This window comes from Gallinula chloropus (genome assembly GCF_964237585.1).
Source record: "Gallinula chloropus genome assembly, chromosome: 20".
Classification (NCBI taxonomy): domain Eukaryota; kingdom Metazoa; phylum Chordata; class Aves; order Gruiformes; family Rallidae; genus Gallinula; species Gallinula chloropus.
In genome coordinates, this window is record NC_140105.1 from 512319 (window position 1) to 650600 (window position 138282).

General features: G+C 55.8%; 4 protein-coding genes across 8 annotated transcripts; 2 read left to right on the plus strand and 2 right to left on the minus strand.

The window, feature by feature from the left end:
- Nucleotides 1–11609: 11609 nt before the first annotated feature.
- On the plus strand, nt 11610–77578 carry MYH10 (myosin heavy chain 10). Of its 2 annotated transcripts, XM_084273589.1 has the most exons (40): nt 11610–12022; nt 20548–20704; nt 32309–32336; nt 38272–38374; nt 46114–46206; nt 48064–48127; nt 48816–48914; nt 49449–49592; nt 49871–49966; nt 51820–51938; nt 52367–52519; nt 52882–53055; nt 53953–54126; nt 54917–55031; nt 58462–58655; nt 58929–59050; nt 59355–59424; nt 59523–59683; nt 60305–60413; nt 60488–60619; nt 61076–61282; nt 62403–62540; nt 63064–63187; nt 64124–64295; nt 65009–65221; nt 65303–65447; nt 66779–66985; nt 67990–68094; nt 69332–69484; nt 69747–69995; nt 70515–70727; nt 71184–71396; nt 71769–71930; nt 73000–73128; nt 73701–73789; nt 74059–74182; nt 74276–74484; nt 74628–74736; nt 75072–75244; nt 75979–77578. In XM_084273589.1, the coding sequence occupies exons 1-40, from the start codon at nt 11678–11680 to the stop codon at nt 76121–76123; spliced, it is 5931 nt and encodes a 1976-aa protein (XP_084129715.1). In that variant the 5' UTR covers nt 11610–11677; the 3' UTR covers nt 76124–77578. The 2 variants fall into 2 exon arrangements, with proteins under 2 accessions (XP_084129715.1, XP_084129714.1); XM_084273588.1 differs by lacking the exon at nt 11610–12022 and having other exon boundaries at nt 20584–20704.
- Nucleotides 77579–78411: 833 nt separating this feature from the next.
- On the minus strand, nt 78412–102268 carry NDEL1 (nudE neurodevelopment protein 1 like 1). 4 transcript variants are annotated; one of them, XM_084273472.1, is made up of 9 exons: nt 102221–102268; nt 94015–94112; nt 92515–92668; nt 91173–91321; nt 90039–90175; nt 87980–88153; nt 87228–87319; nt 84879–85030; nt 78412–79829 (listed from the first exon to the last, which is right to left on the minus strand). In XM_084273472.1, the coding sequence occupies exons 2-9, from the start codon at nt 94098–94100 to the stop codon at nt 79742–79744; spliced, it is 1032 nt and encodes a 343-aa protein (XP_084129598.1). In that variant the 5' UTR covers nt 94101–94112; nt 102221–102268; the 3' UTR covers nt 78412–79741. The 4 variants fall into 4 exon arrangements, with proteins under 4 accessions (XP_084129598.1, XP_084129600.1, XP_084129599.1 ...); XM_084273474.1 differs by lacking the exon at nt 102221–102268 and adding an exon at nt 100957–101029; XM_084273473.1 differs by lacking the exon at nt 102221–102268 and adding an exon at nt 98069–98207.
- Nucleotides 102269–110899: 8631 nt separating this feature from the next.
- On the plus strand, nt 110900–111565 carry RNF222 (ring finger protein 222; the record flags this gene model as incomplete). The annotated part of the gene is made up of 1 exon (XM_084273466.1): nt 110900–111565. The coding sequence occupies one exon, from the start codon at nt 110900–110902 to the stop codon at nt 111563–111565; it is 666 nt and encodes a 221-aa protein (XP_084129592.1).
- An 18176-nt stretch (nt 111566–129741) lies between these two features.
- Nucleotides 129742–130152, minus strand: PIRT (phosphoinositide interacting regulator of transient receptor potential channels; the record flags this gene model as incomplete). The annotated part of the gene is made up of 1 exon (XM_084273353.1): nt 129742–130152. The coding sequence occupies exon 1, from the start codon at nt 130138–130140 to the stop codon at nt 129742–129744; it is 399 nt and encodes a 132-aa protein (XP_084129479.1). The 5' UTR covers nt 130141–130152.
- Between the last annotated feature and the right edge of the window lie 8130 nt (nt 130153–138282).

Below are 138282 nucleotides of genomic sequence, written 5' to 3' on the forward strand. Positions count from 1 at the left end.
TGGGTGGGCAGGTGCTGCCCAAAGGGCTTTTGGGGTCCCCATTGCCCACCATGGCTCTGCTGCCTGGCAGGAGGAGGTGCCCAGTGCGGGGAGCGTGGCAGAGCAGGCACCTCTGGTGGGGCACATCCCCTCGCTTGTGGGGATGCTGGGCACCCCCTCTGCTGCAGCCCTTTCAGCTGCCTCCTTCAGAAAACCTGGGCTGGGAGCACAGAGCTACAAAACCACCTCCTGCATCCACAGCCAGCTTGTGGGGACACCCAGCCTTCCAGGGAAGGGTTGTTCTCCCCTCAGAAAGAAGGAAGCAGGGAGGAGGATTGGAACTCTCTCCCTCCAGCAAGCACATTTTTCAGTGCTAGAACTGGATAAATCATCCTGCTTCCTGGGTGCTGAGGGTCCTTTGGCTTCGAGGGCACACACCCCATTTCTGGGGGTCACCTGGCTACCACGGGCTGTGATACTGCCCGGGTGGGTTTGTCTCCCAGACATCCCACAGCATCTCAGCTCCCATCCAGTGCTGCTTTCCTTTCCTCTCCTCTCCTCTGCGGTGCTGGGGGGTTGAGCAGCCGCCAGCATCCGCTCTAAACGTTTCCAGAAGGGTTGGCAGGAACCCAGCCCAAGCTCATTCCAGGTCCCTGCGTTGGGCTGGGGGTGAGGGCTGGCCTCTGCTGGGACAACACAGAAAATCTAGATGGAAATGGGAGGAGGGAGGGGAAGGAGCCCTCCAGGACAGTAAAATTCCTGAGGAGGCTGTGTGCATTAGAACTCGCCATCAGCTGCATCTCCCCTTGCAGATCAATAGCCCCATCCCCTGCAGCACAGGCTGCTACCATTGGAAACGGCTCTGGTAATCGCAGGGACGTGCTGCTGACACGGTTATCCCATGGGTGCCCAAGCTGGGGATGGTGGGGGCTTTACACACCCCGAAATAGCTGCTCTGCTCCCCCCAGGGTCGCTCCATCCCCACCAGCTAATGCAGCAGGGTGAGGAGTGTCCCCCCGGCGCCGTGGCCCCGCTGTGTGTCTCTGGGGGAGGCCTTGACTCCCTGCTGCAGGGCTGAAATTAGGGGGTTCCCTTCAACTCCAAGCTTTGCTCCTCTCTTCTGGGCCGTTTCATGCCCCTTGGTGGTGGTTGTGCCGTGCAGTGTCACCACCACCCAGCACTGTTCAAACACAGTCCCTCTATGAGCACTCCTGCTCTGTGCTTACTTCCCCATGGTTTTACACTGAAAAGCCCCTCAGCTCGCTGTGCTGGGGCTGTGGCAGCACCTGTGGGGTTTCCTGAGCAGAAAACAATGCAAAAAAGAGTAAAAGGGTGATTTTATTCTTCCCAGCATCGAGTTTAGTTTCCGCCCAGCGCTGGATCTCTCAGTGATGGAATAACTGCACACTTACAAGAGTAAAACTAAGAAATAATGAATAAATAAACTAAGGACAAACTTTTGAGCTACTGAAAGAGATGAGGTCTCATTTTGGACTCTTTGAAGCCCAGGGTGTAAATACAGGAAGGAAGGAAGTCTCTGTTAAATATCCGAGCTCCTTCAGCCGAGGTGGGGGCGGCTACTGTGTCTCCAGATTCCCCTAAATCCCCTGGTGAGATGGGTTCCTTCACCTGATGCCACTGGGCTCTGCAGACCCTCTCCAGTCAGGCTGCAACCACTCCTACACGGAGGGGAATACCTGCACCAGGAGCTGCACCTGGCTGACTGAGCCAGAGCAGACCTTCCTAGGGTTCCTTCCAGCAAAGTCAGAGGCCAGGTTAACAGCCAGGATAATTAATAGCCTGTTTGTTTGTTTTACAAACAACCTTTTCAGATGCTCAGACCAAACTCATCCATATTAAACAGGTGAGAAAAGGCACAAGTCCAATTAGCAACAAAACCATTGAAGCATTTGCAAATCACCTTTATCTTCGTCCTAGGGCTCTACCAAGCACCATCACTGCGGTGCTCAGCCCTCCTCGGTGGCTGGGAGCTGGGACCCACTGTCAAGGAATGTCTGAGTCCCTGGATTCTCCGTGCTCCTGGCTGCAGCCACCTCAGGTGGGAGATGGGAATGCTGCGTGTGGGAGCAGGACAGTGATCGTGGGAGGAACCTCTGGAGATCACCCAGCCCCCTGCTGAAGCAGCATCCCCTCTGGCTCAGGATGAGCCCCACGGCTGAGTGGTCCCTGCTGGGATGAAGAGTGGCTTCAGCTCTGCCCTTCACTGACAGTGTGTAGGGAGGGCTGGAACCTTCCCCACCCAGCCCAGGCCACGGGGATGCTGTCCCTGTGCCCCCACATCATCTCCTGCCCCACCAGTACCCGGGGGTCGGTGGCCTGGGGACAAGCTGCACCAGCACACTGCCTGGAGAGGGATCCCAGTGCTCAGGCCAGCACCAGTGCCATGACTGGGCGAGCACCCCGACCTTCACGGGGGTATGCAAGTGTGTTTGGAGTCAAGGGAAACCCCTCTGAGAAGGGAGCTGATCTGTGCCAGAGGTTAACTGCTCCTCACCCTGCTCATCCTCCCCGCCCCAGGGAGTTTGTTCACAGGGACTGAGCAGAGATTGATCCCCCCCCAGTGCCCCGTGCCCCCTCTCCAGCCCAGGGAAGGGCTTGGCACCCGGGTGTAAACTCAGCGACCGACTGATAGCTGAGTATTGGCTTGCTAATTAAACCAGCAGGGTTCAGTCAATCATTAAAGTGGATTGAATTAAATTGAATTAGATGGTGGCTGTGGGCTAAGGTCCTGGGGTGAGCCCGGCTGCCAGGGCTGCGATGGGAGCTCCCTGCACAGAGCCGGCACGCGGTGGTGTGGGTGTGATGGGAGGGTCACCGACTGCTTCCCCTGCAGGAACATCCCCTGGGAACAGTTTATCTCCCAGCCTGCATGTGCTGGGCTCGGCTGCTGGGTTCTAGGGGAGAGGGCTGGCCCCTGACCAGCCTCAGGAAGCTGGTGTCCATGAGGCCTGAGCATCCTGCTCGGAAGTCGGAGCTGCGCAGCCACAGAGGAGGCCAGTAAGGACCAACTGGCTCCTTCCAATGCCACGTGACCGAACAAGCCGTGTGTGGCAGCGGGTAACAGGAGGGGACGGCTCTCTGCCCTTTGAGGGAACCGTGCCCCTTGCACAGCGGTGAACCGGCCCCGGAGGAGACCCGTGGTGCCTGCGAGGCCAAGCGGCCATGTGTCCTCATGCAAAGGGCGAGCTGCAGCAGAAGAGACACATCCCCCAGCCGCTGGCCAGGAGGTGACAGAGGGGACACACTGCCCCGTCCCTGCCCTGGGCAGGCAGCAGGCCCGGCCTGCGCCACAGCTGCTGCTGCAGGGCCGCCCTCCGCACCCTGGGAGAAGCTCTCACCGTCTGAGGCAAAAACCTGCGGCTGGAAACCTCGGGGCCAGCCTCACGGGACAGAGGACATCCAGCACCGTGCTGCTGGGGCTGTGGGATGGGACGGGACGGGACGGGACGGGGCGGGACGGGATGGGACGGGACAGGACGGGACGGGACGGGACGGGACGGGACGGGACGGGATGGGATGGGATGGGATGGGATGGGATGGGACGGGACGGGATGGGACGGGATGGGATGGGATGGGATGGGATGGGATGGGATGGGATGGGATGGGATGGGATGGGTGCCCCTGCCGTTGGGTCCCGCTGGCCTTTACTCAGCGAGCGGAGGTGCCAGGCTGCTCGGGAGCAGGCGGTGGCTATAAAAAGCCCCTCAGTTCCCTTCCAAGCCGGTGATTGAATAACAAAATGCAGAAGTAATACTCAAGCTGCTGCTGTGCCAACTGCTGGCTGTCTGCAGCAATAAAAATGCCGTAAATCAGCTCCAATTAAAGACTGCCCAGAGCCTGACGGGAGGCTCTGCTGGGGCCCGGAAAGCCCCCTGTGAGCTGAGGTGGCCGGGGTGACCCCTGCGCGCTGCAGCCTGCCACGTGCAGGGGACGGGAGAAGGTCGGAGGGTGCAGTGCTGCAGCCTGGCCCTGCAGACCCTCACTTCTGAGGTGTGAGGAGGTTTTATGGGGCTAGGGTGTCTGTGCCCCGTGCCCAAGGGTGAGGCAGGGGTTGGGAATCACTTTGTACGTGACAAATCTCCAGGGAAACACCTTGCTGGATTTTCCTGGCTCATTCAAATTTAGTTCTAATTAGAAAATGTTCTGAGAGCCCCAGAGCACGGGCTGGGGGGCAGGGGAAGGGCAGTGAGGGGATACACAGCATTTCCAGCTGGAGTAGTCAGGGTGGGTGCTGCACCAGGACCGATGCACCAGCCCTACCGATGGGCAGTGGAGATGGAGCCTGAGAGAGCAGGCCAGAAATAAACCCCAAGCTGTGAGGAGGGGAGTCTTTCCCACCCAGAGAGGCACGTGTGACATGTTCATCCTGCTGGCATCCGAGCACCTAATCTTGCAGTTGTGCTGAGTAAAGGCCGGTCCTGGATGAGGCAGAGATCCCCAGGGAAACGTGCCCTTTGCAAGTGGCTCCATGGGAAACCTCCACTGTTTTATTTACTTATTTACTTATTTATTTTTAAGCCTGCAGAATCCTAGCTAGGCCAGACTACATCCCAGCTTGAGCTACCTCCTGATCCCGTGATGCCTCCGAAATGTTCCATTGGCCTTTGGTACCTGATGGCTCACTCCTTTTCCCTTAATCACAGTATTGCCAGTGAGAACTGCTTCTGCAGCGTGGGCTGGTGTCACCGGGGTGGGAATCTGAGCCGGTGAATCCCAAACTCCCGGGTAGGCAGCAGTAAAAGGGCAGCTCCCCAAACCTGCTGCCCGTGGTTGTCCCGGGGATGATTTCCGACCTTGGGGTGTGGTGAGCGAGGTGGGGGAGGACAGATCTTGCAGACAGGTTCCTGCTTCCAGGGGAAAAGGGAGGTTGGGATTTCTGCCTGTATTTTGGCACACGCTGGTGAAGGAGCCCTCTTTTTCCTTGAGGGAAGAGAAAGGCATCCAAGCCCTTCTGCAGAGGGTGTAAGGTTTGGTTGTGAAAATCTGGCTCTGCCTCCCCAGCCTCTGCTCCTTCCCAGTGGGACCGATGGAGGAAGGGGGAAGAAAGAGAGAAAGTGAGGAGTGGGCGAGTGGAGGTCCCTGTAGGTGCCCGGATCATGCTCCTAGTGTGTCTGCAGCAGGATGATCCGAGATGGATCTCATCCTGGGTCCTCCACTTTGGCCCTTCACATTCTGAGAGGCTTGGGATTCTCTCTGGGGCTCCTTGGCTTCCAGCAAGCGCTGGCGCGGGCGCCGGAGCCGTGCTGGAGTCTTTGGCACTGCCGCTGGGGTCCTGACTCATGTGCTGCAGAGGTGGCTATTTTTGCTGATCTGACATCAGGTTCACAGCAGTCTGTCCGACCGGCGGTTGTGCAACCCCCTTTTGTGAGTAAGAGGCAGACTTTCCACTCCTGATTTAGCTAACTTTTTAAACTATCTGGGACTGAAATACACCATGTGTGAGACAATGGGGCTCATGTTTGGTGCTGATCCCTGTGTGGTGCCCTGGAGAACACCTCAGAGCTTTTCCTACTGACCTATGAGATAAAATAACCAGGACAGCGTGCTGCAAGAAATAGGTGTAACCTCATCTGACTGCGATTCGGGCGTCTCGCGGAGCTTTGAGGCTCAAGCACCAAGCACGAGGCTCGAATTTCCAACTCTCCCAGGCTTCTCCCACAGAATGTTTACTATGAAGTCATTTTATTGTGGAATGTTTTTCCTTTTCTCTGTCTTTTGGCCCCAGGTAGCAAAGCAGGCAGCTTTTCACCTGAGTGATTCTGTCTTTCCCTCCACCTTCCCTCTGGAGGTGTCAAAGCACCCTAGAGATGGAGGTGATCGCACCTCTGGACTGGCAATCGGGCGTAAGGGAGCCTCTTCCCCTGCGGGCTGAGCGAGGGCAGGGCAGGTCCCACGGCTGCCCAAAGCCCCAGCAAGTCGGGTTTGCACTGGGACCCAAATCCACGTGGGTTTTACTCGCGTGTGCCCGTCGCCACGAAGCACAGACCACGTCTGTGTGTGCATGGCTCCTGCATTTGAATATTTAACCCTACCCCCCAGCTCAGGACTGTTCGGCACCTGGAGTTACGGAGAAAAGAACTGACCTAGAAAGCTGCGGAGGTGTCCTGCTTTGCAGGGACGTGGGGCTCCTGGGGGACCCCAGACCTGGCTCTGCACATCCTGGAGACGCGCCCAGAACCTGCCGCAGTCGGAAAGCAGGGCAGGGCGGGGGACGCCAGCCCCTGCAGCAAGCAAAGGCCTCGAAGCATCACGGAGTGAGGCCTGCTTGGCTTCTTTGGGGGTGCCGGTAGGGACACGGGGCAGAGCAAACAGCCACTGGATTTGGTTGTGTGCCTTCCCCTTGCAGGGGTTTGTCCTGCCCGAGAAGGTCCGAAGCAGCCTGGGGATGGAGGTGAGCATCTCCTGGCATGTAGAAGAGCCTTCAACGCAGACAACAGGAGTGAAAACTGCAAATTAGAGGTGAATGGAGCGGTTTGTACCCAAGTCCTCCCCATTGTATTACAAATCTCAAGGACTGCTTTAAACTTAAGAGGTTCTTATTTACCTGCTCAGGTTCCTGCCCTGGAAACACCCATGGGGACATGCCTTGAGCACACACATGCCTGCGTAGCAACCGCATCCTTACCCTCCTGTTTAAAGGTTGGGAAACAATTTTGGGATTAGGAACCAGCTGAGTTTCTATGTCAAGTACAAATCCTTTAGGAGAGATGTTTCTTTCAGCCCCCTGGGAAGAGAGAAATACCATCTTTCCCTCTTTGGGTTAAAGCCTTTGAGTGGATTTGGGGAATTCCTTCCTAACACTGGCCTGGATAAAAATAATTGTGCGATAAGAATAATAACTCAGCACTCTCCCCCTGACACGCTCCATGTGGCATCTACAGGGTCCGCCAACATTTTCCATGGAAATCATTTTCTAAAAGAAACTGAACTCCTCCAACAGCGTGTGGCTGAAGCAATGTTTCTGCTTTTCTTTGGGAAGGCCCTGCATGCCTAGAAATGGAAGTTTTGTGGCTGAGGCCTGAAGCAGGGTGACGGGAGGTGCTGACCTGGAGCGTGAGGAGCTTGGGGTGCGGATGCTGCACCATCCCCAGGCCTCAGTTGCCCCAAGGGGTGCCCGTAACCAGTGCACGATGCTGCTCCTTGAGTGCTGGGTTTTTCCAAAGGGAGCAAACTACTCATCAGGCTGCTCCATCACAGCCCCAGTGCTGCTGAGGGGCCGGCACCGCTCCATGGCGCTGGCTGAGCATCTCATGGAGACCTGCTGGTGCAAGGAGAAACCCCGAGTCCCGGGAGATGGGCACGGCGGGTGCCTGTGCTTGAGCAGCACAGCGTGGCTGTGGTGTGGGGCTCTGCGGCCGGCGGCGGCTCGGGGCGGCTCGCCACACAGCTCAGCCGTCCCGGCCCCGGGAGTGGCAGCCCTTGCAAAGCGAAAAACAGCCGGGGAGTAACCAGTTCAGCCTTTCGGCTTTCATCTACCTGCGCTGGCGAGTCAACACCCTTATTTTTCGGTGAAACAGGATGTACGAGACCTCCCACTGCCATGGTAATTAAGGAGCCTTTCCTATAAACCTGAGTGCCAGGAGTTGCGCAGGAGCTGCTGTGTGTGCAGAGAGGCCCAGAGCTGACCCAGTGGAGGCAGGATTCAGCTGCTGTGTGTGCAGAGAGGCCCAGAGCTGACCCAGTGGAGTCAGGATTCAGCTGCTGTGTGTGCAGAGAGGCCCAGAGCTGACCCAGTGGAGGCAGGATTCAGCTGCTGTGTGTGCAGAGAGGCCCAGAGCTGACCCAGTGGAGGCAGGGTTCAGCTGCTGTGTGTGCAGGGAGGTGACCCAATGGATTCCAGCCCCATGCCTGCAGCCTGGCTCCCCATCTCCCCACGGTTTGCCTTAGGGCCTCCCTTTTGAACCCAGCACGTCTGGAGAGGTGTAGTTGTACTGAAATGACGGGTGCTGCTTGGAAACGTTTCCAGAGTCCCTCTCCATACCAACAGGGAACCGGGGGGACCCTAGAGCCCCTTACTGCTGCACCCTGGTGCCACCTGACAGCCTCAGCCCGCCTTGGGATCACCGGCCTGCAACTGGGTTACCGGGTGCTGGCTCAGGCTGCCCAGGGAGGGGCTGGGTCACCCCCCGGGGGTGTTTAACGGGGGGGAGATGGGGTGCTCAGGGGTCAGCACAGGACAGGGACGGTTGGACTCGGAGGTCTCCACGGCCTTTTCCCACCCTGTGCCTCTGTGCCTCCAGGACGCTGCAAGCAGCCTGCGGCCTGCCCGCTCCAGAGAAGGGCTCGGGGAAGGGGCCGGGGCTGCGGAGCCGCCCGGGTGACGCTCAAGGCGGGAAGCGGCGGCAGCGCGGCCGGAGGGCCCGGGCGCCGGGCTGCGGGAGCCGCGGGGGCGGCGCGGGGCCGGGAGCCCGCAGCAGCTCGCAGCGAGGGCCGGGCTCCAGCGCCAGGGCAACGGCCCCGGGCAGCCAGCGGGGGCTGCGACGGCCTCGGCGCCTGGGGAGCCGGGGCGGGGGCGGCGGGGGGACCCCCGGCCCTCAGCGCGGGGCCCCGCGGGCGGCTGAGGGGGCGCGCGCGCGCCCGGCCCGCGCTGCAGCACCGCGCGCGCCGCCCGCTGCGGCGCCGGGCTCGCGCCGCGCCCCCCCGCCGGGCGTGCCGCAGCGCGGGGCGGGGCCCGGCCGGCGACGGGCGGGAGGCGCCGGCCAATGAGCGCGGAGGGGGCGGGGCGGAAAAGGGGAGGGCGGAGTTCTCAGGGTAGCGTGCTGAGGTTGCTATGGCCGTGGCTGGAGAGCGGCCGCGCCGCGGCCCAATGGGCGAGCGCGCCGCGGCGGATGGACGCGGGCGCTGCCCAATAGGAAGGCGGCGGCCGGCGGCGGGGGGGCGGGGCCGGCGGCGGCGGAGAGCGGGGGGCGGAGGGCTCGGTGTGGCGCTAAAGGCGCGCGGCGCGCAGGGGGCGGAGCGGCGCGAGCGCTGGGGAGCCGGGCGGGCGGCGCGAGCTCCGGGCACGGCGGCGGCCGGCGCTGCACAGGTGAGGCGGGGGGGGGGCGGCGGGGCCCGGCCGGGGCCGCGGGGGGACGGGACGGGGCGCCGGGCGCGACGCGAGGCGCCGGGGGGCGGCCGGCTGGGCCCGCCCGCGGCGGGGGTGGGGCGGGGGCGGCGGGCCCGGCGCCGCACACAAAGACCCCGTTGTGCGGCCCGCGCCGCCCGCCCGCGCTGCCGCATCGCCCCCGCCTCTCCCCCCCTCGCCACCCGCCGGCGCTCCCGCCGCCTCGCCGAGCGAAGGTGGCCATTTTCTGCCTCCGCCGCAGCCCGCGGGCGGGCGGGGCGGCGGGCGCGGGGCTGCGGCCGCGCCGGGGAGGGGAGGGGAGGGGGCGGCCCCCGCGCCCAGCGGCCCCGGCGCCCAGCGGCCCCGGCAGCCGCCTCCTTTGTCCTTCGGGGAGGCGGCGGCGGCGCCCGCGGCCCCGCGCGGGGGGTTCCGCAGCCGCTCCCGCGGGAGGCCGGCGGCGAGCGGCGGCCGGGGGCGGTGCGGCTGCCGGGGCTGCCCCTGCCCTGCGGAGCGCCCGGGGGGCGCCGCCCCCTTCCCTTCCCTTCCCTTCCCTTCCCTTCCCTTCCCTTCCCTTCCCTTCCCTTCCCTTCCCGCCGCTGCTCGCCCCTCGCCCTTTTGTTCGGCGGAGCGGGACGCGTGTGCGGGGCGGCGGCGGGGCCGCCCGTGCCCGCGTCTCCATTGTTAGCGGCGGGGCCGCTTCGGCGGTGGGCGCCGTTCGGAGCCGGGGCGGGAAGGTGACCCCCTGGCGGGGCTTTGCCGCAGGGCCCGGGCGCTCAGTCCCCGGAGCACCCCTTGGCTCCGGCTGACCCGCAGGTCGTGCTGCATCTCCCCGCGCCAGAAGCGGAGACCCGGCGTATCCAGCAGCCCGGGGCTGCCCGTCCCGCTGTGCCTGGCCGGGGCTGGGGGCTGGGGGCATCCCCGCGCGGGCGGCTGGGGGGTTTGGGCCTTTGTCGGCCCTTCAGCTGTGTTCTGGCACAGGGGAGCCCGGCAGCGCTCCGAACCGGGGCTGCAGGCCCCGGCACTCAGTCCGTGGCCTTCCTGAGCTCCCTGTCGCGTTCCTGGGCTGATCTCCTCGTGCTTCTGCCCAAGGAGCCCAGCTACGGCTTAGGGTGCCTGGTCAGGGGCTCCTTCTTTCTTCATTGAGTCTTTCTCCAGGAGGCCCTTCTGAGAAATACTTGAGGTGTTGAGTCATCCCCTCCCCGTTGGAGTGAAGCTCTCTGTAGTGAACGGTCTGCTCTCCAGACCTCCGAAGGGTTCGGTGACTTCATGCCTGCTTGAAATTAAAGCTGGACAAGGTCAGGACTGTCCGTGCTGTGGATGGAGACACAGCCATTGTGTTTAATTACACCTTCTGAGGGTGTGTTGCAGAACTTCTCCCATCAGGGTGCATGCCACGGGAGGAAAGCTGACAAACGCAGTTTGTGAAACCCTCCTGGCTTTTGAAGCTGACCTTTCGGTTACCTGCTGGAAGGGGCTGCCACTTACCTAACGTGATACTCATTCTTCAGCAGAAAAAACTAGTGTGTGGAAAAAAAACCAACAAAAAAACCCCCCAAAAACCAAAACCAAACAAAAACCCCAACCAAAAACCAAAAAAAACCCAAAAAACCCCACAAAGAAAACCAAAAAACCCTCAAAAAATCTCCACAAAATCCCACACCATCAACCCCCTCCCCCCCAAAAAAGAACAAACCCCAACCTCCTCCCCCAAACCAACTCCCCAAGGTATTTAATAACCTGAGTACTAGGTGTTGAGCCTGATCTTGTTGCTCTCTGGGCAGCTAAAGATGAAGCCCATAGCTGCAGGCATCCTGGATGTGACGGTATTGTGAGCTGAAGATGTGGTTGGTCCCTCGCAGGTGGGGGCCAGTAGGTAAAATGAGCACACAGGAGCTCTTGTCAGCAGTTTTCCCTCCTTGTTGGATCACGTGGAGCTGTTGGAAATTCTAACATCAGTCCTTGCTGCCTCCCGAGCTGGACTTGAGATGTGGAGGCATTTTTTGGGAATAGGGTAATGTCAGTGCTCGTGACTGGGAGCAGCAGCGGGCTGTGGAGAGCAGGAGTCCTCTGGCTTTGGGCAGAGCCTGAGCTGGCTGAACAGCCTGCAGAAGCGCCAAGTGCCTCGAGTTCTTGTCTGTAGCTGGAGGTCCACGTTTTGAGAGACATTCTGGCCTCCTGGTTACTGTAGCCAGCTCTCCACTCTTTGCACCCATCTATCTATCTGTATGTATTTTTGCTGTTCATTGGAGCTGCTGTTAATGGCAGGCTTTTGTTGGGGCTGCTCTTCCTCTGCACAGAAGGCAGCCCTGTGCCTTTCCTGCTGGTGTGCAATGAGAACCAGTTTAAACCGAGCTTCCTGTGCTGGGTCTGGGATCGTACTGGATGGTTTTAACCCTTGTGTGGCTGTTGGCTTATTCAGGGGCTGCTGTGTGGACAGGGGCACCTGGCTTTCTCAGCAGCTTCTTCAGTTAGTGCCTCTCCATCACGAGGTGGACACAGATATGGGTGATAGATCACTTAACTGCTGTGTGATGGCTCTATTTAATTAAGAATATGGTATGTAACAGGCTCTTTGGGTTTTTTTCCCCCTCCGATTTGCAGGGTAACTGGTAGTGGACACCTTCACTCCCTGCAATGGCACAGAGATCCGGACAGGAGGATCCGGAGAGATACCTCTTCGTGGACAGGGCTGTGATCTACAACCCTGCCACCCAGGCTGACTGGACTGCTAAGAAGTTGGTGTGGATTCCCTCCGAGCGCCATGGCTTTGAGGCAGCCAGCATCAAGGAGGAAAAAGGGGACGAAGTGTTGGTTGAACTGGCAGAGAATGGGAAGAAAGCACTAGTCAATAAAGATGATATTCAGAAGATGAATCCCCCCAAGTTCTCTAAAGTGGAAGACATGGCAGAACTGACCTGTTTAAATGAAGCCTCAGTGTTGCATAATTTAAAGGATCGGTATTACTCTGGGCTCATTTATGTAAGTATTAATTACTGGGTTCGTTAGAGGCGCTAATTCAGCTGAATGTACCTGTTTCCTCTTCCCTTACTGATTTGAAATGGGGTGGGTCTGGTTCTGACAGCCTGGATGCTTTGTGTCCCTGGCAGTGTGATTAGCCCAGGATTAGGGGTTTTTTCCGTGCTCTGTGCAGATCAAGAGCTCTGCTGTCATAAAACAAGTAATAAAAAAATTATCCTATGGAAATAATTCTGCAGGCATATTTCAAAAATAGAATGGTAAATGGCAACTCTGGGTGCTTAGCTCATGTGGCTCGTTAGAGCGCTTGCCTCAGACGTGCTTAACTGATACAGGGGAGTGGTATCAGATGGCTTGTTGGAGCTGAGGGGAGATTACAGGACCTAGCTTTGCTGAATTTACTCCTGTTTAATTGCTGGTATGAACAAGCATATACCTTGTTTTAACTTGCTGCCTATTAACAATGATAATAAGGGGCTGTGCTGTTCCTGAGACGCCGCAGTTGGAGCGGGCTGGGAATGCAAAATGTCTCTTTGGAATCTGGTATCGACTTAGCGGGCCAGGAAAGAATGTGCTCAAGTGCTTAAAATAAACCAATAAGATAAAGCGTTCATTTTTCAGGGGTTTTGAAGCACTGGTGGGAACATCTGGCTGATCACCATCCTCCTCTGGAGTCGGGAATCACAGCAGCATTGATGCTGCCTTTGACCCCGCTGGTCCCATTCAGCGGGTGTCTGTGGCTCACAGTTAAGAGCAGCTCCTTGTCTCTTGGCAGAGCGGGTGCATAGTGACTTGTTGAGTCAGAGTGTCATTAAGAGCTGCAAGGAGACTTTCTATCTTGAAAGAAACTGGAACATCTGCTTGAATGCTTGGCTCATTTTAATAAACACTTGTTCTAGAGCTTAAATCTGTTCCATTTAGTTCCGCTAGTTAGTTGGCTCGCTCTCCCTTCTGTCTAGGTATTAATGGGCTGCCTCTTATTGATTGGCCCTTGGTAATAGTTGGATTTATTGAAAGTTATGTGAATCTTCAAAATAATCTTTGTATTTCTGCTGCTCTGTCAGTTTCCTATGGGGGCTTTTGGCCTTTCCCCTCCCAAGGCTTTCCACCAAGACCCTGAGCAGAGCTCTGGGAAAAGTACTGCTGGAATGCTTCCTGCAACTCGATAAGTAAACTCACTGGATAATGACATGGGGCTGGATTGAGAATTAAAAGTAAACAAGCTGATAGGTCAGAAGTTTTCAGGATACATATCGATCACAGTGTGACTGTTACGAAACTCACTGCACTGTGACTGCTTTCTCATGGGGAAGGTTGGAAGCTGAAGGCCTTAAATGTCAGAGCAAGCTCTGGTCCCAGGACTGTGTGCAGTAAACAGCCAGAAAAGCTGCTGCAGGGTGGCACTGAGAGCCCCTCACTCTTTGGTACACTCAGGTGTAGCAGTACTGTTAGTTGGGTGATTGCCCAATTAACCCCCTCTGCTTTGTGGCAGGCTGGCTCATTGGATATAGGGAGTTCTTGTGGTGTCCTGTAGGTGACTTACCTCTGCCCTCCCCTGTTCCTTCTCCAGAAGGCATGTTCTGCTCTCACTCTTTAACTGTTGAGGCAGACTGTAAAACTTGGTTCCTCAGTGCTGAGACTCTGCTGTCATGTGTGGGGATTACTACTGATACAGTGCTAATGACCTCCCCTGTCCTCTGCTGTAAGGAGTTGGTTGGGTTCAAGAAGCTAATGGATTTGTTGGCCTGAACTCGAGGTCTGGGGTGCAGGAACGTTGATGGAGAATGTTGCTGTTACTGGGAATAATGCTGTAAGAATGGGATCTTCTTGGGAATTAAAACTTGGCTTAGTTTCTGAAGGCAGGGGAAAAGCACTGCAAGTCTGAGTAGAGGCTGAATTGGCAAAGATCAGCAGGACAGAGAGAGAAACTGGCTAGAGAGCTTGAGCTGGTGGGATTTCAGTGCTGTTCTGGTAAGGATCCCTGTCAGGGACCCCTGACTTATGGAACATGGTGCTGTTACTACTGGTGCCATTGCTGCTGAGCCTGCTGGTGCTTGCTTGGTGTGCAGAGGAGCCAAGGTTACCTGGGCTGCTGAAGGGAGTTACGGTGGTTTGGCCGTGGCACGTATCAGTCAGAGGTATGTGCTGGTTTCCAGATACTGTTCCCATACCAGCCAAACAAAGTCTTATCTCTTGCTGTTGGTCTTGTGTAGTTAAGACAGAGAATAGTCAATCTGCTTTGAGTTCCTTTCATCCACAAGAGGTGGCAGGCAGTGCTGCCTTTCTAGGAAGTAGATGAGACACATGAAGCAGATACACGTTTCCTGCCAGTCCCTAGAAAGGGATCAAGCTGAGGGGTTCAGCCAGTGGGTCTAGTCACTGGTCTGTAATGGCTCTTCCACATGACACTGCTGGGGAGGCAGGGAGGGCTGACTAAAGCTGGGTAGTGCCAGTTGGCATGGCCTGGGCAGTGATGCTCACTCGTTTCATCCAGAAGAATTTCAAGTAAATTTGGGCAGGGGTGGAGAGGAGATTCTGGCACTCCTGATGTTTCCAGTATCTGCCAAGCAGGGTGACCTTGGCCTGTTGGTTCCACTATTACTGTGCTGTGGGAGATGGGCACAAGTGGAGGAAGTCCTCCACACTCTAATGAACTATCTATCATCCCACACGCCTGCTCTTTGCTTTGTTTTTAGCAGAGACCTTTTGAGGGTGGTTGGAAACTGTTTCTGAAAGGCTGAGAGCCCCTGCAGCCTTCCTGCTGCTGCTCTCCACACCTGTACCTGCTGGGTTCACTTTCTGCCTGAAGAGAAGAGAACAGGCTTACTCCTGTGCAATTAAATACTTCAGCAGATATTTTTTTTCTAATTACAAGTGTTTCCTCTGTAATTGCTCTGCAGCCCTGTGCTACTCTCACTTTTTATGTCCTTCCCATTTTATTGGGGCAGAAGAGGGCAAGAATGAGAAATATGCTGTCGTTCCCAGTTCCAGAGCCTGCTGTGGGTGGAAGCTCTTATAAAACTGTGCTGGAGGAGCTGTTTATAAGCTGTTTCTTCTCTTAAGCTGCTGCCTCCTGCAAGGCTAGAGCATAACCTAGAACAATCTGTGGTGTTATTTGAGCCTCCCTGTTCCAGTTTTCCTGCTGGACCAGTTGGGAATGTTTCCCATTGCTGAGTACTGGAAGCTGGCATTGAAAGAGCCTGTAAGAAATGGAGTTGGTTAGGTAATTTCATCTTAACACAAGCCAGTCACTGGGTCTAGCACCTAATGCAAGGCAGGGACAGTGCTGGGGTTCAGCTTGCAAGGGCTGCTGTGACACACCAACCTGCTCTTACAATAACTGATTTCCAGAACACTCACATGTCACCGAGTCGAGGGAGTAGGGTGAAGGCTTTGCTGCTTTAGCAGGGTCTGGGGGTTAAGGGAAGGGAATCAATGCCTGCCTTGCAGCCAGGCAAGTGGAGCTATGGAAAAGCCAATGTTCTTGCCCAGTGCTCTGCTCCTGTAAGATCCTGGAGGCTCAGCAGCTGAATGTGCAAGACAGGACTTGGAGTATGGGCTCCTGTTCAGCGCTCAGCGTGCACTGTGTGCCCACCCCGAAAGTCCTGGGCAGCCCCATGTAAGTGGTTTGTGGAGCAGTGGAGCTCCTCAGGGGCCTTGTGAGGGGATGCTGATGCTGTTGTGGCCCTGGAGCAACCAAAGGTCGCGTTTTACCCCGTGTTGTGGCTGAAGGAGCTGTGTGGGGTGCGTGGGGGTGGCACCGAGCCCGTCCCTCGGGGAGGTGGTGCTGCTGCTCACAGCACATCACCTGCGCTGCTGTGTGCTGGGGTTTGTCCTTGGCACGTACCCTGGAGGCTGTGTGTGGATATACAGAGCTGCTGAGCTCCTCTCTTCAGTGCTAGCTGTTCAGAACATCTGTAGGCAAGGCTTTGGCGGTCTGGGCTGTACTTTGGCTTTAACAGCTTGTGTATGTGTTGTGCTCCTTCCTCTCCTCGTGCATGGATTTTACTCCTCCCTTGCCCTGAGTAGTGATCAGTGGCTCTGGTCTCCTGACCTCTGTCAGGCCTGATGTCCCAGTGCTCTGCAGGGACTTTCTTACCCTTGTTTGGACTGTTTTGTCTGGAAGTATGTGCTTTTGTGGAGATGTCTGGGAGGATTTTTGTGTATTGGTGTTGACAGTGCCCTGGCTGGGGGGCAGGAACTTGGGGTGGGGGCTGCCCGTGATGCTGGGGCAACTGTGTGGCCCCCCTGTCCTGAGGGGAGGTGAGTGGTAGCTGGGGACGAGCTGCTGTGCAGAGCAGAGACTCTCTTCCACCCCAGCCACAGCTTTGCCTTCCTCCCCTCTGAGGCTGAAGAGCTGCCTGCCCCTCTCACCCTGCTTGAGTTGAGGAGTGGAGAACTGCCTCATGTGGGGATGGAAGGTAGTACAGGACAAAGTCATGCTGAGCTTGGAGGGGTTAATGGGCCTTGGGGTGTGAAAGGCAGATCTGTAAGCTCAGGAAGCAAAGCAGGGCGAAGATGCTGCTGTTGGGTGACTTACCTGGGTGTGTGCTCTGCCCATAGTGTGTGGGGTGCTGCTCTCTGGGCTAAAACTGCTGGCTTGTAGTTCAGGTGATAATAGGAGATGTCTGGATGCTTCCTTCAGCTTAATTATTGATGTAATAACACAGCAGATCTGTCACTCTGTGTATTTGAAGGAACCAGAGATAAATGTTGAGCCTGGGTACTCAGTGATGTATCCTGATAGTTACAGACTCAAAAAATTTACCTGCAGCTGCTGACGTGCTCTGAGTGATGCCTTCAGGAGGCCTTTTGAAGTGGCAGCAGGAAGAACCAACCTAAGAGCTGTAGCAGCATGCTGTACTCCTTGGAGGGAGAGCTGTGAAGCTGAGCTGTTAGCTGAGGAGCTGTGCAGAGCTTCCCACACACAGCACCCTGTCTGTGCACAGGGAGGGCTCGGGGCAGCTTTGGGGGAGGACAGGCCATGGAAACCTTCCCTGCTCTGGAGCCCACAGTCCCAACTTAGAGCTTAAATGCCCATGTGCTTTCCCTGGGAAGAACACACACTCTGCTTGCTGGGGCTTGGCTCAGCCATACCCCTTCTCAGGGTGCCTGCTGCTGGGAGTACTGTGTAGTTCTGAGAGAGGCCAGCACCAGGAGCCTGAGCTCTGCAGCCTGGGGTGGCTCACCAACGTCCTAATTGCTAAATGATGTCCTACTGGAGAAGGGCTTGTGAGCATCTGGAAACGTTCACATGCCACAATTAGCATTCTGAAGGAGAGTTTGTGAAACAAACCTCTGCTGGAGCTCTGCGTTGCTGCCTGTTCCTGGAGCCCTGCCTGCAGAGTGCAGCCCTGCAAGCTCACTGCTGTTGGCTGATCCTGCCTGTCCTGCTCCCTGGTGAAGCAGAGATGTGTGTCAGGCAGCTGCCTTGTTGCAGCAATACCCTGGTCTCAGGGTCAGTGAGCACCTTTACCTGCCCTCTGAATTCTTCATATGTGTAACTGCCTCTGTCAGCTGAAAAATTAATGGAGTCTGGCTCTGCATCCAGACTGGGAGTAACTAGCTCCTCAGAGCTCGGTCTGAGCTGTAACCCAGGTCTGTGGGCTTCAGCAGAGCAGGGGGGAGGCACAGGGCATCGCTCTGCCCCTTGGTGCATCCTGAAGCTCTGGGCCTCTTTAGGTTACCTTGTGGTGCTCATTAAGTAGAGTGGCTGTTTCTAAGGCAGGAGTGCAGTGTTCCTGCTAATTCTTCCTGTGGCTGGTCACTCAGCAGCTTTTCAAGGTGTGTAAAACAATCTCAGCCTGCTTTTCATGTCTCTGGTTTGCATGTGGGAAGACTGTACCTCCATCCCCTGTCTTAGGTACAGTGAGGTGCTGTGAGACTTCAGTTACAAGAGAGTTGTGTAAAATTTCTGTACCATTCACCTCCCTCACAGTTAAACTTGAGTCAATAGAAAACACGTTGCTGTGTTTATATTCCTGCCAAGCCACTAGAACAGCCCACCAATACGTTACAGGGTCAGTTTATTCCTGTCTGGGGAAGGCAGTGATACTGGGGGGAGCCCACTGACTTTACCAGTGAACATGAAGCTCCAAACCAGCTGATCAAGGCTTGAGAATGCTTTGCAGGGAAGTGGAAGCATTGCTGCTGGAAGAGGAGCTCTATGAGGTGTGTGCAGCAGTATTCCTCACTGTCCTGGGAGTTCCTGGCCGCAGTAAGGCCAGGGCAGCCTGTGGAGGTGGGTAGTGAGTCCCTGCAGCTGGCTGGGTGCAGAGCACCCCCGGGGCTGCGGGCTGGGTGTGGGAGCCCTGGGGGAGGAAGGGTGTCTGCTGGCTGGGGCACGTGTCTGTGCCGTTGCACTGGCCATGGGGTGTGTTGGGCCAGGTCTGGAGGTGCCCTTTGGCTGAGTGGATTCCCTTGCTCGTGGCCAGATCTTGTCTGCAGTCAGCAGGTCTGTTTCCCATGAGATGTGGCTGTGTGAACAGTACAGGGCCTGCTGCCCAGGGAGTTTGGAGCTGGTGGTCGTACGATGGGCTTGGTGAACGTGTGCCTTCCCTCTCCTTGTTGTTATTTGAAGACTGGAATGATATCTGGCTGTGTGACTTCTGATGCCTTGATGTTGCCCCTGGTGACTGCAGATAAACATGGGTGGCACGGGCTGAGAAGGAGGAGGCTGGCTAGGAGCGCAGATCCAGTATTCATCAGTTAATTGGCTCCCTGGCCAGTTGCACCCTGCTATTAAAATAGTTGTCCTGCCTTCCCTCCCCCTCACAGCATCACTGGTGGGTGTGAATGTGCCTGGACAGGGAACTGAGTCTATTACCAACTGATTCTTTTTGAAACCTCTCTTCAGTAGCATCCAGCTCAGGTTGTTACTGCAGGGGTGCTGCTGCTGGCAAGAGGCACCGTGGTAGGAGCATGAGGCTGGGAAGGAGCCTGGGGAGGAGCTGCCCATTGCCCACAGACCTGTGCTGCTGTGGGCTTGATGACTGATAAGCTGTTCTTCATGCTCGGGTCAGTTGACCTGATAACATCTGTTTCCTTTCTGTGGAGAAATAAATACCTTACTGCCAGTGATCCTGGGCTGGGAAAGGCCCTGCAGTGCTTATCACCCAGCAGATCAGCCCAAGGCTGAGGGACTTTCCCTGTAAGGACATGAGGTGTGACATCTAGCACAAAGCCAAGCTCCTTCTGTACTGGATGGTGCTCCTGACTCGAGTCAGAGCTCACTGTCCATCTGACTTTCCAGAACCCGAGAGGTACAGAAGAAATAAATAGTCTCTTACATGTTGGAAAAGGTAGATGAAGAGTTTCAGCTGCTCAGCTCCTAGGAGTGTACCACACAGATTTCTTTTAGTCAACAGATGTTGTAAGGCTCTCATTCTTAATGCTGTCTGCTTACTGTCCCCATCCCTCCTCTCCTCCTGCAAAGGTAGGAACAGCAGCTTTCCTGACATTGAGAGCTACTCCCTGTGCCTATCAAAAGAAAAGTGGTCTGTCTTGTTAACATTCCTGTGCCAGTTGGGATGTGAATAGTATTAACGATTAAATTAATGCCTTCCAAAGCATGCTGTGCAGTAAGGGTGAGTGGAGACCTTTTGCTTTCTTCAAAACTATCAGTTTGATTTTGAAAGGTAAGAGCCTTGATCCAGGGAACTGCTGTGGGTTATCTCTGTGTCCTGCATGGTCCAGAGCTGTCAGTGAGCTTAACCTTTGATCCCTGGTGAAGCCCATTCAGCCAAGCCATGCTCATCCTCCTCTCCTAGATAACAAAGTGTGGCTGGTTGGCTGTGTGTGTTTTTTTCCCCATGTATGTTTATGATAAATTCCTTCCAAGTAACGCCTGTGGGTCAGGGATTGGACTGCTCTGCAGCAGCCTGTGTAGGGGAATGCTGCCTGGATGTGTCGTTCAGATTTACAGACCTGAGGTGGGGGGTGGTTTAACCAAACAGAAATGCCTCGGGGAAAGAGTCAGTGGAATGAGAGATGTGAGGCTTGGTGTTACAGCAATGCTGGGACCTTCTCTGGTGGTCAGCTAAAAGCAGGGTATGGAGCAGTGTCTGCAGTGCCTGCTGCCAGGCTATCCATCAGTTGGGGCAGGGCAGCCAAGGGAATGGCCTCTCCAGGGGGAGGCTGCTTTGGGGTGTTTAATTGTCAGTTCTTTCAAAAATGAGAAGAAAACCCACCCTGCACGTTTTCCTGAAGGAGCTGAACATCAAAAGCTGACGGTGAATCCTGTAACCTGGCAGGTGGGAGAGAGATTTAAATAGCCGTGGGAAAGGTATCAGATGCTCCACTTCATATTTACTCACGTTTATTATCTTTAAGTACCTTTTATGTAGGTAATTAAAGAGCCTTTTAAGAGAGCTAGAAACCAATGGTTTGAATGCAGCAAGTACTTGGAGCTGCTCAACAAAACCGACCTCGGTTTGTTCTAAGATAAATATTACAGAACCTGCAGAAAAAGCTCTCTGGCTGTTCCCGTGCTGCTTACTGACAGACATGCTTTGTTCTCTTTCCTCAAGACCTACTCAGGACTGTTCTGTGTCGTCATAAACCCTTACAAGAACCTCCCGATCTACTCGGAGAACATCATCGAGATGTACCGAGGGAAGAAGCGCCACGAGATGCCGCCGCACATCTACGCCATCTCCGAGTCCGCCTACCGCTGCATGCTGCAAGGTGAGGGCCCCCGGGGCGGCACCTGCCGGCTGGCAGCGCTCTGCACGGGCCTGAAGCAGGAGCTCTGCTATACAGTAACTTCTAGCAGACCAGGATCTTGCCTGGTGCTTAAAGGAGGGGGAACCTGTCTTACCTGGAACCTAAAGCTTTAGGGATGGCACTAACTTGGGGACTGACCCCTGTTGTCATGTTTGTCTGACTCGCTGAGGTAGGAAGCCAGTGCATGTGAGTAAGAAGTGTCCTGTGCCAGCTGGTGGCACTGGGAGTTGTAGTTGAAGCACTTTCTTCTAAAAAAGCCCAAGTTCATGTCAGAAGCTGTGAGCGTGCTGCTGCTGGATGGAGTGGGGATGCCCGAGTGTGAGTGAAAAGGGGAAGCTGAGCATGGTAATGACTCGTCTGTAATTCTGTAAAGTGTCGGTGCTCTGGCAGTGGGACAATAGTGTGTTTGAGCTCAGGAAGGGCTCAGGGGCATGCTTAACCTGGAGGATGTTTTAATTGTTTTTTCCCCCTGCAATCTGGTGTAGGTCATGCCTGTAGTAGTGTGAGTGTAAGTTTAGGGTGGGCACACACTTTGAATTTTGGTTTTAAGGTTGTGCTGGAAAAACACAGCTGCATCTTATTCTAAATATTGAAATAAGCACCTGCTGGGGAACCTGCAAAGCTGAGCTGCTGGCATCAGACATGGGAAACACGGCTCAGACTGCCTGGTACTGGTTCATGTTTAGTGACCTCTTACTGGGCTGGAAGCACTGGCATGTTGTATCTAGAAACAATGTGCAAGAGTCAGGACAGATAAATGTTACCCTGTTTTCTGCTCTGCACCTGGTATAGGTGTACTGTAAGTCTTTGTTTCCTCAGTTATGCCTTTGTCTTCAGGGCTGCTTAATAATAAACTCCAGGCTGCTGGGTCACTGAGTGCTCCTTCACCCCAGGGGCAGCCGTGCCATCACTGCTGAGTGGGGTGCTGCAGAGGCAGGGGGTAGAAGAGCAGCAGACTGTCATACTCCTCAGTGGGCAGCTGGGGCTCTGCTTTTATGTGGGTTTGTGAAAGAAGATGTGTGGCCTCTTGGCCAGAACCTCTATCAGTATCTCAGTGTTTTCCTGCCTTTCATTCAGAGCACGGATGGTTAAAGATAAACTTCAAGTTTCTGCTGACCTGGAGTTTTCTATGTTGGAAATAATATTTATGCTTAAATAGCAAAACTGGTTTCTGCTTTAGATGATGACAGCAGAAGGTCTGAGACTGGCAGAAACACCCCATGTGTGTGCATCTCCATTGCTGCTCCTTGTCTTAAATGCTGCTGGCGTTCTCCTTTCTGTACAGCTGGGGTTGTGAAAGGAGCACTGCACCTCCCAGGCGCTCCCTGTGAGGAGAAGGTGATGTGGAAGCACTGCTGACTGCCCATCACCAGCCTGCCTCTCTGTTCTCTGGTTAGCAGGACCCTCAGTGCCCAGGCTGCACGGGTCAGCTCCCTCAGCTCATTGAGGAAGAGCAATCCTCATTGATCGCTGGGTCTGCTGAGTGTTGACTCCTCTGCAGCACCTGTAGTAAAGATGAACTGTGAGCACAGGCTTATTAAGAGCAAGCAGTGTCTGGGTGCATTCTGGCTAGGGCAGTCAGTTTCTCTTCAGGAAAAAGTTCGTTACCTAGTGCTTGACCTCAGGAGATAATAAGCACGGGGCAGCTTCATGCACTGGATTTCCCCTCTCCCTTCCCCTAGTAGTTAGTTTTCAAAGCAGTGAGGTAGGGAGTTACTCACAGGTGTTTAGAGGATTTCTCCCATGCTTTCTCTTCATGTTCCTAATGTGCTGTTGCAGCAGTACGTGCACACAACCCAGGGGCTTCTGGGCATGTGGAACTGCCCAGCCCTAGCCAGAAATCAAGCACATAGTGCACAGGGTGCAGTCGGTGTGGTTCAGGAAGGGATGCTGGGCTGAGCCCTTCACGCTGCTGGGCAGTTGACATGGTTGTAAGGAGTTGGTATCCTAATCCCTGTGACAGCATTGACCTTAATTCTGTTTGGTAATACAATTTGTGAGCCTTGCTGGTGTTCTGTGCTGCTGGAAGGTAAAGCAGCAAGGAGGGAAGGTTCTGACAGGGAGTAGGGTTTTCCTAAGGATGCTCATTCTGTGGGGTGCACAGTTCAGCCCTGACTCCCCGTTTTTCCAGTGAGGGGGCCTGGCTGTGTGGGAGCAGCACTGACCAGCTTCTCTAGTGCTTTTGCCACACTGGGCTTTCTCTCTCCTCCTCCCTTTGAGTTCCTCAAGTGCATTTCTAGAGGGAGGATGGCATTGTTCTGTCACACTGCTTGATTCATGGACTCTTAACAGTGCTTGGAGGAAATATTAAGGGAAACTTGTTTGCTTTTTGTTGCCAAAGCCCAGCTCGCCTACTAATATTGTATAATTATTCTTAGTCTCTCCTTTTTATCCTGTTTCCCTGAGGACATCTTGATGAGCACTAAATTAGCACTGGTATTTTGGGACTGCCTTTAATCCTGCTGCAGAGAAGGTTTATCGGAAGCAGCGTCACGCCCCAAGTGAACACTTGGAGAGGCCAGTGCTGCCTGCAGACACAGTGCTTCTCTCAAAAACACTGTATTGATCCATATCTGTAGTTAATCTTGATCAAAGCCCTTCTTTTGGGGACGTTGTGGTGTTGTGGTTGGGTTTGTGGTTGTCTTCCACCCACAAGATAGGGAAGAAAAGAACTGAAACTAACATATGACAACTCTGTTCTGTGAAGGGCTACTGCATCTTCAAATGGGAAAGGGCAAGATTTCTGTGGCACTGAAATCCTGGGAGTGATGACTATATGAGTGTACAGAACCTGTTATACATGGAACTCGTATGCCTGGCATTTTCAGTATGTCTTGACTTATCAAAAGATTCCCTAAAGCTTTTTAGCTCGTTACAGAGCTCAGGATGGCCGCTCTAAGCAGAAGTAGCTGTGTGGTAAAAGTAGTGTGGAGGATTCGTAGCACTCTATTGTAACACTGGAATTCCTGCGGTTTCATGTTGTCCAGCCAGGTGGCTGTGGGATATAAATACTCCAGGTGACAGTAACATCAACACTAGTTGGTGTACCAGTAGGGATGTGGTGGTACATGGTGGTCTTAACAGCCAAGAGGCAGGAAAGAGATTCTCAGAGCAAGACATGAAATAGAACCCCCTGGAACTCTTGGTGAGCAGCAGTCTGCACCTTCTTATTTCTGCATCTGAAGTAGAAGTGCTGCTGTGAGCTGAGCTGTTGGGCAGTGTTTCATCGCCTTCCCCACACGCCTGTCCTGCTGCTGGGTGTTGCACCTGTGGCTGACGCTGTCCTGGTGGCTCAGATCCCTCTCCCGGTCACCCCGTCCGCCAGTGGCACCGCTGGCGGTTGGAGCTGGGATCCCTGCTCTGTCTTGGTGTCCACCCTCAAGGCTGGGAACTTCGTTAGGTGTACTGATATGTACAGGGAACAGCTCTCAGGTCTCATTTGAATAGAAACGTTACTTGTAGTGGGTGACTTCAATGTTTTTGCATAACTCTGACATTTCAGTCGAGGCAGCAGCCACAGTGTTACCCAGAGGATTCTCCTTTCTCTGGGGCTGTGACAGGTTTCCCCTCACTTCAGCAGTAAAGCATTGCAGATAAGCCCTTTCCATGGTCTCTTCAGTTGATGTTCTGGCCAAACTCAGTACACAAGCTGGCCTCCTGATGGGATTGTGACTGTGTGAGCCTGCAGACAAGGATTCACCACTTAGTCCATCCAGCTTATGAAATCACCCATGAGATGAATAACCCTGTGCCTGCTACTCAGCCAGCACCTGCTTCTGCTCTGAAGTGTTAGTGTGAATTAAACCCCGTTTCTTTCTGGGTAGTTGTGAAATGAAGAATTCGCTCTGCTTGGCTCCAGCCTGCAGATGACACACGTCAGAACATCACTGCTTGTGCAACAGAAACTGGGATGTGTGCTCACCTGGACAGCACACCGCACGTAACAGCACTGCCAGGCCATGTGCGCCTTGCACAAGAGCTGCTTTGTCAGCTGTGTCTATGGTCCTTTGGGCTGTGGAACTAAGAGTTCAGCCCTGCTGTATCTGCCCTTGCTGGCAGTGCAGGGACTCCTTATTCCCCCCCTTGCCTCTCCACTTACATGTCTGTTATGTTCTGGCAAGGAAGCAACAGGAAATAGGAGTGATTTTTATCACTTAGTGAGTGGACAGAGCAGGGAGGACTGGTGGTGTTCTGCTCTTTGGTGGCTCCATCACCAATGTGGTTGCCACCTCCTGTATCAGTGTGTATCCAGCTTCCTTTCACTTGTCCCTACTTGAGGCTCTCAGTTGTTTGGCTCTTCAGTGCCCCTGACAGGTTTTGGGTGCCTTTGTCAGGGGTTCAGAGCTGCGAGGCAGTGTGTGTGGTTTCACAAAGCAGGGTGAAGAGAAGCTCATGGCTTTCTGAATACGGCATGTCATTGCAGGTCTTATTCTAGGACTTTTCCAGAGTGATGGTAAAACCTGCAGATGATGTGTAGAAGGAAAACTGAGAAGAAAAGGCACCTCTCTCTACATGTGTCTGTTACGGAGCTGGCTGGGGAAGGTCTCAATCTGGAATGTTTTTTGAGGAAAACATCAGGGAATTTGTCTCAAGTGAAGGGTTTGTAAACAGGAAAGTGATGGTAGCAAAGGGCAAGAACCAGATCCTTAATCTCAGAGATGGAGTAGCTAACAGAGTAACTGCTGTGTGGGGAACAGCTGTGCAAAGCATGTGGTGCCAGAGCACCCAGATGTTAGCAGCTGGGTGCCACCTCTGTGAGATTCCTGTTCAGATCTGGGCATCTAAGGACCTCTGTGGGACATGGGTATGTGGAGATGCCTGTTATCATAAACCCCTTGGAGTCTGTATGGAAGGAGGTGGTGCCTGCAAATGGTTCATCTGTGGGTGGATCTGTGGAGAGCAGGAAAGCCACACAGGCCCTATCAGTTAGCCCTCACAGGAGTCATTTGATAACGGTCTGAACCAGAGGCTCTGAAATAACTGCAGGGCAAGGAGAGGCCTTCCTCAGTGATGGAGCTGCTGCTGTGGGAGTAGGAGCTGTAGGGGGTGAAATGGACCTCTGGGTATCTAAATGCAGTGCTGGCAGTGGTTACACACCAGTAGAGTGTGAGGAGTAACTGGAAAAGGGACCAAACCAGGAAAGGTTTTTGGCCTGGGTTTACAGTAAACTTTGTTGTTGACAGTCTGTGGAGCTCTGGGTGAAAGGAAATGTGACAGGAAGACATTAAAAACCAGCTGAAATCAACAAAACCCTGTTCAGCACGGAAACCAAGTGCAGGTCAGATAGAAGAGAGGTCTGTATCCCCAGTGGCACTGGGAGAGGGAATAGCGATCCTCCCCGGCCATCCCTTCCCTTGCAAGAACAAAGGGTCATGGCTGGAGATACCAGTGACAGGGTCAGAGCAAGAGCAGCAAATCTGCCAATGCCCAAGCTGAGTGGTGGTGGTGGTACTCAGGGTGTAGTGGGTGTTGAGAGCCCACCTCAGGCCAAACAGACAGTTGAATTCCTGAGCTCGAGGTGTGAGGATGATGCATTGGGAAACTGCAGGAGAATCTGCTGGCAGTTGGAGAAGTGCTGGGGTCGTTACCTTTGCCTCTAGTTCTAAGCAGTTTCCTCCTTCACATGCTGGCTGTCGTACATCTCAGCCCTTGGGACTGAGCAGTGTTCTCTGGCCTTTCTCTGAGGGCTGACTCCTGTTCTCTGCTCATCTCCTGAACTACAGCAGCCACCCATTTAAAAGGTGAGATAAGTTTGGTATTGCAGAATAGATTGGGGTGTTTGAGACTAATTACAAACCCATACCTGTCTGAGTCTGTGAGGAAGGAACGTGTGACCCACTGGTGTCTGTTCACAAGTGTAACTGCTCTGCTTTCATGTCTCAGCCTCACTACAGCTAATACAGGTAGTGACAGATGCCACTGAAAATGGGAACCGTTTGAGATGTTTCAAATGTAACAATGGGGACTGAAAATCGAGTTCAGATCCTACCTGGCTGTAAGGCTGAAGCTCCCCACAGCCCCATCAGTCAGCGGCACGTGGTCGGACAGCTCTGGCTCAGCTCTGGCCAGTGACTCTGAGAACAAATGTCTCCATGTTTTCTTTAGGAATGTAGGTAACTTCAAGCTAATGTTGCAGATACCCAACCCCTGAGCTTTAAAATAGCCCTGGACTCAGGTTCAGCTTGCTCTTCCCCAGTGTGGTGGGGCTGTGCTGGGCTAACCGCTGGTGCCCTGCCTGCCCTGGAATGCTGGCACAGCAGCTCCAGCTGGCCAGCAGTGCGTGTGGGCAGGAGCTGCTGCAGACATGCAAGAAATACCTGTATTCAGTGCTATGGTTCACTGAAACGAGCTGCAGGGCAAACCCTGACCGGGGTTTGACTGACCTCTGTGTGCTCCATGTAGTAATAATTAACCTGGTGTGCTTAGCAGGCAGTCCAGGCAACATGAAGTGTGGCTGTCCTGATGGATGGCGACTCTCGCCTCTCCTGGAGCAAGGGATAGAAACATACGTTATTTTCTAAAGCTTTTGTTATTTTAACTGGAAAACTATCAGGAACAGCTACAGAGTTGCCTCCATCAGTGCTTCCCTCCCCTGGTGAAGAGGTGCTTCCTCAGCCTTTCGCTAAAGACTTGATCTTGGAGTGATCAGATGAAACCCTGGTCTGTCAGAGTGGTTTGTGCCAGTTCACCCGGAGAGCTGCCCTGGGTGGGATGGTGTTTTGGGGCAGGGGGAATGTAGGCACTGGCTGTGTCTCGTATCGTGCTGCATGGGAAATGCTGGGTGAACAGGCAGCACTGGGGATCAGGAATTAATTGAAAAGGGGTTTATGTTAAGCTTTGAAGAGGACAGTTTTGGGCTGGAGGGAAGATTTTGATGCAGCTCTTCATGCCCTGGTGTCTGAACCAGCACTGGGGCTGTGTTGTGTGGAAAAAGTGTCTGAGCACTGATGAAGCAAAGCAGATAAATATTGTACTAAATCTTAAAATCAATGGGTACCTGAGGGGAGGGGAGTGCCCCTGAATTTGATCTGTCTTCTAGAATAAACTCAAGGTCACACTGTAGTTTATAGGGACATTTTAGGACAAAGAGTTGGAACTTCTGCAAGTTCATCACTTGGCAGTTTCAAAGAAATGAGACTTGGATGCAAAACCTGAGCAAAAAAGGTGAATAAGCAGATGATGACAAGCCAAGAAGAAAAAGATCCATGCAGTTCCCAGGCACATCAAGAGAAGTGGTCTTCCCCTAAAGAATGGCAATGTCCTTGATTGATTGTTTCTGACCTCCAGAGGTTCTTCCCAGTGTTTAGGACAGTGCAGTGATCCTACTTGCCTTTCTTGAAGGTGGCTGTGATGTGTCCTCCTTCCTCAGTCAGTCAGGACTGGCTGATTACACTCAGGTATTATAACTTGAGTTGTCACCTGTATAGCAGTGCTAGTGAGCTCCCTGCTTTCTGGAAGGTTCACTTGAAGGTTCAGTGGGTTACTGCTGGCTGGGTGCTGTGATCCTGTAACCTGCCCCTGTCTCCTCAGGCTGCAGAACGTCCCTGGGAGGGGAGTGACTCAGCCCTACATAGCAAAGACTTGCAAAACTGAAGGCAGAGGTGAAGTGTAGGATACACAGCTCTGTTAGAGGAGTGTGCTGGTGATCAGCCTGAGTGTGTCAGGGGAGATCTGGCCTGCAGTAAGGTGGGTGCTCAGCAAACAAACTTGTGCCTGTCAGTCTTCCTGTTGCTCTTGTTAGAGCTGTTTGTTGGGAGTCGCTCCATAGTGTTGAGTGTTTGGTGGCTTGTGGAGTAGCCAGGCAACACTTCAAAGACAAACACACAGCAGAGGCATGCTGCATCTCTGTAACCAGACTGCTCTCTGCTTATCAGTCCAGGGGGGCTTGGCTTAGAGAAAAATGGGGGGAAAAACCTTATTGAAAGCTTGGAATGGAAGGAAGGCAGCTTGTCAGCCCACCTCATGCTTCATAGTGCTGTGTGGTGTGAAGGCTCTGGCAGCAGCAGGGCTGTGCCCATGGGAAGGTCTCCTGGCAGTGACCCACTTTCACAAACCTTGTCAGGAATTCAATTTTGAGATGTCCTTGACTAGGCTGATATTTGAGCCTGTTCACCTACAGCAGAGGGCAAATATACACAGATCTGAGCCCCACATCCACAACAAACAAGAGTATTGACCAGGGCACCAAGCTCTTGTTCATGGCCCATGGCACCTGGGTATTAAATATTGCCTAAAAATAAACAAGAGCCCTCTGCTCCCCTTGCCTGCTGCCCCCTTTGGGAAAGACAGTTTCTCCTGTTTGAGAAGCATCAGAGAACCTGCCCTTTACCCCAAGAAAAGCATCTGCTTTTTGTGTTGTGCCACCTACAGGAAGCAGCCTGGTGTTTATCTGTGCTGAATAGGTGTCTCATGCTCTGGAGAAGTAAAAGCAAAGGCTGTGTCTGAATGAATGATCTGCAAGAGCCCTGTGCTGGGCTTTGGGAAGGACAGCCCTTGATGTACCTGCAGATAGGACCTGTTCCTCTCTTCCTAATTTCCTGCTGCTTGGAAGCCTGTAGCTTTTTCTTCAGCCTGAGTCAGGCAGGCAGGTCAACACCCACATACATCCATTTTCATTGTGGTTTTAGAATGAACCTCTTTCTCCTGGCACACTTCTTTCATCCTCCTGCCTCAATAGAGCTGGGTGCAAAAGGGAAGATGTTCCTGGGCAGGGGGTGGGATGGAGACACTCGGTGTTTGTGTTTGACAGGGGCTGCAGCTGTCAGCAGAGATACCCTAACCTGGAGAGCAGGGATTGCAGCTGTGGGGTTGCTTCCACAGATCTCTGTGTCTGGCTTCCTGCTTCACCCATGGGACAGCTCTGAGCAGCTCCTTCCCTTCCATGGGGGGTCAAGTGATGGGGGATGAAGGCAGCTCTGGGCACTGGCAGGGAATGCAACATAGTGAAGGGCAGGTGGAGCAAAGCTGGTTGTAGAGAGTGAGCATCTTCTCTTGTAAGCTCTGCTCTGCTAAACTCCCTGTGCTTGCCAGGCTGTTACTGCCTGGGAGTTTCTGCAGGGAACTGGGAGCCAGATTCTCCCTTCTCTGTGGGTTATCCTGTAGGGTGTTATGAATGTCTGTAGTGTGACCAGAGCAGAACGATGCTGTGCTTTTAAGAAAAGCTGCTCTGTTAACATACAGTAATGCTTCTGTAGACAGGCTCTGTAGCTTTGAGCTGCGACCCTTGAGAACATCCTGCCTGAAGCAGTTACCCAGGAAATGTCTGGAACTTTCCTAGAGCTAACAGGGCTTTCGTAGGGCTGTTCTGCGGGTTTGGGGGTGGGGGAGGATCCTCCTGTAGCCTCATGAGGGAAGAGATGTGGAGGAAAATGTTCTGTATCCCACCAGTCGAAGCTTCATGTGCTTTGTTACAAACACACAGCGAGGTAAATGTCAGGGTTTATTCTTTCTGGGCTTTCAGAGGAGGAAGCATCTCATCCTGTTCTGCAGCCAGGCAGCAGCTTGGTTTGAGGGGCTGCCAACTGCTGTCCCCAGATCATATTTCTCTGGGGAGACGAGAGCATCATCGTTTGGAGGGGCATAGGGCAAACAATGGCTTTGAGCTCTAATTCTTCATGTCCTCCTTGTACTCTGGTAATTCTCTGTGGCCTCTCAGCGTGTCTGAGCAGTCTGGTGGTGTGGGGCTGGGTTTCCCTCCTCTGGCTGCTGCTTCATGCCTGGGGAAGGCATCTTTGGCTTTGCCATTGTAGGTGTCAAACACAGCAGTGGATTCCTGCCTTGAGGAGTGAGTCGATCTTCCTTTGGGTGGAAGTAAAAGCAGGAGGGGAACAAGAGTGACAGGAATGCTTCCGTGCCTGATGCTCCCAGATGCTGAATATACAGCTCTAGAGGGTAAGCTGCCAGAAGAGTAAGACCCGCTCTGGTTGTCTGCTACTCCATCTCCCTGGTGCTGGCTGCTCTGCCCCCTTACATATCTTGATAGGATTAGTTTCCTGCTGGTGTGACTCCCAGGTCTGCTCACTGTGGGTGGAGAACCCGTGCTGCCCAAGGGAGGCAGCGTGAGCGGTGCTGGGGAAGGAGGAGGTGGCACCTTCTGCTGGCAGCAGCTCCCTGGCTGGGCAGGTTTTGCAGCCCACCTGAGCTGGGGAGGGGGCTTTCGTGGCAGCTGTAGGGTGACCTGAGTGTGGGTACCTGGTACAAGAGGTGGTTCCATACACAAATTCTGGTGTCTGTGCAGTAAACTGACCATCAGCTCCCTGACCCACAGATGGGATGTGTGAGTTCCATCAGCTGTTGAGCTGTGGCACTGCCTGCCCCTGTGCTGGCAGCTGCTGGCTCCCAGTGAGGAAAGGGATGGGGAAACTGGGCCAGGGGAGCACAGCCAGCAGTGGGGAGCTTCAGCCTCAGGTGAGTGTCAGGTTCTGTTGCCGTTGTGCTTCCAAAGCCTCCTGTTCCTCAGACACTGGCCTGCAGAAAGCTGATAGCCTAAGGAAACCCAAATGTGCTTTTACTCACAGACTCTGCATCATTCTGGAACGATGTCCCCCCCGACTGCTCCCCTCAGAGCCCTGTGCTCAGTGGAAGGGTGGCAGGGGGGCTGACCTGTAGTCCTGGGTGTGACACTGGAAATACAAAGCTTGGGGGTTATGTACTGTAATGTCATCCATGACAGACTGCCCCTGGGAACAGAAAACCCGAGTGAGGAGTGTGGTTCTGGGGTAGTGACAAACTGCTGGGGTGCAATGGCTCACCTGGGGGGGGTGGAGAGCACCTTTACCTGTTCCAGTCTGTTGGCAGGTGTGCTTGGCAGTGTTTTATTGTATGATCCTCACTGTGGAGTGTGTGATGCTGACAAATGCTCTGTATGGCTCTGACAGAGCCATCCCTCTGAGGGTATAACCTGACCCTCGGGCATCCCTTCCAGAGGGCAGGAGTACAGGAGTGCTGAGCCATGCTGTGGGCTCAGCTCTGCCTGGTGTTTCCCTGGGTGTCCTTGTGACCACTCTCATGAATAAGCTGAAATACAACAGCACTTCAGGCCTGTGTGCTCGTTCAGACAGGCTGAGAGGCACCTGTTTGAGGAGACACGAGTGATGCTCTGAGGTGTCTGCTCACTTGCATGGTGTGCTTGAAACTGGGCTTGGTTTTTATTTTTAATATTTAAGTATTTATATTTATATTATTTAATATTTAGTATTTAAGATGTTAAATAATTTGATTCATGTGAGAAGGGTACATACAGAAAAGAGAAGATGTTGGGCCAGCTCTGTTGGAAAACATCCTTTACAAGATGTACCTGGATGATTATTAAATTTAACCAACGTTTTGGCTTTACTGTATGAAAACTCAGAGCCTTTGAGAATGTCTGTTGTTCAAGCTATTGTGTAAGGGGTGTGTGTGAACTGGAACAATTAAGGAATGGCACTGAAATTGCTTGAGTGTGTCCTTAGAATTTTTAAGCTGAAAAGATGAATTTTAAAAACTATTAATTTAAAAGAAACTGCCTTGCAAACTGCAGGGCAGAGTCAACACAACCCTCTAACCGTGCTTGTTCTTGCCTTGCAGACCGTGAGGACCAATCCATTCTCTGCACGTAAGTGACCACTCTTCGTTTGGGCTTTTTGGGACCCCTGTGTGCTGTGGAAGGGGCCTCTGGCACAGCTGCTGCACCCAGACCTGCTCTTCAGTCGCTGCAGGCGGTGCCTGAGGGTTGAATACACAGCATGATGTTTAATGTGGGGAATATTGTAATACTGCAGATAACTTACAGGAAGCTTTATTGACATGGGCCATCCAAGGAATGAGATTTTGAAGTGCCAGTCAAGGGATCTGAATTGGAAACACAAAGCTTTGAGGTGTCTGTGTGGGGCTGTCGCTGCTGGGGGTGTGATGCCCAAGGGGGACTGGGGTCAGAAGCTGCTCTAGAAATCCTCCTGAGCAGCAGCTGTGGACCTGTTTCAAGCAGGAGACTCTGCACTGGTTCACACCACGGTCTGCTCCTGCTTTCCTGGAGTGCACCTGGATTTGCCCCACGCAGGAGCGAATGTCGACTTCAGCTTCAGTGTCCCAGGATCAGAAACACAACAGACACGTGGGGGTCACACCACCACTGAGCTGACCTACCTTTGGGCTGCTCCTAAGGGGGTGATCCAGTTCCCTTTCCTCTCCTGCTCTGGCAGTGCTCCTGTGCCAGCGCTGGGGTGGGCAGCAAGGTGACAGACCAGCTCGGGGAGCGCAGCTGGCACACAGCTCGCCCTGCCTCAGCAGGGTGCTCCTCAGCAGCTTGGTTCTCTGGGTCTGGGCTGGGGGGAGTCAGAGCTCAGGGGGGATGGATGGATGGATGGATGGATGGATGGATGGATGGATGGATGGATGGATGGATGGATGTACAGAGGGAGCTGTCCTGCTGTAGCAGCTGGGGTGTTAGGAGGGTCCATCAGTGGTGTGAAGACACACCTTGGCTCTGTTCTGACTCTGCCTGCAGTTCGTGTTGGGTATAACTTAACGTGCTCAGCGATCTGAGGGAGGCAGGGAAGGCTGCTGCCTGCTGCAGTGCCATCCTGAGGGGTTCCCCACGGGTCTCCTGGGAGAGACAGAGTCTTTCCTCAGGTCTTTTATAAATTCAGTACTTGGGCTCTGGTTGGCTGGGATGTGAATCCCCTTTGTGAGTGGGACAGGGCTCCTGTGTGGAGCAAGCCAGAGGCCCTTGTGTTTTGATCGAGGGTGGGTTAGTGTCCAGGGCTTCCATTGCTGTGCTGAAAGGATGAACTGTTTCCCTGCCATGCCACTGGTTTTACAGGTCTTGGGCTAAGGCAGGTGGAAGGAGTATGTCTTAATTGTGCTGGAGGTGGTTTCACAAACACTTCTGGCAGTTCATAAAAGGGTTGAGACATCATCTCATCCCAGACTTGACTCAGGACCAGGACATGTGGTTGACCCAGATGTTCAGTAGAGCTGAAAGTCCTCAGAATGCTTTTTCCTTTCTTCAGTTGAGTGGCTCGAGCTAGCAGGTGAGAGAAAATGTCACTTGACTTGTGCACTTTGAGTGGGCAGTTGTGGCATGCCTGTCATTCCCCCATCTCCCTCTGCCTTGACCACAGCTGTCTTTACATACGTCCTGGAGATGAGTCTCTCCCGTTGCTTGATGATCCATGTGGCTGCTATCTTCACCTTTCTCTCCCTGCTGCCAGCCCATCACCTTTCCAGGGCTTTTGCCTTCCATGGCCTTCAGAGAGGGGCCCTGAGCAGCTCCCAAGTAACAGTATCTGAACAAGACCTTACTCTGGATCCAGCTGCCTTTCCTTGACAGCCAGGAGCGCTGCTCTCCAGGGTGTTCTTAGGTGTGAGATGGGTGCTGCTCCAAGCCTTTCAGTTCTTCCTTCAAAGACCACCTCTGTGCTTCTATCCAGATGCCTTCCTCTGTTTGGCTTTAACCTGGTGACTGTCTGATCCATGTAGACTTACCTTGGAGAACCTTTGGATTCACTTGTCCTCTGTTTTATTATTAACCTCATCTGCAAGATGACCTAAGCATTTTTGATCCTTCTGGACTCCTTAGACAGCTGAGTCCTGATTTATATCTGTTTTACCTCGTGCTTTTTACCCCATTGGTGTCAGTGTGTGCTGCTTAATGCTGAGGCTGCTTCCTCAGAGCCATGTCCTGTCCCAGCATCATCACCTGCTGATATGCCATGAAGAGATTGGGGTCTGGCATCCCTAAAGACAAGGAGTTTTGTGTTCAGTGGTGATCTTAGAGTTAGTAATGTTTTTCTCAAGGTCAAACTAGATACCAGGAGGGGGAAAACCAACAGTGCTGCATTCCCTGAATGCTTGTCTCAGCAGAACATCTTGTCCTTCACCTAACATGGAAGCTGCTTCAGGAGGGGATGGCTCAGACTGGCAGCTGATGTGGCTGCTGCTTGGTCCCACAGTCCAGGTCTGGTGACAGAGATGACATCCCAGCATCCCTATGGATGGGGTGCAGCAAGGTGTGCTGCCTTTGCCACGTGCACGCTCCTCCCTGTAAGCTTTCATCTCTGTAGGGTGTGAAGCTGCAGCAAACAGCTTTGCAGGCGTTTTCCTCCTCTGAGAGGCTGCAGCTGCCCCTGTTTTGCTGACAGTTCTTTCTCTTTGATTATCACTGTTAATGGTGAGTTGCAGGGAGAGCCGCTGGCGGCCGGGATGGAGGATTTCTGCTGTGGTGTAGGAGGAATCTGAGGAGTGCTGAAGCCCTTCCTGGCTTTGCTGTCTCTAGCTGCAAGGCAGCTTCTGGAAAGTCAGCTAGGAAAATGTGCTGAGCTGCAGTTTTTGATGCTTGGATGTTCTCAGCTGGAGAACCTGACCACAGGCTTGGGGTGTTCTCCCGAGTGAGCCTGGGCTGGGTGCGCAGCCCTGCAGCAGACAGCCCTGCGAGGGTATCTAATCTCAGCTGGCTTCTGTAGGAGTGGAGGGGTGTGGGGGGAATAGAGGCTGCTTATTAAAGGACAACAGCAGCAAATACCGAGCATTTTTGTGTACAACCTCTGGCCAGAGTCCAGCCTGTAACATTCCCCAGACAACTGGTGTGGAGATGATGTGAAGCATCCAGAGAGAAATGAATGGGCTACAGAGCAGCCTTGTAAACAGGAGAGCCAATTAGTGCTGCTGTGCTAGTCGAAACTGTCAGCTATACCTCTTTGTTTCAGAAAATTAGCCAGGTGATTAAGACATCCTTTAATTACAGGTCTTTACAGTAAATACCTTAATTTGTAACTGGCAGAAGATCTGCTTGGTTGTGTCTGAGAACGTGTCTCTTCTGTTCCCGGCCGCCGCTGTTGTGTGAAGAACAAAGGCCTGTTGTGGACCTCGGCAGTTACTTTCTCCTGCACACTTGAAGCTCACTCTGGATGTTCTGGTGCCCTGTGGAAGCAGCTGCCCTGAAGGAGAGGAGGCCTTGCTGGCCACAGGCCCACGAGCGGCAGGGCACGGCCCCTGGGTCTCTGAAATCCGGCACTGAGAACTTGTGCTGGTCCCTCTTTGCAGAAGGACCTTCCCAGAGCCTGTTGCTCATCAGGAATGACAGAAAAGGACTGAAACTCCTAGGGCAGAGGGCAGGTTTGAGTGATCCAGGTTCCTAGCATGGGAAGTGCTGGCTTTTCAATACTTCAAATCTCAATCAGTAATGGGATAGGTGATGCCAACTTCATCTGACCATCCTGATACATTCCAGATGCTTGTCTCACCAAATATTGTCAGTTTGCAGTAGACTTTGTGCACAGGTAGTAAGATGAAAACTCCCTTGAGTTTGAAAGCTTCCTCTGTCTGTGTGGTGTGTCTTCCTGTCCTGCTTCCTGGTCAGCATAGCCCATGGCTGGAGCTCATGCAGCATTCCAGTTCAGCCTCTTTAGGTGTTGTTAATGCTGGTAGTAGAGCTGAGACTGAGATAGGAGGTGAAATTATGACCCAACTGAAGTTGTTAGCAAAGCCACCGTTGGCTGAAGGCAGGCTAGGATCTCAGCCAAGGGGTTTAGGTGTTTGGTTTATGGTAACCTGTTAGCTGAGTTGTGTTAAAACAAGGTTTTGACAAAGTTGCTCTTCAGCTCCGCGCTGCCATCTCCGTTCCCTCAGCCTTGTCTGCAGCGTTACTGAAGCTTTACCTTTTTTGGGCAGGTTGATAGAGGTAGAAGACTTCAATTTACTTTCTAATCAGTGTGTTTGCACTCCTGGGAAGCGCTGAGTACACACATGTCATCATTTCTATAAATGAAAAGGACTTTATCCTAAATCTTCTCATTCCTTTGCAGCGTGTGGCAGCGGAGCCATCGAGCGCTGCATCCTGCGGGAAATACTTGGCATACTTTAAAGCTCCAGGGAGAGGAGAACTGGGATGATAACATCCATTAGTGTTGCTTTTGAATGAGAACTTGCACAAAGGCTTTGTCTGAAAACACCCTGCTATTGGATCTAAGGGCTCTGCAGCCAACAGGAATGTGGTGAAGGCTCTCGCCCTTCCTGTGCTGGGTGAAGCCAGAGGAGCTCGTGGGTTTGTGGGCTCCTCTCAAACTCTGCTGCCTTTGAGAGAGCCAACATCTGGAGTGTATTTATTGTGCTGTGTTCCCCTTGCTGGATAGGGCAGAGTAGGTTTTACTCCCTTTAAAATGTAACAAACTCTGTTTCTGTAGTTTGAGAGGGGATCATTTGTCTAGTTTTAAGGGCATGGCTAATGACACGGTCCCCAGCTCTGATGGCAGCAAGAAGGGGTTGCTGTGTGTTAAACGTAGGCTTTGCCTCCTTTCTTCTCTCACCTGCTAGAACAGTTGTGTTAAGCATAGTTTGATTCAGGTCTAGAAGCAGACAAGGCTGCTTTATTATTGTTGTAGTCATGAATCATGCTAATAGGAACATGGCAGTAAAAGGGAAAGTGGAAATAAAGACTTGGGAAGGAGGCAGTGGTGTCTGGGGACTTCATCTCTGCTTATCAGCCTTCAGGCTTGTCTTGTGTGTGGTGACTCGGCTGGGTGGAAATGGGACTGTTCATCAGTAATCCCAGAGTGTGGCTCCCCTTGTGGGAGTGCCCCAGCTCAGCCTGTGTCTGCATTGCACACTGGTGGGGTCTTGGCTGAGGGAAGCCCAGTAGCCATCAGCTGGTTCTGAGTAACCTGCAGTGTGTCAGCTCCTCAGGAAATCCTCCCTCTCCAGCTGCCTCACGCCATCAGCACAGGGAGTGTGGTCAGGGTGTTTCCAGGGACCAGCCCTCTCTGCCTCCAGACAGGTCTGAGCAACTCAGCACAGGGACTGCCCATCTGCCTCCTCCTGAGTTATTTCCAGTGAGTTTTGTCTTGTGAGGAAAAATGGCACAAGAATGGTTTGAGCCAGGTTGATGCACTTGAGAATGAGCTGTGCACCTGCTGTCTGTATGGAGCTGTGCAGTGTATCACTCTGCACTGATAAATTGATTTCTCAAGGAATTCCTGTGGCCACAAATGTATTTCTACCCCAGCTGAGAGTCTGAGATGAGCAGTGCAGAGACTTTGGTTAAAATGCACTTTCCTGGACTCTGAAACTGGCCTCTGAAGGTGCTGACTGTTCACTAACTTGGTAATTCTCATAGCTGGATCCTGGAATAGAAAATACGTTAAGTGATGCTAAATATAAATGTGTGTGTGTATGTGCATATAATGCTTTAATAATCATGATACATGTATCTGTGCCCTGTAAAATGCCATCTCTGGCCTGGTGATGGAGGCAGGGGGCAAGCCTGTCTCTTGTTGCTTTAGGTAACAGAGGAGTTCAGGCACATGGCCAAGAGCTTTTAATCACCCGAGTGTTCAGCACTGTGCCAACACCTCGTGCTCAGGAGAGCTTCAGGGTGAAGAAAGGATTTCAAACCATTGCCTCCTAGTTCCCCCAGCATCGGTGCCTTTGGCTCCAGGTGGCTCCTGAAGGTCTCCTGCGCAGTGAAGCTGTAGATGGGATGACAGGAGGTGCTGTGAAGGGTTGGGAAGCTGCTGGAAATGACTGTTGAGGAGAATGTCTGGAATGTTTTGCAGGGGTGAATCTGGTGCCGGGAAGACTGAGAACACCAAGAAGGTTATTCAGTACCTTGCTCATGTTGCTTCCTCCCATAAAGGAAGAAAGGACCACAATATTCCTGTAAGTTGGGATGTTTTCTTGTTTCTCTATGTTGTCTCTGCATTAAAAGTGCCCACACTGTGTTTATTGGAGTTGAGCTGTGACGTTGCCTGCGTGATGCTGTGTCTCATCCTGACTTTCTCTTGAGTAGCAGCTGAAATGAGTGGTGACATCAAATCTCCAGTTAATTTAGCTTGTTAAGGGTTGTGGAATTAAATTGTAGATGGGGAAATCATGGAGCTTGCAGACTGCTGTGGAGTGGCTGTGTCCAGAGTTGGGAGCTGATGGAGAGCTCAGCTCTTGTCACGCTGCAGAGCGTCCTCACTTCACGTCAGGGAACCTCGGGTGTGGGGGGCTTGTGACCGACTCTGACTCCTCTACAAGTCTCTTCAGATGTCCTGCCAGACTGCAGGGCTTGCACTGACCCTGCAGTGACTCTTGGCTTTTACAGATAGGGAGAGTGTGAGTGTCTGTTGGCCCAAGCGCTTGGGTCTCTGCGGTGGAGCTGGTGGCTTGGTGTACCCAGCACTGGTGTCCCCTGCTCTCCCCAGTGACACTCTCACCAGTGACACTCTGCTGCTGGGGACCCTTCATGCTGCATCGTCTGACACAGCAGCAGCAGCAGGTTCTGTGTTTGAGTGCTCGGTGCTTCATGTTCTGGAATGTCTCAAACTCCTGGGAAAGCTGGAGGTGACTTGTGAGCAGCCTGGGGCAGGGAGAGGCCAGGGTTTGGAGTGGGAGAGGAGGACACATTGCAGGTAGATTTGGAGAAGTCTGGTGAAGAGTATGGGGAAGTGTGAATCCTTGCTCTGAGCAGATGCACCCCCTGCACTGACACCTCCTCATGCTGCTCCTGACTTACTGAAAGATCAGAATCACTGTGAGTATTTATGGTGAGGTCAGAGTGTGCTGCAGGTTGTGCCCATGTGAGTTACAGCTTTAGGGGGATGCTGCTTGTGCTGGGGTGTCAGCAGTACAGGGGGTGTTCATGGCATTGTCACGCCTTGGGGGAGCACTGGGCACTGGGAAATGTGCTGTAGAACATCATCCACCAGAACTGGCTTCCAGGGTAGGTGCTGGCTGCAGATGTTCTGGGCTCTACCAGGGTGCACCTTGGAAGAAGTGCCATTTCTTTGAATATTTACAGGAGTAAAAGCACCTACAGCTCTTTGAGGGAGAAGGGATTTACACAGAGAAGGGAATTGTGCAGGGTGTGGACCCAGTACTTCTAAATAGACCGTTGACAGCTTGTCATACCTCAGGTTGAAAGAAACTTCTGGAAGCCTCTGGTCCAGTCTCCTTTCAAAAGAAGCCTTCCTTGAGAGTTACCATAGAATGTGTCAGCTGGAAGGGACCTCTAAAGGCCATCCAGTCCCACCCCTGCAGCGAGTGGGGACATCTTTGAGTGGAGCAGGGTGCTCAGAGCCCTCGTGCAAGCTGCACGGCTGGTGTGGAGCAAAGGGAAGGGGAAGCAGGGTGGGAAAGGCCAGCGAAGGGAGGCAGGAGCAGCCCTTCCAGCTATGCCAGCTAATTCAGTTTACTTTGAGCTGCAGTGGTGGTGTTCTCTCAGAAGAGTTTGGCTTTGTGAACTGTTGGTGTGCAGCGTAGTTCAGGCACGAGGGAGCAGAGCAGAGCCTGGGATGGAAGCTCAGTGCTGCTCTGCCACAGTGAGCACTGAGTTCAGCAAACTCTCTGAAAAACATAGCCTGTTTGTGTGACCAGGGGAGGTTTGGGAATACCAGTGAGCATCTTTCCTCTGACACTTCATGTTTATCTATAATGGCAAAGCAGGAATGTCTGTGTGCTCCAGAGTTAGGAGGTGTCAGAGCTGGGGCTATAGCTGCAGCCCTAACCTGCTGCTGCTCCTGTATCTGTGTAGAGGCTGGCTGTGATCATAGCACCCAGCTGCAGCACCCTGGTGTTCCCCTGTGCACAGGGAGGATGCTGAACAGGCTCGTTACACAGGCTGCTGCTCCTGGATTCATTGTTACCCGTCCTGTTACAAGGAATTATTGGTGACAGGCATGGTGCTGAGGCTGCTCTGAGTGCTGCATGGGTTCTTATAAAGCCATTTGTATGCTGATGAATGAATAATTCTCTTCCTGAGACAGTTCTGAGGGCTGTGGAAGCATTAGGAACAAGTGCAGGTCCCAGATTGACACCTCAGGCCGTGGCCTGGTGTTCTGCCACGCCACGGATGCTCACCCAGCGCCTTCTACTGCTTGGCTTATGTGAGGAGCATCCCTCAGCCAGCCTCATCTGTGCAGCACCCAGCAGCTCATCCACGGGGCTTCATTCCCAGCACCCCCCTGCCATCGGGGTGCCTGCGGAGGAGCCCTGCGCAGCCCGGAGAGGGGGCCAAAGCCACGTGGTAGCCACAGAGTGGAATTCAGCCCTGATACCAGCGCTTCCTGATTCCTGGGTGTTTGGGTCTGTGGCCATGCTCCCTCATTTCCTGCTTAATTGCAAAGAATGTTGGAAGTATTGCTGTGGGCACTGCACTGGGAGTGGGAAGGGGGGCATGGGGGGGGATGTAAATGAGAAGCTGTGGGGTTGGCAGCGCTCGGGGAGATTAGGTGAGTCCCAAAGTCAGGAGTAGAGACTGGGCTTTCTCAAGCCAAGTAGTGGAGGGGAGAGAGAAGTCCCTGGCAGCAGGTTATAGCTGTAGGCTCATCTGATGACTGGAGGTGGGCTGAAGGCGAGCCCCAGCCCGTGCACATGGTGTGCTCAGCAGAGGGCAGAACCCCACAGGTACAGAGCTACCTGTGTGCAGCAAGGGAGGAAAGATGGAGAGTGTCTGTTGTAAATGACCAAAAGCTTTAGCTTTATATCCAGAGGAGTGTTTTGCTCACACCAGGTGTGTCATGGCTGGCTGTGACCTGTGCTGTGGGTGGAATGGCTTCTGAAGGCAAGTGCTGTGCTCTGGCTTGGGCAGCCCGAACCGTGGGTGACCCACACGGTGTCTGGTGGTCTGGGTGCTGCCCAGACCCTCCCCACAGCCTCCCTGCCGTGAGCCCCCCCACTGTCACTCAAACCCAGCTTTCACAGGGGTGGCATTTTATGCTTCAGAAACACAATCACAGGATGATTTAAGTTGGAAAAAGCCATTTGAGATCCCAGAGTCCAAGAATAGTGCAATTCCTGGTGCCGCTACTTCCAGGTTAAGGGCTGCCCTGGGTGGCTGTGCTGGCAGCTGCAGTGCTGACCTGTTGATCTGCTTCATTAACTTCAAAGGAACATAATTGTTTTGAAGTATGGGATCTGGGGTGGGCTGAAGCTCCCCATGGTGAGGGTTTCCCAGATGAGCTTTAAAAGCCCTAATTTAAGCACAGAAGTTAATGTGTGTCTGATGAGGCTCAGCTCTGTTTTGAAGTGAGGACAGAAACAGACAGAGAGCAGTGCATCTTGTCAGGAGATAAGCAGGCAAAATGCCTCCTAAGATGCACATGCATCCTCCTCCAGTGAGTGCAGGAGTGGTAGTGGGATCCTGGGAAGACCTGAAGGCCATCCAGTTCCTGAAGTTCATTCCTCACGTGGCCGGTCACTCTTGAAAGCAAGAAACAAAGCTGTTGTCCTGGCTGCAGGTTTGCCCTGTGAAACACTCAGACTGCAGTACAGCCTGAGCCCTGGGCTCCCCCTGAGCCCCCAGGCTCCCCCCGTGCTGCTTTGCCTCCACAGTACAGCCTGAGCCCTGGGCTCCCCCCGGGCTCCCCCTGTGCTGCTTTGCCTTTGTGCTTTCATAACCTCTGACTTTTAAAGCTCAGCGATCAGTGTGGCCATAGGAAGCCGCCTTGCAGTGACCACAGGGAAAGCTGCTTGGTGCTGGGCTGGGTTGGTTGGTGTCTGCAAAGCTGTGGGAAGGGGTGCAGAGTTCATCACACCCATGCCCTCTTCCCTGCTGCTGGAGGTCCCGCTGTGTCCCGTGGTTCGCTGGGAATCAGCCCTGTGCACAAGCCCCCAGTGTGGTATTTGCATGTGCAGTGACAAGGGGCAACTGTTCTGACACGAGTTCTGACCCGTTTCTATGAAGTGCTGCTGTGGTTGACCTGACCTTGCTGATGTGACTGCTTTGGGGTGTGGTGTGGAGCTGGGGTGCTGCTTGCTAACGTTTGTGTTTGTTTGTTTGCAATGAACAGCCCGAGTCACCTAAGCCCGTGAAACACCAGGCAAGTGCCTTTCTTTCTGCTTTTATAGTTCTTGTAGGCAAACTGATGTATCTTCTCCTAGCTCTGTCAAACTGTGTTTATAATGTGGGAGACCTTGGGAAAGTATGCAACTCAGAGTAAACTCTGTAAATATTTACACCTGCTTTGAGAGAGTGGAGCAGCAAACAGCTTACACCAAGTTCCTCAGTGTTGCAAAGCACTTCTCTGCACTTCAGAGTGGTGTGACTGTGTCCTGAAGCAGAAAGCTCACCCTCCTGAGCTGCTGGGCACGTGCCTGGTCACTCCACTGTGGAGAGGGTCAGAATGCTTTCCTGATGGTCAGCAAAGTGAGTAAGAGACTGATGGGAGCTGCAGCATTCTTCTGATTAAAGTCCTGCTTTGGCTGAATGTTGCTGTAGCTCCTCAGGTAACCTGATAAAGGTTTGATCTCCAGGCTAAGAGGCTTGGCATAGCCAGTCATCTTCTGAAATCAAGGGCTTCCCCTGACTGGAGGGGTGGTGTGAGCAGCGTGGTGTCTGTTCCATGTCACTGCCTGAGCTGAAGTTTGAGCTCTGTCTCCTCAGGCCAGCTGGGGCTGTGCAGATCCCACTCCCCTCATCCCTCCCTCCCCCTGGGCAGCAGTGTCAGCCTGTCCCAGCCCCCCTTGTACAGGAGTAGGAGCTGCAGCACTCCAGTGCCGGGCAGTGTCCTGCCAAGGAGCGTAAGGGGGGGTTAGGTGGGAGTTGAGGGTGATGCTGTGGGAAGAGGCAAACGATTGCTGCCATGTGTTATGCAAGGTACAAGCTCCACTCTCTACTCTGGGATGGTAAGTGATGCCCCTTGTCCTGGGCATGAGCTTTTAACTGAAGGGGAAGCTTTGCAGCAGCCTGGTGTGGTGTAACTAAGAGTTACCACCATGAGTTAGTGTGGCTGCTTGTGTTCTTCCCCTTACCTGTGGCTGAAGGCTGACTGTGGTGCAGCTCCAGCTGCAGTGGAAGGGACAATGCCAACAGAAGCTTCGTTAGGTCTGGTGTTTTGGAAGCAAAAAGCCATCCCATGGACAGCACGATGCCTTGGCTTGTGTGTGATGCCTTGTTAAACCTGTGTAACCCAACCACCTGCCTGAGCCCTGGTCTCATTTTCAGAAGCTACAGCCATTCTCAGCATTTCACCTGATCCTCCCCCTCACAAACCTGTCCCTTCTAAGGGCTCTTCAGCATCTCTCTGTTCGAGTCCGGACGGAGCGGTGCTTGTTAAAGCCTCCCCTGCACAGGGTGTCGGGGTTGAGATGAGCCATTCCTTGGCAAACACATCAAGCCTGTGGGTGTGAACACACCAACCCACAAGTGGCAATAGTGCATAAGCCAGAACCATTAGTGCTTCTGTTCCACTGTCACGTGGAACTGCAGAGTGGGTCCCTGTTGTGTGTGAGCAGCATGGGGCTCTCCTGCCTCCCCCAGGCCTCACGAGGAGCCGAGCGCTGGGATGCTGGTTTTTCTGAAACTGAGACAGTGCACCCTCCTTACCCTGTGTCACCCTGCATGACCCCGTGCATGGCTCCTGACCCCACACTGCCATACTGCTTTTTCCAACTCCCAGTGAGGTGTCCACGCAGGCCCTATCCCCACAGGCCAAACTTAGGCTCTCCCCAGGCACTGAGTGCTCTCAGGAGCTGTTTCCACTGTCAAGCAGTCCAGACAAACCACCCGCTGGGTTACGTGGTGCAGGAGGGGTGCTGGCTGGTGCTGGCTGCAGGAGTGCAGGCTGGGCTGGGAAGCTCTGTGCCCACTCGTGGCTGCCACCCATGGCTGAGGACCCAGCTGAAGGTTTCCTCAGAGGTGGCTGTGACCGTGAGCTGCTGGGAGGGAGCTGTTTGCATGTGGTTGGAAAATTGGAGTAGAATCCTCAGCAGCCACTCTGTGCAGCCACGGGCTCTGGCTGTGCACACAGTGTGGCAGCCTGGCCAGAGCGTGCCCGTGGCAAGAAGCTCAGGGGGGGCCCAGCGCTGCTCTCCATGGAGTCCCGGCTTGAAGCCAGCCTGTGCCCCTCTCCAGCCTGGCCAGGACCTGAGCTGTCAGCTGTGACACCCTTGCTGTGTTAGCAGAGGCTGTGGGGTGGGTTCCAGGCTGTGCCCAGCATGGGACACTGGCTTCTCCTGATAGCTGGTGTCCCAGCTGGAGCCGGCAGCAGGGCTGGGAGAGGGCAGTGGGAGGAGCCCTGTCAGCAGATGCTTCCCCAGAGCCTCCTGTGTTCCCCTGGGAAACCTTAGAATCCAGCTGCAGGTGGTCACACAGTGGTGATAACAGGGGTGTAGGGACTTCCCTGTTCTGGGTTTGTTCTGCCAAACCAACAGCTCCTGAGTTCCCCCCGTCAGCAGGTCCAGCCCGGCGCCGTGGCCTGGGCAGGGTTTGGTGTGCTCTGCGCTGAGCCTCACACGTGTGCGTGTTCTTGGGCTGCTCCAGGGTTCAGATAATGGGTATTCCCAAAGGGAGCGTGTCTGGAAGTAAACAAGATGTGAGCAGATAACTTGAGGTCACATTAAAGAACAAGTGGCCACGAATTTCTGGGAGGACTTGAAATCTATTTCAATATACACAGAACAGCCTCTTCTAGGTGTTAACCCAGCGAGCGTTAGACACTGCTGTGTGAGAGCTGACCTCAGTGGAAGCCTTGAGCCTTGTGCTTCCTATTCTTTGATGCCCAGTGTGAGGCTGTTACTCGTTTATGGTACAAATAATTGGAAAAAGCAGGTTTGTGAACACACACATCAGGTTTTGAGGCTCCATTCCAAACAGCTTCACCTTTCCTTCAGCCATCCTTCAGAGCACAAAGTCCATATCATACTTGGCTGTGTGCATCCGTGCCCCTGGGCTCCTGGAAGCAGCACAGACTTCTCTTACAAGAAGATGAGCACTGTGATTTGTCCTATCCATTTTGAGTTTAAAGAAACGTTTCAAAATGCCTGGCAGTGCTGGGGGGTGCTGCCCAAGGGAGCAGCCTGAGAGTGATCTGTGTGCCCGGGGCTGCCCGCTCCCCTCGCCACGCTGCGCGGGGGCACGTGGGTCAGGGGGCTTTGGAATGTTTCACTGGTTTGGCAGGAAGTTTGAGAAACAGGTATCCCAAAGTCACCTGTATTGTCAGATCACAGAACGCCAAGTTTGAGAATAACCTCGCAAGATCTTACCCGAGCTCAGTGAGCGTCTCCCCGAAGCTCCCCAGGTCTGTGCTGGGTTTCATTAGCCCTGATTGTGGATTTTCTTTGTGTTCAATTATTTTCAGCACCTGTTAAGTCCTGTTTGGTTGCTGCTCTGTTTGTGTGTGTATTTGTGTGCGTTTAAAAAAAGATGAACAAAAACCCCACAGCACAAAACCCAGCAGAGAACCCCCAGCACCCACAAAAACCCAACCCCCCAGACCACACCACGCTTCAGCCGGTGGAGGAGACTGGCAGCGGCCTTAGAAGCGAGGGGTGAAATGATGACCCCTGCTGAAGGTGGTGTTGCTGCTACATCCTGGGGACAGTGACTGTCAGGGAGGAAGCAGCAGGGCAGGGGAGCCCTGGATGGCCGGTGCTGAGCTCATGTCTGTCTGTTCTTCTCTCTGTGTGGTTTGTAGGGGGAGCTGGAGCGGCAGCTGCTGCAGGCAAATCCCATCCTGGAGTCCTTCGGGAATGCAAAGACAGTGAAAAACGACAACTCCTCCCGCTTCGTGAGTTCTTCTCTTCCCTTCAGTCTGTAGGTCTGGAGAAATTCCCTTTTTAGGCGTGTACCCGGTGTCAGGAGCTGGCTGCCTTTGCTCTCTTCCCTCCGCGCATTCGGGGTCCCTCCCGTGTTGTGTGGGAGTCACTGAAGGTGTGTCCTCGCTGGCTCTGGGCAAAACTGGCTTTATTTATCCAGTTTCTCATCCTTGAGCTGACTGCAGTGTCTGCAGCATAACAAATGCCACTGTGCCACAGAGCCAGACCGTGGCTGTGTGCCCAATTACTGCTCCACTGCAGCGGGGCAGGAAGGGGTACGGCATCGCGTGGAATTCGGCAGCCCCTGTCACCTCCTTGTCCATAGCCAGCACTCCAGGGATTGATCGGCTTAGAGCATCCTCAATTTTTTAAAAAAGCACAAAACTTGCATCTAAAAACCTCTCTGAATTGCACACCCTCCTGTCGATGTAGTGACGGAGCCTCTGGGTGCGGTGTGACTCGGTCGGGGTGCTGGGTGCTCTCACAGCTGGCTGATGGTTCTGTTGGGTCGGTGCCTTGTGGCCACGGACACTTTTGGTGGCAGATAGCTGCTTCTGATGAGTTCAGTTGTTTTGAAAGCAGTGGTGGGACTGAGGGCGAGGAGCTGTTTACCCCTTCTTAGGGCTTCCTTTCCTCTGAAGGAAGGGAACAATCTGTCTCCGGTTTCAGGAGAGAGGTACAAGGGGTGGGAACTCTTATTGTTCTTGTGAGAACAAAACTAAAATTTATGGAAGAACTGAAAGATTTCTTGGCTGCCTGGAGGCTTCAACAGTCACTTGGGGTTATAATGTATGAAGGAGGCTCCAGTGATAAGGACTCTGGAACTCTGCATGGCTGATTCAGCCCTTGCAGTCGTGGAGGGAGAGCAGAGCACTGTGGAAACCCAGCTTTTATAGCCCCGATGTTTACAGTCCTGCCTGATGCTTATATACATTGGATAAAGGATTTATAGCATCACCGGGCTTCTCTGCACAGTAATTCTACCTTGTTAAATGTCTTGGATCCATGGAAGGCTGTACTAATTTAAGGAGAATACTCCTTTTCCTTAGAAGATGCTGGCATCTGGTTTGTGTTACGCAGCAATCCCGCTGCCGCCGTGGATGTGGTCACCCCAGTGGCTCCAGCTCTGGTTTTGTGAAGGAGTCAGTATAATGCACTCCAGATGGTGTCATCTCAGGCAGGAAAAATGATCTTCAGTAACAGCCATTGTAAAACCTGCCTTAAAGATACAGATGTGCATCCTCCCACACAGTGCGAAGGGCCGTTGTTCAGCCCTTGACAGCCTTCCCTGGCAGCACGGGGATGCCAGCCTGGGCCCTGCTCGGGGGTAACGCCAGACAGGCCTGAAGCTAAGGTGGTGTTAGATCAATTTATTTCGCTGAATCCCAGAATCTCCTGGGCTGGACGGGACCTGTAAGGACCATGGAGTCCCACGCCTGGCTTCACACAGGCCCAGCCCGGTCAGAGCTGGCACTGAGGGCATCGTCCAGGCACTTCTTGCCCTCACCCCAGCTCAGGGCTGCGACCCCTTCCCTGGGGAGCCTGTGCCAGTGCCCGACCCCCCTCTCAGAACAGGCCCTGAGCTTTGCTTTCCAAAAGGCTTTTCCTAAATCTGGGTTACAAGTGTACCAAGAATACGAATTCCTGGATCTTCAGGAGGTGTTTGTGTGGGGTGTGTTGTCCCTGGGGAACGGTGGCTGAGCACATGGAAGGCAAAGACTTCACTTGCACCGGTGGGAAATGCACATAGGGAGTGTTGTGTTTCCTATGGACAGTGTTGTTCTCCTAATAAAAAGCAGTAATTACAAACCCCATTCTTTTCTTTGCAGGGCAAGTTCATTAGGATTAACTTTGATGTTACTGGGTACATTGTTGGGGCCAACATCGAGACGTGTATCCTGCGCCGTGCGCGTCGCTGTGCAGCGCGAGTCTGACATCGCTTCCTCAGGGTGCAGGGGAAGGTCACCACACTCCTGGGCTCCTTGGGCCACATCCATCTCTTCCTGTGTTTCAAAATAGCCCATCAAACACCCCAGGCAGCGTGCTGCCTCGTGCTTAGAAATGGGATACGCCAGAACTTGGCACTCCAAAATCTGCTGGGTTTTCAGGCTGGCTGTAAGAACTGGGTGAGTTAACCAGGGAAACCAGTTAGAGTGGGCTCACTTCATGGACCTTGCTAGAAGAGAAACACAGACGCTTCCTTAGGAGAAGCTGAGCTCCTGTACTGTGCTAAAGCTTGGCACTGCAGCAGCAGCTCTTGGCCGGGGAGGAGGTGGTGCTCACTGGGAGTGCTGGGACACCTCCTCTTTTCCTCGGCTTTCCAGATCCCCATGTAGGCTCAGTAACGTGAGACCCATTAGCCAGGAATGCAGAAGCTGAAGGGGTTTGCTCAGATGAAATGTGGGATTCTGTCAGTTTGAATTTCAAGTAACAGAAGGTTCACGTTCTCCATAGTCCTGCCACAACTTCTGCAAGTTCTGGTTGGTCTTAAAGTAATGATATGGCCTGCCTGGAGAGTTTTGCTTGCACTGGGTGTGTTTAACCAAGAAATTGTTGAAGGTCCTTGACTGGCTGTGATCAGACCTGCTGGAGAAGTCTCGTGCTGTTCGTCAGGCTAAAGATGAGCGGACGTTTCACATCTTCTATCAGCTGCTGGCTGGAGCAGGAGAGCACCTGAAGTGTGAGTTGAGAACCTCTCTTTGTAAACCTGTTGCTGCTGTGTGCTGTGCCTGTGACTTCAGTCTGGTCTGAACTCCTCTTGGGTCTTGAAAGGGAGGTTTAAAGGAAGGCTGAAAAGCCAGGTAGAGCAGAGTTGATTGGGTCTTTCTTCCTTTGGGTCAGAGCCCTGTGTTTAGCATCCCTGGTGTGCTTGTCATCAATACCGAGCTCCCTTTCTGCCTGGTCTGTTACCTGGGGTGGGGATGCTGCTGTTAGGATACTCTAAGCAGGGATTTGTGATCAGGTTATGTTCTGTTCCAGGCTTAGTGCGTTACAGAGCTCATGTAGGCTGTTCCAGATAGTGATTCTGGGAACCTGGCTTCAGCTTCTAGGGTACACTGTATTTTTAGAGGTTCAGAAGCTGGCATAACGGCTTGTAGCTGTATTTTTAGGTCTGATTTGGTGAAGCATGGGTTGTGTGTTTGGTGAGGAGAGGTGGGTGTGAACAGCACTTCTTTGGCTCATATTCCTGTGTCTCCCCCTTCTCCCTATACAGCTGACTTGCTGCTTGAAGGATTTAACAACTACAGGTTTCTCTCTAACGGCTACATCCCCATTCCTGGGCAGCAAGACAAGGATAACTTCCAGGAGACTATGGAAGCCATGCATATCATGGGCTTCTCGCACGATGAGATCTTGTGTAAGTTACTCAGCCTTCTTGAGTCTGAGGTGTACTTCTGCACACACCCTGGCTGATTTAATGCCACCAAGCTTAATGGTGCTTCAGCATCTTGTCAGCCTGCAGCTAACACAAGCTAGAGCTGAGCTAAAGCTGTTTGCCTGAACACACAGTGCCACCTCTTCCCTTTCCAAACTCCTTCGTCGAGTTTGGAAGGGAAATGACCCCAGTAGTAGAAGAGAAACCTGTTAAGCTGCACTCCCCAGTTAAACTGTTTGGTGTGCCTTCTGTTAACACAGCGATGCTGAAGGTGGTGTCTTCAGTGCTGCAGTTTGGAAACATTTCCTTTAAGAAGGAGAGAAACACCGACCAAGCTTCCATGCCAGAGAACACTGGTGAGTCCATCGCGTTTGCCTGGCTCCTTTTCACTTGCACCGTGGTTCTCTTCCTGCCATTGTGTAGCTTTGAAAGTACAGAGCTGTCTTCTGAGCTTCCTCCATAGCTTTCTGTGCCAAAGAGGCCGTGACTGTGGAGGTGGCAGCCAGCAGGTGGTTACCAAAGCTCTCCTTGCCATCCTCAGAGCACAGATGTAAGGGTGGCAGTTGCACTGTCTGTGTTGCTGCTGGAGGCAGCTGCAGCCTTGCTCTCTGCTGGCTGCAGGACTCCAAGTGCTATGGAACTGCTCAGCTCAGTTTGTTTCCTTTGGGGCTGGACAGCAGTTTTCTTGCCAAGGATAAGAGCCCAGAGCCAAGCACAGCTTTGTGGTGGGACGGCTCAGCGCAGGAGTGGCACGCTCAGAACGATCTGGTTTTAGCAGTGGTGTGGCTGAAACCCAGCTCCTCAGCTGGTACCTGCAATGGGAGCAGCGTTTTGAGAGTGTATTTCTTCACAGGTCTTTGTTACTGTGCCTTTCTTGGGACACAGACTGAAACTCTCCCCCTTTTCTTGCCTGCGTTGTGACATGCCCAACAGCTCTCCCCAGTCTCTCCACGAGTCTGAATTCTTTTGCCCAGAGCTTTGTGAAGACAGGAGGACCTAACTCTTGGATACATTTTCCTTCCTCACAAGAGCTCATCCTTGCCTGTAACCTGTGTCCAGTACCAAGCTGATGCTTAGTGCTACTTAATATTTCCAAGTGCTTGTTTCCTGGTTTTGGGGTTGTAAAGCCCCTGCCAGCACCTAGGGGGGTGAGGTTTGGCAGGTGTGCTGATGGGTGTGTTCTGTGTGAAGCACTCCTGTGTGTAGCTGCAGTGAGAGGTCTACCCCATCTGTGATGCTGCTGGGACGTCACTTATTAACCTGTGTTAATTGATGAACCTTCTCACGAACACGTGGCCAGACAATCTGGGCACTCTGAGCAAGTAGCAGTGTTAATACCAGTGGGGAAAATGCAGTGGAAGCTCATATGTGTCGGTGTAAAATCTGTGTTCCATCACTGCTTCAGAAGAACAGCTTTTCCCCTTGGCACAGCGAAGCAGCGAGCTGTCAGCGAGCTGTCAGTGAGCAGGGCTCCTGTGAGAGGGCAGCGCTTACCCAGGCCTAAAAATACCTTCAGTGACACTTTCATTTTTAGAAGTTTGGGATCATAAACACCTCCTGGGAAATGTGTTTAGGAAAAGGCACTGGTGCAGTGGGAGATAGGTAACGCTGGTGAGGGAAATGTGGTATTTCAGCTGACATGACACAAGGAGAGCTCATGCTGTCTGAAAGCACACTGCTGCTTTTCATCCTCTGTAAAACATTACAAACCTGTGCTCTAAATAGCTTAAACACCACCCTTTGATGCAGTCTGTAATAGAAGCATTACACTGGCACACCTGCCTAATTTGGAACAGGCTTTGGGTAACCTTTAGAGTGATGGAGCTGATGTGTGGTGGCCTCATCCTGTGCTGTTTTTAACCTGGAGATGCAGGAATGAACGTTCCCTGTTAAAGGGAGGAGAGGAAAGCCTGCAGGTGGGCTGTGTGTTACGTGATCTCTCTGTCAAGAATACCAGTGCTTTCTGCCCTCCCCTGGCTAATTCATGGGCTCCTCCTGCTGGGACCAATGCCAGCCTTGGAGATGGAGGCCCTGCAGACACGGGCTGTGGGGCAGGCTGTGTCTGTCAGGACAGAAGTACATCTCCCAGCCTGATCCTTCCAAGCACCGTTCAAGTTCTAAGCTGGCCCGTGATGGCCTTTGTCCACCCGTGCTGCTGGCTGCAGCTGGAGGGTCTGAGCCCTTCCTTCCCTTTGTCCCTTTGCTCCAGTCGCACAGAAACTCTGCCATCTGCTGGGAATGAACGTCATGGAGTTCACCCGGGCCATCCTCACCCCGCGCATCAAGGTCGGCAGAGACTACGTCCAGAAAGCCCAGACCAAAGAGCAGGTAAGGGCTGGGGCTCTGGAGGGGAGGTGGGGCTCTACCTCACCCGTAGTAAAGACAGGTGGAATTGTGTACTGCCACCAGCTCGAAGGTTAAACAGTCCTTGTCCAGTGTTCTTAAGTGGTAAAAAGCAGTGCTAGAACAACAGGAATGTTTTCCCTTCCTCAGCCTCTTGCTCCTTCCAGCCTTTAATGTCCGTGTGGTGTGGATCAAACACATGAAGCTTCTGCTTTGTTTATGGAACAGTTTAAAGACAAATTCTTCACAGCACTAATCAGGCTACAGAGGGTCTCTGCCGCTTGTTTTCATTCCCCAGTGGCATTAACTCCATTAAACTTGTTCTATTGGTTCATTATTTGTGATAATATCCGTGTCTTTGTTCTTCTGATGGATTCTCCTGGGTAAATAACTCTTCCTGTCTGGATCTTCAGGCAGACTTTGCAGTGGAGGCCCTGGCAAAGGCCACCTACGAGCGCCTCTTCCGCTGGCTCGTTCACCGCATCAACAAAGCCTTGGACAGGACCAAGCGACAGGGAGCCTCCTTCATCGGCATCCTGGATATCGCTGGCTTCGAGATCTTCGAGGTACCTCAGGGCTTATCCCCCAGCACTGTGTTCAGGACACAGTGCACGAGCACTTAATGCCTGTTCCAAGGCTGCAGGAGGGGTTTTTGTAGCATGTAAATGCCCTGACAACCCTAAATTACAGCACCAGAAAGCTGTACTTCAGTCTAAGCTGGTCTTTTACATGTGATAGCTTTTCCTCCTGCAGATTATTTAATTATCTGGGAACAAAGAGATTAGGATAACGGGTTTTCCAGTTGTCTTTATGAGGTGTTTGGGTGTTGCAGAGTGCTGGGGAGCTTCCTTGTATGGTCAGTTTGACTTCCAGGTACATGGTAACTCCCTCACTGAATCGTTCTTCCTTACCCATGTTGCTTCTGTAGCTGAACTCCTTTGAGCAACTTTGTATTAACTACACCAATGAGAAGCTTCAACAGTTATTTAACCATACGATGTTCATCCTGGAGCAAGAGGAGTACCAGCGGGAGGGCATAGAGTGGAATTTCATTGACTTTGGACTGGACCTGCAGCCCTGCATTGACTTAATTGAAAGACCAGTAAGTTTGTGTGTTAATGATGTGCCAGGGAGATGGTTCCATTCCTGGCTTGGCTCTTACTGCCTGCAGCGTGGGGCTGTGCAGAGACTGATTTGGGGTTCTGGGGAGCTGTTACAAAAGCTGAATTAACTTGAAGGGTGGAAACATGTCAAAAGAGTTGTCCTTATGGGTTTTGCCCTGTTGTAACACTGAGCTAACAACACTCAGCAGCTGTTCTTACAATATTTTTCCCTATGAATGAAGTCTTTGGTCCTGTCACATTCATACTGGATGTTTCCAATCCCTCAGGAGCTTTAGAGTGCTGCTGTTAGGAAGCTTTGCAGGACTTACGCTGAACTTACTGAAGCAAAATTCCTGACTTCCCTGGAGAAAATGACCCTGTCAAACACCTGTACAGCCTTCTGATGGGGTGCTGAAGGTGTATGGCAGGAGTGGGAGTACATAAAGCATTGGCTGTGCAAGTGAAGCCTCCTGAGGCTCTCCAGATGCTGTTGGTATCTGCTGGATATCAAGTGGGGCTGGGTGGCTGCCACGGCCGCACTGCAGGGCTGGGAGGGTCAACTCTCTTCAGCTTGGCTCCCAGTAAAGCGTGGCACTGGCTGCTGGGGAGAGGCGGGTGAGCTGCTGTGTACCCATCTCTGAAATGCCTGGGAGGTGACTCTGGAGGTCATCTATTCCAGTCTGGGCTCTTGTCAGCGCCGGGTCAGGTCGCTCGTGCCTGGCTCCGCACACGTTGGGATGAAGCTGTTTGAACTGGGCTCCCCCCAGGTCATTTTAGTTTAAATCAAAGTTGAATCAGTTCAGGCAGCTGCTTCCTGTGGCATTCAATGATGTGTCTTAAGTATTAAGAACCCAATACAGAGAAATACTGACAGGTTGAATGTGTCTGGGTTTCAGGCGAACCCCCCCGGTGTGTTAGCGCTCCTGGACGAGGAATGCTGGTTCCCTAAAGCTACTGACAAGACGTTTGTGGAAAAGCTGGTCCAGGAGCAAGGAACTCACTCCAAGTTCCAAAAGCCAAGGCAGCTGAAGGACAAAGCGGATTTCTGCATCATTCACTATGCAGGGAAGGTGAGGCCTGGCTGGGGGGCGGCTGGGGGGACACAGCGTGCGGGATCCAGGCTCTGCTCCGTGTGCCTGCCCCTGACGCCAGGCACTGCTCAGCTTTCCATCCGAGCCTGTATCTGCTTCAAAGCCAGAGTCATCCAGAACAAAGCTCTGGGTGCAAGGAGCACGGAGATAACATCTCATTTGGGTTTGGATGCTGGAAGCATTTCAGTGTGGCTTTCCTTCTGGAGCCCTGTCTAAAGCTGGAACACTCCTGTTGGTGGGAAGCAAAGCGTGCTGGTCTGCATGGGGGCCTTGCTGGGATTAAGGAATTGCAGGGCTGGCTTTTGGGCTGGGATGAGAACACGCTGGCAGCACTGAGTTTAACTCTGGAGCTTTAGTTTGATTGCAAACCACAGAATGGGCCCTTTTGAGATAAGAGCTCTGGTGGGGTCTGTAGGACCTGCTGACGTGGAGCTGCTGTGGTGAATTCTTCTTAAAAACCTCGTGTTGCAGCTTTGGTCATTCAGATACATCATTAGGATTTATACAGGAGTTGGTTTTATATCTTCACAGCAAAGCCCTCCCTTTGGCTGCAGCACCAGGCTGGAAGCCTGAGCAGCTGTTAGTGACTCAGACTGCTGAATGTTTAAGAAAACTCCTGTTTTCTGTTCTGAAAGGATAAGAACTTTCCATGGCCCTTTGTTCTAAGGGGGCACAACAGGCCTGTAGTGAGCAGACACCAAGAGGAGACTGGGAGGAAAACAGGAGTGTAGTAGTAGCTCTGATTGTGTGCAACTTGGCAACTCTGCAGGTGGACTACAAGGCAGATGAGTGGCTGATGAAGAACATGGACCCCCTGAACGACAACGTGGCTACACTCTTGCACCAGTCCTCAGACAAGTTTGTTGCAGAGCTTTGGAAAGATGGTAAGAGATCATGCTCTGAGTATACCAGTTATCAGTGATGATTTTTATCATGTTGGATGAGTTTTGGGGGGGTTGTGCCTGTTTCCTCCTCACCCTCCAGCTCTACGTTGTAAATACCTGCAGCATTTTCTCTATTCAGCATTAGAAGTGTAACAGGGAGGCTGAGCTGCACCTATGGTCCCTTGCACATGTGTCATTTCTGAGTAGCTGCTTCTCATGGTCATTATTTGAACTGATTCTCCCTTGTTACCCTGTGTCCAGTCCATCTGTAGAACTTGTCCCAGACTCTTAGTTTTGAATGGTTCCAGCTCAGTGCTGGGTGTCAGCAGCTGTGGTGGTACTGGCTGGTAATAAGATGCTGTCTGTGAGCACCACCACAGCTGCTCCTGTGCAGCACTGGGTCCTGGCCTGGAAATGGGTGTCTCCTACAGTGCAGCCAGTGAGCAGCCACACCAGCACTGAGTCCAGTGAGACCTCCTGTCCTCTCTGGGTGCTGCTGGGAGCCCATGTGCAGGGGCACCAGCTGGGGTGTTCACCAAAACACCCCGAGAAGCAGGAGCAGCGAAACAGACACTTTCAAGGACTCTCAGCTGTTAGTTCCTAACAGCACCATGTCACAGTATCTCAGTCCTGTAGTTTCTTATTCCAGGAGGAAATGAACCTTGTGCTGTAGGTTGATACCGAGTTTCCCTCTTACCTCTGGGAATACTCACCTGCTCCAGCTACAGAGAGCAGGTCTAAGGAATCCATAACCAACACTTTGAGTGGGGATTGCTCCTCTCCTTTGGAGTACACACACAGAAGCAAAAGTCCTGGTCCTAATATGCAAAACCTGCTTCCTCCAGTACTGGAAATGTGCATGGGATGTGTTGTGGCCTGACTGCTTTGGTAGGGGAGTGAAGTCTGTTTGCCATTGATAAACCTGTTGTGTATACTAACCCAAGTGTCTTGTGTATCTGCTCTTCTGTCTTTCTGTTTTTGCTGTTTCTCTGCCTTAGAGATTCAGAATATTCAGAGAGCCTGTTTCTATGACAATATTACTGGTCTTCATGATCCGCCAGGTGAATGGATATAAACCCAGTAGGCCTCCTAAAGGCAGGGCTGTTGTACCTACAGGAAACCCATTCTTGCTCGTAGGCTTGCATGAACTCTTCATTTCATGCTAACCTTAGGGATCCCTCCACAAGGCCAGCAGTCCCCAGTGCATACCTGTTCAGCTGCTGCTGCATACACATAGCATCTGTATCTTATGCATTGCATCGAAGCATTGCAGATCAGGTTTGTTGCTTCCTAGTTCCATGTTGAGATGCAGAATTGCTTCCTAAGTGATAATTCTGGTAGCTCCAAGCATTTGGGACAATGCATAAGCTTTGTAACGTTATCAAGCTTCTTTCTGCAGTCTGACATTGACAGAACCCTGGAACACACTAGAAGGTGGATGTGTTTTGGGGGAGGAGAGCTGAAAATGTCCTGAAGTATCAAACGAGTGCTGCAGTTGGAGTGGGGGGAGTGAGTGAAAGGAGCTTCCTCCAGACTGTGGAAATTGTTCTTTAAACCCCTCTGAATTTTAATATTTCCCTTTGTTAAATCTGCTCGTGTTTAATTAAACAGAGAAATCAGCAAATCCACCCTGAAGGATTTTGAAGATGCTTTAGTTATCCAGCCTTCCTCAGCCTTGCTGTACTCCTCTCCCCAAGCTTAGAAAGCTCTGTATGTGAAGGTTGTGCCTTCAGGCGTGGATCTTTACTTGGGTTTATTTTCCACTGCTCCCAGTACATCAGGAGCTTGAGGAAGGTGGTGGGGTTTGCTTCAGGAAAGGCTGAAGGGCCTGAGCTCAGAGGGTTCAGCCAGGGTCTCATTGTCCAGTCCAGTCACTGTTCAGTGGCTGCTCTAAACCCAGAGGGAATTCCAAATATAAATAAACCTCTTAGAGTTGTAGGACAGAGAGGAGCACACCCAAAGATAGACCAGTAAAGCTGAGCAGTGTCTGGTGGGTGCACGTCTCTGATCCTTGCGAGCTGTCAGGCTCATCCTCTGTCAGACCGATTCCCGGCATCTCTCTCCCATCCCTGGTTTAGAACTGGATTCTGCTTCCCAGTAAATATTTGGGATGTGGTCTTAGGAGTGACTTGCCACCTCCTTACTCTCCTCACTTTACTAAGCCCCTTAAATTCTTGTGTTCAAAGCCGTGTGGAGGGTCTGGGTGCTGCTCTGTAGCACACCCCAGGCTTAGAGATGACTATTCCAACTTGCTGCCCTCTTTTTCTGCTTCTCATTTTTTTCTAGAGCTTTGCAAGCCAGTTGAGTGAGGAATAAAATGTCCCTTATTTCTCCTATACAAAACTGACCCTGGCAGCAAGGCATAATGCCCTCTGCTTTGGTTGGGATGAATGGGAATATACCTTGAATTTAATAATACACAATATTTGAATAATAGACACGATTCAAATCGTAGCAAACCCAGGGTTGCTTGTTTCTGGCTGGCCAGTGTGGATCTCATGTGAACCAAAGCACGCTGGGTGTTTGCTCAGCACTAAGAAGCACCAACTGTAATTACCATGGGATTGCTTTGGTTGGAAAAGACCTTTAAGATCTCCCAGTCCAGCCATTGGGAAGGTGTTAGGTCACCTGTGTGTTTTAGTGAGCTGTTTCTGTACTTACTGATGTGCACGTGGAGCCACGTTCGTGTCTTTGGCCTAAAGGTGTCATGATTGTAGTCAGACTGTTGTGCTTCTGGAGAAGCCACAGAGCTCCTTACCCTAAATATTAAAATAATCCAAAGAAAGCCATTGATTCTGATGTTTTGTGGCCACTTTGACATCCCCTGGTGTGCAGTGCTCCTGTGTGGAAACGGGCCCTTCGCTGGGGAGGGCTTTGCAGCTGTCTGTGAAACCTGGAAGGGCTCCTGGAGACAGCAGCCTGGCAGAGGCCCCTTCCCCTCTTGTCACCACGGTCACACTGTCCAACTGTGCTGTAAACAGTCACACTCCCCCTTGCCTGTTCAGTGAAACTCAGATTTACTCTCTCGTTACCATAAGTGACTCTCCACTTTGAGCAGAGGCTGAAGCCCCAGTATTCCGCCCCGAAATGGTTCCCCTGTAAGAACTGAGATCACTGCTGGATTCCAGGCTACCCTCTGTCTTTAAAGCTGGCTTGAGGAAAGTGGCTTTACTGGTCATGTAGAACTGCAAGCAAAGAGCTGGATAGTCTGGTCTGTCCCCACTGAAGCCTCACTATTCCGCTGTATCAGTCTGTGGCTTTTGGTTCCACTGCTTCTGCCCAGCGTCCCTGGTCCATGCTGACTGCCTTGCCTACCGATGGCACCTGTTCCACAAAGCTTCTGCTGCTGCACTGTCGCTCCTCCTCCTGCCTGTCTCTGGGCCTGGCACACAGTAAAGTCTGCTTAACCATCTCCTCTTGTCCTTCCCAGTGGATCGCATCGTGGGTCTGGATCAGGTCACGGGGATTACAGAAACAGCCTTTGGCTCTGCCTACAAGACCAAGAAGGGCATGTTCCGCACGGTGGGCCAGCTCTACAAGGAGTCTCTCACCAAGCTGATGGCCACGCTCCGCAACACCAACCCCAACTTCGTTCGCTGCATCATCCCAAACCACGAGAAGAGGGTACGTGCCACAGACCCTCCCTCTGGGTCTTTCTCCCTGCTAGTGCCTTGCAGCTGTGGTGGTGTGTGTGGTGCCTGCGTCTTCCTGCTGAAATCAGAAGCCAGGCTTAGGCTTCTCAGAGCTTCCGCGCTGGTCAGGTACCTGCTCAGCATCCCACGTGTGTCCCTGTGCGTAGAGAGGTGACTTTGTTGAGGGCAGCCAGGAAGATGTAAACACCAGTTTTTGGTACATACAAAGGAAAGACTAAAAGCCATGCTTGTTCTCTTTGGCCAGGCTGGAAAACTGGACCCACATCTGGTTCTGGATCAGCTCCGTTGCAACGGTGTTTTGGAAGGAATAAGGATTTGTCGCCAAGGATTTCCAAACCGGATAGTGTTCCAGGAGTTCAGGCAGAGGTAACGTGGAGCAGTCTCAGTTTTGATGGGGTAAAACGAGCTAAACAGTCATAGGCACCCTCCTGCCCCCTGACCCATCTGGAAGAAGGTCCAAAGCTGTTTGGGAAGTCACGTGGCTCGGACTTGCAGCAGCTCAATAGGAGTTCACCCGAAAGACACTGGGGAGGGGTAACCAGTCTGAAATGGGCTTGTAAAGATTTCTGGAGGAATTCCATAGCTGAGTGCTCCGTGGCTGTAGCTGTATGGGTTTGTAGTGCTGGAGCCTGTTGTTGAATGTCAAGGTGTGTTTTTGTTTGACTTGAAGGTACGAGATCCTCACTCCCAATGCCATTCCAAAGGGGTTCATGGATGGGAAGCAAGCCTGCGAGCGTATGGTGAGTGTTTGTACCTGTATGTTGCTGAAACGCTGTGAAGCTGGGACAAAAACTGTCCTTTCATTGGTGTAAAACACTGTGCTTGCCTGTCTGTTCAGATCAGAGCATTAGAACTGGACCCCAACCTATACAGAATCGGGCAGAGCAAGATCTTTTTCCGAGCTGGTGTCCTGGCACACCTAGAAGAAGAACGAGATCTGAAGATCACGGACATCATCATCTTCTTCCAGGCAGTCTGCAGAGGATACTTGGCTCGGAAGTACGTGTGTGCTTGTGGTTTGATGTTTCTGTGGCCAGCTGAAGTCTCCTTGAGAGGGAGCTCTGCCTTAAAACTTCCATTTCAGGAGAGATTTTCTTAGGAAGAAACATCTTGCTTGATCAACTGTAGCTGCTTCCAGGGTGGAGAGGTGAATAGGATGAATTCCAATGAGGATTTGTACCTCTGTTCCATAGCAGTGTATCCCTTCCTTAATCTTCCCTTCCTGACAGTCACAGCTGCTTATGGTACAGTCAGTGGCTGCAGAAAAAAGGGATTGAAACATCTTTGTGCTTCACTGGAAACTTTTTGAGAAATCTGTGAATCTGCCTGTTTTTAATGAAAGGGCATTTCAGTGTCCACCCTGATTGTATCTTTCTGATAAAAGAGTCTCTTAAGAGTAAGAACAAACAGCACTTGTGATTCCTGTTTTGGAAATGATGAATCCAGTTTTGCTGGACCCTTCACAGGAGGAATGAGTGCTCGTAAATCTGTAGTCACTGAAATGTTCAGATGAGCCTGTTTGGTCTGCAGGGTTCCAGGGTTGGCTCACCTGGAAATGAAGGGCACTGACAGATGCTCAGCTGTATTTCAGGTGGAACATTTCTCTCTCCCTGACTCCAGGGCCTTTGCGAAGAAGCAGCAGCAGCTGAGTGCCCTGAAGATCCTGCAGAGGAACTGTGCTGCCTACCTGAAGCTCAGGCACTGGCAGTGGTGGAGAGTCTTCACGAAGGTTCGGCACGTCCCATCCCTCTGGCTCTGAGCAGGTAGCTGCAGGTTCTGACCCTCCCTCTCACACCTTGGCAGGTGAAGCCGCTTCTTCAGGTCACTCGTCAGGAAGAGGAGCTTCAAGCCAAGGATGAGGAGCTGATGAAGGTGAAGGAAAAGCAGACTAAAGTGGAGGCAGAACTTGAGGAAATGGAAAGGAAACATCAGCAGGTTTGTGCCTAAGATCAGCTTTGGATAGGGAGGATGTTTCTGGCAGCCCTTCCTGTGTGAGGGACCTGTGCTGGGGAGACATGTGGAGTCAGGGCAGCTGCCTCCTTTTCACTGCCTGAAATCAGGGATGGGAAGCTTCAGCTTTCCAGGGCACTCCTCTGGTGCTGGGCAGGGATGAGTGCAAGGAGCAGCCCAGGAACCGGGCACATCCCTCACCTGTTACCAGCTGGCTCATGGGGTGGGCACAGTGGGATCTGCCCCTTAACTGGGGGGAGAAGGGAGTGGGTGCAGCTGTAGCCCTGTTAAGAAGGGCTGCTGATCAAGCCCTCTGCTAGAAGTCTTTGGTCAAGAGTTGAAGCAGAACTTTAAGTAACTTAGTAGTTGTTGGAAGTATAGTCTCTCAGGAGAGGCATTGAAATGTTTTACTGCTTTACTACACCTTGTGTGTGTTTACAGCTTCTAGAAGAGAAGAACATCCTTGCAGAGCAGCTGCAGGCTGAGACAGAGCTCTTTGCAGAAGCTGAGGAGATGAGGGCTCGCCTGGCTGCGAAGAAACAAGAGCTGGAAGAAATTCTGCATGACTTGGAGTCCAGGGTTGAGGAGGAAGAGGAAAGGAACCAGATACTGCAGAATGAGAAGAAGAAAATGCAGGGCCACATTCAGGTATGGCTCTTGGTAACTGGAAGTGGAAAAACATGTGGGCTGGGTGGTTAAGGGTGGGAAAGCTCCCTCAGCATCTCTGGGGTGGAGGAACACAGCCCCTTAGCACCACCTGTGGAGTAAAATCCACTTGGGTCTTTTTCTCTGCTCTTTCTGTGCTCAGCTGCAGGCGTTTGAGGGGGAGGAAAGGAGGAGAACAGCCCAGGTGCCCTGTGGGAAGCTGTGGTGTGGGCAGATGGAGTGTAACAGGAGGGGTTTTGAGGGGAGGAACTGGGAATGGCTGCATGGGGTTTGCCTGAGTTCCTGCAGAACCAGACTGCTGGGATGATGTCACAAGAGAAATGTTCCTTTTTGCCTGAAATACAGTGGATTGAAAAATGCTCCTCCCTTGAGTTTCATGAAGCTTCATCTCCTCCAGGTTAATTGGGTTTGGGGTTTTTTGTGAAAATCCAGTGATTTAGATGCTTCCTTTTGAATACTGGAGACCCTGAAGAGTGCAACACCTGAGATCTTAGCTGGCTCTCAAGCACTGAGGTACTCAGAGGAAATAAAGTGCACATCTCTGAGCTCTTGATGCATTTCATTAGTGTCCCTTAGTGTGTGGCTGCCAGTCTGATGTCAAACCTGGGATGAGGAGAGGCACAGTGCACTGTGACTGCTGTCTGGCTGTTGGTGCTGCTGTCTGCACTGTTGCAGCTGTGGAAGCCTGTTGGCTGTGGCTGACACCTGCACCTTCACACCAGTGCCCTGTTGGGGTGCAGAGTGCCAGGAGGTGTTTGCCACAAGGCCTGGGCTGCTTTGCTTGGCATTGAGTAGGGTTTTTTAGTGCTTTTTATTTTGTGATCAGAATGAAGAAGCTGCAGGACTCTGAGGTGGGTGTGCTGCTTCCAAGGCAGCATCTTTCAGCCAGAGCTGAGACAGAGTATAAAGAGTTCCATGGGTATCACATGGCCCCTCATTTCATTACCAGATCATTGATGTGTGTTTTTAGTGTTGGGGCAGGTTGGTTTTGAAAACAGTGCAGGTTTTGACCAATTAAAAAAGAAAAAACCCAAAACCCCAAAGTCAGAAGGAACCATGGGTGACCTGGACAAGGCACAGATGCCATTGCCTGTCTTCCCAGGACCTGGAGGAACAGCTGGATGAGGAGGAGGGAGCTCGACAGAAGCTGCAGCTCGAAAAGGTGACAGCTGAAGCCAAGATCAAGAAGATGGAGGAAGAGATCCTGCTGTTGGAGGACCAAAATTCCAAGTTCTTAAAGGTGAGAGCAGCGAGCTCAGTAAGTTATACTGCACATGAGCAGTAGCAGTACCAAGTGGTAGCTCTCCAAACCCTTGAGGCTCCTGTTACCTATAGAATTTGTGTCTGGAGACTTCTGGGGTGTGAACAGGTTGGAGCAGAGAAACTCAGAGCTGCTTTTCCAGGGCCTTTTAAAGGAAGGGGCTTGCTGTGCCTTCCTTCCAGTGTCATGAGCCTTCTGCATCCACGAGCTGGAACCAGTTTAGCTGCTGCTCTTTGCACACAGATTTCCAGCTGTGCAGAGCAAACACTGCCCTCAGCCCAGGCTTCCTGTGTGTTGAATTCCCAGCTGCTTCCTTGGGAAGCAACCAGTGGGCTCCCTGCACTGTTGGGGTCGGTCCCTAACACTGACAGTTGCTTGAAATGAAGTCTGGGGTGTCTGTGCTGGGTGAGAGCTCTCTGGAGCTCGTGTGTCCAGTTCCTTGTGCTGCCCAGGCTCTGCCAGTCCTGTGTTAGCAGCTCTCTCTCCCCTTCCTCCTGTGCAGGAGAAGAAGCTGATGGAGGATCGAATTGCCGAGTGTACTTCTCAGCTGGCTGAGGAAGAGGAAAAGGCCAAAAACTTGGCCAAACTCAAGAACAAGCAGGAGATGATGATCACTGATCTGGAAGGTTTGTTCTTGCTGCCTTTGCCTGTGAACAGGTTGGGGATCACAGCCCAAGGAGCTGGCACTGGGAGGTGTGCAGGGCTGGCCTGGTGTCGATACCTTCAGAGCTGCTACTCTGGTCTCAGTCGTGAAGGGAACCCGAGCTGCACTGGGAGGACCCCTGAACTGGGCTCCATTGCCATGGAGAAGGTGATCCAGCAGCAGGCATAGGGTGTGAGGGGAATCCCTGTGCCCAGGGCACGCAGAGTATTGAACAGGTCCCACAACACAGGTTACAGCTGGTGCTGTGCCAAGCAGAACCTTCCTGTGGCCCAGATCCACTGCACACCCATCACCAGCTCCCTGCAGGTGCCACAGCCAGGACCCGAGGCAATGGGCAGATCCCCTGAGTGCCTCTATTGGCACCATGCTGGTAACTGCCTGGTTTCACTGAGGGCAGCAGTATCTTGGCTACACAGACAAATTCCTGGGAGCTGCCAGAGCTGCAGAGTCTTGGTAAATACTGGTGGGATTCGAGTTAGTGGCACAGACACTCTCAGCACTGGGGTGTCTGAGTTTTCCTTAAGCCATGCTATTTCCCAGTACACTTCCTGGACTCCAGCCTGGCCCTTCCCAGGCTGTGCAAGCCAACACTGTGTGCCAGTCTGTAGTTGTTCATTCTTTAACACTAACCTGGCCCAGCAGCTCAAACTGCCCTTCCATCAGACCCCCTTCCTTATTCTCTCTCAAGATGACATCTCTGTTCCCTTACTGCAATTCTTTTCTCCAGTCATCAACTTTTCCTTGACTCTCTAAATCACACACTGCAACTGTGCTCCTTCATCAGAAGGAACTGACACTGCATGTCTTCAACTTGCCTCCTGTTGTCCTGCCCCTGAACCCCTCTGAGCATGTCAGGAGAGAGCAGTTCTTACAGGTAGCCCTCTCTCTGCTTCCTTAGAGCGCTTGAAGAAGGAGGAGAAGACCCGCCAAGAGCTGGAAAAAGCTAAAAGAAAACTTGATGGTGAAACAACAGACCTACAGGACCAAATAGCTGAGCTCCAAGCCCAGATTGAGGAACTGAAGATCCAGCTGGCCAAGAAAGAGGAAGAACTTCAGGCTGCTCTTGCCAGGTCAGAGCATGATGGGGCTTATGAGTGCAGAAGTGTGGTGGGAACCTACTGTCCCAGGGGGGTTTCAGCTGAGTGGGGGTGTTACACAGAGGCCAGCTGATGTTTGTGGATCTCTAGACACGTGCTGTGTGTAGACATGGCACAGAAGGATTTTGGTGTTTTATCTGGATACTTTACCCCACAAAGCTCCAAACCCAGTGTTCCACCTGGGTACAAGAGCATTCAGGCTCTGGAAGCTGCTTTAGTCTCCCAGAGTTCAGCCTTGAACCCCCATGTAACCCTGAGAAAGCCTTCTCATGGTCAGAAGCACTTGATACTGTAGGTCCTGCTCAAACACTGGAGGATTTGTGTTGTAGTCTTGCTGCCACATGCTGTAAATGAAACACCCTTTGCATTTTGGGAGTAATGATCCATGATTTTTGGGCAGAGAATTCTACAGACAGGGTGTGTTTCTGGGACAGAGATCTGCAAAGCTGGAATACCTGAAAGCTTGAACATCCCAGTACATCTGCAGTGCCTGGGAAACTGCTTGTTAGGAGATGTGTGTGTGTGATACACATAACAGTGCAGCTGGGGGGTTGATCTGTGATGTTCAGCAGCTGTGGTTTATTCCAGTGGGGAAGTTACATCTGGGCATGTAAGGTAAATAACACTGGGGTGGTGAGAAGGGTGTGAAGCTGGGGGGTGCTGACTGCTGTTCCTCTGCCTAACAGGGGGGATGAAGAAGCAGTTCAGAAAAACAACGCCCTGAAAGTGATCAGAGAGCTGCAGGCTCAGATTGCAGAGCTGCAGGAGGACCTGGAGTCCGAGAAGGCGTCGCGCAACAAGGCAGAGAAGCAGAAGAGGGACTTAAGTGAGGAGTTGGAGGCTTTAAAAACTGAGCTGGAAGATACCTTGGATACCACTGCAGCACAGCAAGAGCTGAGGTAGGATCGTGTGCCTGGGTCAGAGGGCACCATTCAAATAAAATGTTGGGGTGTGTTTGGTAACCTTGGTGCTTCCTCCAGGACAAAGAGAGAGCAGGAGGTGGCTGAACTGAAGAAAGCAATTGAAGAGGAAACCAAGAACCATGAAGCACAGATCCAGGAGATCAGGCAGCGGCATGCCACTGCCCTGGAAGAGCTCTCTGAGCAGCTGGAGCAGGCCAAAAGGGTGAGAGAGAACAGATTGCAGCAGGGCTTTTTGTAAGGGACACAAGTGCTGTGGTCCCTTCACGGGTACCTGCAGATCTAAGGGGTCCTCTCCACGTGCATAACAATTGCAGCTGAATCACATCCATCCTGCTGGTTTGAATGGACTGCAGCTGTGGGACAGTGTGGGTCTCTGTCCCTGGGGATGGGGGGCTAGAGGGGAATCACCCAGCGCTCCTGTGGGAGTTCCCCAGCAGCCTGGGTGTGTTCAGAGGGGAGCAGCTCTGCATGAGTGACCTGTAGAATGCTTTGCAACAAGGTGACTGTGGTGTCAGCCCTCAGATAACAAACTGTGAGTCCAGGTAGTGTAAAAGTTCCTCTTCTAGCCACTCTACCTTCATGCTCATGCCATGGCACCATGCTGGGTGCCTGGAGTATCTTGGCAGTTTGTCTGGCTGTGGTGTGTTCAGTGGTACCCCCTGGCAGGAGGGGGCACCCCTGGACAGCACCACCCCTCTAGTGTTGCTTGAGCATCACCAGAAGTAGTTACTCCAGTGCTGCCCAATAAATAATTAAATGTGTCTTTTCCATTTGTGAAACTCCAGTTGCCATTCACAAAGGAAAGGTTTGGGACAGGTCATGTACTGCAGGGGTGGTTTGGGGTACAGGGAACGTCACAGCTTCCTTGGGTCAAAACACCAAGTGGGGAACAGTAGCTGCAGCTAGTGAGAATGGCCATTCCCTTTACCTGAAGATCTGTGTGTCTTCTGCTCCTTACTCACTGCATGTTCCCAGTGAGAGGGTGAAAAGATGGGAAAACACCCTGCAGCCTGGAACAAAGGTCCTGCAGTAAGATGGTGCCAGTGCTGGTGACCCAGTGAGGTGGCACTTCCCATGGGAGTTACTCTGACACGTGGCAGCGCGGGGGGAGAGCGCTGTGCTCTGTGCTGCTCTAACCAGGGCAGCTCAGCCCCCTGCCTTTCCCTTTCTTCCTGTGAGGTGAGCCATGCCATCTGGTAATGGGCACATTCCTCCCTGCTGACAGTCGCTGCACAGCACTGCAAGAGCACTCCCAGCTCTTCCTGACTCGATAGGAGGATCTTCACAGAGTATCTTCTGGTCCTCCCAGTTACCTGTGATACCTGGGAGGGGGGTAGCTTAGGTTAACGTAGCCTTTGCCTAACACAGTGCTGCACAGAGATGTTGTAAGTGCTCCCTGCTCACAGCTTGCTGAGTGCTGCTTCTCTCCTTGAACTCGTACCCCTGATGTGCTGGGCTGGGTTTTTGTAGCAGAAGCTCTCCCTGGTGTGGAGCAAACGGGGTGTTTGAGTTTCTGTCTCTTGTTTCCCCCAGTTCAAAGCAAATCTTGAGAAAAACAAGCAGGGCCTGGAGTCGGACAACAAGGAGCTGGCCTGTGAAGTGAAGGTGCTGCAGCAGGTCAAGGCTGAGTCTGAACACAAGAGGAAGAAGCTGGATGCTCAGGTGCAGGAGCTGACGGCCAAGGTCACAGAAGGAGAGAGGCTGCGGGTGGAGCTGGCAGAGAAGGCCAACAAGCTGCAGGTAAGGCTCCCAGCCCTCCCACACTGCCCAGCCACCAGGCAGTTACAAGCCTTGACTGTGCAGACCAGCTGGGGCACACGGCTCTGGAGGATGCAGCTAGGTCTGGAGGCTGTGGGTCTGCAGCTGGAGGTGGGAGGTGGTCTCAGCCATGAGCTCACGTGCTCGAGGGCCCTTAAAGTGGAGACAGCTGGACAGCTGTCACACTGATCCTGAGGGGGTTTGGGTGCTATGTGAGCATTACAGTGGCTTCCAAGGACATGGCTTCCCATCCCAGAGACCAGATCTCACAGGAGGCTCTGCTGGGAGCTGCCCAAAGGCCTTTGGCTTGGGTATGTGATCAAGCAGGTTGGCTGAGCTCATTTGTAGGTGCCAGCAGAAACGGGCAGCCTGATGGTGGGCACAGGCCTGCTGCTGTGCCCCAGGCTGGGAGCTCAGCACCAGGGGCTGCACAGAAAGGCCTGGTCTGGGGGAGGGAGAAAGCAGGCAAAGCACAGCCAGGGCTGGCTTCTTAACCAGGCAAGTCAGGCTGAAGTGCTAGAAAGGGAGTGACCTGGTTCTTTTGGGGGGGAGCTTTTTGGGCAGCCTCTCAGGGTGTGTGTGTACAGTCTGCACAGACTGACAGGGCAGGAGGTGGTACCTGGCAGGGACCTCTTCTCGTGCAGTGATGCCCAGCTGCCACCCTGGTAATCCCTGAGCTAATGGCCTGTAAAATACGTGGTCCCATCATTAAAACAGCATCTAAGTCTGGATACAGATGTTGGAATGACATGCTCTGCAAATAGTGAGCCAAGCTTTTATGGATACACTGAGGGTCAAAACTGACACCCAGCCTCAAGCTTCTGACCAAACTTCAGTGCTTGTAGCTGCTGGTACCTCTGTGCTGGGCCCCACCGTTGCCCTGCCATGCCTGCAGTGTGTTGGGGTTCTGTGGTCCCAGCTCCCAGTGGGAGGTGGCTTTGCTGTGGGTCAGTCCCACGCTCACCTTGGGGCTGCTTGCTTTGCAGAACGAGCTGGATAACGTCTCCAGTCTGCTGGAGGAGGCGGAGAAGAAAGGCATCAAGTTTGCCAAGGATGCAGCTAGCTTGGAATCTCAGCTTCAGGATACCCAGGTGTGTGTGGAATGCAGCCTGAGCTTTGCTCTGAAGCCGTGTCCTCCCTGAGATAACTGCAGCCAGAAGTGCACTGTCACTCAGGGCTGGGGAAGTCCCTTGGGTGGGAGCTCCTGTCCCTCCGAGCTCCAGTGAAACAGAGGAGCTCCACCTGTGGAGCCAGTTTTTGGTCTCTGAGATTCACTGCTTGACAGACTGTAGCTGTTCAGTTCCCTTTTTGTTTCCTAGTCTCTGTGGGAGATAAGCATTAAGTCAAACCTTTCCCAGTGGAGTGTTAATGGGAGTAAGTTCCTTGGGGTACAAGGGACGATGCCCTGTCAGTGCCCTGTCACACAGCTTCAGTTCCTGAAGCTGCCAGTGCCTGACTGGAGTGCACACAGGGAGCTGTGCTACTGGCACATAAATACAGCCTCTTTTTTCCCTGGATAAAAACACCAATGGTGATGACTTGAATAATGCTAATGACAGCTGGAGAGGTCTGTGAGGAGCAGGATGGGAGAGGAGGGCTCTGTTACGACAGAAGCTTCCACTGGAGCTGGCTTTGAACTGCCCCTTGTGTTTCAGGGACTCTGCAGAGCTGGGAAGGGTGCTGCTGCTGTGGGGTTGGTTGCTCTGTGTTCTTCCTGGGTGGCTTAAAATGGGGACTCTGTGGGAGAGGGACAGGTCACTGGGGAGTGCAGGGACAGGACACAGAGCGATGGCTTCAAGCTGGAAGAGGGCAGGGTTGGGTTAGATGTGAGGAAGAAATTCTTCACTCTGAGGAAGGGGAGACCCTGGCACAGGGTGCCCAGAGAGGCTGTGAGAGCCCCTGGATCCCATCAGGGTTCAAGGCTGGGTTGGATGGTGAGGGTGTCCCTGCCCATAGCTGGGAGTTGGAACTAGATGATCTTTGAGGTCCCTTCCCACCCAAACCAGTCTGGGATTCTATATTTCTATATGCTTGTCTGAAAGATAAATAAAAACTTGAAGGTGACCCTGGTGCTCATCCCTTTAAAGATGGAAGTGTTGCCCATTGACCTCTAGAAGAGGCAGCAGCCTGGATCCCCTGATGGCAAAGAGCTTTACAAAGGTTTCAGTGTGTCCAAAAGGAATGAGCAGTGCCCTTTTGAACCCCCAAATTTCAGCTGTCCTTGTACACAAATGCTGTGGGAGTAACCACCATGCAGTGAGGTGTCAGCCCAGGACCCTGGGCAGAGCACTGCAGCCAGCCTGACCCCGGGACGTGGCTCTTTGACAGGAGCTGCTGCAGGAAGAGACCCGCCAGAAGCTCAACCTGAGCAGCAGGATCAGGCAGCTGGAAGAGGAGAAGAACAACCTGCAAGAGCAGCAGGAAGAGGAAGAGGAGGCCAGAAAGAACTTGGAGAAGCAGATGCTCGCCTTGCAGTCGCAGGTAAGCTGTCCTGAGAGACAGGACCCCTGTAAGGCCTGTGTGTTCCAGGAGAGGTGCAAACACCTCAGAAGAATGTCCTGCCATTAGCACATGTGCAGGGCTGGATTTTGGAGTGACACCTCCTGAGGTGGTCCTCCACTGCAGTAATGACTGGTACCAGTAACTGCAGTGGGCAGGACTCCCCCTGCTTGGTGCCCTGCGAGCTCCCTGCTGGTGTGGTCCTGGTCTGGCCATCACACCTGTCCCTGGCTTTGTGTTCCAGCTGGCTGATGCGAAGAAGAAGGTGGACGATGACTTGGGAACCATCGAAGGCTTGGAGGAAAACAAGAAGAAACTGCTGAAGGACATGGAGTCCCTAAGCCAGCGCCTGGAGGAGAAGGCCATGGCCTATGACAAGCTGGAGAAGACCAAGAACCGCCTGCAGCAGGAGCTGGACGACCTGATGGTGGATCTGGACCACCAGCGCCAGATCGTTTCCAACCTGGAGAAAAAGCAGAAGAAGTTTGATCAGGTAGCCTGCTGTCTGTCTCCTTGCCCCTTTCTTATATGGCATCTTGATTGTTCCTGCTGAGGTGGGCCTTGTGTGAGGGTTAGAATCCTGTGGGTGTGGGAGCTCTTTGGGGAGCAGCCTGGCTCTCGTTAGGTGGGCTGTGAGGCTCGTTCCAGTGAGTGGGGTGCAGCTCTGAGGCTTGTTGGGCCAAGTGAGAACCTCTCCATGGAGAGAGGGAATTACATTGGAAGAAAAGTGTGAGTGTTACTGTAATCCCCCAGGGCAGACTAAGAAAAGGTGTGAAGTCTGGAAGGTGAAAATAGTCTTAACCTGCATTTGGATTAGTGCTTTGCTTTCCTCATCCCATCCCAGAGTCAGCTGGGGCTGTGTTCTCATAGCACTTTGATCAAGGTTGCAAGACTAGGCAGCTTCTGAAGGCCACTTAAACTTAGAGCACTGACCACTTCACTCACTAGAACCCCTGAGGAAGGACCTGGTTACAGAGACTGAGGAGATGGGTTAATTATTCCTTCTGTCCAGATGCTGGCAGAAGAAAAGAACATCTCTGCCAGGTACGCAGAGGAACGAGATCGTGCTGAAGCAGAGGCCAGGGAGAAGGAAACCAAAGCCCTGTCCCTGGCTCGGGCTTTGGAAGAAGCTCTGGAAGCCAAGGACGAGTTTGAAAGGCAGAACAAGCAGCTGCGTGCAGACATGGAGGATCTGATGAGCTCCAAAGACGACGTGGGCAAGAACGTGAGTGTGCTTCCACACCCTGCTCTGCTGCATGGGGAGCACACAGGACAGCTCTGCCTGGGGAGGGGGCTGACACAACCAGAACTCTCTGGACCTGATTTGTCACCCAAGTTCTGGAGGAGTTAATGCTCAAAGGGAGGGGGGAGGTGGTCTTTTTTGACATGGGGCCTCTGCAAAAGGCGATTGTGGAGCTGCTGGCCAGGTGTCTCTCAGCACCCAGCTGGGTTTAAGGGCCTGTCTGACATTGCAGAGCTCATCCCTCCAGTCTCCTGTGTGGATCCTTGTTGGGTTCTCTAATGGAGGCTCAGAGGTGCTGCTCTGCCTGCTCTGGTTCACTGCCCAGCTCAGGGCACCACCAGGCACCATGTACAGGGTTCCTACAGTGTCTTGTTTTGCTGTTCGTTGCTGATGTGGAGATGTCTGGAGGACCAGGTCTGATGAATGGTTCTGGCTTAGGTCCACGAGCTGGAGAAGTCAAAGAGAACTTTAGAGCAGCAGGTTGAGGAGATGAGGACTCAGCTGGAGGAACTGGAAGACGAACTGCAGGCCACAGAAGATGCTAAGCTTCGTTTGGAGGTCAACATGCAAGCTATGAAAGCCCAGTTTGAGAGAGATCTGCAAGCCAGAGATGAACAGAATGAAGAGAAAAAGAGGATGCTGGTTAAACAGGTATGTGTCATTCTTACTGCACTTCAGAGTGACGAAAGAGTGTGAGGACCTTTTCCTGAAGCTCCGTGGCTTCAGTGGTAACCCCTTTACAGATCCCATCCTGTGGAAACCCCAGGCAGTGGAGCAGGTCTTGTTCAGCACCTGCCACTGACAGCTGTTGGTGCTGGTCTGTTAGTGAGGGTCCTGCAAAAAGCACTCAGCATGTGAGCACTCATCAGTTCAGAGATCGCTGCTTCCCATCTGTGGGCTTGGTTCTGCCACCCACAGTGCCTGCCCAGGCAGCCTGAGCCTTTCCCAGCTGAGCAGCCCTGGTCCTGCCCTGCAGAGGCCTCGTGCAGCCCCCAGCCCCTCTGTCCATCCCCCGTTCCGCAGGTGCGCGAGCTGGAGGCCGAGCTGGAGGATGAGCGCAAGCAGAGGGCTCTGGCTGTGGCAGCCAAGAAGAAGCTGGAGATGGATCTGAAAGACCTGGAAGGCCAGATAGAAGCTGCAAACAAGGCTCGGGATGAAGCCATCAAACAGCTCCGGAAGCTGCAGGTAGGCACAGCAGAGCTGCGCTCTGCACCCCTCTGACCGCTCCAGGGGCTGGGTTTCCCTGCCTTTCATTCCCTGCGTTTGTAGCTGGAAGGCAGGAGGAAGATCAGCCTCCCTGGCACGTGTCACGGGGTGCCTGGCCTGGCTGACCACCTGCTGGAAGCTCCTCTCATCCCTTTGTCAGCAGGGAGTTAGGGTGTCCCCCACGTGTCACCGTTACCTCAGCGCTGCGCCTCGGGATGTGCTGGCTGTTCCTCTCCAGCCTGTGGTCACTTGCAGCTTTGAATTCACCCACCTGAGCTCAGCTCTTGCTGACTGCTCTGAGCTCAAGTTTTAAGGCATTGTCAGCCAAAAATAGGAGTAAATTTCAGCTGCTTTTACAAAGCTCCAGGGTGCCCGTTGGGTGTAGCTCGGTGAGAATAAAACCAGGCCTCGTGTCAGGGCGTCAGCTCCGTGCCCAGAGGAATGTTCAGCCCTTGGTGCACTTGCCTTTGCTGCAGGTTTTCAGTGCCAGAGCTGCAGCACAGCTGTGCCAGGACCACAGAAAGCATTCAGCATGTTGTATCACCTTTCTGCCCTGTCCGTTCCCTGGCAGTCCTTCTCCAGATCAAACCTCCAGTCAAACAAGCAGATTCGAGGTCTTGGTCTGTGCTTTGTCAGGACAGAAGAGTACAAACCAGTGCCTCATGGTCCCTCTGCACTGGGAATAGTTTCTTGCCTTCCATACTTGTGACAAATTTTGGGTTCAGTCAATTTACTGAAGTTTTGACAAGTCCTTCCCAGAGCTTTGCCTCTCCCTATGCTTCAGGGCAAATGTAACTGAGCAGCTTGTTTAGTAAAGAGTGTTTCCTACAAGAAATACACCAGGAAAATGCATTTTCAGTGCAAAGCTTCCTTCAGCTCCCTGTCAGAAGAACCACATCACAGGAGCTCACCTCATTTAAGTGGAATGCAGCCACTTTGGGAGGAAGGGCCTTACCTTCAGGGCCAAAACTGCCTCAGAGCTGCTAATAAATCTTGTGAGTGTCCTGATGCAGCCTGGCTTCTCCTTTCCCCTGCTCTCCAACTGCAGGCTCAAATGAAGGACTACCAGCGGGAGCTGGAGGAAGCCCGTGCGTCCAGGGACGAGATCTTCGCACAGTCCAAAGAGAGTGAGAAGAAGCTGAAAGGTCTCGAAGCAGAAATACTCCAGCTCCAAGAGGTGAGATCCAAATCCAAGAGATCTGTTTTTCTCACTAGAGTAAGGTAAGATCAGTGAGTAAAACAAAAGTAGTAAAAAGCAATCCAGTGAGTCGAGCTGGGAAATGGGAGCCAAGAGAACCTCTCTTCCCCCTGTCCCTGCTGAGAAGGTCACTCAAGAGCTGCTTGGGCTTTGTAGGAATCATTCCTGCCGTCTGGGCCCTGTGTCTCTGCCTGGAGAGCAGAAAAGCTTTGCTGCTGCTCAGATTTGAGGCCCTGTTGAGGTGGTTCAAGAGCCTCTGGAAGGTGCAGTGTTGGTACTGAAACTGGTTCTTGGGAATCTAAGAACCGAGCAGCGTGTCCCATTCCATGGAGGCTGCTGGGGGTTTGTCACACCGTACAGCAGCCGAGGGGGGAACATCACAGTGATGTGTCCTGGGGCTGCCACAGCAGCAGCTGCTGCTTCTCTGCCCGTTACGGAGCCTCAGGGACATCGCGCTTCCCAGCATCTCTGAAACGTTACTAGGGCTGAATGGTTTGCAGAAGCTGTGAGGTTCCTAAAGCTGCACTGACTCTTCTCCAAACCCTTGGCAGGAGTTTGCTGCGTCCGAAAGGGCCCGTCGGCACGCGGAGCAGGAGCGGGACGAGCTGGCTGATGAGATCGCCAACAGCGCCTCAGGAAAGTGAGTCACGGGTGTCGTGATGCCCTGGGGACCCTGGGGGACCGTGAGGGCCCTGGGCACCAGCAGCTGTAGCGCTGGTCTCTGGTGGTGCTCTGCTTGTGAATTGACTCTGTTGGCTGTTCTTCCTGCTAACGAGGTGCCTTGTTCTGAGGGGTCGCTGGGGCTGGGGCTTCTGCGACCCTCTGCAGCGCCTGGAATTTGAGCAGCAGACGAGCCGGGTGCTGCGTGCCGGGTCTGCCGGTGTCCTGACCCACGTGCTGCTGTTCTAGGTCAGCGCTGCTGGACGAGAAGCGCCGGCTGGAAGCTCGAATTGCTCAGCTGGAGGAGGAGCTGGAGGAGGAGCAGAGCAACATGGAGCTGCTCAACGAGCGGTTCCGAAAGACCACGCTGCAGGTGGGTCTGCTGCTGGCACTCGGTGTCTCCACGTGCGGCTCAGTGCAGGCTCTGAGTGGCACCAAGTGACCCCCTGTCCTTCTCCCCTCCAAGGTTGACACACTTAACTCTGAGCTGGCTGGGGAGCGGAGCGCTGCCCAGAAGAGTGAAAATGCCCGGCAGCAGCTGGAGAGGCAGAACAAGGAGCTGAAGGCCAAGCTGCAGGAGCTGGAGGGATCCGTGAAGTCCAAGTTCAAGGCGACAATTTCTACTCTTGAGGCCAAGATCGTGCAGCTGGAGGAGCAGCTCGAGCAGGAGGCCAAGTAAGGGAGATACCTGTCTGCCTTGAGCTCTGGTGGGGCTGGGATGTGAGCAGGTTAAGGGGACTCAGTGGGACAAGAGCCATTTGGAAAGGCTGAACCTCGTGCCTCTGGTCTGGGACAAATGTTGGGTTTTGATGTTCCAGGGAAAGAGCAGCTGCTAACAAACTGGTGCGTCGTACGGAGAAGAAGTTGAAAGAAGTCTTCATGCAGGTGGAGGACGAGCGTCGCCACGCAGACCAGTACAAGGAGCAGGTGTGTGGAAGGGGCTGTTTGAGGCCCGTTTCTCAGAACAGGCAGATGAACACCACTTGTTCAGAGGAGTTTTAATGAAAACATTGAGGGAACCCCGGCCTGATCACAACCACTCGAGTGGCTCCCAGCAGGCAGAGCCTCCCTGAGAGCTCTGCTGTGCTGGTCTGTCCTGTGCCCCAGCATCCCAGGGGACCATTCTGGAGTCAGGGTGTGGCTGGTGGTTCATCTCCAGGCGGGGTGCTGGGGGGTGCAGGGTGTTACCTGTCCTCTGACCTCCCAAACCCTGGGGCTGCAGCTGCTGAGTTGGGTCCTGACCACCCTGTTCTGCCCTTCAGATGGAGAAGGCCAACGCCAGGATGAAGCAGCTGAAGCGGCAGCTGGAGGAGGCTGAGGAGGAGGCGACGCGTGCGAACGCCTCCCGGCGTAAGCTGCAGCGGGAGCTGGACGACGCCACGGAGGCCAACGAGGGCCTGAGCCGGGAGGTCAGCACCCTGAAGAACAGGCTAAGGTGAGTGGGGCCGGTGGGCAGGGGCTCCTCGGAGCCCGTGTGTGCCCCAGGCTGGCTCCGAACTGGGGGGGGAGCATCCAGCTGTGGCACTGTGGGAGTGGAGCTGCTGGGGTTATGGGATGGGTCCAACTGGTGCCTGCTGGGAGCTGCCCCCTGAGCCTGGGGATGGTCATGGGGAGCTGTCAGGGTTGGGGGATGTTCTGACAGCTCCTGAGCCTGAATTCTTCAGTGCTCACATGGTGGGATCCCCGGGGCTGCCAGCTCAGTCCCACTGTAGGTAAAGTGACAGAGGGACAGCTCAGCTTTCCCGGTGCCTGGCAGATCCCTTTTCCTGAGCCAGCCTGGAGGGGATGCTGCAGCAACCCCTGGGAGTGGGACTTCGAGGCCAAGCCTTCTGTCTGTGGGGCACTTAGTAAATGAGGAGTTGATTATTTTGGAGAACCCACTCATTTCCTACTCGGGGTGTGATGGGTGTTCATACAGGGACAGTGTTCTGAGTTTCTTGAGACTTCCCAAACTGAGGTAGGTGATGGCACAAACAGCAGGAATGCCGAGCACTGGACTGTGTTTTCCACAGCACACTGACCCCGGGGTAGAGAAGGTGCTCAGGGATGTGGGTCAGCACGGGACAGGAACGGTTGGACTCGATGGGCTTAAAGGGCTTTTCCAACCTGGTGATGCTGCTGTGACTCTGTGTGACCCCTCAGCAATCGCTGTTGTCTGCTTGTTGGCAGGAGGGGGGGGCCCATCACCTTCTCCTCGAGTCGATCTGGGAGACGCCAGCTGCACATCGAAGGGGCCTCGCTGGAGCTCTCTGACGACGACGTGGAGAGCAAAGGCAGCGACGTGAACGAAGCGCAGCCGGCCCCCGCCGAGTAGAGCCCCTCGCACCGCTTGCATGCAGAGACCTTCTACGCAGCAGCCGGCAGGAGGAGGAAGAGGACTGACTTCCCTGACCACCCCGCTGCCTCGTGGCCGTACACCTGCCTTACGACAGTCGGCACGCCACAAGGTTACTTATCATAGGTCAACTATGTCTTAAGGCTCTCCGGCCTCACAGCCCGAACCCTGCTTCAGATGTAGGTACAACTGCTTTTTTATATCTAGTAAACACCACGGGATTGTCTCTGTTCAGTGCATCCATGTTCCAGACACTCATTGTAAAGCCATTTTATAAAGCATCATGTGAAGGATGAACCTTTTTTTTTATCAATATGGAAACTCCATTCCCAGAGGGTGGGTGGTCGGGCCAGAGCCGGTGCCACGGCTGTGCATGCTTCCTACAGAGCATCCTTCCCGGGTCCTCGCCGCCCTGGGTCAGGCGGATCCTTGAAGACCAAACTGCACCTGTTCCTTTCCTTTCTCCTGTTGTGGTTGGCACACAATCAGCGAGCGAACTGTGAAAAGGCCTTGGGAAGTGTTAGAGGGAGATGTAGGGATGAACAAGTAGAGTCCATTTTTACCCCCCAGTGTCATTTTGAAGTGTTCTCGGCGCCGCTTCATCCGTTAGTGTTCTGCAGTACAGGCCAGCGACAGCCTCACGGCTCCGCCTCGGTGCAGAGACCTGCTGTTCCCCTGCCGACAGAGCTGTGTATATATTAGGGCTGGTACAACGTGAACACCAGTGGGGAATAAACATGCAACACAGGCAAAAGTAACTTATTAATTTATGGCTGCGCTGGTTCGTCTTCAGGCCGCGGAGCCGAGCGGCTGCGCCGGGCGGGCGGCCAGGCTTACGGTACCTTAGCAGCCGGCCTGGGCTCACTGGGGGAGCTGGTCCGCCTGTACTGGGGGGCGTGGGGAGCCTGTGGGTACCGGGGTTCGGCGATGCTGTTGCCTGCCTACGAGTTAACATGCCAGTGGATGTGAATCCTTGTTGTTGTTGTGTTGTTTTTATTTGGAGCAGTATTACAGCAGTAGTTAGTGTTCTTTTTGTTTAAATAGCTGAAAAAACTGACATTACAGAAAGTGCCTTAGACACTACAGTACTAAGACAATGTTACATATATAATTTGCCTATATAACAATGATTTAATGTATTAATTTTGACTGTGCTTCATATCATGTACCTCTCTAGTCCAGGTGGTATTACTGCTATTAGTGACGATGAATCAGTGTTAATTAGGAACCTTCCTCTGCCACACGCTCAGAACTTGGATTTCCTCTTTTTGGTTAAAAGCTTTAACATCTGTTGCGAAGGGTTTGTGTGTGTTTGGATATTTTTAATCAAACTGGCTGTTGACCACCAGGCATCTGACTGCAAATATCTTGTTTTCTTGTATACCCATATTTCTAGACAATGATTTTTGTAAGACAATAAATTTATTCATTATAGATGCGGCCGCCTGCTCTGTTTACTGACCCAAGAGCGATCTCCTGAGGCTGGCATAGACCTTAATAAACAAGAGTATGACTGGAAGCTGCCTTTTCCTTTTCCCTTCTTCCTCTTCTGGGGGTTGGGGTGGGGGTTGTTGTCTCTTTATTTTGCGGATGGGCCCCTATGCAGGGAGGGGAGGGAGGAGGAGGATGGGTTAAGGTGCAGGGGGCTGGGGGGGGGCAGCTAGAGGGGAAGGTTAGGAGCTTCCCTGAGGCTTCTTCCTACCTCTGGTCCTGGCTGGGAACCAGCTCCTGGAACCTGCTTCAGGCCTCAGTCCCTCCATGGCTGGAGGGGCCATGGGGTAGTTGAGGGGCCTCACCTGGTCCTGCAGCTGTCCTGGAGCAGCTCCTCTTCCCCGGGGCGTGACTGGACCCCAGTACTGCACCCCCGGGCCGGGGGCTGGAGCGGGGCAGGTGTTGGGGCAGAGCCTGGGCCACTGCCCCGGGCCCGGGCTGGGGATGGGGGATGCTGGAACAGCCCCAGGAGCCGCCGGGGGGTGGCAGCACCCAGCTGGGCTCAGGCTGGGCCAGGAGCTGCACAGACAGTGGCCAGGGCTCTAGGGAGGGCTGGGGGCTCTGCCCCGGCCCCGGCGCTGCAGAGGAAATGTCTGAGGAGGTAAAAATCCCCCCGCGGTGGCAGCTGGAGCCCCCCCAGGGTCTCCCCAGGCTCTTCCCAAAAAATCAGATCTTTAATTTTGGGCAGGCTGCTCCCTCCCTCTGCACACAGGGTGTTAAAACCCAAGGGGAGCAGCACCTGCACCTGGGACAAAGACACAGCCACGGCCTCAGGGTCTGCAAAATCCACCGAGTCCACGTTAAAAGAACTTTATTTCTGAAGATGCCTCTCGAGTTGCTCCTGGGGGCTGAAGCCACAGCACGAGCCGTGTCCCCACGGCGGGACGCACGCTGCCCGACTGAAACATGCCAGATAGACTCTGAATAAATAAAGCTACAAAGCCCAAGTTATGTACAAAGATCTTAGGCAAAGATATTATGTTTACAAACCTATGTACAATAAAACAAATGTAAACAGTCAAATGCAGCAGAGGATGCACGGGAAAGAAGGACCATACACACCCTGGGGGTGGGGGGCTCCCACCTCCCTTCCGCTGGCGCCAAGGGGTGGCTGTTGCTCAGTGTAACTCAACCAACTGGGAGCTGCAGCTGGACCAGAGCAGGAGCGACACTTCCCCAGCCCCGGGCTGGGGTTGCTGCTTCACCTTCACCCCCCCCCAGCTCTGAGGCACACAGACAGCACAAGGACGGTGCTTGAACACCCACAAGGACACAGTCGCCCAAAACTGCCACAGAAGCCACAGGTGACACTGGAGATCCCAGTCACATGTTGCAGGGATGGGAACACGGGGGGGTGGTGTCAGGGGCCTGGGAGGGGGCTCCATGGGCAGCAGCTGGGGGCCACAAGCTGTGCCACAGGTACCACCAGCGCCGCAGCAGCTGCGCCTGTTCCTGCCCCACAGCTCTGTGGGAGCACCAGGAGTGTCAGCACCACCCAGCCCCAGACATGGCAACTGGGCCTATGCCCGTCACCCCCCAGCACTCAGCCGAGCCCCAGGGAGGGTTGCCCTGCTCCCCTCTGCCCCCGTGGCAGGGGCTGGACAGGCACCTGCCTGGTACCACTGAGCTGCAGCAACTGCGTCCCAGAGCCCAGGCTGAGGCCCAGGCACCACCTCACCCGTGTCACCGCTCAGCCCCCGGCCAGCGCTGAGCCCTGCGGGGAGCGTGGCCAGGGCCCCACACGGGCTGCTGGAGCAGGGAGACACGGAGCCCCTCAGAGCAGCACCCCAGGGCTGCGCCACACCCCCCCTCAGGGACACACTGAGGGGCCGAGGGGGCCGGGCTGAGGTTTGCTGGGCAAGAACCCCCCAGCCCTCCCCAGCGCCCGGCCCGGCTCCGCTGGCACCGCACAGACCAGGGGCCACCTCAAAGACCGTCTGCTACAGCAACAGGAGAAAACAAACTGTGTTAAGGTGATGGGAGGGGGGTGCCTCGGGCAGCGGGGGGCAGGGTGTGCTCCAGCGGGGCCGGGGGGCAGCGGGAACGGTTCTTCTCTTGGAGGGCTGAGAAAAGCGTCCGCAAGTCCGACCAGGGCGGTCCCGGGGCTCACACGCTGAGGGGCAGCATGCCCGGCGCCGAGGAGGGCCGGGAGGCTCCCAGCCCAGGGGGACCTTGATCAAAGCCGTTCACCGCCCTGAGAAGCGACAAGAGAGAGGCCGTTAAGTGACCAGCAGCCCCGGGGGGGGCACAGCTCCCCCACAGCTCCCCCCGCCCCTGGCAGCTGGTAGACAGACCCCGTCCCACTCCTCACCACGGCTGTCACCCCAACTGCTCAGTGGGACCACACGGGATGGGGACACAGGATCAGCACCCACCCACAGCTGGGGACACGGGCTGGGGGGATCAACCCCTTGCCCACCCCAGGCACCTGCAGCAGAGATGAGCAACCCAAAGGGTGACCTTGCACCTCCTGCATCTGGGGTGCAAAACCCCACCAGGAAACCCCAAGCGCTGCTGCTGCTGCTGCAGGGACAGTTACAACCCCCTGACAACAGGGGATGAAGAGCTACAGTCTGAACACCCACCACCAGCGACCCATTCCCATGGTAACAGGCTCGCTGTCTGCCAGGGGAGCAGGGCTGCTTCCTTCCCTCCCTGGCTGTTGAGCATCCACACTGACGCAGCCAGGGCACAGCACAGGAGTCACCTTGAGCGGGAACTTCCCCTCCCTGTACGTTTGGAAAGGCCACTCGCAGCGAGCAGCTGCTGGGGGGACACAGCTGTATTTCCCAGGTCACAGCTGGGTGAAGGGACACACAGCCCCATCCCAACGTGACTCTGCACACTGGTGATCAGCAGAAAGCACCTCTGCCGAGTGGGGCAGGGTGGGGGGAGCCCAAACAGGGTTAAACGTGGTGACTTGGTCCCTTTTGAAAGGGACATTCAGCACCAGCAGCCTGAAGTGCCCGTGTTGGGTGAGTCCCATCGCAGCCGAGCTCTGCGGGGCTGTCGCGGTGTCAGAGATGCTGTGAGGGACACAGGGGACAGCGCAGGATGTGGCCCAGCCCCTGCCAGCACTGGGCCAGGGCTGCAGCAGCTCCGCAGCACCAGCCTCCCCCAGGACCTGCTGCCCTGGGCCCTGCGGGGCAGGGGGCTGGTGACAGGAACACCCAGCCCAGCCCACGGCAGGAGCTGTCAGCCCCACACAGCCGGGTCCTCACACCCCAGTGACCCCCCCAGCAGCACCCGAGGCCGGGCAGAAGGGGCCACAGCGCTCAAACCAAACCCTGGCACCTTGCCCCTGCCCCAAGGCAGCCACCCTGCCCATCACCCCACACCCCGATCACTCTGCTGCCACGACCTGTTCCTGTCACACCCCCTGGCACCGGCTGTGCTTCAGGGACAGGCTGAGCTGCACAAGCTTCAAATACTGGTATTTCTGGGGCACCAATGGCCCCAAACTGGGCTGCCAGCAGCCACGCTCTGCCTGTGGGGACAACACCCCCCTGCCATCCCACAGACCTGCCTCTGCCAGCAGCTTCTCCTGCAAACCAAGCAACACGTCCCTGTTGGGCAGCCTGCACGCCCTTGGACTTGAGAGATCGAGTCCAACCCCTAAGTGAGGGTGGGGCCTCACTTTTCAACAGCACAGGGACCCCTCCACACTCCCACCCCTCAGCCATAGCAGGTGGTGCCTATGGAGAGCCCCTGTGCTGCAGGACCCCCTCCCATGGAGCCTGTGACCCTGGTACCCACTGGCCCCGCTGTGCCACCCCGGGTGCTTCCAGCTGGCGAGGCTGCGTGGGGCAGGGACGGGGACAGGGCAGGGACAGTGACAGGGCAGGGGCACTGCTGGCCCTACCTGTCCTGCTTCAGCCCACGCTGTGCTCTCCCCTTGCCCTGAAAGCCCATCCAGCTCCCAGCACGTCAGCACTTTTGTTCACCTTCCCAATGGCCAGAACCACGGTGATGGAGTGCCCAGCCCGGGAGTGCAGCAGCCAGCAGAGCTGGGAGGGCAGAACACCAGCACAGGGCAAACTCACTCCCAAACTGAGCAAGTCAAGAGCAGCGACACTTCACCCTGAGCCCCTGTGACTGGGTCAGTGTGTGAGCAGCATTAACTGGCTCTGGGCAGAGCAGCACCCGGCACCAGCGTTAGGACAGCTCACAGCACCAGAGCCCATCTGAGGGAAGGAGGGAGAGGGAGCTGACGGCCACAGGCTGCACCCGGCTGTTAGTAACGCTGCAGGCCTCATGCAGGCAGTGCTGGCACCAGCCCCACACCGCCAGCCCCAGTTAGATCCATGCAGTTACCAGTGCAAACGAGCTCATTTACCCAGGACCAAGGTGGGGAACACGACCCTGTCGCGCCTGGTGGAGAGAAACGGGGACAGTTTATGCACATGGTGACGAGACTCCTGGGCACAACCCCGGGTGAGGGGAAGGTGCCAGGCTAAACCTCACCCAACACCTCCTCCTCCACCTCTGCACAGCCAGGCTCTGCCTGCACGGGCAGGAGGGGGCCCTACTCATCTCCAACCAGCGCTCCCCCTGCACCCCAGTGTCATCAGCACCCGACCCAGGCAGCAGCCTGGGGCCCTGCACAGCACCTGGGATTACTCACCTGCATCCCAGTGTCCCTGCAAGAGGGAACCATGTGTAACTGTCTGTAAGGTGAACTAGGGAACAGGAGTAAGACCTTGATTACAACCAGTGCTGCAGGTAACAGAATCCACTGTGAAAATACCCCTGCATCCTTCCCGGGGCTGGCAGGGGCACGTGAGCAGAGGCACTGCCCACATCCCAGCCTCAGCTTGGTTTATGAAAACAGAACTGCAAGGACTCTGTGCTGTTCCAGTGCCAGCCCTCTGCAGACCCATCAAGGGTCATTTTGTGCTGGACTGAAGTCAATAACCAATTAAGAACAATTACAACAGCAAAAACCCCAAGTATCTACCCCAGAACATCCCCAGGGGGTGTTCTGCCCTGCCCTGGCACCTGGACTGAAGGAGCACGTTCCTGAAGGAACAAGTCTGCTGGAAGCCAGTTCTACACCAGGCACTGCTGAGCTTAAACCCAGGCAAGCCCTGGCTCCTCCCAGGCCCCAGCAGAGCTGCAGTGCCAGCCCAGCTCTCTCCAGGGCTCCCCAGAGCGATGCTCCCCTGTGCCAGCTCCTGCCTGTGCTGCCTGCTCAGCAATGAGCTGGAGTTTGAGGGAAGATTGAGACTCAAACAGCAACTGACAGATGGAGAGTAAATGGGAATGTAATGACCTGGCTGAGGGACCCTGTCCCAGCCCCACCACACAAACACCAGCTGCAGACTGGACCAGATCTATGGGCTATTTCAGGCCAATTAGGGGCAGGGAGGGGAGTGCAGGGGCTGGAGGCAGGAGGAGAGGGGTGAAGAAAGGACATACACGGCTCAGCTCCTCCTGCCCAGGCACCACACCACACCCCAGCAGGGCTGACCCCACTGGGGGAACACCCCGGGCTGGCTGACAGGCACAGGCAGAGCTGGAGAGGGGTTACACAGACACTGCCATCGCCTCCAGCACACTCAGAGCTCCACAGGGGCACCAAGGACGAGCAGGAGCTGATGTAAGGGGTGAGACATGGCTCTGACCCCACAGCAGGGTGGGGAGGGGAAGGGCAGGACAGCAGGGCCATGCAGGGAGCTCTGACAGCTTGCAGGCAGGCACACCAGTCACTTCCACCCCCTCTTCCAGCCCACTAACGTCCTCCAAACCTGCTGTAGAAGTTCTCTTCCAGGAGGAACTGCATTTCTAAGACACTTTCAGCTCCAACCTGCTCCTAACTCCAGGCAGGCAGCCAAGACACGTGATGAGAAGTGACCCTCACACAGCAATCAGCTTATTCGCCACAGCACAACTCAGCACAGCCACACTGCCTCCCAAGAGCAGCTACAGTCGCTCCTTAGTGCCTACCCTGACAGCTGGCACCCACAACACAGGCTGGGGGGATGCACAGACCCCAGGCAGCCCCTCACACTGACTCCATTGGGTCTCCAGCAGCAGCAGGAGTGGCTCTAAGAGCCCTGAGCACTGGTGTCCAGGACACAGCTCTGCCCTGCTGCCCACAGAGCAACAGGGCTCAGCTCAGCTGAGGCTGGCTGGAGGCAGCTCAGCTCTGTGCTGTGCCTCAGGCTGGCAGCAGCTCAGTCAGTCTCTAACTGGAGGCAGTGTGAGCACTGGATCACTCTGGGCTGAGGCTGGGGAAGGAAGGGTGCTGTGGGAGCAGGGAGGGTGCTCTGCCCAGTGACAGCACAGGAGCCTGACCCCACCACTGTGCTGCACCCCACTCCTCCCACAGCCAGGGACCCTCTGATCCTCCTGCTGAACCACTTCCCAGTGTCCCAGAGCAGCTCTGGCCACGGGTGAGCTGCAGGAGAGACAGGGGGTAGTTTCTCCTGTGACAGCAGTTTCTGACCCCATGGCTGACACCCAGCCCAGCCAGCACAGGGACACCCCTCACCCACATCAGACTGACACCCAGCCCAGCCAGCACAGGGACACCCCCCACCCACATCAGACTGACACCCAGCCCAGCCAGCACAGGGACACCCCCCACCCACATCAGACTGACACCCAGCCCAGCCAGCACAGGGACACCCCCCACCCACATCAGACTGACACCCAGCCCAGCCAGCACAGGGACACCCCTCACCCACATCAGACTGACACCCAGCCCAGCCAGCACAGGGACACCCCTCACCCACATCAGACACAGCTGTGACACTGCTGACATTCCCTTTCCCCTGTCACAGGGGGAGCAGAGTGGAGAGGATGCCGCCCTCCAAGTGAGCATCTGCTGCCTGCACTCCACTCTTCTCACCCAGGGAACCCCCAGGTTTGGGGTGGATACACTTCCCCACACACGAGCACATCAGTAACTATGGCAACTCCATCACTACCCACTGGAGATCCTTCCCAAGGGCACCTTCCCTGCCTGGGGCTTCTGCAGTACCCCAGCTGCAGCCCCGGGGAGGTGAGGGAGTAGCAGAAGAGAACAGGCACCAGTGTCCCACCAGCTACCAGACAAACCACCCTTGTTTTACTCTTTGCTTTACAAAAACCAGCCCTCCCCTTGCCCTGAGACTCTGGCTCCACAAGTATTTGTCCCACAGGATGAAAGCTGTGGTGGGCTAAGGGCAAGCCAAGAGTCCCTGCTTCAAGCAGCACCCTGAAAGGCACCCTGGCCCTTCAGGACAAACCATCCCCTTACCCCTTGTCGAAGAAGGAAGTGTGCCCAGGGTGGGGGTACTTGGTGCCGTTGCTGCTCATCACGCTGCTGCCCACGTTCCCTGACAGGTACGACTTCCGAGAGGCCTGGTCCTTGGCAAAGTTCCTGCAAGCAGCTAACTTGGACTCTAAGGCCTGTGAAGAGGGGGAGACAAAGGTCAGGAAAGCATGTTGCTGCTGGAGTTGAGTCTCTCAGGACCCCAGACCCCCACCAGGGCCCCGTGTGACCACCCCTGGCAGACGCTGTGGGAGTGGGAGTGAAGCTGCTGTGGTGCAGCCACACTGCCAGGCTCAGCTGGGCCCCAGCAGGGCTCAGGCTCAGGGCACATCCACGCTCCATTAATTACCCCAAATAAGCAAGCCAGCTCCTAGCAGGAGTTACCAGAACTCCTTGGCTCAGCAGCTGCAGTACAGCTGGCATAAACTCACCAGACTAAAGCAGAGTCCTCAGGTTTTGGGAGTGCCTGTGTGTTTGGAAACTTGGCATTCCCCCCAGGGCAATGGCCTCCAGCAGTTCTTCCTTAACCTCAGCCTCAAAATAAAGCCAGCTTCTTCAGCCCCACTGATGCACTTCCACACAAGAGCTGCCATGGCTACAGCCCCTCAAGCAGGGGTCACAGGCAGCAGCTAAGCCATCTCCAAGGTCTGTACCTCATCTCTACCACTTCCAAGCAAGCCTGGTGAGATCTTTTTCCCCTACCCAAGGTGACAGTCTCTGCCTCATCCACTGACTCCTGGCAGAAGGGAGACCAAAGCCCTGCTTCTCCCCTTTACTTCACAGCACCCACTGCCCTTCCTGCACCCATCTGGTCCTTGCCACTGCCAGCAGCATCCCCAGGATGCACAGGGCACTCAGACACCCACAAACACCCCAGGAAAGCACTCATCTCCCCACACATGGGGTTCAGCCCTGCTCCTTGTAGGAAGGACACTCCATTAGTAAGGCACTGCCACGCTAACACAAGTGAGTGGACGCTGCAGAGTCTCCTACAAACCCAGGGAAGCTTCCTCAGTGGCTACACAGGCACAGGTACCTGCCTGTCTCTGGGTCTCAAAGCACCATCAGCCTGTGTGATCCCTGCCCAAGCGACTCCCTGCCCCAGCTGCAGGAAAGCTGAGGGGAAGCTTCCTGCAGGGAAAGGGAGTCCAAGGCTCAGGATGAGGCATCCTGTGAGTAGCCAAACCCAAAGCAATCCTGTCTATCCCATAATTGTTACTGACCAGAATTCCAGCTCGTGATCTGTGGCCGTGGTGGCGTGTCTGGAGCTGGCTGGGAAAGCAGCATGCTTATTTGGCACTTCCTGTCCTCCCAGAGTAATCACATGGGATTGTGACTAAGCTCCCTAAATCCCCTGCAGACTCTTACTCACAATGATCCCATTCTAAACATGTCACTCCACAACCCAGTTGTCCTGCTGCCCTTTCAAACCAGCTACGAGCTGGCTGGCTCCAAAACCAAGCAACAAGGACATTTCCCACTTCAAACTTTGCTAAAACAACTGTCTGTGCTGCAGCTCCCCCTGTTCCCAGTGTTACCCACCAGAGACAGGAGAGCCAGCACCACAGCTACACACCAAGGCCATCCCCACTGCCACCCAATGCACTCAGGAACACCAACAAACCTCTCACAACTCAACAGTCCTGTTTTGTTCACCTGGAAAGCCTGGCTCCCTGAACAACACCCTACCAGATGTTCACACTGCTTCTGCCCTGCTCACAGCAGTAATCCCCTTAAAGGCTCACACATTTCACTTCCCCACCCACTACAGATGGGACTGCTTTGCTTTCTCTCCTGATTTGTTTTCTCACTTCCTTATCAAAGGTTTCCAGATGGTCCCCCCCCATCTTCAGCACCTGCTGTAGCTCTCCACAGGCACAGGAGGAGACCCTGCCAGCACCACCTCAAGTCCTCACTTGTGTGCAGCAGGCACCCAGTCTGAGGTCCAGCTCTGCATCTCTGCCTCATTAGGGAGGGAGCTGCAGGCCCCATTTAGAGCAACGAGCAGCTGACAGGGTCTAACCCCATACACCAAAGTGCTTCAGAGACATTCCACTCCAAACAGGGATTTCCTCACCCAAAACTGGCATCAGAGGCTTAGTAACATGCTTTAAAAATCAAGATAGGAGTAAATAATAATGAATTCCCACCCATTAATAGAAATGAAACCCCAGCAGCAATGAAGTGGTACCACATCCTAAGCACTGAGCGTGGGTCACCCGGGGACGACAGCACGTGTCCAGCGAGGAGCCAGCCAGGCCTCTACCAGTGCCCAAGGAGAAGAGCCCAGGGCAGCAGCAGAGGGCTGGGCACAGCTCGGGTCACAGCACTCACCCCCACTTTCCGCAGCAGGTCTCCCACGATGTTGAGCGCTGATATCCTGGCTGAAGGGGTAAGGGGGCTGGTACCAAATCCGTTGGGTATAGCTGCAAGCAGACACGACTCGTTACGTGCTCCACTCCCCCACAATTTGCTTGTGTAAGTTTAGAAGTCAGTGTAAAATCCTCCTGCAGCCTCCCCACAGCACCACACAGGCTCTGCCATCCCCAGCCCACAAAGGCCTGACAGAGCTCACGCCCTTTGCACCCACAAGGCCGCTGCCCACAGCCCACCTAACCCAGCCAGAGCTTCCTCTGGAATCTACTCCTTTATTTGGAAAAAGAATGTATTGATCCCTGTGATTTTCCAGAGCCTTCCAAATGGGGAAGGGGGCCAGAGTAACATCCTGCTGCCTCACAGGGATACAGGACCCCTGAGAGGCAGGTGTGGTGACAGCGACTCCAGGCTGCTGGGATCACTGCCCGCTGCTTCAGCAGCCACTTCCCTGCAACCCCGAGTACCTTCAGTCCCCCAGCACAGAGAGGGACTGCAGAGGGCAGCCCCCTGCCCCAGGAGCAGCACCCAGGCCTCACTGACAGTCCCTGTGCTGTGCGCTCATCACACCCCTCAGGCACGCCAGGTGCTGCCGCGGGGCTGAAGCACAGCTCGGGCAGCCTGGGTGGGACCTGCACCTCCCTGCCCGGACACCAAGCCCCCTACCAGGCAGTTGCAGGCGGAGCAGCCTGCCCCACCGCCCCGAGCAGTACCTTTCGGGGAGGGGAAGCTGCTCTCCGACGCCTTTCCCACGGGCGTGGCCGGCAGGGAGAGCGATGCCTGCACGGCCGAGTCCATCTTCTCGCAGTCCAGGGTGGGCGAGCTGGGCGCTGACCTCCGGGTCACCTCCTGCTGCCGCTCCCGCACCGCCAGCTCCTGCCGCAGGTCTGCGCGCCCGGAGGAGGAGGAGGAGAAACCCGTCAGCAGAGGAGATGCTCTGCACAGCCCTGCGCTGCCTGCCCGCTGCTGGCTTCCTCCCGGAGCGGGGCTGAGAGCAGCCACAGCCCAGTTCCATCCTTCCCAGTCCAGCTGGGAGAAGCACGGCAGCGAACAGCCCCCTCAGCCCAGAGTGCTGCGTCTCCTGGGAGTGTGGCAGGTGACTGAGCCCCATCGGACACCAAATCCCAAGGGAAGGGTGCTAGACAGGCCATCACCAGTCACGAATTCCCACTGAACCACATTCAGCTCCAGCAGAGCTCGTTCTCAAGGTCCCAATCCCCCTTAATGACCCACAGCACTCCACACTGGCCAACGAGGGTCAAAGGGCTGCAGTCAGCTTCTTGGTGCCCCAACAAGTAAGAGGAGACAGGAGATGCTGGGTAGCCCAAACGACAGGCAAAGGGACTGGAGATTAGGAAACCCACATCTTGTTCTCATCTTCCTCCTCTCCAGCTGCTGCTCACCCCTGCCTGTCCCCTCCCATTCACACACATTTGTACCACACACACCCAGCACCACAATCAGTCTATAAAATCCTCAGGAGAGACCAGACACAAATAGGTTACAAGGGGGTTGACCATTCTTGGGTCAACTTCAATTTCCACAGAGCTCTTATTCCTTGTCTCGACCCAGTACAACTGGCACGAGCAGCATCAGTCACACCTTATGGTGCTTAAGTTATCATACGTATTCAGGACTAAATTCCAGTGAAACAGCACAGCTGAAATGACAATCAATTTGGGCTCCCAGAAGGGGATTTGTGGCTGTTCAATCAGAAACTGTATCAGTCCCTTTCGTGGCTCGTGTTGTCAGGAGGAACATAAGCAGCTCTGCTACCATAACAAATGCTAAACATTTCCAAATGACTCACCCAAGAAAGAAGACATCTCTTTCTGCCAAACATCCCAGTGCTCCAGAGATTGCTCCCCTAGGCTTTGCTCATTTTTTCCAGTAGCACTGCCCTAACCCCAGTGACCATACATGTATTTCCACAGGAAACACCTCACATCACCCCACGCCTCCACGAGAGGCTTTCCACTTGTGGGGCACAAACGTGGTTCCAGGGCTTTCACCAAGGAGAACAACGACAAGAAGTCCCAGGCTGCTGCCACATGTGTTGTCTTGCACTCATGTCCAGGCCTCAGCTGAGGAATTATTTCAGAAAGCTTCACTTGGGAAGCAAAGTTGAAGCCTATGGATCTCTAACCTGCATTAACAGTGGTGCACGCTCACGAGCGCATCACCCACTGTGGGAGAAATCAGCTTCCACCAGCCACTGAGGATGCTGGGGAAGCATTTTTAATGTCAAATCTACTGAGGAATTCCCAAATCCCAATCGTATCCCAGAACACTATCCCAGACATCTGATCCCACAGGTGTAACCACAGTCTTTACTGGAATACCTTTAATAAACCAGGCAACCTCCAAAGGTTTAGAAGGAACACAGGACCTTTAAAGGAGTTATTTAGCTATTTACCATGTATTTCCCTGTCATTTCCCATTCCTTCCCTTCCTGTGCAAGACACAAAACCACAGCTAGTGGGAACTTTGGGAACACCCTTCCTCAACTCTACTACATGTCTGCAAGACAGTCCTGTTGTACTCAGCTGTGCCCAAAGTCCTGAAAGAACCCACATTAACACTGCCCTACACGAGGAAATGTCTCCTCTCAGCTACACCAGACATACAGAGATTGCAGAACACACTGTTAGCAATGCCAAACTCTTACCCTAACCATCTGATTCCAGCCCCATTCTGTGAGGCTCCCTGTAAACACGAGCCTTGGTTGCCACAGGTGCCTCTGAGCAAGCCAAGGAAGCAAGGCAGCCGTACCTCTCGCTTCATCCTTTAGCCTCTGCACGGAAACCAGCAGCGACTCCTTGTCATCCAGCTCACTCTCTAAAAAGGCATTTCTCTCAATGGCTTGGTTCAGCCTCTGTTCAAAGTCTTCCAATGAAACTATTGTTGCCCTAGAAACAAAACCCAGAATATTAGGTTCTTCTGCTCAGTCGACATAAAAGCGTATTCAGAACCACAACAGCAGCAAAGCGTTAGCAGGGTCTGCATTCCAGTCAGGCCTTTGAAAGCTATGGGAACGCTTCTCAGGGTGGACTAACAAACACCAAAGAAGCAGGGGAATAAGATGAAAAGAACATGATAGCATCTGGTTCTGAAGAGCTGGGAAAGAGCCAGTCCAGCACACCCATCTCCACTTTTCCCAAGGCATGTTCCAAAGCCACAGGTTGAATCGGTGCGTTATCAGGTGGTGTGTCCTCTCTGGGGCCCAGTGAACGCAGGAAACAGGGCACTGGGGTATTACCCAACCCAATTCATTCCATGATTTCAGTGGGGTAACTCATGTGTGTCAAAAGTTAGTCATGAGGTTAAGTGCCTTGTGGGAACAGGCCCTCAGATCTTTGTGCCAGACAGCCAGAGGCTCATTCCTGGTCCCGCTGAATCAATGGCAAAACCCCCATTCAGCAGAAGGGAAGCGTGCCCAACGCCAAGGCTGGGTGTTCCTAGCAGCAGCCTGCTCAGCCCTGCATTAACCAAGGACACATTAGCTCCCTACGGTCATTAAGCTGTTATGCAAGGAAGAGACTCCCTCGGCCTGTTCTATTTAGAAGGGACTATGTAAAGCGTTGGCCTCTTACTTCAAAGGGGCTTTGAGCTGCAAGGATCACAAATCTGAGAGTCACCCAGCTGGTGGTATCAAAAGTACTGGCCTGGCTTGCTCTGAGCCTGCTTCTCACAGAGCACAAAGCACTTGGCCTCCTGCCTCCCTTGCTACCAGCTGATGGAGGTGAACTCCACGGGTAAGCTGCACTGCACAAGGAGTCAAGTGCCCTGGACGTCATTTGGGGCTCAGTCTGCACTATTTTACCTTTTAAAAGAATAATAAAGTGATCAATGCAGACAAAAAGTGTACTGAAAGCTTTAGGGAAAGAGGACATTTGCAGCCTTCACCTCTTTGCACGTTCCAGGTCATCGTTGGCCTGCTCCAGCTCCCGCACGTACTTATGCAGCTGATCTTTAATGGCCCTTGTCTGGCTCAGGTCATCCTCTAACAACGACACTTGCTTGTAGCTTTGTGTGTACTGGTGCTCCAGTTTCTCCTGAAAGAAAGGGGCAGTGAGATAAGCATCAGTCACAAACACCCTGCAAGGCATCTGAGCGAAGTGGGACAAAGCCACGTACTCCCTGCAGCCTGGTGACGTGGGAGCGCTGGTAGCACAGGGGAGACTGAGAGGTTGAACACAGCACCAGTCACAAGCGCTGCATTGTGCCCAGCCACCCCTCCACGCCACAGCTGGCTGCTCAGAGCTGCATCCTGCATCTGTTCCCCACAGCCTGTGCTGACAGCTGCTCCGAGGCCTCAAACACCAGGCAGCCAGGGAACGGCGACCGCAGAGCCGTCCCGTCGGTGCCGCTCCCTGCAGAGCGGCCACGCTGTCACCAGCGCCTGTCTGACATCTCCATGGGCAACAGGGAGAGCCACTGAAGCCTGTTACAAAGCCTCCAGGTCCACAAGCTCACCTGTGAAAGCCTGGCAGAACCCACTCCCAAGCTTACCATCACCAGCTCCGAGGGCACAGCCAGGGGCTCACAGCCTTCTAACCCACACAGGGACCTTAAGCTACAGCTGAGACTGGATGCACAAGCAAGGCATCCCATAAACTCCATTTCCAACCTCTGCCATCACTCAAATAACCCAAGACTACTAAATGTGACGTTTCTCCAAGGTTCCAGAAAGAGACACTGACTCATTAACACGGGCAGCAATTAAGAGTCAGCTCCTGCCCGTGCAGATCCTTGTGCCATTCCTGTCTCTGCAGGTACAGCTGTTAAGAGTTAATTAGGAGATTGGCTCTGAAAGATGAGCACAAATCACCCATCTTCAGGTTTATTTAAGGTCTCATAAAACCAAGGAGCCCTTCTGGGAGGAAAAAGAGCTTGCACAGAGAGAAGACAAGGCAGTGATGTGACCAGACACGCTTGTGCTGCCCGGCCTGTTGCTGTGCTGGTGTTGCCCCTGCAGCTAACACAGCTACTACTTGGCAAAGCCTGAAGAATTCAAACAAACCAGAACAAACAGCATGACAAGTGTTTCATGATGTGAAGGAGAAAAAAATTTGCCCAGAAATTTCTGTGGTAGGATGCTGCCCTTATTTGGAATAGAATCCATCCTGAGGTCTGGATCTGACACACACAGCTCCTTCGCTGGGACCTCCAGCGACCAAGAGCAGAGCAGACAGTCCAAAATGAGATCCCAGGCACAGCTGTAAGAAGAGGGACAGAAGAGACCTACCTTCAAGGTTTCCACTTCATACTTCAGCCTTTGGTTATCTGCTTGCAAATCTCTGTTCCTCTGCTCAGCCTGCACCAGCTGTGCCTCCAACTCTGCTTCCAATTCTCTGCTCCCCTCCTGAAACTCAGCCAGCTCTTCACGAGCCTCCTGGAAGCTGGAACAAGAGGGTTTCATCAGTTGAGAATCCACCATCTCCCAAGGTACAGCAAAACCCACAGCTCTTCCAAAAGAAGAAGATGAAAAAAACAGTTTTAAAGTACTTTAGTGTCACCCAGAGACCCCTAAAGGAGAGAAAAGGAAAAATGAGGAAACAGAAATTACACTGAGCTCAGCTATAAAAGGAAATTAATTCACTTACACCAAAGCAGCTGTGTACACACACCTGTATGAAGGCTACTGACAGGAGCCTGCTAGCAGACTTGATAAGTCAGTACATTAAGCCAGCATTTCACCTGATTTCAGTCAAAACTGCTGAGAGAGAACAGCAGCTTATAGATCTCCACACTGCCTGGCCATTTCAGGTTCTTGAAAAGCGTGGTGGTTCCTGGGCACTGTGGCAGGAAGCCAGCACATTCCTACCCTGCAGCACTACAAGGTACTAAATACTGCAAGCAGCCACTCCACATACTTTACTTATTAAATCTGCATCTTTACCACACACCATAGCTCAGCTCTTAGTAAGCAGCACAGAGAATTAACAAGGCTTCAGGAAACAACACAGCCATGGGTGTCTAAGACAGAATTTTCTGTCATCTAAGAAGAGCTGAGGGGTCTCCATGTGGACAGGCCCTTCCACCCACCCACACCTCCCTCCCAAAACCCCCCAACAACTCAAAACCAGCACAAAAGCAACGTGCCCCTTGGGCTCCTTGGACCTGAGAGGGGTTTAACTGGCTTCACCTCAGCTGCACACAAGTAAAATGAAAGCAAGCTTTCCTAAGAAAAGAAACCAGGAGCCTCCAATGCCCCTCTCTCCAAAAAACCCAACCAAACCACAGCCAGACCCCCCAGCATTACTCAAGACAACAACCTGCCCCAAAAAGCCCTGTGCCCTCTAAAAGATGTAAACCATTGGCACGGGCTGGACTGTGAGGTACAACACCCCAGTGAAGGGCAGCAGTGCCAAATCAGGCACTTTCCATACCAGGAATTCAACGACAAGAAGCTCGAGGGGATGGCAACGATACAGGGCAGCCCCAAAGGTGCCTTCTTGTGATAAAACATCAAGACACCACTTAAGGCAGCACTTTAATTACACAAAGATGCTCGTGATCTGCTCTTGCAAGGCTCTGCTCCTGCTCAGACACGCTTGAAAGGTGGCCTGGAGTTCAGAGCATGTAACACTGTGTGAGAGACACTCAGCTCCCACACCAGTGGGAACTTTAAAGCTGGGAATGCAGAGAATCCTCCCAAAACATCCCATACCCACCTTGCTGTAGGCTTGCAAAGAAATAGATTAAACAGTGTTGTGGTGTTAAAGAATTAAACCTGGAGCAGTACCTCTGCTTGTACTTCAGGGAAAGCTCTCTCCAATATGCAGTTTCCTCCTTTGGACTGGAAAAAGTTGGGATTTCTTCACTGTCCATGATCAATACGACCTGCAGGACACAAGCACAGGGATGCACTCAGGACACACAAGCAGGCTGCTCCCAAAACTGCTGCTAAGCACCAGGCTTCATCTCCACAGCCCTTCCGACAGCAGCATCCAGACCTGGCACCATTCCCTCATCGAGGTCACTGGTGAAGAGGTTAAACAAGACCAGAGCCAACACCGAGCCCTGGGGAACACTGCTAGTCACAGGGATCCAGTCAGACTCTGCTCCACTGGTCACCACCCTCTGGGCTGAGCCAGTTCTCACCCCACCTCCCTGTCCACTCATCGATCCCACACTCAGCTCTGCTGCTGGCATGCCATGGGAGACAGTATCAGAGCCTTGCTGCAGTCAAGGTAGGGGACATCCACTGCCTTCCACCCACCCTGCAGGGATGACATCACAGAAGGCTACAAGACTGGCCGAGCACGATCTCCCCTTGGTGAGTCCATGCTGACTCCTCCTCATAACTGCTTGGAGATGGCACCCAGAACAAGCTGTCCCCTCCCCGTTCAGGGACAGAGGTGAGGCTGACTGGCCTGTGGTGACTCAGATCCACCTTCTTGCCCCTTCTGAAGACCAGAGTGACACTGGCTGTCCTCCGGTCCTCAGGCACCTCTCCTGTCCTCCAAGACCTGTCGAAGATGACGGCTCAGCAATCCCCTCTGCCAGCCCCCTCAGCACACAGGGATGCATCCCATCTGTGCCCATGGATCTGTGAGCACTGATCGCTCTGAGATGCTCCCTGACTGCCCCCACCTCACCCAGAGGGAAGCTCTCCACCTCCCAAGCTCTCCTGTAGCTGGTGTAAGAAACCCAACTCGAGGCCTGTGTTTTGCCCTGCTGCTCAGGAACAGGGCAGAGGCTGTACACAACACCCCATCAAGCTGATCAATCAGGGCTGGCTGACCTAACGTCCTGCCTTTCACACTCTAACAGGCATCGGTGGCCAGCACTGTCCCTTCAGGCTGAAAAACATCATGCTAACACGTCCTGCAACTCAGTGACCCACATTTCAGACACCCAGAAGTGGGACAAAACAATTCCACGCTCTCATCAGCGTGCAGACAGGCTCACTGCAGAGACCAGCACGTCTCTCACACACAGCCTGGCAGAGCTGGCACATTTGTCCAGTGCAGCTGCCACCATCAAGGGCACCAGATCAGATCCATCCAGGGGGAGTTGGGTTAAGCAGCTCAGAAACCCCCCAGCCCTTGAGCTGTGTCCATTTAACTTCACAGCGTTACTGTCATGAGTCAGGTCACACTGCCCAGGTGAACTGGCGTTTCCTCCTCTGCACTGCCCTGCACTGAGACAGGAGATGCACAGGAGCCCCCTCAAGTCCCCTGCACAGGGATTCCCAGTCTTGCTGCCCATAGAGATTCCTCTGGGTGTACCTGTTCCACTACTACACCCGTTACCAGGCAGCCTGATCACAACCTGGGGATGAATCCCAAGCGCCCTGCAAGAGGCTGCTGACAGCAGAGGTAGAGCCTGTGAATCACCTCCCGACCCGCCCTGGCTTTGAGCCGGGTGCAGTAGGGTGAGCAGACATCTGTGGCTCTGGCACTGACAGACAGTGAGAGGAGGAGGTGGAAAGCTCAGCTCAGCTCCCCATGCATGCTGTCCCCAACATCAGTCCTGCACCTACCCCACTGAAACCGCTTCAGCAAAAGCCTTCTGACCTTTGACCAAGACCCCCACGCCCCCAGAGGCTGAGATCAGCAAGAAGGACATCCTTCCCAAAATAAATGAGGCGTAGCATAGGAAAGGGTCAGCTCCCACAGCTCCAGAGGAGCTGATCTCAAAAGGCAAACATCCTGGAAGCCACCCAGCAGCGACATTCAGGATGTGCTTCAAAAGGTTCGTACAAGGAAGCACCCCACATCATTTCCTAGAAGCAGCTGAGATAAGGTGGGTCTGGGCCCAAGACTCCTTCCTGTCTGCTCGCAGGGGCACACCCTGGGAGGTCAACACCAGAGAAATCCCTGCACACACAGGGGTCTGCACGAGCACAGAGACCCACAAGTCAGTCACCAGCTGCAGATGCAGGAGATTTCCCCCCCCACACACGCTTGTAGGAAGACCCCTTCCTTTCAGACACCAGCAGGAGGAGATGCAGCCCCCTGGCACTTCAGGCAGCAACTCGCCCTCCCCAAACCCACCCGGCAGGAACAAGCTCAGCTTTGCCAAGTCCATCCTCCTCTGCCCATCCTGGTTAAGCACTGGTTCACACCTACCCTCCTGCCTGCCACGAGCAGCGTGGGTTCCTGCTCTGCCAACGGCACAGACACCCACGCTGGATGGTAACGGCTGCGTGCAACACCAAGCACAGCGCCCAACGCGAGCTCCAGCACCCACATCCCAGTTCCTGCACACGGTCACATCACCTGCCTCCCCTCACCTGCATGGGGACAGGAGGTAAGAGCACAGACCCACGCTCAGCAAACATGACGGTTCATGGCCAAAACACTCATCCGAGGGTCAGGAGATGTGGGGAGCTTCCACACCTGCCACAGGCACACACGTGGCTGCAAATCAGTCACTCCACTTCTGCCAAGTATTGCCCATTCCTTCTGTTTATGGCACAGAAACAGGGGCCTGCCTAAGCACACCCAGATATACCTGGTGGAAAGCAGCTCCGAGGCATCACCAGAACGCAACCAGACAATTCTCAGCACCCCACACGTGGAGAGCGGGCGCACACGGAACACCAGGAGCTGAACAAGAGCGCCCTGGCTGCAGCCTGCTGCTGGCTGTCCCGGCTCAGGGCATTATGTGAGGAGCTGGGAACCAGCTCCCAAGCCCTTCCTATTCAGGGCTTCTCTGCATACGTGGCACTGGCAGAATCAAGCCTTTGACAAACAACACTGAGGCTTTCAGGATACAGACAAGACAATGCAGCAGCGTCTTCCAGGGAGAATGAGAGCAGGCTCAGGCTGCTGCCCACTCAGAATTCATCACAGCACAGCCCAGCATTCACACAGCGCCCTGGGAAAACTCAGCTCGGCGGGCAGGGCTCCAGGAGACGGAGCAGCTCTCGAACAAGAGCCGTGTTCAGAACACGGCGGCTCCTTTCAAGCCCCTCGCAGAGTCAGCAGGACAAAGTAACTCTCCACTCTTAAACAGAAGGGCTTTTCTATGCCATGATCACTCTCAAGCAATGCAGCTTGTGGGTTAGGAATTTCTCTAAATCCAGGGAGTTTTGTACAGGACAAGGTCTGTTTCCCACCTCCAGAAGCCCCCTCACAAGTGTGATGCTCAGTACCCTCTGGGGATCAGAAGAGCAGAGGGCTGGATCCGACAGGCAGCAGGAGGACACTGACAGGCAGACAGCGCTTTGCAAGTAGCTCAAGGAATCCTGCATTCAAGGCCAAACCCTAATCTTCACAGGGCCACCTCTCAGCTAAGTCATGAAAACACAAACACAGCTTGAAGCGTAACCCAGGACCTTAAAAAAGCTTCCCAGGCTCTCCACGTGACTGGAGGCTGCTGCTCAGGTCTGGATCAAGTGTCGGATGAAAACACTGAGTCTGAAACACAACACGACGCTCCAACTTTTACCCACAGTTGGGGATCCATTCCTCCCCATTCTCAAAGTCAACTCAGCTCGCTGATGCGTCACGGTGAGGATGAGCACATCCAGAAGGGGTTTGAGCACTGCTCGGAGGGCCCTGCAGCTCACCCAGCACGTACCTGCAGTCCCCTGACTGCAGTCACCACAGTCTCCCATTACCAGTATCTGCCACAGAGAGAACAGACACTATTTAACGTCCTTTTTCAGCACGGAGGCCACCAGCTTTCCCCTCACAAGTCCTGCTTGCCTGGTGTTTTTGGGCACCCAACACAGGGATTCAGGCAGCGACAAAGCAAAGCCACTCAGGCACCTCAAAGCCCAGCGCCAGACCCCCCCTTCTGCACTGCACTGCCCCCCACTGCGGGCAACACCAGAGTCCACTGACCTTTGGAACCAAACAAGAATCCACCTAACGCAGGGCAGAGGTCCTGCCAGGCTGAGATCTGGCCTTCAGTCCTGGAGATAAGAGCCCACTCTGGCTACCAGGGCTGCCCAAAGTGCCGAGGAATTCCCGCAGTCACCGTCCCTTCTCCCAGGGAACGATGCTGCTGGAGAGTGCTGGCATCATCCAGAGCTGCCGTGGAGAGCAGGAAGGAACACGAGCAACCAGTCTTCTTCCTTTTCCCACTTTATGCTGATTCACAGGCAGAGAAGCAGAAGAAATCTTCCTTCCACCATTCCTCACCTTCTCAAACCATGAGAACCCACCGGTAGCCCCTTCCCCCCTCCCCAAACCACTGAAGCTCTGTATTTTTTCCAAAAGCCAGTCAGCATCCACAGCACAGGAGCCTGAGCACTCCATCCAAACACCAAAGCAAATCTGCATTGTCCTTCACTTATTAGGATATGGAAAACAAACAAACAGAAGCCATGGATTAGATTGCACCAATCAATTCCTGCTTGTTTTCCTCATCCTGAAATAGGAGCTGGAGGCATTCTTTGGAAGGCTGCCTGCATCCACCGCCGCTCCAGAGTGAACCTCTGTCTCTTCCTGCAATACTATTTTTGAACTGAATGTTCTCTGGTGAACCACAACAAATGCCTCCTTGCCTCTTGCAACAGCAGCATAGGAGCTTTCAGGGGAAAAAAAAAAAAGAAGTCAGAGAGCAGAGTGTCAGCACAACACCCCTTCCTCTGCCAGAACAGTAAATCCTGCATTTCCAACTCGGGCAGCACAGGAGGCAGAAGGTAACCGAGCCCTACCTGAGGGACTCTGCGCCAGGTTCAGACCCAAAGCTCTTCAGATAACCAAATACCACACAGCAAAGCTGTTATCTCAGCCAGACTCTTGTGGAAGGAGCCTTATTAACCCAATAGAACAGGTATGCTTTACACCACGTGCTCAAGACACACGCAGCTGGGCGAGCTGGCCAGCACTGCGATGCCAGCCTTGACACCAGGGGGAAAGCGCTGATGCAATAAGCTGCTTTTCAGAAGTCAAACCACAGCTACCAGAGACGTGCCAAATTCCTATTAAAAAGCATTTATGCCTTTCATAAACACAGGGAGTTCAAGACATCCGACCTCTGTTCCCAAATTACAGCACCAAAGCGCCTTAAAAAGGAAAATCTGAAGCTGCTGGTGCTCCTGATGCAAACTCAGTACCAGCAGAGGTGAAGGAAAGGGCTCTGGAGATGTGTGTGTCCCAGAACAACCTGGCTCTGACCACGAGGACAGCTTTGCTCCCAGCCCCACATCTGGAAGCCCCGAGGGCCAAATCCATGCAGAGCAGAAGGGTGTGGAGTAAACAGCAGCCCAGCAAGGGAATTAAGTCTGTGGAAAGGATATGTTTCAGCCTCTGAAAAAAACCCTCTTAGGAAAGTCAGTGAGATATGAGGAGCACCAGGAGCTCTGATCCTGACTCCACTGTGGAGGCTGGAGCTGGCACAAGCTGCTGGGTGCCTGTGCCCACCGCCCCATCACTTCTGTGTGTCATCCACCCAACCTGCATCTTCCCCAGCTTCCAGCTGCCTGGTTTCTCTTTAAACCTTGAAAAAACCAAACTCACACTGCACCCTGCCCAGAAGTGATGGCTTGATCTGAGAGCTTAGGACATGCACAGCAAAGGGCTCGAGACGAGTGACACCACACAGGGCCCCTGGGCCTCCCTGTTATCCCAGCAATAACACCATCCCGGTGATGACAGTCCCTAGAAAGCCAGAGGCCAGAGGGCTGAGATGATTCTGGACACTGCACAAGGACAAGTGACTATGAAACTTCAAAGGGAGAAAAGCACTTTGCCCAGGTTTCTTCCAAGAGGACAGGGTTCTGCTGCCTTTACATCGCTCAAGTTCTACCAGCACCAGGGAGGGCAAGAGGGGTTTGAAAAACGCTGCCCAAAAGCCACCCAGAGGCCAGCTGTCAATGGGGAGGGCCTTGAAGGTCTCCTCAGTAAGCACTTAACAGGATGAGAGCTCAAAATAAATCCCCAAACTCTAGGCTGGAAGGAGAGGGAAGCAGCACGGTCTGCTGCTCAGTGGTATTGACAGAGGAGCCCGACCGACACCCTCACGTCAGGACGGATCAGCTGGGATGGGAACGGCTCCTTCTGCCCACAGATGAGCACAGGACAGGAGTGACAGGACACTTTGGCTTGAACCTGTGTCACAGTTTATCTTGGTGACGTTTGTGGTGCCACAAACACCAAGGAGGACTCTAAACAGACCGTTTCCTTTCTGCAGTCTGACTTACCCTGCTTTAAGCCCTGGAAAATCACACAGCATCCTACCAGAAGTCACACAGACCCAACTGCAGCGGGCTGAGGGAATAAACAGCACTTTGTTACCGTACGTTCTGGTAGTCTGCTCCTAGAGCAGTCTCCAGAGACAAGGCGTCTCTGGGCCACCAAGGTCACTGACATCATCAGTCTCGTGCTTTCTCTCCACATTCTCCTTATCCTTCCTCTTCCCCTTTGCTCCCCACCAAACCAGGAACTCCCCCGCACGCCTGTGGCCTCTGAAGAGTTGGGGGAAAACCATTAAAAAGAGGGCTCCACCCCAAAGAAGGGGGAAGGGAGCTAAATCACCGTGCCCCTGCACATGTACCTTCACCTCCCCACCTCCCAGCCACACGCAGCATCACCTCTGGCGTGCCCGAGCCCGAGCAGGCCTGGGCTGTGCCTCTGCACACACCACAAGCACACCAGCCAGCCTGCCTGCCCCCTCACACTGCTGACACGTCCAGTCTTAAGTAGAAATAATAAAATAAACAGGCCTCCCAATCGCTTTCCCAGCCCAGGCCAGACGTGGCCAACAACCCCACTGAATCACTGACCTTGGCAAGGCCCCTGCCCTCTGCAGTGCCCAGAAACTGCTGCTGGAAAAGGGGAAGGAATTGCTTCCATACCCAGAGAACTCTCCATCGGTGTGTCAGGTACTTCACCGCCCCGCAGGGTGCCAAGCGGCACCGACCCCAGGAGCGCCCGTCACCTCCTCCCCACACCCGTGACCAGCCGAGGCGGCGTCAGAGGGAACCGAGAGGGAAGCCCTGAGTCACCAGAGACACAGCCCGGCTGTCCGAGCCAACGGCTACAGAGCCAGGAGTCCGGGCTGCGGGTGGGAGGACAGCTCTCCTCCTCCTCCTCCTCCTCCTCCTCCTCTTCCTCCTCCTCTTCCTCTTCTTCCTCCTCCTCCTCCTCAGCAGGAGACGCGCTAACGGGACGTCGCTCACCGCAGCTCTGACCCCAGCATCGCCTTTCCCCCCGTGTCGGCCGCGCTCACCCCACCGCGTGTCCGCTGCAGCTCAGCTCCAGCTCACCCAGCCGGCAGCACGGGCCAGGCGCGGCTCAGCCCGGACACGTCTGCCCGCAGCACGCCGGGACCCGCTCGGCTGGAGGGGGGGAGGCGATGGAAGCCCCGGGAGAGGAAACCCCCGGGGGTCACCGCGAGGGATGTAGGCGAGGCAGTGGACCCAGCGGGCCCGGCCGCCGCCACAGGGGCCGCGGCGAGCCCGGGAGCCTGGCGCCGGGAGAGAGGGAGGGAGCGAGCGAGCGGGGGCCCCCGCTCGCTCGCTCCCTCCCTCTCTCCCGGCGCCAGGCTCCCGGGCTCGCCGCGGCCCGCCGCGCCCACGGGCCGCCCGCCCGTCCCCGCAGCGCGAAGACGCGTTTCCTCCCTCCCCGCCAAGGCCGGCGGCTTCCCGGCCCCGGCGCCGCCGAGCCAGCCCGGCCCGGGAAGGCGGAGACGGCTCCTCCGCGGCCCAACGTACCGGTGAAGCCAGGGGCAGGTCCCGCGGGCCGCTGCCCCGGTGCGAAGCGGAGCCCGGACCCCCCGACGGCAGCGGGGCGGCGGCCGGCAGGGCGGGGCCGAGGCGCGCCGGCCGGTGACAGGCAGGCGCTCCCACCAATAGGAGGCGGCGGGGCCGCGGGGAAGGCGGGACCTGCCCCGTTGTCAGTCCGCAGCCAATCGGCGCAGGGCCCGCAGCCCCCGGCACCGGCCGGGGCGCCCCCGCCGCCCGAACCACCCTCCTCCCCACCCCGAACCCCGGCCCCGGCAGGGCGACCGGCTGCCGCCACCGCGGGAACGCCCCGCCCGCCGCTCACCGGAGCGCAGCCCCCGTCACAGCCACCACATCGCCCGCCGGCCCCGGCTCTGCCTCATCCGGGTATTCTGGGGGCGGGGCCGCGTCCGTGACGCAAGGCAGGGCGGGGACAGCGCGGTGACGCAAGGGGCGGGGCGATGCCCGCGGCTTCTGGCTCCGCCCCAGCGCGGCGCAGGGTCCCTGTGCCCGCCCGCCCGCCCGCCGCGCCGCGCCGCTGCCGCCGGGAGGGGCCGGCCCGGGTCCCGCGGGGCCTCGGCGGTGCCGCTCGGACGGTGCCCGCGGCCTCCCGGCTCCCCCGCCCCGACCCTGCGCCCTGTCACCAGCCGCCCGGGCTGTCCTCAGCGGCGGGCGGTGCTGCCGGGCCGGCCCCGCGCGTCCCGGGCTGCGGGGCAGCGCTGGGCGAAGCCGCGGCTGCCCCGGGGGTAAAGCGCACGGCCGCCTGTCCCCGCGTCTGTCCCCGCGTCTGTCCCCGCAGCCCCTCTGCCCGCGCCTGGGCTCACCCAGCGCTGACGCTCGGGTGCTTTTCCAGCTTTCCCGCGGCGGTGGGAGGGGCGGCCGCGGACCCCCCGCGGCTGGAGGGCACCCCCCGCAGCTGGGTGCCCGGCCGGCGCCCGCGCGGGGCTGTGCGGGTCACCCGGGCCGCGCACAGCGCCAGGGACGCCGCTCGGCAGCGTCAGCGCCGGGCCGGACGCGCGGCACAGCGCGGCTCCCGGCCACACGCCGCCCCACGGGCTGCGAGAGGCGGGGGAGCCACAGCGTCCTGCGAGAGGCCATCCCAGCGGCAGCGGGAGCTGCCGCATCCCTGCCGGAAGCGGAGCCTTGGTCCCGGCGCGCACCCTCTGCCGCATCCCTGGCCCGGCCGCAGCTGGCTGATGCTGGCACCGCTTCCAGCCCATCCACCCCACACCCTCTCACTTCTGCACAGCCCCCCTTGGCTCTCTGAAGGCCTCTCTGGAGGGCAGAGAGGGAGATCGGGGTGGCCGTGCCGAGGCAGGAGCCCTGACTGGGGGAGCATCTCCTTTCCCAGCATCTTCCCTGTGCTGCTCCGGGCTGGGGGTGCTGAGACCCAAGTACAGGTCTGCGACCTCACTACAACCACCACACACGCAACGACTTGTGAGGCAGCTGGGGGGGGGTTCTCCTTTATAAAAGGACCAAGGGTGCATCTCTGCAGCACTAAATTAACTCCTCAGGGGGTGTCCATGGAGTGGCACATCCCTGGATTCATTTATCTCCCACAGGATCCTTTAAACTCCGACCCGAGCTCCCCGCTCCCTCTTTCCTGGGCTGGGTGCTTAGCTTCACAAAATGACCTTTGCCTCTCCCGCTGCTGCCCCAGCCGGCTGCCGACATCGTGGCAGCATCCCCAGGACCAGGGAAGGATGCCACCGGCTCCACCAAAGCCGCCTTTACCAGCCGCCTCCGCCCCAGCCCGGTGACAAAGGCAGGGGACGCGTTTCCCCGGGCTCCGCGGGCCGCCTGGTTAACACCGATGTTTTAAGCCGGTGTTTGCTCTGCGGCGGCTCCCGGCTGCACCCCATTGTGAGGCGGGGCCGTTCCCACGCATTCACCGGGGGCTCGGCGCTCCCCGCCGCACAAAGGAGCAGTCACTTAGCATTAGTGCCCGCACAATGCGGCCGCGTCTGCCGCCCCAGCCCGGCCCGTGGCTGGCCAGCAAAAGCCCCTCAGCTGAAAGGCGAGGAGAGACAAGCAGCCCGAATGGATTCGAGCAAAGGGGGGTCTCTCACGGGGGCGGGGGGACCGGGCCAGGACTGTCCCACGGTCCGGGCGTGGGGCTGCTGGAGACCGTTTCGGTGGGGTGACTGGGGGGACGCAGGGACAGGATGTGTTGTGTATTTGCAAGGGCTGTCTCATGGGGCAAGGAGACCCACGGCGGGGGGGCACAGCCTAAGGGTGGGATACAGCACGGGTATTGATCCTGGGGGATCAATTGTGGGCTGGGAATTACTGTCCCAGACATGGCCCCTGCTCCTGGCATCCCCTCGGAGAGATGCTGGCCAAAGTGCAACAGGGAGAAGCAGCCCTGGACACAGATTTTTGGAGAGGGGCTGAGACCAGCAGTTCTCACCATGTCCAGGAGTATCCAGCCTGGAAGTGCCCAGCCAGACAGGGGACACATCCCCAGTGGGACGTACGAGGCTACCAGCATCTCCCTGATGCCAGCAGCATCTGATCTGCCCGTGTGCCATAACCAGCTGGAGCTGTCACAGGAGAGCTGGATGCTGCACTGAGGTGCTCAGCTCTCTGGCAAAGCAGCACCTGAGCTGCCCCGGCCATTGCTGGGGGGAGGTGTCTAGGGGGGCTTTAAGGAGTGGGTGTCCATGGATGGCACCTCTGGGGGTTGTGTGGCAGGGCACTGGCTCTGGGATGGGCCCCGATGGCCCTGTGCTGGGGTGTGCCCCAGACTCCTCACACCCAGCACATCCATGTCCCAGCAGCCAGCTGGGATAACGCAGCTGCTGGGGAAGCAGAGCCACGCCACAGGCCATGCTGGGAGGCCTCTCCCCACGGGAGTAGGTGGGCCTGGACGGGGCTGTGTGTCACCCATACCCAGCACTCTCCTGGGATGTATCCAGATGGCCCAGCGGGATCGCCACCCGGCAAAGGCAGGTCAGGGGAAAGCTTCAGGCCAGGGAGCCTCATTAGGGCAGCGGCTGTCACCAGCCAGATGCCACATCCCACCACCCGCCGGGGGATCAGGGACTCCCATCCCCTGTGGGTCAGCCCAGGCGAGACCCTGGGGCAGGGACCACGCTGTGGGGCCAGAGGGGTGGCTGGATCCAGGGCCAGAGGAAGGGGTGACATTTAATGGGGTGTTTCTTGAGGCATGAAGGCAGCAAACCCCCTGATGTACCTACAACAGGTCACTTCATTTATCCTCCCTTCATCCGGCACCCATCCCCCTCCGAGCCGCCTGTATCCAGCCACACAGAGACCTTAATGGCCTCAAGCTGCACCAGGGCAGGGGCAGGCCAGACATGGGGAAAGAGTTCTTCCCCAAAAGGGGTTCTTGGGTGCTGGCACAGGCTGCCCAGGCAGGGGCTGAGTCACCGATCCTGGGTGTAACAGACAGGTAGATGAGGTGCTCAGGGGTGTGGGTTAGTAGAGGATGGGTACGATTGGACTCGGTGATCTCAGAGGTCTTTTCCAACCTTGTGATTCTCTGAGACTTGATGTTCCCATTCTTATTGACTGGTCCGAGTTCAGCATTTGGCACCTGAACAATACTTCCCAAACCTCTTCCTCCAGTTCTCCTGACCTGTCAGACTTTCTCTGCCATGTACCCCCAGAAAAAGGCTTGAGGGAGCTGCCTGGTGAAAAGGCAGCCAGAGGGGATGGGGTAAAGGACTCAGGAAATACCCTCTGCTGCAGGGGACCCTGGAGATAAAAGCCCTGGGGATGGCATGGCTCATGGCACAGCAGAGGGGGACAGTGGCGGGTCTGTGTCCGGTCTGCCCGCTTCCCCAAAGGGCACCGGGCTGGGGGACGAGCAGCAGGCTCAGTCTGCCATTGTCTGGCCAGGTTTGATGGCAGCGGTTGGTGACGGGTCCCTGCTGGGTGTTGATCTGCTGCTCCCCAGGAAGGGGGTACGGGACCCCCGCAGCGAGCCCCGGCTGAGCCCCGGCAGCGCGGGCAGCTGCCCGTCCCGGCTGCGCTGCTGAAAGGAGGCCTTCTTCTCCCTCCAGCATCTGCCCGCTCCCTTCAAAGCCCCATTGTTTCTCCATTACGCACACGATGCCGGGGATTACCATGGTGCGAAGTCCCTCCTGCTGTTCCCCAGCATCCCGGAGGGGCCGGGCTGGGGTGTGAGGTGGGACTGCTGGCAGCGGGAAGGCTGAGGCAGGACAGAGCCGTGACCTCATGGCTCTTGGTGTGAACCCCTTTGCAGTCCCACGACAAACCCCACCTAGGCAGGAACACAGAGGCTGGGGAAAGATTTGCTTGTTCCTTGGTGTTCAAGCACCATTCAGCATCACATCAAGCAACTGGACCTGGGCAGGAGGATGAGCAGATCCCACCCATCCTGGGAAGGGCAGCATCCCAGCTGGGGACCCCCGGCTCCATCCAGACCCGCAGCTCTGGAGGGCTGCAGGCTCGGAGAGGTTTTTATCAGCGCATCCTGGAGCTCTTTTTCTCTTGGGTGTCCAAAGCGCATCCGAGAGCTCCACCTCCTGGGCACGGCACCGAGCGCGGCGGGGGAGGCTGATGGATGCGCTCAGGGGCACCCAAGCCCCTCACAGGGGGCTCGTCCGCCCTTCCCAGCCATGTGGGTTTATTTTGGAAGTGTGGGAGCGAGGCCAGGACCTTCCACCAGCGTGGTGCAGCCCTGGGAAGGTCATTGTGCTCCCTGCTGTGACACCTCCCCAGCCCAGGGTTAAACACGGATTTAGTTCTGTCCCCCTCCCTGTGGTGCCTGAGGCAGGGCTGGGGAGCAGGGAGGAGAACAGACACTCCCAATGCACCTCCGATTCGCAGGGTGACCCCTGCAGCTTCACCAGGGACATGCCGAGGCCACTGGACAGGGACACTGGCCGTCACCACCAGCGTTCCTGCCACGGAGAGGGACATGGGCACAGCAGTCCCTCATTCACAGCCCTCCCCAGCCAGAGGCTTCACCCAGCCCAGCCCTGCAGCACCCGCTGGCCCCATGGCAGGGTTGTGGCTGCACGACAAGATCTTGCCATCAGGGATGAGTCCAGGGTTTTCTGACCAGGACCCTGTCCCTGGCTGAGCTCCCGGGTGTGGGATGTGTCTTTGCTCACTGGAAATGAGGGAAATACCCAGCCCTGCAGTGGTTATTAGCCTGGCACTGGGCTCACAAACAGATCCACCTCCTGGCTTTAAATATGCTTGGGAAATAAGGGCTTTCACTTACCCACGGCCACTGAGAGTGGAAAGTTGGGGTGATGCTGTGGAAGGCAAGGGCTGTCTGCAGCATCCTCTTGTCCTTGCAAGTGGCTTCAAAGCTCTGCCCTAAAGCTGCTGCGGATGCAGGGAGGGGACCCCAGCTGCCCTGACCCTCCTCCTCTGGCAGTCACCGACCCAGGGCAGAGCAGCTGTGACCTGTGGTCCCTGAAAGGGGACCTGAGACTGGTGCCACCGGGATAAAAAGATCCTGGAGCCCTTCATCCAGTGCTGGGTTCAAGGGGATTCAAGCACTGGCTGTGAGCTGCACCCCTTAAAGCCCGAGAGCCACAGGCAGCGTTTAGGGAGTTGGTTCCCCTGAACCCGGTTTGTGTCCATCAGGTACCGTCAGACTCGAGCCCGTCACTCGGAACGGGGCTGCCGCATGGGAAAGTGGGGCAAAGGCACCGAGCAAAGCCCTGCTGGGAAGGAACGAAACTGCTGACGGGGCTGGGGCTGTGATACACCGAAATCCCTTTGATATTGGCGTGGTCAGGGCAGCAGAGGGAGGCAGACCCGTTTTTCCAGTGCCTATGTATAGAGCCATGAGCTCATAGTTTCCAGCGGCAGAGACATTCAAGGTATGGGAAACAGGAATTTCCACCCCGCCTTGGTGCCAGCAGGGACCAGACTGAAGCTGGGGAGATGCTGGGCTGCCCCAAATCTGCACTCACCAGCCCAGGTCACTGTTCAGCAGAGGAGCTCCGGGTGGGTGCGAGCAGCCCTGGCACCTCCAGCAGCATCAAGGAGGGGCCAGGGGATGGGGACACCTACCTACTGTGTGATCTCAGCCCTGGCACAGTCTCTCTGGGGAGGTTTCAGCCTGAATTTCTGACCATCCCAAGGAAACTGGGGTAAGGAGTGGAGTGGCTTGGTCCCCAGTCATAAGCAGAGGTGTAGAAGGCAGCGACATGCTCTGGTTCTCCTTCCAGCAAGGGACAGGGCTTCATGGCTGGAGAGGTCTCCCCTGGCACACAGGCTTCCCACCATGGGTGCTCTCTGCAGAGGGCAGATGCATTTTGGGAGCTGGCCCAGCGCACGGGGCTGCACCCCTCCTTCCCCAGAAACCAGCCCGGTGTTGTAACCAGCCCTGAGCCTGATACTGCTGCCCACGCCAGCAGCCCCGCGCCCTGCGGCAGCACCAGCCGGTGAAACCACACCTCCTGCCCACCAAGGGGCTGCAGGGGCCATCCCAGTGGGGTTTGGGTGCATCACCTCCTCTGCCTGTCCCATAGACCCTGCAGAGCACTGGGCATCGTCTTGAGGATGGAGGAGCAGAGGGCTGGGGGTGTTTGTGTAAAGCACCTCTCTGACCCCAGGCAGATCTCCTCCGTATACCCAGGCTTCTTTGGAAGGATTTCTGTGATGGAACCCCCAGTCCTCTATGGCATTTGGGTCCCTTGACAGCGCAAATCCAGCCCCATGGGTGCCCTGCCACAGCCACAGCCAGGGAAGGTGTGCAGGCAGGGTTCTGGGGACACCACGCCTGCCCTGGGGACCTCCTTGGGATGCAGCAAATGGTGCCCATGTCCCTGGGGAGCTGCTCAGCCAGCCTGAGTGTGGGCTGGCAGCCCTGAGGCCACTGGCAGGGCTGAGGGGTGGCAGGGGAGGCTGCACAGAGCGACCCACCCTGGCCCTGTTCACAAGGCCTCTGCAGGGAAGGTGCCTCTCAGCTTCTTGCCTGGGGGTCAGGTGAGGGGCAGGCAGGAACCTTCTCTGTTTGCATTTCCAGCCCACCCGTGGCCAAAGGGTGACTCCTGAGCCACCTGCAACTGCAGAGACAGCCAGGCACCCGGCTCCTGCCTGCCCTGAGCTCTCGGGGCTCCTGCTGCTGCCTGGATCACGGCTCCCCGAGGTGCTGGATCACTGTCCCCTGAGGTGCTGGATCGCTGTCCCCTGAGGTGCTGGATCGCTGTTCCCTGAGGTGCTGAAGCCTCCTCGGGGCACGAGTAAAAGGCAGCTGTGGCCCTTGAGCCTGTTTGAGTGTGTTTGTCGGGCTGGACACACCACGCCAGGGCTTGGAAGGGCACCGTAGGATGGGGAGCGCAGGGCAGGAGTGGGGAGCGTTTGGGGCTGAGGAGGGGAGGGGGCACAGGGACGAGATGTGGCCGGTGTGAGGGACGGGAGCCCATCCCCGGGGCAGGGCTCTGCTGTGCAGCCGCAGGGGGGGTGGCGTCCTGGGGTCGCCTTGGGGGCCCGGACCCCCGGGATGGCCCTGGCCGCATCTTCCCGCGAGGGGAGGGCGCAGGACGGTGCCTCCGGTCCCTGCCCCGACGCCTGACGCTGGCTCCTCACCCACGCCCTGGCCAGCCAGGGAATATGGGGCCTTTAAAACCCGAACGAGTTCCTCCGCATTCACTCCCCGGGAGCTGTCCCCGTCCCTGCTCCAGCTCTGACGCAACCCGCCCGCATGAAAGGCGCAGCCAGCACCTCCCTGGCATCTCGGCGTCCCCGTCCTCTCCCAAGCTGGTGCCCGGAGCTGGGGCACAGCCAGCCCCGCTTCTGGGGACAGCGGGGCACTGCATGGAGGGGCCCCTGCCCTGGTGCCCTGCAGCAGGTAAGGGGGCTTTAGGGCACGGGGTCAGGGTCTCCTTCTGCAGAACTTCAGGGGCTCGTGGTGTCCCTGATCCTTCCCAAACCAGGGCAGGAGCCTCGCTCTTTCTCCTCCTGCACGGGGAGGAGATGCTCGTTGCATTCATGTGGCTGCTGCGGTGCTGGGGGTGGCTCCCGTGGGAGGGAAGGGCAGCCAGGGGGCTGTGAGGATGGGCACAGCCATGGGCGAGGAAGAGGGTGCAGGTGGGGTGGGTCTGAAAATGCTGCAAGGAGGGGAAACCAACCGGTTCCATGGAGCTGAGCCTCAGAGAAGGGAGCTCAGGTAAGCATCCCTTCCCCCTTCCCCCTTTTCCCTCCTCCCTTCCCCTTCCCCCTTCTCCCTCTCCTCTCTCCCTGCTTCCCCTTTCCCATCCCTGAGTGCTCCCTGCCTGGGGAGATGCACAGCACCTTCAGACCCAGCCCAGACGCAGGTCTGTGGTTCAGGAGCCCTGCTGTCCCCCCCACACCCTGGCCCAGGGGGGACCAGGCACGCCAGCTGGGCTCTGCCCTGCCCGCTCTGACTAACAGGAGACGCTGGGCTCTGAGGTTTGCTGCCCACACTGGCTGTGGCCTGGCCACCAGCCTGGAACATCCTCCAGCAGCCACAAAGATCCTGGAGTGGGTGCTCCCTGCTGCCCCGGGGATGCCACACTCCTCTCTCCATCCCCATGGTGCCCCATGCTCCCCCCTGCTCCACTGACCTGGGCTCCTCCTGCTCTTCCTGGCCCCTCCATATCCCCTGGAATGGGAGCATCTCCTGTTCCTTGGCAGGTTTCCTTGTGGGATGGGAATTCCCACCTCCTGTGCACCTGGAACCGGCAGCAGAGCACAGAGTTGTTTGTGACACGAGCTGAACCTGCTTCCTCTGTGCCAGGCACTGAGCAGGGACACACAGCTCCAGCCAAGGGCTCCTGGTGGCTCTGGAGCTGAGATCCTTCCATCACCTCCCTCTTGCCCCAGGGACCACACCGAGAGGCTTAATACTCCTGGAAATGCTCTGCCTTGCCTGGTAGCCCTCCACCTGTTAGGGGCAAAGGTGAGAGAGTGGGGAGGAGGAGAGCTGGAGAAGGGGTGGATCATGCTAATCACTGCAGCTGAGAGCCTGATTAACCTCTTCACATCCCCTCACAGCTGGGGAGTGCCGGGGGCCAGCAGAGCAAGGATGTCTGAGACCTCGTCCAGCAAGGAGGGTCCCCTGTCCGAGTGCCCCGTGTGCTACGAGAGGTTCCACCCGCTGGAGGCCACGCACCGCACGCTGAGCTGCGGGCACAGCTTCTGCCACGACTGCCTGGTGAAGTGCCTGCTCTCTGCCAAGCTGGACGGGCAGGTCCAGAGCAGCATCGTCTGCCCCGTCTGCCGCTACGTCACCTTCCTCAGCAGGAAGAAGGCTGCGTGGCCCCCCAAGGCGGGCACCAGCCCCCGGACACTGGAGATGCCTCTGTCGCCTTCCTCCTTGTCCCATCTGACCAAAACAGAGGCCAGCAACACCTTGGTGGTGCCCAGCCACTTCGTGATGCCGGTGCAGAACTTTGAGCAGTGCTGCAGAGCGGGGAGCGGCACCACGGGCTGCCAGGGGGTGCCGGGGCAGCTGGCGCGGGAAGCCCACATCTTCATCATCAGCGACCACGGGATGCCACTGGTGGATGCAGACTGCAGCTCCCTGGGGAGGAGGAGCAGGGCAGAGACACGGAGCTCGGTGTCATCCAGCTCGGCCCTGGGGGTGAAGTGCTGCCAGTCGCCCATCGCCCTCGCCGTGCTCCTCATCTTGACTGTGGCCATGCTGGCAGCTGTGCTCCCTTGGCTGCTGCTGGTGAAGAGGGACTCGTAACAGGGGTGGGGTCAGCTTGGATGCTGGAGGGTGTCTCTGACCCTGGGACAGAGCCGGGGCTGGGACCTCTCTTGAAAGATCCCTGGAAAAGCAGCTTTGGATGAAGTGCTCCCATCTGGCTGGGGACTGAAGGGACTTTCAGACCTGTCTGCAGAGCTCTGGGTGCTCACACCATCACCCCTCCCTCACCCTGTGATAGCACGTGCAGGAGGTGATGGGGCCGTGCTGGTCCCTCCCGTCCATCCCAGCTCCTTGGGGACTGTGACAGTGGCACCTCGGTACCCAGAGCCTGGGCACAGCCAAGGGCTCTGTATGTCAGAGTCCTGACTGTGGGAAGCTTTTGGAGGTCCCCAGGCTCCTGGCTGGCTGCTGAGGTCATCAGTGAATGTGGAGCAGCCGCCCTGGAGCAGAAACTCACAGCTTTCCATCCCAAAGATGCCATCCTTCACCTACCAGACAACAGCGGCAGCAAAACCAGAGGATGGAGGGAGATCCTGACCTCCACGAGCTCACTGTCCCCTCTGCCAGCTCCTGCTCCCCTCCCTGCAGTGCGATGGGGTGGGAAGGAATGCCAGCTCATCCCCCAGGCAGTCTCAGCCTTGTCCTCCCTCACCTTTCTCCGAGGTTCCCAGGACATGGTCACCTCCCCAGTGCCACAGGCACCCCTCCTGCCCTGGGGATGCAGGGACAGGGTGTGGGATGGGGAGCTAAGCCAAGGGTCTGGGCTGCATAAGGGGCTGGATTTGGATTTGGCACTCTGCTGATGCCTTGGCAGAGGGATGTTTCCTTGTCCCATGTCCAGCCTCTAACACCCAGCAGTTTGTTTCCACCTGTGCTGGACAGGTGAGGCACCGCTCGGTCCCAGGAGCATCCCGGCTTTGCCCCCTCTGGGGCCCGTCCCACCCAGGGGAGTCTCAGCCCCTCATCCCAGGGCTCATGGTTTGGGGGGAGGAGGGGAAGCAGACATCTGAGAGGCACAGTTGAGATTTGGGACCCTCTCAGGGGAGGGAGGAGTGGGGGGCTACTGGTGTCCCCCTGCCCGAGCTGCCCGCTGGTGCCAGGGCTCCTCGTCGCGTTTCCCCGCCCAGCGCAGCACCCGCACCCTGGCTGCCACCTCTGGCCTCCTGACCCACTTCCTGGCCCCGTGGTTTCTGCCCTTGGCCCCGTCACTCAGGAATGTGCAGAGGGCCAGGGCCCCTGCACGGGCACCCAACGTGCCTGGGAGCAGGACAGCCCTCACCAGCACCCGTGGAGGTGGCAGGGGGCTGCAGGCCTGGGCCATGCCCCTGTGCCCCTGTTCAGCCAAGGCAAACACGGCCAGCAGTGACCCCAGCACATTCTGGGGGCAACAAAGAACCCTGTGGGACTGGAGAGGGGTGAGCAGGCTGAGGCAGAGGAGCTGCTGGCATCCCACCCCTTCCCCCGGGGTTGCAACCAGGGCACGGTGCCCTGGCTGGGCTGCCAGCTGCTGGCGTCTCCCCGTGACGCAGTCGCTGTGTTCCCCCACCCCGTGCCTCAGTTTCCCCACCCACGCCCGGGGTGCAGCGACGCTGACCCCTGCACTGGGAGGCTGCCTGGGAGAAGTGCTTGAGACACCCCGCTGGAATGGCAGCTGTTTCATAAGAAATCATGACCTGATCGTGGTGCCTCCGTGCCTCTTGGTTAATAATAAAGTGTATTATTAATCAGGCTGGGGAATTAATGCAGGGTGTCGGGGACCCAGCCCCTTGGCAGAGGGCTGCTGGGAGGTGGGAGTGGGCTTCCCCCCCCACAATCTGCACCCTGGGGGCTCACATTAGAGGAACCCACGTTCAGCTGCTGTTGCTGGAGCCCTGGAGATATTTGGGCAAGGCAACGGGGAGAGGGAAGAGCCTCAGAGGCAGCACTGGGATGGGATGGGATGGGATGGGATGGGATGGGATGGGATGGGATGGGATGGGATGGGATGGGATGGGATGTCTTGTGGTCATGGACTCCAGCAGGACCAGCAGAGAGGAGACCAAGGCTGGCGGTGGCATCAGCTGGGACCAGTGGCATGGGGCTGGAGACCTGGGGTGGGAGTGGAGGGCATCACCCCATGGGAGCCAAGGAGGGCGGTTGCCACAGGGTGGCACTGCTTGGCCAGGGATGGCTCTCAGGAATGGCACCGTGCGGGACCAGCTGTGGGAATGGCTGGCTGGGCCTCGGGCAGGTGGAGCCCAGGCTGAAGGTTGCCTGGGCTGAGCACCCACCAGTGCCCCGGGGATGGCACACGCCTGAGCCCGCGGGCACCAGCCAGGCTCCATCAGCACTGCTGCACCGACCCACGGGTCCATCTGCTGCTCAGGCCCAGCTGACCACCCACCAGGACCGTGTCCTCCCCAGAGCCCCTCATCTCCAGGCGCTGGGGCCTGTGTTGGGTGCTCCTGGAGCCTGGGGTGTCTGTGGGTTCGGGCTGGGGTGTGTCTGCCTTGGGGAGAGATGTCTCCAGCCCCTCCCTGTGCAGCTGGAAGAGCTGCCATCCTCCTGATTACTTGTTAAAGCTGATGACTGAGCCAGCCCTTCCCAAGCCACCTCCTGCTCACGGTCCCTGGGGAAGAGTTCTGGATCTCTGGCAAACCAGAGCCGCCAGATACCTTGTGGCCTGTCCTCCCACCAGACGTGTCCATCAGAGGACACTGGGCCTATTTCCAGTGACTCAGTGTCCCAAGGACAAGGCATGCCTGCAGCTCTGGGACGTGTATCGGGGTGAACAGGTGGATGGATGAGTAGAGTGTCGGGGGGTATGAGGGTGGGCTTCAGGTGGAGGTGTGTCTGTGCAAGGGGCAAGGGCAGTGGGGATGAAGGGATAGCTGGGTAGACCTCCAGAGTTCTCCATGGGGGGTGGGCAGCAGAGCAGGCGTGCAGATGGTACACAGAACTCTTTCAGGTGACCCACACCTTGCCATGATGCTGTGTTCTTCGTGAACCCCCTCTCTGGTTATGTGGCACCTTGAACTGTACCAGGGTCACGCTCCCTTTTCTACCCAGATGGTGTGGGATGTCCAGGTGGGCAGGAGAGGGTCCCAGGAAACCCTGGCACAGTGACAGCAGAGCTGAGAGGCTGGTTGGAGGATGTTCTCCTGCATCACGTCCAACCATTAACTTTGCCACTCCTGAGTCATTTTCCATCCATCATCTCTGACATCCTCTGGCTCTGCAGGTGGAGATGTTCCCACAAGCAATCAGCACATCATGCCCACTGCCCCTGGAGCTGATGTGATCCCAAGTGTCCCCTGTCATCGCCTTCTCTTCCTCTGCCTGAGGGCGCTGGGGTGGGATGTCTGCAGGCCACACTATGCTCTAGTTACGCCTGTTAGTACCTCTTCTCCTCCCTCTGCAGCTGACTCTGATGGCCCATCACCCCTCCATCAGTCTCCAGCATGGGCAGGACCCCTGGCAGATCCCAGCACGTGTGATTTCCCTGCCTGGAGAGCACAGGCTGCCCTTCCCACACCCCGGGCTGAAGATCTCTGCATGATGGCAGCAGGGCTATGAACCCTGAGTAATGGCTGCATAATGCATCATTAGCAGGGGGAGGTGGCATTTTCATGGCACGGAGATGGGAGAAGTGGGAATTGTGCAGGGCCCAGGAGTGCTTACTGGCCAGGCACGTCAGCAGGCTCCATTAGGAGCCAGCCTCTGAGAGCCCCAGCTCCATCAGCGGAGAGCTCACCATGAATTATTGAGAAGGAGACTCTTCTGAGCCCTCTCCCCTCCCCTGCACCCAGGAGGGCTCCTGGAGCACCGCGCCCAGTCGGGGCTGCAGTGGGGCTGGCTCGCTTTGTCCGGTGTGGAACACGGACAGCAGGTGACCCTGGCCTGGCTGGGCTGTCCCCATCACTCCGTTTCTCCAGCCAAGACGCTTTCAGCTCCATCTGCAGCACATGGGGCATGGCCTTGGGCTGTACTCCTCTTCTTGGGCTCTGCAGAGTGCCTGCAACAGGGCTGGAGGGTGGGCAGGGTGTGAGGGTCTTGGCAGGGTGTGAGGCTCCTGGCTGGTGTCCTTGCTGTGAGATGAATGCCCACGGTGGGCACAGCTCACCAGGAAGAGACCCCCAGGCCCTCAGCTGAGGGATCACGGGGGCAGGAGCTGGCCCTGGTTGTATGGAGAGAGCAGCTTGGTGCACAGCAGTGGCACCAGCTCACCCAGCTGTCCGTGGTGCACAGGTCCCAGCCCAGGCAGGCTCGGGGCAGCAGCCTGTCCCGGGGTGCACAGGCTGCTGCTGTGGCACTGGGAGCTGCTCTTCAGCTTCACGTCCCCCTGGGCAAGTGCCTGTGGCTGCTGGTGACACCAGCCCTTGCTCCCACCCCTCTTGCTAATGACTGCTGGGGAAGGAGCAGCAATTAGCTGCTGGCTGGCACTGCCGGGCTGATCCATTTGGAGCCCTGCCCGGGCCCAGGCACTAAGGGATCCGGCTCCTTAATGGGTGCTGGGCAGAGCAGCAGGGCTGGGCTCCCCCGCACCGCGAGCTCCAGGAGTCGGGTGCAGCTTCACCCCAAGAGGGGCGGTTATGCAGGAGCCTTTGTGCAGCCTGGGAGAACCATCTGCCCCGGGACGGGCAAGCCCAGCTTGTCAGCCCTGCCCAGCGCCCGGGCACCAGCTGCTGTGCAGGTCCAGAGGAGCAGGAGGAGTCCGTGGTCCCTGGTCTGGGTCCCCTGTCAGAGCCAGGAGGGACAGTCCCTCTTCAAACCCGGCCTCCTGCCTCCAAGCAAGGCTGGCTCAGCCCGTGGGTGAGGTGTGGAGGTGGCCTGGAAGCAGCAGGATCCGTTCCCAATGCCCCCAGACCCTTTACTGGGTAAAATTCCTGGCTGCAGGCTGGCTCCTTCCTTGATCAGCCATGGATGGAGATCTGTCTTCATGCTGGTGGGCAGCCCTGGAGCAGTCAGCTCCTCCCCAGGGCAGAGACAGTGCAGTCACTTACCTGGGGCCATGGCCAGAGGTCTCCTGACAGCCAAGGGCTCTGCTGCTGGAGTCACAGGAACCTCCACAACCCTCAGAGATCCTCTTAACACTTTATCTTTGAAGGAAAAAGAATTAGTTATTGACCTCTGGAGGGCCCACTGCTGTGGTGGCTGCAAACACAGCAGGGCCAATGGTCTCTGTGTCTATTACAGACCTTTTTCTAAAAAAAAGAGCCTACTTGATGTCCCAGTTCTAGCCAGACCAGAGCCAACCTCCCCAAACAGCCAGCACAGGAGAGCTGAGTTACCCCAGGTGAGCTCAGTTATCCTGGGCTGTTTCCACACCACCTGAGATCACTTCCCCCTAAAAGGGGCTTCTCAGAGAGAGGTGATTTGGTGCAGCTCCAGGACAACAACCTTTGGATTAAGAGTCCTCTGCTCTACTGCTCCCCCAGCCCTTTGAGCCCCCTGCCCAGAACCAGGACACTTGAAGCGGATGGGGTCTCTCCACGTTGCCAGAGAAGGGTTAATGGTGATGCTTGGCACTGATGCTGTGACTCAATGATTTCTCCCCCTCATGCTACCCCATTTTCAGTGCTCCCTCTCCTTTGTGTAAGAGTGCTTTTGGACTGAGCTGCTGCCATCAGAGGTTCCTGCTTTACCCCACCACCTTCTGTCAGTGAACAGCTTCAAGAAGGAGGGCAGAGACTTTAATAGAACAGTCCCAGACAGGGGACACCCAAAGGTTTTCCCAGAACACAACAGAAGCCTGGAAACACCTTGGCATGGGCTGTGCCCTGCTCTGCACCCCCAGAAGGCAGCCTTGCGTGCTGCTTGACACACGTGACGGCATCCCTCAGCACGGTGACTCTCTGACTGGTGGTCTAGGGAACTGGGAGGTGGTCCCTCCTCTGCCTGGGACAGGATAAAACCCCAGACAGGTGTAAGTTTCAAACGTGAGTGATTTTAATGCTTTGAGGCTGTGGGACCTGGCACAGCACATCCATGGAGTCAAGCAGGGTGGGAAGACAGCGTGGTTAGATGGCTTCAGGGGGCACCAGGTGCCTCTTCATGGCAGAGGCTGGGGTGCCAGCCCTGCCACCAGTCTCATGCCCTGGGAGCTAGAGGCAGAGAAGAGCTGCCAGTTTCCCCCTCAGTCAGTAATCCTCACAATGAAGAACTTGCCCTCCAACCCCACCAGCATTGCTGCTGTCCAAGATGCTCAAGGCCAGCAAAGCCCTGGTGTCACCCGTAAGGTGTCATGTGGTCCCTGCTGTTGTCTGGGCAGCACTGAAGGGTGGCACCCCCAGCCCAGCCCTCCCTTTGGAGACCCCAATGTTGCCCTGTTTGTGCTCTCACTGGGGCCTCTGCCTGAGACAGCTGGAGGAGCCAGCAGCTCCCTTCCCTTCAGAGATCTTCTCTTCTGCCCGATTTCCTTGTCTCACGCTCCAGAGGTCCACAAGCCAGGGAGTCAGCTGCACCTCCAGCAGCATCTCCAGCTGTGAGCTCAGTTCCCGTTCTCTGCATCCATGCTCTGAGGTTTGTGGAACTGGTCCAGGCTGTCAGCCAGCTGATCAGCACCAGGCCCGTGGTCAGGACAGCTGGCAACGTCCCTGCTGCTACCAGCTTGCTCCGAGGCAGGGGCACTGGGTAGGATGTGCTTAGAGATCCTGGTGCCCAGGGTGGTCACAGCGTGCCCAGCAGGTCAGTGTAGCTCTGCCTGTACTTCCAGGGATGGATTTGCAGGAGCAGCACAGCCCTGGTTTGGCTCTGCTCTCTTCATCTGCTGGCTCCTTTCCTTCCTGCTCTGGTCCTTCCCTGTTTCCCTGTAAACAGACAGGGAAAAGACACTTTAACAGCCCTTGATGATGAAATTCAAGGTGCCTCCAATAAAGACATGTAAAATCAAAGCACTGGGACTCGGGGCACCACTGACCACCAGCCAGATCAGATGCAGAAGCTGAAGCAGGAGGTGAACACGATGTCCACACCCCCCAGGACACCCAGGAAGTCACATCAGCTTCTGAGTGGGGCACAGTGATTTTCAGGATCAGCCTACATCAGGGTATGAGCGAGGCTGCTAATACTGGGCCACAGAAGGAGGAGTTTTGTCCCCTTGAAGATCTGGACACGTGAGACAAAACTTGAGACCCCTGGGGTTGTTACTGCCCCTGGTGCTGCCCGTGGTGCAGAGCAGAGGATGCCATGGCTGTGGTGCTGCACAGGGGAAGAGGTGCAAGGGAGCCCAGACTCCCAAGACCGAGTTGTTGAGCCCCCTGGCATGCCCTTGCACAGCGTTTGGGGCTGTGGTCTCAGGGCAGGAGCAGCAGGGGGTGATGCTTCCCAGTGATGGGCAGTTCAGGTCATTGGGGTGTAAAGACCCCAGCAGCCCAGAGCAAACTGACTGAGCACCAAACGCCCCCCTCCCCTCCCCCCAACCTGGTGAAAGAGAAGCTCTTGGGTCATTAATGTGCTTGGGCAGCTGTCCCAGTGCTGCACAGGACTGAGCCTCCAAGGGCCAGGGACACACAGATGCTTCACTCATGCTGATCCTGCCATGGATGAGCATCACCCTCCATCCCTCCTCACCCCAAAGCTTTCCCATGGCCACGTGCTGGTGATGTGCACTGCCTCACCCGATGGTGCTGGCAGAGACTCTGCCCCCCAAAAAGCATCACTCAGGAGTGGTCTGGCCCACCAGCCCAGGAGGGACCAGTGATGACAGGGACCTTGCACCCATTTGCTGCTGGGTTCCCTGGGCGATGCCACCAGCTCTCTGGGTGTTGTCCCTGAGCAGCACACCCAGGCATGCACCCAACAAGGGACAGACATTGAATGGTGACAGAGCCCTCAGCCAAGGCTTAAGGGCTGGATTGAACAGGTTTAATGCTAACAACTAAAAATCCCAGAGCAAATAAAGGAGGGTGTTCATTACTGCTGCCCTTCCTTATGTATAGCTGAGTATCCAGCTGATGCTTGTTGCAGGCTCTTATCCGGAGGCGCATCAAGGAAGTTCTGAAAGAAGGCAAGTCCCAAGGGCACATGGGTGGAAAAGCACCCTGAGACCTGGTGCTGCAGGGTGAAGCTGAACTGCTGATCTGGGCACCCTGGCAAAGTGCAGGGCTGTAAAACACTGTGACTCACGCTGCAGCATCCACGCTTCCCGGGGTGGGGGCTGAGAACACTTCCTGGATGCCTCCTGTGCTCACTGACAACAAGAAGAGAAGCAGAGAAAAGTCAGTAAATAATAATGGGAAAAGTTTCCCACCAGCTGCGAGAGGCTTTATGAAAAGCTGTGTGAAGAACTCCCTCTGCAGTGCCCTGTGGCTGGGGACCAGGGCAGTCTGGCAATCTTCCTGCATCAAGCACCAGGAGGTACCTACGTGGGGGCACTGGGCTGGCTGAGACGCCAAAGCTGAGGAGAGGTGGGTCAGCTGTCAGCCTGATACTCACCCACAGGTCAGTGGGGGACACAACCCCCAGGTCTGCCTTCCCTCTGCACTGGCACCAGCCCATTAACTCCTTGGAGTGAGGGGTGGCTCTTGGTGCCCCTTTGGTGCAATCTTGGCTCCTGGCTGAGTCATCCTCCTCCTGTCATCATCCTTTCCTCATGCACCACACAGTTCTGAGCACAATGGGGCTGCTTGCTAATTAACTCGGGCTAATTGGCTCCACCAGCCTTGCTGATGGGAAGGAACATCCCCTTGGGGTGCTGGAAAGGAGGCTGGATGCTGCCCATGCAGCAGACAGACAGACAGACACACTGTTAAGCTGACAGGGGAGCCCATGGCCAAGCCCTGTGCAGCAGCTCCATCCCTCCCATGTGATGCTGGGCCTGATGCTCCATCTGTGGGTCCCTGCTGCTCATGGGCCCAGCCAAGGGCCACGCTGCCTGATCATTCTGCCCCTTGGGTGGCTGCCAAGCAACCCTGGCATGTTCTAGGCCAGCCTGAGATTAAGAAAGCCTAATCACAAAGCCAGTGTTGACACCTGGCACTTTGTACCCTCCTTTCTGTGTGTTCAGCACTTGTCACTGCTCTGTGCACAGGGCATCGTGCTGGCACCCTGGTGACACGACCTTCGCTTGGCTCTCCAATAGCTTCCTGGAAATAGGTTTTGTGCTGGCAAAACCTTCCCAGTCTGGGCATCCCAGTAGCACACACTGATGTGATGGGGGTACACCAGTGACCAGCCAGGTTTGCTCACTCACATGCCATTTACAGCCTGGATCTGGATTATTCATACTGACTTTGTCTGCCCAGGCTGTGCTGATGGGAGACTGCCCCTGGTCCCTGTCCCTCTGCTGCCAAAAGCTGTCACAGAGCAGTGACTCTCCAGGACCCACAGCTCACAGCACCATCCCATGGGAAGAGCTGAGGGAATAAACCCCAGGTACCAGCCAATTCCCACCAAACCCCCCTCCCCGGATCCATCCAGACAAGCCCATCCCATCAGAACCAAGCTCCTGTCCATCATTAATCACCTCAGAGCATTTTGAAACTGAGTGTCCCTCCTGAGGAGTGGCTGTCACAGCAGCAAAGCCTGGCTGCCCTGCCCAGACCTCTGCCTTCCCCAGCAAAGCAGCCCTGTGCGTGCCAAGCTGTCCGTACCTTTCCCCTGGGGCTCCATCTGGCTGCTTGATGCTGTGGGGACCAGCAGGCCCCTTCCTTGGGTCTTTCTGGATGCTCCTCAACAGCTGGATGATGCTTCGAAGCTCCCCAGCACGTGGCATCCCCACGTAGGAGCTCCCATGGCGGTGGGAGCGGGGTTAGTGGAAGCCCAGCTCCCCAGAGGGCACCTCGATGTTGAACGTGTACCAGAAGATCCAGAAGACGAGGCTGGAGGCGAGGAGCAGCGCTCCCAGGTAAACGAAGAAGTCCCAGGAGCTCAGGGGAGCAAAGATTCCCAAGAGGAGGATGATGAGCCCGAGCGCGTCGCACAGCAGAGCCAGGAGCAGGATCAGCGCGCAGCGGCCCAGGAGCCTGGAGAAGGCCATGGCCAGCCCCCGGCAGGGACCCTCAGGGCAGGGGCCGGGGGGCTGGCAGCATCCTGGCAGCCTCTCCCTTGCTGCCTCCGCCTCAGGCTTCCAGGAGGAAGTACAAATGTCACAGCACACCTTGCAGAACAATTGGGAGGGAGCTCACGATACTCCTTTAACTGTTTCATGGCCCGGGCAGCGCCCGGGCTCCTCCTGCCCTGAGGCACATCCCAGGGGCATGTTTCTCTGCTTGGCCCCTGCCAGCCCTCGGGATGCCCTGTGAATGGCCCAGGAGGAGGTATGAGTGGTGAGTCGGCCCTGGCTGGGAGCCAGGTGCCCCTCAAAGCCCCTCAAAGCCACTGTCACCCCTGGGTGGGGAAGAGAAAATACAGGGAAAGGCTCAGGGGTGGAGACAAGGGCAGGGAGAGCTCATTCACCAGCTGCCATCATGGGAAAAACAGAGTCAAACTGGGAAAATGAATTCAAACTCTTATGAATTAAATCAGAGTAGGATAATGAGAAATAAAACCAAATCTTAAACCACCTCCCCCCTCCCTTCCCTTCTTCCTGGGCTCAACTTTATTCCTGATTTCTCTCCCTTCTCCCCGTCCCGAGAGGCACAGGGGGATGGGGGTTGGGGTCAGTGCATCTCACTTCGTCCCTGCTGCTCCTTCCTGCCCAGGGGAGGACTCCTCACACTCCTCCCCTGCCCCACCGTGGGGTCCCACCCACGGCAGACAGTCCTCCGTGAGCTTCTCCAACGGGAGCCCTTCCCACGGGGCTGGGATCCGCTCTGTGAGAGGCAGGGGTTTCACTGGGAGGCGTTTCAGGGGTGCTGAGCCCTGCCCAGAGATGTGTGAGAGGGGGGATGTGCCCAGCAGTGTGAGAGGGGGGATGAGCCGGTGATGGTGTGAAGGGAACCGTGACACACTGCACAGGGACTGGCCCTTGGTGAGAAAGGAACCCAAAGCTCTCCAGGAGTTCATCACCTCCAGTTCTGTGCTCAGAGAACCCCGGACAGCAAACTGCTGCCTGCTGCTCCAGAGATGCAGAGCAGGAACCTGCCCACTGCTTCTGCCTTGTCCTAGCCCAGTTCTGCTGCAGCGGGGAGATGCTGAGAGTGGAAAACGCTGGTTGCTGGAGCTGCCCCAGAACAGGTTTGCGTGTGGCAGGAGCGAACCAGTTCTGCAGAGGTGACAATGAGCCCTGCTGCCCCGAGTTGCAGGTTAGTTGGGAGCAGCAAGAAGTTGAGCAGGTGAAGGGAAGTGGTCTGACAGGATCCTTGGCTGGTGGGAGTCTCTCAGCATTTACCTGGCTGCAGCACGTGGACATGAACCCCAGAAGGAACCCTCAGAAGGTTTGTCCTGTACTGGAACCCAGTGTGTCCTGTACTGGAACCCAGTGTGTCCTGTACTGGAACCCAGCCCTCTAGCATGGGCTGAGCTCGTATGAACGATCTGCCTGAGGATGAGGAGGACACGGCTGGGCAGCACGGTGCTGCTACCCAGGGGCTGTGTGTGGTCTGTGGGTGAGCCCAGCTTTGGCAGGGGTGTGCAGCACAAGGGGACTGGTGTCCTCTGAGGGCAGCTCCATGCAGGGCCAGAGATTGCTCTGGGGATGGGGTCTCAGCTGTGGGACTCACAGAGCAGGACCAAAGCTGCTTTCCAGGTGCTTTCCTCCGAGCCTGAGTGCAGGGAGAGCTTCCTTGACCAGTTTGTATTGAACCTTCAGCACATCTCCCTGGGGAGGAATGGTGAACAGTGCACTCCTCCCTCCCCCCAGGACAGACAGTGGTTGATAGACACTGACTGATTCTGCCTCTTCATACACTTGGGAAAGGAGCCCAGACACCATGGCTGGACTGGAACAACACTGATTTGTAGAAGGCTGCTTCTCCCTGTGCTCCTTCCTTGCTGAGCCCTGGCTGGTGATGCTGATCCCCTGGAAAACATCCCTCAGAGGACACCACTTCCAGTCCCCCCGGCTGTGGTGTGTTAGCACATGCTGCCCTCTGCTGAAGGACAGTCCCAGGGCCCTTCACGCCCCCGAGCCGGGGCAGCTCAGCCCCGCAGAGCACAGTGCAGAGATGCTGTAGCACCCACTGCCCAGCTGTGGGCTGCCAGTGCCATCGAGCTCTGGCTGGCACATGGCTTTGGGGGTTAATGGCTCTTGAAACATTTTCTGCAAGATCTGCAAGGGATCCAGGAGCAGCCAGAGCTGCTCCTCACAGCCTCATCTGTGAGACCTGCGTGGTGGCAGTGCCAGGGTCTGACCTGCCTGGCAGCACCTCCCAGAGCTGGCAGGCACCCCTGTAAAACCACTGCAAGGGACTCAGCAGGCGAGAGCTGGCTTGGACTCACCCCTGCTCGGTGAGCTGATGGGTGGGTGCAGCAGCAGCGCCCTGGGACAGCCTGGCTGCTCCCCCCCCCCCCGATGCAATGGGCTGTGCTCAGCCTTGGGCAGAGGCTCCTTCTTGGCACAGTGATCAGACGTGTCAGCTGAGCTCCTAGAGCTGAGGAATTTGCTGGTGATGCTGGTTATACTGGATCTCCAGACACCCTTTCTGTATGTGGGAGCTCAAAGACCCCGGGTTAGGCTGTGCTGGGGGATGGAAGGCAAGCAGAACTGGAAGGAGGGCTGCTGGCTTATCCCAGCCCAAAGCACTGTGCAGGGTGTAACCCATGGACACATCAGCCCAAAGTGGGACACTAAGGGCTGCTCCAGGCATGGGGACAGGCGGGGTGCAGACTGGACCCCACACTCAACACCCCCATCCCCAAACCCCACAGATCCAGCTGGGGCTGGGGGAGCACCCACCATAGCCAGAAAATCCAGGCAGACCCCTGACCTCCCCTCCCCACCATGCTGGGGATTCAGGCTGGGCTAAAACCAGGCTGTGCCAGCCAGGCTGGGACCAGGCTGGGGGTCATGGTATTTCCTTCCCAGGGATGCTGACCAAGGGAGGCTGGGATGGAGACTGACGTCTCTGAAGCCCCTGAGCTTTCAGCATTGAGTAGGATGCTGCAAATCCCATAACCCTGGAGCTGCAGCACCCCTGCTGCTGCTGCGTGGGGAGGAGCAGAGCTTTCTGTGTCCTGGGCCAGCGCGCTGGATGGAAACAGTTTCACTTCTGGGGCTGAGTTCTGTGGCAACCTGATATTCTGGTTGGATGGAAGAAAACCAAGAAGAAAACAACACAACTGCTTTTGTTGCTGCAGCACCCAGCTCCAGGCAGGGGAACTCCCAGCCCGGGCGGGATGGCCACACGTGCCCAGGCAGCTCCGGCAACCCACTGGCCGGGGGCATTTCCTGCCCTGGGAACCCCGTGTCCCAGCAGTGTCTGTCTCTGAGTGACAGGCAGATTTATCACCTCTGAGGTGGGTTGTGTGGAAGCCCCTCTCCAGCATCGCCTCTCCTCCCTCAGCAAAGGCCAGACCTGGGGCATGTTTGCTCCCCTCTGCCCCTCGCAGGTCCCCTACGCCCTGCTCATGCCACGGGGCAAGTGGGGTGGTTCCAGAGTCCCCACGTGCCTAACGCCTAGGAAGGACTGTTGGGGGGGTTGGGGTTGGGTTCCAAACTCGCTGTAAGCACTGAGAGCCCTCTGAGAGCCATCGCTCTCCTTACCCCTCGTTCAGGACAGGGAAGGCTTCTGCTGGCCCCCAGCACAGGATGGCGACTGCAGCTCACCCCAGCCGGGTGCCATCTGCTCCTGAGGGTGCCAGAAGGTGCCAGCAGCGTTTCAGGCTGCGTGCTGAGCCTGCTGCCCGGCCAGGACCCGGACACAGACCCCCATCTGATGCTCGGGATGTCACCCTCTGCGGCCCCCTGAGCCCCCGGTCGTGTTTCCTGAAAGGAGAGGGAGCACACACACACACACACACACACACACACACACACACACACACACACACACACACACACACACACTCTCACACACACATACATATATTACATCTATATATAATATATACAGATGCCAGTGGTCCTGTGCTTCCTTCCCCAGTCAGAGCATCCATACCCCAGGGCAGGGGGTTGGTGTGGTGCAGTGCCCAGCAGCAGCTGCACAGATGTGCAGATTGCACCGATGAGGAATGGGGTTAAGGAGAGGTGAGATAAGCCAGGGAGAGGGGTGCTCAGCGTCTTGGGGCAGGTTTAACACTCCAGGAGGCTGCTGCAGACGCCCCGAGGCAGAGGCAGGGCACGGGGCAGCAGAGCCTGCTCAGCGGGTTTGCTGGGGGGGAACTGACCTTTGAGATGCTGGAGGAGTATTTCCTCTTCCAACTGCTCTGCAGAGATAATGAGTTTTGTAATGGATTTCCTGTTCTTTTTATAGAACAGGGGAAGCTGGCAGACTGCAGCTGAGCTGGCTTCAGTGGGAGCTGGGCTAATTGGGTTTGCTGGATAACCTGATCCTTTCTCAAAACGTGGTTTTCTTCTGCCCGATCCGAAGCATCACACTGGGGTTCAAACTGGCTGTGGTGGGAGCAGGGGGGAACATTGGGGAGCAAACAGCACTTTGTGGGTGCATGGGAATGGCCCCAAGGTGCCCTTTGCTCAGATCAAAGGTCCCTCCAGCCCAGCCAGAGGAGACAGCTGGTGAGCCCAGCCCTTTCTGCCACCTGGGAACTTCTCAGCACCCACCAAGACTGCTGTACAGAAGTTACAGGGAACCACCCTCTCTGCTGTTTCTGCTGCCTCCTTTTTGATGTGCTGTCCATAAACCCACCCCCAATCTGTGGGTACCCTCTGCAGCCTCCTGCATCACCTGGGGTACCTGCAGGATACATCACTGTTCCCCTGAGATGCCCCAGCTCAGCCCATCTCACTCACATCAAGGAAACAAAACATTTCCCAGCTGGGAGCTCTTTGCAAAGTCCACCCAACCTCCCAGCTGTAACCAGCCATTTACAAGTGGAGAGCTCCCATTCTGTCGCCAGACTTCCACCTGTGTGTTGATCTTCAAGCTGTTAATCGAGCTTAGTTAATCAGTTAACGTTTCCCTCTCTCTAACTCGCTTTCCCCCTCCCCCCCCCCTCCAGATTTCGTTGGTCCCTGGGCTGCTCGGGCAGGATCCATCCTCCTGCCAGGCACTTCCCTGTACCACCTGCCTGCTGCTCACACCCAGAGCTGTCCACTGAGCACGTCCATAGACCCTGTCCCCTCACCCAGGGCAGGTGGCCAGCCCTCCAACAAACATCCAGCCCCCACCCCACTCTTCCTCCTCCCCGTGTCCTGAGGCAGACCCCCAGGGTGGCACCCCATCATCTGCCCCAAAGAGCTTTCCCCCAGCCTCCCCTCTCCACCAGTGAGCACGGAACAGGCACGAGACCAGAGCAGCAACGGGGGAGTCCCTTGGGAAATTTTTGCTTTAATTAAACCTTAATTAACCTCTTGTTATAAATGACCAGTCTCGAATCCCATTAGAATCTTGGTCTCAGTGACTTCTTACCCTATTAGCATTCCACTGGCTGTCTCCCTGTCCTTGGCTGCCAGACGTGGAGAGCAGGACCCCTGCTCCCTCTCTCCAGGCGCTTGGTGCTTCTCCAGCCACATCCCTTGGGACAGCCAGCCCAGGCTGAGCGGTGTCGTGCACAGCAGAGCTGTTGGCAGCAGGGTCCCTTTCCAGGTGCCTCCTCCAGGCTTTAGGATGTCCATCTGTGTCCAGACCCGCAGGCTGCACCCAGCCAGGACCTGGGGATGCTCCTCACCTCACTGCCATTTCCCCCTGACGAGCGCTGACCTGTGTCGGCTCTTCTGACAGCAGCTGCCCCCCGGGCAGGAGTTTCGGGTGAGCATCCTCTTCCCATTGCAGCTCAGTCAATAGCGGCTGCTGCCTGGAGCCAAGTCGGGACTGCCAAAGTCAGCAAAGCCTCGTGTGGCGTGATGAATGGCTGAGGAGCAGGCGGAGGTTTCCCGGGCCCGGTGCCAGATCATACACCTTCTTCACCCGAGTCACAAACCTGGCACCAGCTGTCTGGGGACACACGTGTCTGCATCACCCAGGGAACAAAACTCAGGGCCAGGCTGAGCCTGGGGCGAAGGGGTGTGTGTAATCCAGCTGTTGCAGCTGCCGGGCTGGTCTCCAATACCTTGGAGGGTCCCTGGAGGGGGTCTCCAGGCACGTGGCACCGTCAGGCCGTGGTGGGAGCCTGGCAGTGGTGTCCAGGCGAGCGCAGGCTCCTGGTTAACCCTGCTACCCAGGCTGTGGTGGCACAGACCCTTCCACTCGAAGGCTGTGGGCAGTGCCACCTTGGGCTGTATGTTGAGGCAAAAACCCCGATGCAGCAGCACCAGTTTCAGGGACAAGGGAGCTCATCCAGTGATGGCTGGGAGGAGGGTAAGTGTTTCCCCACCAGGAATCAACTCCTGAGCACCCTTCCCACTGCTACAGCTTCAGCATCCCTGACTCCAGCGACACATCTCCCTGGTAGCTGAGCTGCTGGGAGCAGCAGGATCTGTTTCCCTCTGCTGCTGCTGTGCTGCCTGGTGCTGTGCAGAGCTCCCAGCCTGGCTGGCAGATTAGGCAGCTGGAAGGAATTGTGGCTCCAGGATGTTGCAGAGACTGGAAGTACAAACGGATTTGAGAGTGTGGGAGGGACAGGAGGCAGTGGGCATGTCGGCTGTACCCGTGGCCCCACACAGCGTTCTGGAACATCTGCCTTGGCTCTGTGCTGCTGTGAGCTGGGAGGGGGCATGAACCCAGGGAGGGGCTGTTGTCTGCACCATGTCCCCATCCTGTGCTTGTGTGGGGAGCTCCTCGGGAGCCGTTGGGAGATGTGGGATCCTGGCTGGAGAAAGCTGAGGGCTGACCTCAGCCTCCTTTCAGCAGCAGCTGGTGCAGGATGCCACAGCCTGCCCGTGGAACCAAAGGGCAGACACAGCAGGAGTCCTCCCAGTGCTGCCAGCATCTCTGCCCCCACGGCACTTGGAGGAGCCACGGGGCTGCCTCAGCTTCCCCATGGAGCTGCAGGCTACAAAGAGGAGCCTGCTGGGGTCTCCTCTTCTGTGTTCCCCTTCTGCTCCCGATCAGCACCAACCACATCCTGGCCCCACAGTGGGTGTCTGGGGCTCTGAGCTGGACCTTGCTGTGCTGGAGAGTCTCACCAGACCCACGGGCTGCTGTGGGATGCCAACTGGTTCAGCACTTCCAAAGAGCCAGACTGGGAATGGAACACTGCAGGACTGCTTACACCCCCCACGTTCTGCTGCCCACACTGACACCAGCTCTTCTTCACACCGAGAAGTTTGTCTTTTAAAGTAAACGAGGCAAAAACCAGTGCAGAAAGGATCCCTCAGGGTGCAGAAAGGATCCCTCAGGGTGCAGAAAGGATTCCCTCAGGGCACACGTGTGTTAGAGGCAGGAAAGGAGAGGTGGAGATAAGGAATCCTTCTCTTTGGCCTGTGGTCCAGTTCTGGTTGCAGGACTAGGCTGAGGGTGAGGGTGCATTGGTGGCAGATCACATTAGTACAAAGGGATGGATGCTGCTGAACAACTCTGGCTCTGCAGGTCTGGGAGATCAGCCCTTCCTAAGCACCCTCTGCCAGAGGGAGGAAAAGTGCTGCTTGTGATGCTGCTCCTTGCCCTGACCCTTAAATAAAGCTTGTGCCTGCTCCATGCTGAGCAAGGAAGGAGCTCCAGCCGGCATCAGTGGCAGGAAAATCCTGGCCATGGGCACCCCAGAGGTTTGGTGAGGTGTGTTGCCTGTTCTGGTGGCTTCCTCTGACTGGAAGCGGTCTGGAACTACATCGTTGTGCTTCTCCTGCCTTCCAGCTCTGGATGAGCCCCTGTGGCCTCCCAGTCTCCACAGCTGAGCTGCAGAGTGCAGCCAGACAGGTTCACCCACTGCTGGGTGGAGACGTGTCGCTTAGGAGCGCTGCTTTTCACCTTGCATTGCTGGGTCACCCCCTGGGCAGGAGACCAATAGGTCCCTGGGCAGGCAGATCAGTCCCTGGGCAGGTAGATCAGTCCCTGGGCAGGTAGATCAGTCCCTGGGCAGGCAGGTTGCTCAGTGGGCAGGAGACTGACGCGGGGAGCCCGTCCCTGCCGTGCTGGGCTGGCTGCAAAGTCCAGCTCTGTTTCCCTCTAGGATTACTTGGACAAACCACAATGTTCATTTGCACACTGGAGAGCAGCACAGGGCATCTCAGCCGCAGGGGTCACTGGGATGAAATCCACTGGGGGAGGACAAGCACGTGTTTCTTTTTATGGCTAACCAACACGGGGGGTAGAGGGGAGCCGGGGGGTCACCCTTCTGCAGAAGGCCCTGGGCTGCCCTCAGCGGTTAAAGAAGAAGGACTTGAGGCTCTGCAGGAACTGCGACTTCTGCCTCTGCTTCTGCTTCTTGCGGATGATGGGGATCCAGACGAGGCCACAAACCAGCAGCATCAGTCCCAGGGACAGGAAGGCCGGGCCACACATCTTGTAAACGTTTTTGTTCTTGATTTCGATGCAGGAGAGGCTGGTGATGACCATCCCGAAGAGGAAGACGGCTGCTCCCACCGACACGACGATGACGGGCTTGTGGTATATTTCCCACTTGCTCCTGGAGGTGCTGGTCCAGACGGACTCGCTGCGGGAGCTGATGCAGAGGGTGCTGCCCGTGTTACTGGTCATCAGCTCCTTGGACTGAGGAGACATCTCACTCCCATCAGGGCTCTTGGGGGGAATTTCCATGGTGACGGGGGCTGAGGAGACCTAAGTTGGACAAAAGAGAAAGACCGGAGCTGGGCTGGTGATGGAAGATGGGTTGGGTGCTCTCTGTTTGGTCACTAATTAGTGCCAAGGCAAAGGAAGGTGTAGAAGGCTGTGTGGTCACTGCAGAGAGAGAAGAGCATCACACTTAGGAGAGCAGTGGAAAGTAGGAATAGACAATGGGGTCCTGCAGGTGGGCTGGGCTGAGGATGCCCACGGAGTCCCACTGTCCACCCATGGGCACTGAGACTCCCACAGTCCCTGTCCTTGGACGTTCCAGCTCACCAGCTCCCACAGAGGTGGGATTATTGGATCTGCACTGGAATCTGCCACCCTGAGCGGACCAGGGCTCTTGGCTGCTTTCAGGGGAGCATCAAGGTGCTGCAAGAAGGGCTGTTGATGCTGGCTGTGGGGAGAAACTCTGTATCCCCAGATCTGCTTTCCCTCCCAGATCCCAAATTACACCTCAGCACCTTGTGGCATGGTCACATCTCCCTCTTGCAGGTGGGGAAACTGAGGCACGGGGGTGCCATGTCAGGACTGCTGAGCACCCACCCATGGGCTGGACAATTCCTTCCAGCCCCTTGGTCTGGATGCTCCTCACTGCCACATCCAGCCTTGCAATAGCCACAGCACAGGAGCTCCCCACATCCCAGTGGAACACACAGATGGGAGCTGGGGAAATGCCTGTCACACAGGGGATGTTTCTCCAGCTGGCAGCTGGGGCAGGCTGCTGCAGAGGGCTCTCAGGCCTGGCAGCAGGGCCGTGCTGAAAGGCCCTGCCCTGTGATGGCTGGGTCAGGACTGTGGCTTTTCGGGGCATTATTTTTTCACCAGCTGGAGGAGGAAATAGATTTTCCCAGAAACAAAGTGCCTTGAGCACGGAGAAACCATTATGGTGAGTGGGAAGGGCTGAGCATTATGTTAACCACGATTTCCTCAGGGCTCTGCTGAGGAGACAGGGCTGGGGAGAGCTCCTGATGCAGCAGCTGCCCTGCTGCTGGGAAGCTCAGCAGGGAGCATCCCTTGTTGGTACCCGGGCTGAGGAGTGTGGATGAGGCTGGGGCTGTGGGTCCTGGGCACCCAGGAGTCAGATTTGCTCTGCAGAGTGAACTCCTGCTGTAGCTGCTGCTGTTCCTAAGCACCAGGCACACTTTGGTCCAGAGCACCTTATTCCAAACCCCGTTTCATCCCTCCTTTGGCACACGCAGCACCGCAGGCTGCCTGCTTGCTCAGCTCATCCCAGACCTGCTGCTGGCTCGTGGGTGGCTCTCAGGACGTGCTCCCCACGGCTGGTACCGGGCTGGGTGTGCATCCTGCTTGTGCCTCTGGAAGGTGTGTGGCTGCGGTGGCAGGGTGAGGGGTGGATGAGGGGCGTGTGAAGCCCGTTGGCCCCACCTCCTGTCCCGCTGCTGCGGGTCGCTGTGAGCACACGGGTCACTGAGCGTGGGCACACAGAGGCTGCAAGGCTGGCACAGCTCCACAGGCACCGGCTTAAGGACACCTGCCCGTGCCTGGGCCATGCTGGGCCCGGTGCCCAGTGAGGGATGCTGATGGCTGGGTGCCAGCCAGCACCTCCCTTATCCTTCCACCTGTGTCCCCTGCCCAGGGCTGTGGTTTACTCTGAAGAGAGACAGATGTGGTTGTTCAGTCTAGTCCCCCCCAAACAGAGCTCTTGCTCTGCCCAAGCTCCATCCCTAATTCATCACAGATGTCCTCAGGTTTGGAGACACGATGGCTGTGCTGAGCAGCCTGGCAGGGCAATGGCATCAGATTCCCCCCAGTGTTTCAATCATTCTTGTGAGGGGAGCGTCAGCAGATGCTGTTTGTGGGCTGAAAATGCCTCCAGAGCACATCTCGGATTTCACGTCTGGAGTTGTGCTGCTCCTGCCTCTGGAGCCCTGGGCAGCTGTGGGCAGGGGAGCTAACGCTGGGGTCTTGCTCTTCTCCCTCCGTAAGGATTCTACTTCCCCTCCCCCTGCTCTCCCAGTGCTTTGTGTGGTGATGTTTGATTTTGGAGTGGGGACACCCACTGGAGCCCTTTGCTGGTGCTGCTGGGGACCCCAGTGCCAAAGCAGCACAGCACTGACTTGGGTACCTCCTGCACCTTGGGGACATCGCATGGTGGTGCTGAGGGGAGAGCTTTGGGCTGAGCAGAGCACAGGGGCTCTGCCCAGGCTGCCTCAGCCCATCCTGGCTGTGGGTGGTCGCACAGGTCGGCATCCAGACAGGGCTGGAATCTCTCCAGAGAAGGAGACTCCACACCCCCTGGGCAGCCTGTCCCAGGGCTCCCTCACCCTCACCGGGAAGTTCTTCCCGGACTGGTGTGGAACTCCCTCTGTGGAACTTCTGGGGTGTCTCAGACTGACCCTTCAATCAACCTTGCTGTTTAACAGGACTGTGCCAGCCCCCCCCACCCAGACGACAGTGCTGGGTCCCCCCTTGCCAGGAGCAGGGTTTGGCTGCTCTAGAGGACCCGTGTGGCCGTGGGGAAGGGATGCTGCTGCGCTGACAGACATGTGCACGCACACACCTTGCAGAAACTCCTCAGGCACAGCGCTGGCCAGAGGGAATGGAGAGTGTCTGAGCGAGGGGTGCTCAGTGCCCCAGTGCCTGGGGTCCCCAGGAAAGGAGAAAGCTGGGCACCGGGGGCTGTTTCCCAGTGGAGGTTGGGTTCTGCCCCGCCTGCAGCCGTCGCACAAAGAGCTCCAGCCCCGCAGCCACCCGCCTGCCCTGCGGGACCTGCACCCGGGGCCGTGCTGATGGGGGGCAGCACCCCGCTCCTGCAGCTGCCAGGACAGGGAACCCCCGGGACAGGACGGGACGGAGAGCCCACTCACCATGCCGTGCCTCTGCGGTGCCAGCTGCCAGCGTCGGGGAGCGGGTCGCGGCGGCCGGCGCTACACATCCCCCGAGCAGCCCGCCCAGGCGCCCGGCCCCTGGGTCCCGCGGGCGCAGCGGCAGCAGCCGGGAGGAGCCAGAGTTCCCTGTGCCAGCCCGCAGGGAAGGATCCTGCTCCGCTGAGCCAGCTCAGCTCTGGGAGAAGACAGGAGAGTTGTGTTGGCGCCAGGCTTGAGTGCTAAAGCCCCATCCTCTCTGCTCCAGTCCCCAGAGCGAGGAGGGGGCTGGCTGTGGTACGTCCCTGCAGACTGGCTGGCTCTGCTCTCACACCAGGGGTGGGGAGACAAGGCAGCGTGTCAGGGGCTTTCACATGATGTGCGAGCTCTGCCAGATCCTGGCTGTAAAGGGAGGTTGAGCCAGCGCCCATTTGCCGGTGTGGTGGGGCTGGGCTGGGCTGGGCTCAGCCGCCTGCATCACCCCCGGGAGCAGCCTGCCCGCACTGCCCACAGCTCAGGCGGCCCCAGGAACACGCTCGGAGGTCTCGCTGAGCAAAGAACATCTGCAAGTGCCTTTCCAGGCCTCAGCCAGAGGATGGGCCCCAGCCTCACTGTGCTGCATCCCCTCTCCCTTTGCACCACCCCAGAGCAGAACCCATGGAACCCATGGTACTTACCTGGAGAGGTGGGAGGGACACTGCCCACCCACTGATGATGGGACAAGCTGCAGCTGCAGGTCCTGCACTCCTAAGCCAGGTTCACTCCCAGCCCCACATCCCTCTGGATGTTGTCTAATAAACAACTGAGTGTATCCCAGCTCTGATGAGCTCACCAGGCTATCAGTGTATCGTTTAACTCCTTGCTCCCCTGTCTCAGGCCCCTCTAGGGCTGACTGCTAGACAGCTTGTCTGAGGGTTGGATAAAAGGCCACAGCCTGGGAGACAGACCAGTGGTGTGGCAGGAGAGGCAGGATGGGTCAGTGCTTGGACCCAGGACTGGGGGCAGCTGCTGCTCCAGGCGTGGATGATCAGCAAGTTCTGACCCATCCCTGGGCTGCCATTTCTACACTCTCAAGGCAGAGGATCAGAGCCAGTGTCTGCAAAGCACTTTGAGGCTCCTTTCTGAGGCATTAGCCAGATGCAAGATATGAGCAATTAGCTATTAATTAACATCCTGAGTCCATTAGAAGGAGGGGGATGGGACAGGGAGGTGGCTCTGGCATGCTGCCTCCTTTCATGAACCCACAGCCAAACTTTAATACCCTCTTACATCAGTTTGAATCCACTTGCTGCAGGGAAGGGATCCAGCCTGACAGACATTGCTGGTGGCCAGGGCTGGGCTCCAGCAGCAGTGGGGCTGCCTCCATCCCCACGGGCTCTTTGTTGGTTTGGTGCAGTAAGTAACAGTGCCCAGGCTGTGCCACAGACCTGGCCAGGGGGTAGGGTAGGGTGGGATGTGCTAGTTTGGGCTGGGATAGAGTGAATTTCTTCACAGGAGCTGGTACGGGCTGTGTCTTGGGTTTGTGCTGGGAACAGTGCTGATGACACAGGGGTGATTTTATTCCTGCTGAGCAGGGCTTGCACAGAGCCAAGGGCTCTTCTGCTCCTCACATCACCCCACCAGTGAGCAGGCTGGGGATGCACAAGGGGCTGGGAGGGGAGACAGCCAGGACAGCTGACCCCAGTGACCAAAGGGACATCCCATACCGTATGGCATCATGCTCAGCATATAAAGGGCTGGGGGAAGGGGAAGGACAGTGATGTTTAAAGTGATGCTGTTTGTCTGCCCAAGTCTCCATCCCATGTGATGGAGCCCTGCTGTCCCTGGATGGCTCAACACCTGCCTGCCATGGGAAGTGGGGAGTGAATTCCCTGGTTTGCTTTGCCTGTGTGGGGATTTTGCTTCACCAGTTAAACTGGCATTAGCCCAAAACACAAGTTTTCTCACTTTTATGATTCTCTGCCCCATCCTGCTGTGGCAAAGTGAGTGGCTGAGTGGGGCTGAGCTGCTGCCTGGGGTTAAGCCATGACACCCCCAAGGGTGGTGGGCTGGGCACAGAGCATCCCAGGGCAGCACACGGGGCTGGAAGAGGAGGAGTAGGACCCAGGGGGGCTGTGGATCAGGGTGAGGGAAAACCAGCTCATCCAGGTGTGAAGAGCTCAGGCAGGAAGATGGGGGCTGTTTAGCAAGATGAGGTCCTTTAACTCAGCTCTGTGTAGATCCTTAGCCAGTGCAAGGTGGACTTGGGGCAGGTTATGGAGCTGTTCAGCACGGGGTGGTGGGTCACAGGCTGGGCAGGGGGATCAGCCCAGCATCCTGGTCTGTGGTCTGTCCTCAGCTCTTGGTGAGAAGTGGACACGTTAGTGGAGCACAGTGGCCAAGCCCTGGGGTAATGGGGTGAGCTCCAGTGCACAGGGATCTGGGAATCAGCAGCTGAAGGCACCAGGTGTTTTGGGGGTGTTCAGGGGGTGTTAATTTGAAGGGATGAAAAGCTTGTCTGTAATGGGGAGAGCTGAGGGGATTCGGGTTCCCTGGCGGGGGAGCAGCTGGGGAGAGAAGGCAGGCTTCGCTCCAGCACCTGCAGCAGGGTGCATCGCACACCCCGGCTCTGCGCCATCTCCAGGCTGAACTGAGCTGCTTCTGCCCTCCTGGGGAGCATCCAGCCCCTTGTTCAGCCAGTGACCCCATCACACGGCCCCGGCCCCGTCCCCCTGCCCCCCGCCCCAACCTTCCCTGTGCTCTTCACAGCGCCCCTCGCGCCTCCCTCTGCCCCAGGGACCCCGCTGGGGGAGGGGGCAGGGGGCAGGGGGCGGGCAGGGGCCGGTCCCTCCCGCAGGTGCCGGTGGCGCGGTGCCCCGCGGGCTCTTGCTGCCACCTCGCGGGGCCGCGGGGATGCTGCCGGAGACGGGCCGGCAGCGCAGCGTCCCGGGGGGGGGGGGGGGCGGGTAAAAGGCGTGTGGATGAAGCGCTGAAGGACATGATCAGGGTCAGGCTGCGGCTGGACTCCGTGACCTCAGGGGTCTCTTCCAGCCCAGGGGACTCGGTGTGGTCACCGCTCTGCACAGTGACAGCAAACGGCACCACAAGTACAGCCCTGGTCCTTCTCCATCTCGTCCTTCCCTCCCGCTTTGTAGGGCGGGTGCATCTGTCGGGGCGGGGCGGGGCGGGGCGGGGCGGGGTTTGGGGCTGTGCGGGGCTGTGGGGGGTGGGGCTGTGCGGGGCTGTGCGGGATGGGGCTGTGCGGGGTGGGGCTGTGCGGGGTTTGGGGCTGTGCGGGGCTGTGCGGGGTGGGACGGGTGGGGCTGTGCGGGGTTTGGGGCTGTGCGGGGTTCGGAGCTGTGCGGGGTGGGGCTGTGCGGGGCTGTGCGGGGCTGTGCGGGGTGGGGCTGTGAGGGGTGGGGCTGTGCGGGGTTTGGGGCTGTGCGGGGGCGGAGCGGGGCGGGTCTGTGCCGCGCCTCTGGCTCTGCAGCAGTAGATGGTGCTGTTGCCCTGCCAGGGTGCTGCCGGCACGTCCGGGTGTGCAGAGGCAGGTGGTACCCAAACCCTCATCTCCAGAGCGTCGAGTCCGTCCCGGGCCTCTGGCAGTGGAGCCTGCACCCCAAAAATGCCTTTCCCAGAGCCTCGTCCCCTCGCCCTGGCTGTGCCACTCTCCGAACCTGCCGTGCAGCTGGCAGGCATTGCTCTTGCAGGGTTTAGCAGCACGGGGGGCTCTGCTCTGTGCCCTGTGCTGCACCAGCATCCCCATCCCTAGTGTCTCCGGACGGAGCATCCCTCTCCCGTGTGTCTGTCACACGGCAGATGGGGCTTGCATGGCCTGAAGAGTCACTGGGGAGCCCGGAGCAAGCTGGGGGGCAGCCAGTGAGACCACCTGGTCCTTCCTCCCCTGGGAGGCACCCAAACCCCAACCTCTGGCCGTGGCATGGGCAGCACCCGTAACCCACGAGCTCAGCACAGCCCGGGCACTGTCACAGCTTCCCAGGGAGAGGATGTGGGGGGCATCAGCCCCAACACTTTGCTGATGGGAGACAGAACCAGGGGCAGGTCAAGGCTGTGCCCATAGTTTTAGTGTAACTGAGCAGGCTGAGGATGTGAGTGTGAGCTGGTGCTGAGCTGGGCACGGTGCTGCCTTTCCAGGCTCAGTGTTTCAGATGCTCACTACAGTCAGACCATGGGGAAGGGTTCCTGATGTTCGAGTTACTACAGGGGGATAGATAACAACTCTGTAATTAGATTTGCACCTTTGAAATCTTACATTTCTTTTGCAGCTTGAATATTTATGCAATCACAGAGCTTTGCATGTCCCAGTTCTCCACCTTATTTATTTATTTATGTTCAACAACACCCAGAGTTGTTAAATCACAATGTTTTCAATAAAAAAAAAAAAAAGAGGAAGAAAAAACCCCACCTCCTCAAGCCCAGAAACGTTTGGGGTTTTTTTTTCCTCCTCTCCCCCAAGCTTCAAGCCCTTACCTTGGATCCTTTCTAGTTAGAAGCCCTGGGGATCTGTTAGCTCCAAATTCATGATGTGTTGTACAAATTAGCATCATCTGTTTCTCTAAAGGAGATAAAGGCTTGGCCAAAGAGGGAACTGGGGATTTCCTGCTGAAGGGTTTCAAACCTGGGTTACTGCTGTGATAAATTTCAGCCCTGGACAGACAGTGACCCCATCAGTTCCCTGGCTCCTCCTCACTCCTGTGTGACATGGGTCCCGCGAGAACAGGAGCAGAAACAGGCTGCAGGGAACCCTTGTCGGCTGCAGTGGGTGCTCAGGGCAGGGAGGGTGTAGTCAAGAAGCAAAGCTGGAGGAGGCTCAGCCAGGACGGATACAGTCAGGGGTGAGGAAGGGGCTTGCTTTGTCCCTCGACTCCAGGAGCTGAAGCTCCAACCAGGGCTGAACAGGCTGCTCCAGGTAGTTGCCTTGTTTGTGATGAAGACACTTCAGCCACAGTGCTGTGATGTTCCTGCAGCTTCCCAAACAGGCTTTGTCCTTCAGGACTCCTTGATGCCCTGCCTGTTCTATCCCCCACAGCAGGAGGTCCACGTAGTCTCACTGGCTGACCATGACCCCTGCTCATCCACCACTGTAATCTGTGCAGGGCAGTGACAATGGAGAGCACCAGTGTTTGGGGGGACTCCTGTTTGGAGATGCTTTTTGATGTGGATTAAGGATTAAAACAAGTTCCTGAGACGATTACCCACTTCAGTTAGATGAGGACATTAAAAGGTATTTACCCCTTGCTTGCTCTCAAATGCTAAGTGGGCTGCAGGAGGACGTGGCTCCTCTAAA

Coding starts and splice junctions, on each gene's coding strand:
- MYH10 (XM_084273589.1), top strand. CDS start 11,678: ATGGCACAGAGATCCGGACAGGAGGATCCGGAGAGATACCTCTTCGTG. Junction 49,593..49,870: donor CTCGCACGATGAGATCTTGT/GTAAGTTACTCA, acceptor CTGTTAACACAG/CGATGCTGAAGGTGGTGTCT. Junction 51,939..52,366: donor AAGCCCAGACCAAAGAGCAG/GTAAGGGCTGGG, acceptor CTGGATCTTCAG/GCAGACTTTGCAGTGGAGGC.
- NDEL1 (XM_084273472.1), bottom strand. CDS start 94,100: ATGGACAGTGAAGAAATCCCAACTTTTTCCAGTCCAAAGGAGGAAACT. Junction 92,669..94,014: donor TCCCTGAAGTACAAGCAGAG/GTACTGCTCCAG, acceptor CTCTTGTTCCAG/CTTCCAGGAGGCTCGTGAAG. Junction 91,322..92,514: donor ATGAAGTGGAAACCTTGAAG/GTAGGTCTCTTC, acceptor CCTTTCTTTCAG/GAGAAACTGGAGCACCAGTA.